Source organism: Callorhinus ursinus, unplaced genomic scaffold, assembly GCF_003265705.2.
Source record: "Callorhinus ursinus isolate GAN/ISIS: 27379988/994484 unplaced genomic scaffold, GSC_fseal_2.0 scaffold4, whole genome shotgun sequence".
Classification (NCBI taxonomy): domain Eukaryota; kingdom Metazoa; phylum Chordata; class Mammalia; order Carnivora; family Otariidae; genus Callorhinus; species Callorhinus ursinus.
Genome location: NW_027397066.1, coordinates 9,753,642 through 9,879,872, shown reverse-complemented (window position 1 = coordinate 9,879,872; position 126,231 = coordinate 9,753,642). Strand labels below are relative to the sequence as shown.

General features: G+C 44.7%; 2 protein-coding genes and 1 pseudogene across 6 annotated transcripts; 2 read left to right on the top strand and 1 right to left on the bottom strand.

The window, feature by feature from the left end:
* Nucleotides 1–4,868: 4,868 nt before the first annotated feature.
* LOC112835867 (large ribosomal subunit protein P1 pseudogene) lies at nucleotides 4,869–7,609 on the bottom strand (annotated as a pseudogene).
* A 4,446-nt stretch (nucleotides 7,610–12,055) lies between these two features.
* On the top strand, nucleotides 12,056–66,183 carry BOD1L1 (biorientation of chromosomes in cell division 1 like 1). Of its 5 annotated transcripts, none has more exons than XM_025887107.2 (27): nucleotides 12,060–12,388; nucleotides 18,321–18,445; nucleotides 22,029–22,219; nucleotides 22,921–23,535; nucleotides 24,152–24,301; nucleotides 26,579–26,745; nucleotides 28,027–28,138; nucleotides 28,793–28,931; nucleotides 29,903–29,975; nucleotides 32,138–38,255; nucleotides 40,302–40,366; nucleotides 41,273–41,357; nucleotides 45,741–45,787; nucleotides 47,187–47,247; nucleotides 48,962–49,032; nucleotides 49,629–49,701; nucleotides 50,934–51,013; nucleotides 52,650–52,734; nucleotides 53,081–53,154; nucleotides 54,446–54,521; nucleotides 54,715–54,749; nucleotides 55,798–55,843; nucleotides 58,131–58,180; nucleotides 58,277–58,361; nucleotides 58,774–58,927; nucleotides 61,364–61,504; nucleotides 64,348–66,183. In XM_025887107.2, exons 1-27 carry the CDS (start codon nucleotides 12,152–12,154, stop codon nucleotides 64,463–64,465), a joined length of 9,273 nt encoding a protein of 3,090 aa, XP_025742892.1. In that variant the 5' UTR covers nucleotides 12,060–12,151; the 3' UTR covers nucleotides 64,466–66,183. The 5 variants fall into 5 exon arrangements, with proteins under 5 accessions (XP_073747540.1, XP_025742892.1, XP_073747538.1 ...); XM_073891437.1 differs by lacking the exon at nucleotides 64,348–66,183 and adding an exon at nucleotides 61,607–64,341; XM_073891438.1 differs by lacking the exon at nucleotides 12,060–12,388 and adding an exon at nucleotides 12,717–12,841.
* A 19,690-nt stretch (nucleotides 66,184–85,873) lies between these two features.
* NKX3-2 (NK3 homeobox 2) lies at nucleotides 85,874–89,608 on the top strand. The gene is made up of 2 exons (XM_025887043.2): nucleotides 85,874–86,428; nucleotides 87,956–89,608. The coding sequence occupies exons 1-2, from the start codon at nucleotides 85,963–85,965 to the stop codon at nucleotides 88,486–88,488; spliced, it is 999 nt and encodes a 332-aa protein (XP_025742828.1). The 5' UTR covers nucleotides 85,874–85,962; the 3' UTR covers nucleotides 88,489–89,608.
* Nucleotides 89,609–126,231: the final 36,623 nt, after the last annotated feature.

Here is a 126,231-nt window from a genome sequence, read left to right as displayed (position 1 = left end):
AAGAAAGAAAGAAAGAAAAAGAAAGAAAGAAAGAAAAAGAAAAGAGGAGTATGGTAACCAGGTATCACGCTTTCCCTTGGGTTCAGATTCGCTTTGCTGCTTCTTAGAACACTAGGTTAAGTTTAGTCTTCCTGGGAGGAAGTACAGTGGAGTGCCTACCTGCACAGGCTTTTGGGTGGTGATCTGTGGCATTGATCAAGTCACGTGACATTTGTAAGCCTCAGTTTCCTCATCTGTAGAATGGTGGTATTGATGATACCTTCAAACCAGCTTTTCAGGTAAATTGAGTGTGAATATTTTTTTTTAAAGATTTTATTTATTTATTTGACAGAGAGAGACAGCGAGAGCAGGAACACAAGCAGGGGGAGTGGGAGAGGGAGAAGCAGGCTTCCCGCGGAGCAGGGAGCCCGATGTGGGACTCGATCCCAGGACCCTGGGATCATGACCTGAGCCAAAGGCAATGGCTTAACGACTGAGCCACCCAGGCGCCCCTTGAGTGTGAATATTTATCCACATTTTATGTCAAGTTGTTGGCAAGGGAAAAGACTTCAAAAACACTAGTTCAAAGGTTTTCTTTGGGGAGGAAAACAAACGTGATTTAACAAACACTACTTGACTGGAGGTTTAAAAGATGAATGTGTGGTTTACAGATTATTAGGATAGCATCAGGCTTAAAAGAGCATTGTACCTTTGACTATCTGGTTAAAAGTTACTGGGTGCATCTAAAGAACAAGAGTTAGCAGAATAGAGTCAATCTAACTTCCCAGAAGGACTCTAAATCCCATTAAACTCCATCAGAAAAAAAACACCAGCGCTTTATCAGGAAGGCTAGATCCTTCCCAAAGGGGCTAAAAATCACATCAGCCCACAAAGCTCTGCACCGAATCAGATTTGGAGTGATTTCCTTTCATGGTAACCATCACACTGGGCTGGTGTGAGGATTAAATGAAGTGCTAACAGCAGTTAACATCTACTGAATGTGTACCCTGCACCAGGGCCAGTGGTGAGCATTTGACATCCATTACGAAATCATGTCATTCACCAGATTAAAATTCTCCAGGGGCTTTTCCCTGCACTTAAGACAAAACACATTTCCTATCCTTGATGTCAAAGCCCTATATGATCTGATTCCATCTGCTACCCCTTTACCCCTTGCCCAATATCCTCCAGCTGCAATGACTTTATTTCTGCTCCCCAAACACAATAAAGCTGATTCCTGCCCCAGGACCTTCACACTAGCTGTTCTCCCTGCCAGGGCTGCTTCTCTTCATTTTCTCATGGCTGGCTTCCCTCGAACATTCAGATCCCAGAAAGTCCATCCCTAACCTACAAGTTGCTATGCCCTCAACTCGATCATATGGCTCTATTTAATCTTCTGCAGGGCCCTTATCTCAGTCTGTTATGTTATTCATGCATTTAGTTGTTGACCAGCTAATTCCATTGGAATGGAAACACTGTTATGACAAGGGTCTGTCTGTCTGGCTTACCTCCTTTCTCTCTGACAGGTAGAACATTTCCTGACAGGGCCCCTGGGTGGTTCAGTTGGTTAAGCTTCTGCGTTTGGCTCAGGTCATGATCTCAGTGTCCTGGGATCCAGTCCCACACTGGGCTCCCTGCTCAGCGGGGAGCCTGCTTCTCCCTCTTCCCTCTCCCTTTATGCTTTCTCTTTCTCTCTCTCTCAAATAAATAAACAAAATCGTAAAAAAAAAAAAAAAAAGAACATTTCCTGACATGTAGTAGGAGCCCAAAACATACCTGTGGAATGAATGAATCTCTCAATCATATCTTCTCCCAAACCCTATGGTTGCTATGTTATTCTTTGTATTTAACTAATAAGAAAACAGCGCAGAGAGACATGGAACAATTTGGCCACCGTCATAGTGCTAGAAAACAGCAAAGCTGAAATGCAAACGCAGATGTTGCTTCAAAGCCCCCAGGCTCTACCCCTTCATAGTCATGCCTGTAAAAATAAACTTCTTCACTCATATAATCTATTTCATATATTACACATTTAGTCTAGGAAATTGGAATAAATCTGCCTTTGCTTTAGACTTAAATTTGTTCTTCTGCTTTCATTAGCCAAAAGGGCTATGTACTATTTTATGTAAATCAAAATTAAGAAATATGCTCACTTCAGGAGTGAATATGCCTATATTTGTATGACTAGATTTTTCCTATGTCTGACCTTGAAAATTAAGCTTGCTTACTTACTTACCCATGCCTTCCACAATCCCTGCCCATCCAGTGTCCATCATCTCTTTTAAAACCAGGTTCAAGGCTGCCTTCCTACAGAGTGCTTGCTTTACCTCTGAACTCAGCCCACCCCAGCACCCTTCCATATATGTACACATTTATTTTTTTTCCATTTTTCCCTCATTTATTACATGATCCGACTGCACTTATTTTACTTCAAATATATATTATAATTTAAACTGAAGCTTAAAAAATAAGTATTTGTACAAACAGGTTTGTACCTGCCAAGCATGTTTTGTCTTTACAATGAGCATTTTGGCTCCTTGAGAATGGGGCCCATGCCCACTGGGCTTCCTGTATTAGACAAATCTACATGGGACCAACAAGATAGTAGAGAACATCTGTTCAGTTGCCTATTAACAGAAAATGTAAATATATAAATAAAAATTCACTTTCTTCTCTCTCCCTTCCTTGTTGAAATGTCTAGATTTGCAGAACACAGATACTTTCTTTATTGCAAAACTCACTGTTTAACCACCACTGTAACTTGTTCAACATATTTACCACATCAAAGTATTTCTGATAACCTAAAATAGTAGAAATTCAAGTTTACATTCAATCAAAAAGAATTCTGACAGCTATTCACGATTTTTTTTTAGAAATGTGGTCGGGGACGCACAGAGGGAGAGGGAGAGGGAATCTTAAGCAGACTGCATGCCCAGCACAGAGCCCAATGAAGGACTTGATCTCACGACCCTGAGATCAAGACCTGCGCTGCAATCAAGAGTCGGCGACACTCAACCGACTGAGCCCCCAAGGCACCCCAGCTACTCGGGCTTTTATTATCATTTTTTTAAATGGTTACCTAAATCTCACCTGTTAATTATGATCTCACTCTTTGTTACAGAAAGAGTGTGCAAAACATTTGAGCAAGCTCCTGACTTAAATCCAGAGAAGCACAATTGTTGGTTTAGTATTTATTGCCAAAAATAATTACTGATGAATATTTTATTCAGTTTTCTTTCAAGAAGTGAGCATTTGTCCTGTCTTTTTTCAACTAACTTTGATATCTCTTGAGGAATATGGTTCAACTCCATGGAAATCATTCTTGAGTCACATCTCTGTAGCAAGAAAGTTCCTGCATTTTAAGAGTTGTCCCCACTCAACCCATGGCCTCCCTGAGTAACTGAGGCACTGATAGGAAAAGAACAATTCATCTGGCTTGAAGAATATCACATTTGTATTGACGCTGTGATGCACGCCAGCATCAATTAGCAGGAAGTGTGAGGCCCAGGTGGTTTACAAAAGGGTGAACACTGACGAACGTTGGTGTTCATTAGGCTCCTGTGCACCTGCTACCACTTTCCACCATCCCTTCCCATTTTAGTTCCCTCCCATAAGCATAGCAAGGCACACTCCATATTAAATAACAGGACTTTCATCAGTTAGGATGTCTTTTGCAATTTGTTTCACATAATCAAATGATGACTAGGACAAGTAACCAGGCTGCAGGAATATGTGGAATGCAGGTAGAGCCTTCGCTGCCCATCCCTCATCCGTGCTTCATTCTGTGGGTTGGTAGATTTTTTTTTTCCCTCCCCCAGACTGGCTCTGTCCATGTGGAACAGGATCTGGTGGTTGACCACGCCAGATATGTGTTTACAGCGTGGCCACCAGAGAGGGACACCAATTACCTTCAAACGTCCCAAGGACAGTTCTAATTGGTGCAGCTCGGATCAAGGGCTTAACCCTGGATTTTAGCTGTTGTCAATAAACCTCCATATTTTCCTCATTGTCTACAAAGAACATGAGTCACCAGTGTAATCAGTGCCATTTGAATTTAAAGCCAACAAAATTGGATGCGACCTGAGACAGGCAGCTGGCCACCCAGACTGCTCCCCATGGCAATGGCTCAACTGGGTCACCACAGTGTGGGCCCAGCCTTCAGTTTTGCAAGGCCAGAAGGTGAATATCAGGACACAAAGAATGGATCTGAATCCAGGTAGTTTCACAGTTAACCAAGCTCTTAGAGCTTTGTGCATAAAAATCATTCCAGGGGCTGGAATTAAAATAAAAACTTAAAATCATTCATGGGAAGAGGTATTTCTACCCAGTGGAGAGATTCCTATATGTGTTGAACAGTACCTTTTCTTCCTATAGTAAACTTTAAAAAAAAAAAAAAAAGATTTTATTTATTTGACAGAGAGAGAGAGCGAGCACAAGCAGCGGGAGCAGGCAGAGGGAAAGGGAGAAGGAGGCTCCCCACTGAGCAGGGAGCCCAATGTGGGGCTCGATCCCAGGACTCTGGAATCATGACTTCAACAGACTTGAACATTCAACCGACTGAGCCACCCAGGTGCCCCCCCATAGTAAAATCCAAATGTGAAGCCAAATATGCCCCAAATGTTACCTAATGATCACAGAGTCATAAGAGGGACAACTAAGATCATCTAATTGAACTTAATGGCTGGCACCTAATAGCTGAAGGGGTTCAGAACAAGTGTCTCCCAAATATGTTCCTTTAGCATGAGGATTATTTTGAACCAAAGGTAATCAAAACCCAGCAGATTCAGGAAAAGCTCTTTACCTCCACCTCAGCTGCCTAAGTTTACATGGGAAAGGAAGCCTGTAACAGGAAGAGAACTATTACCAGAAGGCACTTTTTTTTTAAGAGTTCAGCTTTTTATTGGACATGTTACCAAAAGGCCAAAGCCCGTGTCATCATCAGACTCCTCAGATTTTCTTTCCTTATTTCCACTTTCTTCTCCTCATCTGGGACAGCAGTGGTGGAGGGGGCAGGAGCTCCTGCTGGGGCAGGTCCACCAGCCCCTATGCGGCAGTGGAAGCTCCCGATGTTGACATTGGCCAAAGTCATTGAAAACAAGCCTGGCCAGAAAGCTTCACTGTTTACACGGGCTGCTTTACTAAAGGCATTGGTCTTATCCTCCATGACTGTCAGCTCATCGTCTGGCAGATTAAGGGCTCAGAGGATGCAGGTGAGCTCCAGGGGGAGGCCAGACTGCAGGCAACTGCTTGGTGGGTGCTGCCAGGCACCATGCTAGTCACTGATGAAGGAGGGCCTCACCCCAAAGTGGCCTCACCTTCCTCTGAAGGACTGAGCACCTTAGTGGCAACTGAAGAAAGAGGCTAGAAGATCCCTTCTTCCCTAAGAAACTTACCTGCAGAACAGGGCAAGCTTTGTTCTCCAAACCTGTCTCGCCTTCCTTCCCTTCATATCCCCTGACCCCTACCCCTTTTCTTAGCTAGGATGTTATACAAGCTTCTGTTACCTGGCTGCCCTTCAGATCTCATGTTCATGGAGCTCCTGTATGCATGGAATTAATTTGTTTTTCTCCTTTAAGTCTGTCTCATGTCCATTCAGTTGTCTGACCAGCCAAATAACCTAACAGAGAAGAAAGGAAAATTCTTCTGGCTCTCCATAGCAAATACAGCCTCTCCATAGAGACAATGCCAATTGTAGATACTTTGGATCCCTCCCTTTCATAGATGCCTGTCAGCCATCTCCCCTCTGAAAATATTCCTTACTCCGAGGTCAAATATTCTTATTTAAGTATGCAATTTCTTGCTTATAATCACTATTTTCTCCCCCTCAGAATTTCTGCCTAGATTCCACCTAGACCTGCACTGGATTTAAGGTATTCAGATAATATCACACAATTTCTACGGCTCTTCCTTTCATTTCTCCTTTTCATAATTTCCTTCCTGGAGGTGTGACTTTTAGTTTTCAGGGCACCATCTACCATCTGGAATATTCAAGAAACATATACATACACTAAAGTTATTTTTAAAATAAAGACAATCCAGCACCTGGGTGGCTCAGTTGGTTAAGCATCTGCCTTTGGCTCAGGTCATGATCCCAGAAATGATCCCAGGGCCCTAGAATGGAGTCCCGCATTGGAGTCCCGCACTGGAATCCCGGGAGCATCGGAGTCCCACGTTGCGTGGGGCTCCCTGCTCAGTGGGGAGTCTGCTTCTCCCTCTGCCCCTCCCCCCTGCTTGTGCTCTCTCTCTCTTTCAAAAATAAATAAAATCTTTTAAAAACAAATAAATGAAGACAATTGTCATGAAAACTATAAATGCAAAGCTCCTTTCCATCTTTATAAGCACATAAAGAATATCTTTTATTTCAAGCCATTTGCTATAATATCACCACAATTGTCAAAATTGCCAGTAACTCAGTAACATTTATAGACACTGGCTCCTTAACTTCATAATAAATCTCACTTTTGCTAATCTGATTGCTGTCATTACCAGTTTAAATCTTAAGAGCAGAGAAATATGAAAAAAGCGATGTTACCTGCATTAAAGGAGTGTCTTCTTATGAAGAAAAAAGTGTTCACACTAGGAAACACGGAACAAAAATATGGAAAAAGGCAATCACTTAAGAGAAAGATAAATGGCCATCAGGGTTCCCCAAACATAGATGAGAAAATTCATATTTTAGAATTCTATCTTGGTTTACCCACCACCTCCCTCCCCCAAGGCCAAGAGCAATTTCCTCACCAAGTAGCAGCAAATCTGCACGTATCTTAATGGACAGTTTAATGTTAACTGATGGGCTATATCACAGAATATTTCTAACAGAGATGAAATAAATACCCCATAATAAATGAACATCTATTATACTCAGAGTGTGTACCCAGTACCATACTAAAGACCTGGTTTTTTACCTTGATTATATTCTCATTTATGGCACACTCTGACCCTTTTCCTTTATAGCCCGATCTTTCCTCAACGTGCAGAGCTTTCCCTTTCTCTCTCTGTCCGAAATCCACCCGTTCTTTTTTTTTTTTTTTAAGACTTCATTTATTTATTTATCTTAGTCGGGGAGGAGCAGAGGGAGGAGAGAATCTCAGATGCTGGGCTTAATCTCAAGACCCTGAGATCATGACCTGCGCTGAAATCAAGAGTCAGATGCTTCGGGGCAGCTGGGTGGCTCAGTCGGTTAAGCATCTGCCTTTTGGCTCAGGTCATGATCCCAGGGTCCTGGGATTGAGGCCCAAATCAGGTTCCCTGCTCAGCGGAGAGCCTGCTTCTCCCCCTGCTTGTGCGCGCTCTCTCTCTCTAATGAATAAATACAATCTTAAAAAAAAAAAGTCAGACACTTAACCGAGCCACAGAGGCACCCCACAAACTCCACCCATTCTTAATGATTCACTTCATCTGGGCTGCATATTACAAACCACTGTCATTTATATGACTTGGCTACCCTGTGAATTAGGCATTATCGCCTCTGTTCAGAGAAGTAGTAATTTGTTATCCAGGGAATGGCAGTTCTCGAGTACAGGCTTCCCAGCTGGTAAGTCTCACAACCACACCTTTGCTGCCTACCTCCTTCCAGCCTAGGGGTTGGCCTAGGGGTTGGCCATAGGGTAACTCACCTCACCTTTGCCATCTCAACTCTAGCCTTGCTGCCAAACCAGCCAGATAATGGAAACAAAGCAACCCCCAGTGGGCGTGGCTACATTCCAGTGAATATTTATAAAGACAGGTAAACCGGATTAGGCCTGTGGGGTGTGTTTGGTCTAGTCCGATGTTTCTCAGATGGTGATCCATCAGCATTTGTTAAAAACAGAGTCTCAGGCCCTGTCCCAGACCTACCAAATTAGACTCTGGGCATGGGGCCGGCACTGTGTGTCAACCAGCCCTCCAGATTTCTGACTCATGCTAAAGTTTGAGAACCACTGCTCATCTACCTGATTACCCACACAGGACTCTCCTATCAAATAAAGTATGAATAACTAAGGTGACTGATACGTCCCACTTCACCAGAAGGTGCCCCTTACCTGTCTCCCACCCCTCTCCCCCCCCTCCTGACTTCTCTCCTTCTCTGGAATTCCTGCCCCAATATCCCAGGGGCTTATGTGCCATTCCTACTATCTTGCTGTCCAGTCACATCATCCATTTTCCTACCAGCTAGGTCTCAGCTGCCTTCCTGAATTCTGCAGCTCTTTCGGATAACATACTCACACAGCCCCCATTTCCAAAGCACCCTCACTCTTGAGCACTCCCAGACTGGCAAGGAGTGAGGAGCTTCCCAGTGTGCCAAATGTTGCCCTGGAAGACCCCTCCCCTTCTCTACCTTACCATCCCCCTGTGCCACCCCACCTCCATGTCCTGACCCCAGAGCAAGTGGCAATTCTTCCAAGTTCCTTCAAGAGAAAAAGCAATCCCCCTTCTCATATTCACATTTGATAACGCTCTGCCCAACTACTATCTCCTTTTATACTGCAGCAGAAATCCAGGGATAGCTGTGAGCTTGGAGTTTGCTGTGAAAAGGCAAATAATACTTGTCCTCTCCCACACAACCTTACAAAAACTGTTAGAAGAACTTAATGGGTGCTTGAACCCCACCTAAAAACATGTTCTATTGTCATTGAAAACGGAAACTTTCAAGGTCTCAACTGGGCTTTGTGTTGACAGAGGGTCATTTAGGAAATGATATTGGTCAATCTTTTGATTATGAAAGGCAAGGCCTAGGGCCTGATTTGGAGTGGGGAAGCCCTGGGGAGGTGAGGGAAGGAACCGGCCCAGTAAGCGATGGGCTTCCTTGGGGGTTAGGAGATAGTCATAAACCAATGGCTGGCCTTCACTGCATTAGCCCTCAGAGACAGGGTTTAGAGGATGGGGTAGGGGTGCGGGGTTTAGGCAGGCTGGTCTGTAGAAGAGGGGAAATCACAGGGCCCAGACACTTGGCAGGAGTATGGTGTCCGAGGATACATATGGGTCCCAGTAAGTTGCTACCATAAGAAATTACTTCTGTATTTAGCAACATACTGTATCATTCCCCTCATTTCCAAAGTATTCATAAAATTTGTTAACTGTCACCTCAGCATCAGACTTAGGAAACAACATGAGAGCTCAATCACGTTCATTGAGAAAAGCATTTGATCCTTGTTGGAATGTTCTGAAATCAGACACAGTGGGGTAGGGGAACAACGGCAATTTTTTTTTAAGACTTCACACCCTCACTATTGTCAAAAATTACATTACTGTTTCTAAACAGTCACAGGAGAGATCAAAGCAAAGAGGTCATTGTTAAGAAACGATGACTGCTTAAAACAGACTTTTTTTTTTTAAAGATTTTATTTATTTATTTGAGAGAGAGAATGAGAGCCAGAGAGCACGAGAGGGCAGAGGGTCACAGGGAGAAGCAGACTCCCTGCTGAGCAGGGAGCCCGATGTGGGATTCGATCCCCGGACTCCAGGATCATGACGTGAGCCGAAGGCAGTCGCTTAACCAACTGAGCCACCCAGGCGCCCAAACAGGCTTTTTTTTTTTTTTTAATCTTTAAAGATATGCCATTTCCCCTCCAGGTATTCACAATACTCATCTCTAGGATCTGTCCTCAAGAGTAAAGAAAAGTACCTTTGAGCAGCCAAAGCAGTACAGATCAGTGACTCTCATTCTTTTCAAGGTAACTAGCTTATAAGGCTGCAAAATTGTTCAAGTTACACTGTATCTAGTATGTGTATACCCGGTGTAACTTGAACCCATGGATACAAATAGCTATTTCTTTTAGATTCAGTGTGTGTTACTGAGTAAGACAGTTAACACACATTTTATAAAAATCAATTGTGAATCATCTATTTACATTATAATCAGTTCTCACCTTATTTATTTTAGAAAATATTTAGGATTTTCTATGTTATTCACGAAACAAATTATTTTGTTAAGATTTATTTATTTATTTGAGAGAAAGAGCGAGCGAGCACACTCAAGTAGGGGGCAGGGGCAGAGGGAGAAGCCACTAGCCACCTAACCAGTTTATTTTTAGCAGCAAATGCCTTATTGTTTCATTGTATTTTTAAAAGTTAGATCCCTATGACTAACTAAATTTATGGAGTTTTGCTGAATTTTTATGGATGATTCTTAGTTATTCCCCAAAAGCTGAATAAATTTGATACATGCATCCACATATACCAAACAGAGGCCATGCCTTTTATCATACTATACGCGTAGTAAATAACATATACTTAGCAACATATTGTATTGCATTGTTGATAATTAAGGGAAACATCATATTCGCATCTTATTTTCACTATTAATTTTGAAAATGGATAAAACAATTATGTCTTACACTATTTTAATCTTCATTGCTCCTAGTAATCTGACTTTTTCTCTCTGCAGTCTTCATTACAATCCTCAAAACGCTTGACACTTTATTTGAATTGAAACAATGAGGCAAACTGTTTCTCATACAAAGTAAATCGGATCTGGCTAGTTTGATGATGAAAACAGGCTTTGTTAATTAGGGTATATGACAAACATTTTCCATGCTTGACAAAGTTTCAACTTGAATGAGCTGTATCATCAGCTGCAAAGTTTTGACAAAGACAAAACTAAACTATGGGATAACAAAACAAAATTTAAAAAAACATTTTATCTGCAACCATTTAAGAAAATGAACAATGTCTAGGTTTTCCCCAAACTTTTGAATATATCAGGTTAAACAAGGTACATCTCACTGGAAAAAAAAAAAGTCTCATTTATAGTCATTTGATACTTTAATAAAATCTATTTGGTATATTTCCCAGTAACTGAAAAAGTGGAACAATAAGGACTACATAAACAAATCCTTCGCAAGTCAGGTGGTTTTCAAATTCTTTGCTTTCACAAAATTGAAGGAGGGCTGAATTGAACAGTGCACTCATAAGTCATCAAATCTAATTTGTTGAGATCAAGAATTGAGTGACACTGCTACAATAAAACTCCATTCCCAGGTATAGTACTTATTTATATGAACACGGTTTTTCAGGGCATACAGCTGTAAAAACTAGAAATAAGAACAAAAGAAAAAAAATAGAAGTGATTCTCAGCCTTGCAACAATAAGACATATTCATCCACAGACATACGAATTTGTAAGAGCAACAATATCCACTTCACCAAGAGATGCACTTTCCAGTGAACTTTACATTTTACTAAATAATTAGGAAAAATACTTATTTTACTTTGATGGCGTACGAACAGTAATTTTAGAAGTAACTCAGTCCAGAATCAGGCGATTTGCTTGCTGTCTGTGTAACCTTGGGCATTTTACTGAACGTCGCAGTTTCCTGATTTGCAAATTGAGGACAGAAATAAGATGCAGCTTAGTGTTGTTCTAAAGCGTGAACGAATTAATGTAAGAAGCACTTGGCGCCACGCCGGGCACATAGTACGAGCTTTATAAACGTTACGTGTTACTATCAAAGCAATCGATAGCAAACCCTCCAAACTAAACGCCCGCGGGTTTGTCTTCACGGGCTGGAAGGTGCAGGAGGGATGGCCCACAGGCACACTCGGAGAGTAAGAGGGGGATGCCCACGGAAGAATAAGACGGAGAGAGGGAAAGAGAGACAGGAGGCCCCTGGAACCACCTGCTTGGAAGAGCACCGGGCCGGGTCGTAGGCTGAGAGCGAAGACGGACAGGAGAGTTTGGATAAGCAGCTCCACCTGCGGTTCGCATTATCAATGTCTACGGATCTCTATGGATCTCGACTGCTCCGTGAAACAGAAGCAAGAGCGTCAGGCCTAAATGCCACCGCGATGCCCCCCGGCCAGCTCCGCGCGGGCGCTCAGTCGGCCCCCGGCTCGGGGAGTCGCGCGGCTCGCACGCCCGAGCACTCCGGACTCCGGGCTCTGGCTTTTGGAACCAGACCCCCGCGGCTCGCTCGGCTTCGTCGCCGCCGCTTCCGCCGCAGCCGGGCCTCGCGAGGGCGCCCGCGGGCGGCGGGAACTGGTCCCTCGCGGCCCCCGTCGCCGCACCTTCCTTGCTATTGTCACCGCCTTTTCCTTTCCTCCCCTGGTTCCCTTTCACTTCCGGGGTTGCTCTGGATCCGCTGGTTCCGTAACAACATCCCGTTGGCTTCCCTCAGGCGGCGGGACCGGTGCAGCCGCCGCCTCCCAGGAGCGCCCGCCCGCCCGGGCCCGCGCCTTCCCTGGCCCAGGCCTCCATGGCCACCAACCCGCAGCCGCAGCCTCCTCCTCCGGCGCCGCCGCCTCCCCCGCCGCAGCCGCAGCCGCAGCCGCCGCCGCCGCCGCCGGGCCCCGGGGCTGGCGCGGGTGCGGCGGGCGGCGCGGGGGCCGGCGCCGGAGACCCGCAGCTCGTGGCCATGATCGTGAACCACCTCAAGAGCCAGGGGCTCTTCGACCAGTTCCGCAGGGACTGCCTGGCCGACGTGGACACCAAGGTTCGGGGCGCGCGGGGGCTGCGGGTGTGCGGGGGAAGGGGAAGACCCCGAGGGCCGTCCTCTCCGGCAGTGCCCCGCATTGGTCCATCGGCAGGCTGCGCTTTGACTTCCCCAGCTGGGGCTCCTCCTGAGCGCGCCTCTGCGCGGGTTCGCTGTGCCGCCGCTTCCTCTTCGAGCGGCTGCTGGGCGCCAGGCACTGTGCAAGGCTCGGTGCTTTCATTCATTCGCCGATCCTTTCGTTCGTTTAACCGACTAGTGTTAATCGCCTACTACGTGCAGACACTGCTTATGCGCGTGGAATATAGTGGTGAGCAACACTAAGTCATTGTTCTCAGGGAGACTCGTTTGAAACACTAACGCTAATAGGGCTTTCATCTCGGATAATTTTTTTTTTTTCGCGGCTCACTTTGTATCCAAGTTATTTTTGCGTCCTCTCTTGAAGATTTCTGGGCGGTAAGAGTCATGTCTTTGTCTTTGGGAAAAAAATTTAAGTGATAATGAATCAACTTATTGGCACTGTGCCTTGCTGGGCACTGGGGGGAGGGGGTGCAAAGGTAAGGAGGCCGACCTAGACAACGAAAAGGTGTTTTAGGGAGGTAGGGACTCTTGTCCCCACCAATGACTGCCTGATTAAGGTAGGTTAGGTGGAGTCACTTCTCTGGGCTGGGGATAGGGTGAAAGGTGGACGAGAGGTGACAGCGGGTATTGAAGGGGAAAAGGACAGGAAAGAAGAGTGAGTGCTGGCGAATAATGGGAAGGGGGGAAAGGTCAGCAAAGTGCTTCCTCGTATGGAAAGAGTTAGGGGCTGGAAGGGGAAGGATTTTGCACCAAATGTCAGAGTGGAAGGGCTGGTAGCAGGAATGGATACACTTAGCTGGTTCTGCAAAGAATGAGCAGAGGACACCAGGAAAGAGCAGTGAGGTGGGTGGAAAACAGAGTCTGGAATTCTGGAAACTCTTGAAGGAAACGATTAAAAAATTGGGGATTGGGGCTAATATCTGGTTGGGTCCGTCAGATTGGAGTTTGATGGAGTGAGGGTTTTCTCAGCACATTCAGCTTTTTTTGAGGAACCTCATTTCTTTGAGAAAGGGGTGTTTGCAGCTTCCACAGATTCTTCCTTGTGACTCAGAGTTCATCAGGATTTGATGAGAACTGCACACAATTCTGCTGTCTCCTCTGGGAAAACCCTCTGGACAATCTGGGGACATCTTCTCTTACAAGGACTCTGGTCCACCTTGTAGAACAGGAGTAGAATGCACCTGTTCACGGGGTTTTTACACCACAGAGAATTCAGTATACTTGGGTATGTTCTTCTCCATAGGCAGTGTATAGTTTTCTCGCTTTGTTTTAGGGAATATGCACAGCCATCATTTTGAAAATAATCCCTAATTCCCCCCCCCTTTTTTTTTCAATGGGAGATTAGACAAGTCCAGGTAGATGTTACCCAAATAAAGCTGGTTATTTGTATCCAGCAAGTAGAGACCTCACTTTGCTGTTCTCACACACTTACAGATCTGTATGTTACCCTTGTGTACCCACATTGGAAAATTAAATATGCTGATGGAGGCACTACAATAGCTGAGGTTCAACTTTTTCTTCCCCACCAAATGTTACTGTTGTGTGTCGGTAGTGTCCCTGCCAGATCCTCTCAAAGTGAAGTCTGAAAAGCTTTATTGGGGGGAAGGAAGGAAGCACAGTTACCTTGACAATCAAATGAAGCTAGGATCTTCTCCCAAGAAAAATGCACATATACGTATTAAAATACAGTTTTGTAATTCAGAAATGGTTGGCTGTAGGCAGTTTGTGGCGCAACCTAATACATAGTTTCAAGGAGTTCAGCGACCACAGAATAAAGTCCCTTGTTTTAATGTTTGAGACTAGAGAAGAGTAGAACTGAAATGATACCCCTCCCCTGGCAGCAGAAGATGCCAGGGTATGATGGAAATTCTTTCCTCACCCCTCATGTCCTTTCTCTTTTTCTTCACTCCTGATGCCTGCCCCCCTCTCTTTTTCTCTTTGTCTTTCTACTCCTGTGCCTACTGTTTCTGGTTATCTTGCTTCTCTCCCCCATGACTGTCTCCCTCTCCCTCTTCCTTAGCTTTATAAACAATTATGTAGATTTTAATTTAATTTAAAATATTTTTCTTATTTTATAGCATTTTATACTCCCTTTTCTTATAAAAAAAAAAAAGACTTAAGTTAGAAAGTCTCAAAAAAAATACAGACGCCAAGGTTTTCTTTGGTATGAGCTTAACATCCTCCCAATGTGATGAGTGGGCCAGAGTAGACATAAGATGCAGAGGAGCATCACTTTAGTGGAACTGTTGAGTCTCAGCTGTAAGAACACCTTATAATTGAGACCACTTGTGGTATGATGCTTTTGATCATTGAACCCTGAAGACTGACCTGCTTTGTGTCACACTCTAACCTGCAGTACATACTCTATAAGGTTAGCAGTAACTGGAGTGTCAGTCACATGCATATTTAAGAATCAAGACATTTGATACCTATCAGGTGCTTTCAAAGAGCAAAACTGTCATCCAGCCCAGTGTGTTTAAAGCAAGATGAAAAGTACCAAAGTCTGCCGCCACTCCAGAAGACCATAAAACCCTCCAAACTGTCCTGGGATCACTGATGGTCCTTAAGCAACCAAGAGAGGGATCTGACCATAGTAGACCAAATCAGCCCTCCTACCCAAAGAACTGGAACCTTGGACATCCCTAACTGATGCTGAGGCTCCTCTGCTTAGATGACTAGTTACCAGATCCCTGGAGCAAGCCGAGAGGTTACAAAGCTATTCTAACTCTTTTGCTCTGAGGTCACACTGGAGAGTAATGAGAGGGAAGATCAAGAGAGGCCCATCATTCTATCCCAGGCAGAGCGCTCACCAACCAAATAAATGTGACACCTTTCTCGCCAGGTAATAAAGGCCAATTTTTGGATACTTTCTCAGTTACAAATGGCTCCTGGTCACTGTGATTATTGCCTTTCTTTTTCTTTTTAGATTTGAAAGGAATATCAAAGACAGAGCATATAAATTTATTCACCCAACAAATATTTATTATGTACCAGGCATTGTGTTAGGTGCCAGGATACAGCAGTGAATGAAACGTCCTTGCTGTTACGGAGCTTGCATCCCAGGAGAGAGAAACAGACAGGAAATAATGTGTAATAGGTTCTATGGAAGAAATAAAGCAGGGTGAGGATGCAAAGGGTTGCTGATTTGTTTTCAATAAGTTGTTCGGGAAGCATTTCAGTAACATGATACTTGAGCCATCCCTGAAGGAACTGAAGAAGCCATCTAGCTATATGGGGCTGAGCAATCTAAGTAGAGACCACAGCCAGTTTGGAAGGCCTGAGGCAGAACCTGGTGAGGGGGGAAAGTGCTAGAAGGTAGGATAGGAGTGGCCCTCCTGCCCTCCCTTCACAGATCTGACAAGCCTTGGAAGCCATTCTAAGAGTTGGGCTTTTACTGGAGCGGAGAAGCCACGGGCAAGTTTTGAGCCTAAGGACATGATCCAGTTTCCATGTTAGATGGGTTGGCTTTAGGTAATTATTAGTAGTGTCCTCTTCAGTCCTGATGTGGTTTAGATAATAGATTATATGATCACCCTAATTTTGGAAGATTTACCGTAACTGCTCTTAGAAAAATAGACTTTAGTTGGTCAGGAGTGGAAGCAGGGAGATCAGTGACAAATGTAGACAAGAGATTGAGGAGTGCCTTGGACCAGACTGGTAGCAGTGAAGAGGGTGGGACTGGCCAGATTCCAAGTATATTTTAATGCTAATGCTGACAGAATTTGCCAGTGGTGTGAAGCTGGGGTGGAAGAGAAAGCGAAGAGTCGAGGGTGTCTCCCAAGGCTTTTGACCAGAGCACTGCAAAAGAAGAAAAGAGGAAGAGAGAACCTCTGAGGGGAGCATTGGAATCCAAAATACTGCGGGAGTCACTAGGCTTTTCACTGGAAGGAGAATGTGGTAACAGAATTTACCTGTTGTCATTCAAATTGGAGCTTGCTGTGGAGCAACTAGAGGGCTAAATACATGGTGATGTTTGAGCCCAGTGGTTCCGAGATTGGGGATACTGGAGAGAATTATGTTTTAGAGTCACTGGAGGGAAAGAATTAGTTTTAGTTCACATTGATTTTGGATGAATGGGCCGGGGTGAGAAATGATCTTGAGTGTCTCTTGTAAGATAGAAAATAGGTATCGGCAAAAGTCTGGAAATTGGGAGGGATGAGCAGACATTAGGAAGGGTTGAAACCTTATCATCTGTGCTGGGGATAGTTATCTAGCCATCTCATATAACAACTGCTTTTTAATTGCGTATCTGCCAACCAGTGTGATAAGCTATGTGAAAGGTAAGATTAGGGAGTGGAAGGAGCAGGCTTCCCACTCAGGGGAGAGATAAATCCGCCCCCCCCCCCAAATGCAGCATGCAAGGATTGTTGGAAAGGTGGTATATATAGAAGGAACATGGGGGAAGGCCAGGGGAGCCTACTGTGGGTGTCGGGATAACATCACAGAGCTCATCCTTGAGCCCCGAAGGTGAGAAGTTTGCCAAATGGAAAACAGAGGAAGTGGTAAGGACAGAAGATTGAAAGGCAGGAGAATTGATCTCTGGAATATGAGCTCTGAAGGGTAAAGAGAGCAGCAGCAAATGGCAGAAGATGAAGCTGTACAGTGTTGCTGAAAGTCATTCAGGGATGCCCAAACTCCTCTACATTAAAAGCCACATGAAAGACACAGAGAACATGAGTTGGGGGGGTAGCCTCTAGGAATGGAGTGTGAGGTCCTCCTGGGGTGGTCCAACATTCCTTCTAGGCAATGTCCTTTTAAGAAGTGGCATAATCTGTGTCCTCTCTTCTGCTTCCCTTACCTTAGGGGTTCTCAGCCTCAGCACTGTTGGCATTTTAGGCTGGGTAGTTCTTTGTTGTTCTGGGTTCCCCTCTGCACTCTAGGATATTCAGCAGCATCCCTGCCCTCTACCCACAAGATGCCAATAGCAGCTCCCTGAGTTGTCACAACCAAATATGTCTCCAGACATCATCTAATGTCCGCTGGGGTGGGAGTGGAGGGCAAAATCGCTCCCATTTGAGAACCTCTACTTTACATCAAATTTAATGCCCAGGTCTAGTGTTACCCTTCTGTGACTTCTCTTGGTTCCATGCCTTTCAGCCCATTTCTGCCATGCCAGTACAGACCTTCATCACTGGAGTTACTGCATCCTTTCCTAAGTATATTTTGTGTCTCTTTACTTTCTCACTGTCAGAAGATTAATCATCAGAAAACTCAACTATCACATACCACTCTGTTCATGTGCAGTGGTTTCCTGTTCTCAACCCCATAATTCCAGACTTCTTATACGGGTACCCAATGCCCTCCAAGCCCTAGCCCCAAGCTGTCTCTAACCTCATATCTCTGCTTTTTTATATTCTCTTACCCAAACAAATTGGATGCCCCCAAATGCTCCTGACCCCACATTTTCTCATCCAGTTGCTCTTCACTTCTGTTGTGGGCCATATCTGCAAGGCCCACCTTTCCGATTGAGTTGGAACCTTGAAGTTCCAACTCAGATGCCATGTTATCAACAAAGACTTCTTCCTCTGCTCCTCTCCCTCTTTCCTCCAAATCACCGTACACTAATATTTATTTGTGTCTTTCTAGTCCCTTGTCTACAAATAAGAGGTATGTCTTTCTTCTCTGTGTTCCTCCCGCCTCCAAACATCTTGTCTTAGACAAAATAAGCAGTATTTGAAGGTCTGTTTTCCTGAAGCAGCATGGTCATAAGCTGAGAAATTTAGTTGCCACATTGATACTATAATCTAAAACACATTGATACTGTTAAAGATACTCAAATTCCTGAGGCTATAAATATTGATACTGTATAACATTGAAGATTTTTAACATTTGTGGTTTTTTTTTTCCTCTCTAGCCTGCCTATCAGAACCTGAGGCAACGGGTTGACAACTTTGTTGCAAACCACTTGGCAACTCATACATGGAGTCCCCACCTCAATAAGAACCAGCTAAGAAACAACATTAGGCAGCAAGTGCTCAAGTAAGTCTCTGAACCACAGGGCCCCTAGACCAGCTTGACGATGTCCATCTACTCAGTGATAGGCAGGGACGTTACATGGAAGTCTGATGTTGTTTTATCTGGTTTGGTTGGCCGCTTCATATGTGATGCGGTGTAATTTTAGAGCGTGCTCTAATCACTTCAGGTTTCCCCATGAGTTTTAGCAGTCTGACTTCTCCTGTAGACCTGGGGAACAACCTGAAGGAAGAGGGTGACAAGGTGACTTAAAAAAAACCCTAGGGTGGAATATTAATAGATGGTAAGTGCCAGAATATCCTATACCGTTCATTCACAACTGTTTTCTTGACCCTAAAAGATCAGGCTTTTTTATGCCTCTTTGACAAATAAAAAGACATTCTAGATCATTGCAATTAAAATAATTGCCTCTGATTTGAGGCTGTGTCTTGTATCTTCTAATAGAGTTCCCCCCCCTTTTTTTTTTTTTGCACTTTACTGTGACTTTTAACTGCTTTTTAGTGATGCTATGGCTAAGAAAAGTGTGTTTGGACCTGTCAGAGCCACTTTTGGGTAAACATAAAGAGAATGAGAAGAGCAGGAATGTTTAGAGGGACCTAAAAAAAAAAAAGTGTTCCCAAAAAAGCAGATTTGCAATACTGTCTTGTTCTTGAATATAAATATTTGCCAAGACAAGAAGACCTGGACCCTATATCTCTGCTTCACCCTTCCCGCCACAGGGGTGACTGTTATTTAAAGAGTGCCTAGTCTTCCTCTCCTGACAAATATTTACATTCAACCTCATCTTTTAGAATGAAACTTGACTTGTAAACCATTAAACACATCCATCTTCTACCTGCCACCTTTTCATGCCCTCTTGTCCTGTAGGAACCTTGCAAGCCTAATAGTGTGCGTACTCCATTGATAGTTCTACGTGCAGGAAGCCCCACAGACAGGACTTCCCACTCTGACTCAAAGACCCATTTAGCCCCAGGTAGTACTAGAAACCAGGAGCCTGGGAGCTCAGACTGTCTCCTACTGCAGAATAGAGGAGGGAAATTTAACAATCGCTTTGTTGTCTACATTTTAGAGGATGTTTGAGGAACCTGTAAAAGAGCTCAGGAGAGGTCAAAAGATGCGGGTTGGGGGTGGGGGAAGCCTATGGACAATGTCAAGGGCACACCACCTGCTTCTGCTTCTACAGAGTACTCCTGATTACCAAGCAACCTAGAAAGGATGGAAGCAGTCGGCAGTTACTCTTTTCTTGCCCCTGTAAAATCAAGCACTTCCAATTCTTAGGGACCAGTATAAGACATTTTCACAGAATCTTGTTTGGTGAGGGGTTGCTGTACCCCATCAGTAAGGGGTTCTTGTGACTACTAGCAGTTGGTGTTGTAGCGTGGGGGATGGGGACTGGCTTCTAGAGACATTTTAGAACAGGGGAAACAGCTGTCTCTTGGATAACTTAGTCATTGCTCTTCTTGGGACATTTGTAAATTTTCTTCTAGCTATGTTATTTATTTTTAAATAAAATATTCTCTTATTTAAATTCCATTAGTAAAGTTATATGTTACTGATTATAACGTTTTCAGGCTTCCTTAAAGAAAGAATTGTGTCCAACTACTGTTGTAGGGAGGGACTAGCCCCTATAAATACAATTTCAAACAGTTTTTCATACAGACATTGAGAAATACTCATTTGACCACTAGCTTGAACCATCTACAATTGCCATTTTTATAGAACAAAAACTGACTAATATCAGCAATTTCGAATTGTTGAGCTTAATCATTGATATTCTGACTCAGTAGTATTCTTTTTATGTAATCATTTGAACAACAGAATCTAAAATGCTAGATAGCTCTAAATAATGATCTTAACTGAACAATTTAGAAGAAGACGAGGAAGTAGCTTTAATCAGGAAAATACCACCTGCTGGCATTTTGGCCTTGCCCTTGGATGGATAGAGGACTGTGGCTTCTCCCTCTGGTGAGGCAGCTGTGACCACACCACACTCGAGTAAGCCCACTAAGATCAGTGTGGTCAAAGGACCGTCCTCCACTTTCCGATCAGAGCTGACCTCGGTGGGAGACTAAAGTAGATAAGGACCCAGAATATAGGCAGAGAAAGAGGCTGCAGCAGTAATTTTAGGGTGGGTGGGTTTTATTTTTTATCTAATGCCTTTGCGTTGTGCCTTAAAACATTTTTAAGATTGCTTGTCCTTTTCTTTTCCACCTGCTACATTTTGAAGGCACCTCTAAGATGTAACAATGTTTGCAGGATTTGTGGGGTTTTGTTTTTTTTTTTATCTTAGAACTTTAAAAAGCAGGTTACCTACTTTGTGTGGTGTTGACTCATTTTTCTCCATGGCCCACCTAAGAAGAATTATAGTATCACAGGGCTGCAAGGTGCCTCAGGAAATGGAAATCAAATCCATCCTCTACTCCAGACTGAGCTGCACTCAAAAATAGCATTGTAGTGTAAAAGCAGAAACACCTCCCCCATTCTTCAGAGAGAGCCTGAGGCCTAGAAGCTGGAAGGACCCAGCACCCTGCTCTTGCAGCACTGTCCAGGGAACTTTGGCTCCTCAGGTGGTTTGTTTTGTTTTGTTTTAGGAAGAAACAAGTTTTAGGTACATTTCTTAAATAAATCCTTGTCTTCTTATTTTACTCACACTTTTGTGATTTTCTGCACATTTCAGACTTTGTTGCCCCCTTTGCTCCTCTGTCTCTTGTGTATATTTCTCTAAGCTCTTTCTTCCTCTTTGCTTCTGTGGAAATCAAGGCTCAGTGCAAATGTCTTCTCTTTGTGAAGCATCCCCAAATTATCTTAAACATATCTAATCACTCTTTATTCCACTCTTTCCCTACAATAGATGGTGTGTTGTAGTGCCTATCATCTGGTATTTTAATTGTTTGTCTATTTCTCCTGCCGACCAGGAGAATCAGACCAGGTCTGATTTGTAGTGGACCAGTGACCAGCATGGTGCCTGTTATGGAGAAGACACTCAGTAACATAATTGTTGAATGAATAAATTACCAGTTTTTATAGCAGGAAGATAATAGAAAGCCAGAAGTCTTGTTTTTGTTTTTCTAAAGTTTTTTTCTTTTTCCTTCTTTTTTTGTAAGTTTAATAACATTACACTCTGTATGTTTCTTCAGTTTTCCTGGAGATCCTAATACTTACAAAAGGCTTACATTTTTCTGTTGTAAAAAAAAAAAAAGCTGTAGAGTCCATAGGTTTATTTTATACCCAGAACTCAGCTTTAGTGAATATTTATTCCCATATGCCCTGCCAGGGTTGGAGTAAGGTAGACATCACCTATAAGTGTGGGCTCTACATAGCGTATTGTGTCCAGTTTTAAGGGTGTTTTGGTTTTTGTTTTGTCTGCTTTAGTATTTCCACTAGTGATACCAGTGATACAAAGTATACCAACTTTGTTGTAGTGTAGTGTATTTCCCACCGCCTGTTCTTTCCATACACTGAGATGTGGATTGGAGCAAATTTAAGGTTGAACATATATGTAGTAGATACAGTTTTACCTAAAAGTAATTAATGCAAGTAATATGAAATTGTTTTTTTACTTTTCTGTAAAAATTATCTTGTGTTTCAGATCAGGAATGTTGGAGTCTGGTATTGACCGAATTATTTCTCAGGTTGTGGATCCAAAGATCAACCACACATTCAGACCTCAAGTGGAGAAAGCTGTGCATGAGTTTTTGGCCACACTAAATCACAAAGAGGAAGCAAGTAGCAGCACAGCCCCCGACGATGAGAAACCAGACTCTTCCCTCATTACACAAGGTGCCTTGCTTTTCCTCTTGGTCAGTTCCATTGCTTTGCTTCTTGAACCGAGTATCAAGTTAGGGATGTGTAGTTCCTTAATACATCTCTCTCCATGGCTACTCTGGTGAAATTATATTTATTTTAAATATCACCTATTTTTCTCAACTGATAGAGCATTTCTTTTTTAGATTAATGCAAAGTAATAGACATTTTACTAATGTATTGAGCGTGTGTGTGTGTTTCAATAGAGGAAATAATTAAAATAACTAAAGAAAATTAGACTATTCTCAGATTTGCATGGTGGTTTTCCTATGATTCAGTATTAGAACAGTAGAGAATTTAGAATGTGCTAGGTATTAGTACTGGTATCCAAAAGTCTAAAGGAATATGAATGGTCTCTACATCATATGTGTCTTGTAAAGATGACAGGGGCTTAATTCAGCAGAGGGGCTTATCTTCTGCATAAATTTTTTCTTTCTTTTTCTTTTTTTTTTTCCTTAAGATTTATTTATTTTAGAGAGAGAGTGCACATACGTGCACAAGCATAGGGAGGGGCAGAGGGAGAGGGAGAGAATCCTTAAGCAGACTTCCACACGGGGCTCAGTCCCAGGACCCTGAGATCATGACCTGAGCCAAAATCAAGAGTCAGCCACTCAACCGACTGAGCCACCGAGGCGCCTCTGCATAAATTTTTTCTAACACTTATCTTTCCCTTGAAGGTGTCCCAGCTCCTGGACCCAGCGCTAATGTAGCCAATGATGCCATGTCAATCTTGGAAACCATAACTTCTCTTAACCAAGAAGCCAGTGCGGCCAGGGCTTCAACAGAAACGTCAAATGCCAAGACCAGTGAGAGAGCATCCAAAAAACTCCCTTCTCAGCCAAGCATTGACACTAGTACTGAAAAAGAGAGAACTTCAGAGGACATAGCCGATAAAGAAAAATCTACACCCGACTCTGCCGGGGAAGGACAGGAGACAGCCCCTAAGTCCGAAGAATTTACTGATCTCCCTTGTCCAGTTGAAGAAATTAAAAATCACACAAAAGAGAGCAATAGTTCAATTCTGCTAAATAAAGATGTTCAACAGGAAAGCAGTGACCAAAAAAACAAATCAACAGACAAAGGTGAAAAGAAGCCAGAGAGCAATGACAAAGGAGAAAGAAAGAAAGAAAAGAAGGAAAAGATCGAAAAGAAATTTGATCACTCAAAAAGGAGTGAGGACCTACAAAAAGTGAAAGAGGAAAAGCAAGCAAAGGAAAAAGAAGTAGAATGTTCAAAACTCCCTTCAGAAAAGAACAGTAATAAAGCTAAAAGCTTTGAAGGGACAAAAGAAGGTATATAAAAACTCGCAAAAATCTTCAACTGTTTACATGTCAAAAAGTGTCAATGGGGGTGTGTGAAATTTGCCTTCAAATTTTAATAGCTTTATTTGATACTTGTGTTTCAAAAGCCTGAAAACTCATATCCCCTTTGCTAAAAAATGAAGACTAAACATTTGTATATTTTCTATGCCGATGTACCAACTCACAAAGTAAATGAAGAGAGAAGCTCTAAACCTTACAATTTAACTTGTAATTTATGCACATACATTATTCCAAGCAACTTAATTCATAGTTGTATATCCTAATCTTTAAAATATTAGTAAATATTACACTTTCTTAACATTTGCTTTTGTGTATGTCATTTACATCATATATTAGTAGTTATTTTTATAGAATACTAGTTTGCCTTTGTATTTTCTCAAAACAGCTCTACCTTGATACTGGTTACAAATGGGAGATTTCTATTTCTTATTTTCTTTTTTTTTTTTTGAGAGATTTTTATTTCTATAGTTGAAGATCTTTGACATGTACTTAATGCAGAAAATTATAAATGTAATTTAGGAATTGGGTGCTGAATATGTTCTTGTAACAACATGATTTATCTTCGTGTTTTATTTCCTTTTTGAAGATTGCTCTTTGATAGATTCTGATGTGGATGGACTTACAGACATCACAGTTAGCTCTGTCCATACCAGTGACCTTTCCTCTTTTGAAGAAGACACCGAGGAGGAAGTTGTAATGTCTGATAGCATGGAAGAAGGAGAGATTACATCAGATGGTAAAGCATTTTACTTAATAATGCCTCTGTGAGGCTTCCCGTCGAGCATTATTTGTATATTCAGATGGCTCTATTGTGAAAGACAGTGTGGTATAGTGGCAAGAGCATGGGACTTTGTAGTTGGAAGATTTGTTTCTGGGCCCTAGCTCCAAGGTTGTCTGTCTGAGCAAGCTTGGTAAGTTACTCAACAGGCCTTAGTTCTCCCATCTTTTAACTCCATTCTTCAGGCTTATTAGAAGGTATGGATGAGACCGTGTACAGGAAGATGCTGTATGTGTGGGTGTATGTGTCTGGGTTTGTATGGGTGATATTGAGGGAGACGGTCCACAAGACTGCCCTTACTTCTGATACCATTTGCGAATTTGGGGTCCCCAAGCCCACCCTTAGTTTTGATAATTCTCTAGAAGGACTCACAGAACTCACTGAAAGCTTTAAAATTTGTGGTTATGGTTTATTACAGCTGAGGGACACACATTAAACTCCGCCAAGGGAACAGGCACATAGGCCAGAGTCCAAGAAAGTTCCAAACATGGAGCTTCCAGTTGGCCTTTTCCTGTGGAGTCATGGAGAACATTACTTTCCTGCCATTGATGTCAGACAATATATATGGCTAATTGCCAACCAGGGAAGCTCACATAAGCCTTGATACCCAAGATTTTTGTTGGGGCTCCATCATGGAGACATAGTGTCTAATCTCAGTCCCCAGCCCCTCCAAAGGTCAGGCTGATACCCCATGGCTCTGATCTTCCAACCCAGATCATACTGTGAGATGATTTAGCTTGACCCAAGACCCCCAGGCAAACAGAAACACCTGTCAGACATGACATCCCAGAGACTTAGAGATTACCTCCCAGAAGCTAGAGCACAGTCTTGCCTTGTCCCAGGGCAAGACCATACTTCTCTTTATGCTGACTGTATTCCAGGCATTGTGCTCTGTGTACTAGCTGCTGTAATCCTCACAATGGTCCTGGGAAGTAGGTCCAAGTGAGGAAACAGTCACCAAGAGAAGGGCTCCTGTCCGGGGTCATGCAGCTGTTGAGCTCCAGTGCCTATTTCAAATCTGAGTCTGGGCTTCTAACCAACATTTTGTGCTGCTCTGTATCACATGATTAAGTTCTGCTTATGACCTTTTTTTAAAAATCAAATATTTGCAACTACTTGTAAGTAGCATCTTGTAAATTTGCTGTTGGCTTTTGGATAGAACACCTAGAGGAGAATAAGTAGGTGCTTTTAATTCCATGGAAATATTTTTCAGTATCTCCATTTTGCAATCTTAGTAGCCCCGGGATGACCATTTCAAAAAGCAACATAGGTACTCATCTGCTTTTCATACCTCCTCGTGAGGTCAGTTCTGTAGGCTCTATGTAGAATGATGAATGGCACTCATCCTGTGAGCACCCCACTTTCTGAAGCTGACGAAAATTCTCGTTCTAGGTGCTTTTATGGGGCTTTTCAAGTATTTTCCTGGACAGGACTAGGTTTTCTATGTATGTGATCCAAAAAGTAATAAGGTGATTATTTTGAGAGTACTAAGTGGTAGAAAATGAAAACCTTGTTTACAAGTTTCCTACTTAGCTGTGTCATGGGGCAACATACCCACCTTCCTAGGATAGAGATGTTCTAATTTTTTTTAAGATTTTATTTATTGATTTGAGAGAGAGAGCATGAGCAGGGGGAGGGGCAAAGGGAGAGGGAGAAGCAGTCTCCACACTGAGCAGGGAGCCTGACTCAGGGGCTTAATTAATCCCAGGACCCTGAGATCATGACCTGAGCTGAAGTCAGATGCTAAACCAACTGAGCCACCCAGGTGCCCCAAGGTAGAGGGGTTTTAGTATATACTTGGTGTAGGGCCAGTTATCGACTCTTGACTCTTGTATCATTAAAATCTCAAATTAAACAAAAATCTCAAGCCCACTTTAAAGTGTGGCTTCGAGTAAATTTATTCACTTTTACAGTGGTAAAACATTCATACCAAGTCCACTGACATACAAATGAGAATTAACTATTTGTCAAGGAATCGTAAATGGTGATAAGATCTGATTTTTCTTCACTTTCTTTATGTGTGAGGAGCTAATTGTAAGAAATAAATTAAGATATGGATTACAGCCTTTAAAAATGTTTATTTCTGATTTTTTATATACTGGTACTTCCCATCGGACCTACAAATACACTTGAACTCCATGGGTACTGTTTTTGCCACTTGATGTTGATCAAGCATAGTGTTGATTTTATTGGTCATTTACAGGAGCACTCCTTTTTCTATTGGCTTTCTTCCAGATGAGGAGAAGAACAAACAGAACAAAACAAAAATTCAAACCAGTGATCCCAGTGAAGGAAAAGCAAAAAGTGTACGGCACGCTTATGTTCACAAACCATATCTTTACTCAAAGTATTACAGTGATTCTGACGATGAGCTTACTGTAGAACAACGGCGCCAGTCAATTGTAAGTCAGACTCGATCTGTTGCTCTTTTAACCTATTCAGCTGGGTTGACAAACTTGGCTAGTCTGTGTGCAAGGTACTGGGAAGCACACTAAACTGACATGTTGGTTTTGCCTTCAGGAACCTGCCATTTAATGAGGCAGAACAGACATAAACATGGGACATAGGTGTTCGTGTCATTATGATCAATAGTGAGAACTTGGTAACGAATGCTTCACAGTATGAACATGTTTGAATCCAGTGTGGATTGAGTCATACAAAGAGGATACGCAGCCATCAACATACTATGAAGGGGGGGGGCAGTCTACATATTTTCTAGTTACAAGATGGGTCCTTGGATTATTAACAGCTTCTGAGAGAAAAAAATTGCCACCTCATATGTGTACATGTCTTAAGATGACTTAACAGTTTTAGAAACATTAAAATATGGAATTGCACATTTTAGAATGAGGAAATATTGCACAGAAAAATTATTTGAAGGAAATAGAAATGCTAATAGGTAGTGTCTTATCTCTTGAGAAACTTGCTTCATCAGGAGTTAACGCTTATACTTAGGGTTTTTGGCACTTTGAGACTGAGTTCTGAGTGGGAAAGGGGTGGTGGGAGTAACCCACAAAGACTGGATTCTTGGTTTTTTTTAAATAGGAAAGCAAAAGTCCCACATTCAAAATCTGGGTCCTGAGAGCATAACCAGCAAGTTGTATTTGTTGTAGGACTAGCCTGTCTCTTAAATCTGCACAACTTTCTCCTTTAAGAATAATTTAAAAATTATGGAGATTTACCTAGGTATACTTGATGTTATACATATTTTCACAGCTGCCTTTGTTTTTTGAGAGAGAAAGAGAGCAGTGGGGCCGAGGGAGACGGAAAGAGAGAATCTTAAGCAGGCTCCATGCCCAGCACAGAGCCCCACATGGGGCTCAGTCTCACAACTCTGAGATCATGACCTGAGCTAAATTCAGGAGTCAGATGCTTAACTGACTGAGCCACCCAGGTGCCCCCCACAGCTCTCCTTATAATTAAACTAACTGGTTTATTAAACCACCATTTCTCAAAATGATACCTTTCCCATTCTTTAAACTAATGGCAATCTGAAAGAGTAATAGAAAATTTTCACATCAGTCTCTTATTCTTCTGGTAGCTTTCAAATTGTGTAATGAAAATGCACCTTTGCAAAGCCCATTATTTTGTAAGAACATTTGAAGGACAAACTTTTTTTTTTCGGTGTTTTTGCTTTTTCCTGATAGTCGGTCAGGATAATTGTGAGTATTTTGTGGTTTTAGGCTAAAGAAAAAGAAGAGAGGCTTTTAAGAAGGCAAATTAATAGAGAGAAACTTGAAGAAAAACGAAAGCAGAAAGCTGAAAAGACAAAGTCTTCGAAAGCTAAGATTCAAGGTATAGGAGGTGTTAACTTTAATATTTTAAATATTTTATATACTTCATTATTTTCTAGATATTCATGTATTACTTATGAGATGATTATAAAATATAATCTAAATTGCATCTCAAAAAACTGCCGTATTAAAAAATAAATCTATTCTCAGGTATGGGAGATTTCCTTTTTAATCTGATGTGTTGAATCACTTTTTTAATTATATTTCTGTGTCTAAACATTCTGTCAGGTGCCAGCTTATACAACTCACATTATAGCAATTTATTTTCCAGTGGTTGTGGAATGAATTATCACTGGAAAATGAATTGTTAACCTGTGAGTAATCAGTCAAGCCTTGCTGGTGATATTAGTAGAATTAATCAATGCTTTATGTTAACTAAAGTGTCAGACATTTATGTGGAATATTTCACTGGACAAAACTTAGTCTGGGCACTGATCCTGTGTAATATACAAAAATACGTACATACATATATGTGCATTTGAAATAAAAAAGGTAAGACTCTTCCATCTAAAATATTATTTTTATTCCAGCACAACTTAAGGATGTTAAAGTCATCTAGCATTTTTACAGTGATTAGAAAATCTTAATGAAAAAGAAGTAACACTGTTTATAAACTCTGTTCTGAAATACAGTTTATTGATTGTTTCTTTCCTAGGCAAAAATAGTGTAGATTTAGAAGAATCATCAACAAAGAGTGTAGAACCTAAACCCCCCAGAATTAAAGAAGTCCTTAAAGAACGGAAAGTTTTAGAGAAAAAAGTAGCCTTAAGCAAAAAAAGAAAGAAAGATTCAAGGTATGTATTTTATCTGGCAGCATTCCCATTGTAACATTCCCCCAGCATGCTTTCAGAAGAGAGGCATTGACAGGGACAGTAAAGAGCCATACTTTGAATGTTTGTGTCATTATTGCATGTTTATAAAAACTGTCGGATTTCGCTTCTTGTAGCATAATTCATTGTGTTAATATCTATACTTCAAAGCAGTGTATCGTAATCATTTTTGGAGGGTGGATCCCCAGAAAAACGCACATGCATAAACCCACAGTTGTTTCTAGAATTTCAAAGTTCTTGGACACTCTAGAATACTCAGGAAGTTATCTCCACTGTGGACATTCAATAACGTCTTATTTACAGTGACTGCATCCATTTTCCAGGCTTGCTAGGCATTCTCTTCAACAGTATCTCATGTATCTCCCCATAAACCAGAGGGCTGAACCAAATTCTTACTTATCATTGCATTATATTTAATTCTATAGAATTAGAAAGCTGAAGAGACTCTGAAAGTGGCTCTGAAGTCCTTGGAGCCAAAAGCTATGATCAGGATGCAATTATGGACATTTGTCATAGACTTCAAGGTAGCAGAATCAATAATTTTCAGAACTCAGTGAGAGGAGTCTGCTCTGAATTTTCTTACTGTACCTCATTCCTGTTGATCTGAATAAATCCTGTTACCTATTTACAAAAGATCGTAAGACTTTCAAAATCTAATTATAGCCCATAAAATATTCATCTTCAAGCAACAAATTAGGAATTTTTTTTCAAGTATACTTTCCTTTAGTGCCGAGAGTAAGTTAGTCTGTGTCACGCTGGGGATTATGTTTGCTTCTGTTGACTATGATAGGAGTTAAATTGAAATGTAACGAGCCTTTATTTATGGATCAAGTGTTTATAATAAAGCAAAACTAAGCTTTTTTTCTTAACCTTCCTGAGAAACACTTACATTTGATTCAAATAAAGTTCATGTATGACTCTTTCTTCCCACTCAGGAATGTTGAAGAGAATTCTAAAAAGAAACCTCAATCTGAAGAAGATTCCAAAGAAACTCTCAAGACAAGTGAGGTATGTCTTAATTAATAAAACCCATTTTAAAAGATCTTTTGTTAGATACAGGCCATTCAGTCCTTTGGAGTAAAACTTAGAAATTCAAAATTTTATCTTTTCCAAGTTAAATTAAAAATCCCTCATCTTCACCATTCTTGAACCCCCATCCCATTATGGTTCGAATTCCTCATTTTGACCAGTTGATTCATGTAATCTTTTATCCAGGTAACAGCTACTTTTTTCTACTTTCCTTTCCCTCACCCCCTAGCTCCCCACCCCTGTTTCTTATATTGGCGATAACAAAATTGCTAGTAATGATAATGAGAAAGAAAGGGGAGGTGACGCCTGGGTGGCTCGGTGAGTTAAGCGTCTGCCTTTGGCTCAGGTCATGATCCCAGAGTCCTGGGATCGAGTCCCGTGTCGGGCTCCCTGCTCAGCAGGAAGCCTGCTTCTCCCTCTCCCACTCCCCCTGTTTGTGTTCCCTCTCTCACTGTCTCTCTGTCAAATAAATAAATAAAATATTTTTAAAAAATAAAAAAGAAAGGGGAGGGGGGCTAAAATCCCTCTGCCATAGCAGACCATCCATTTCATTCTCTTGCACTCCTCATCCACAAATGTACATAATTCCGTAGAGTGGATATAATCTTGCAGAATGATTTTAACATTCCCTCTTACTCATGTTACCTTGTAAGCTTCTAATTATTATATTTAACTATTATGTAGTGTTGTGTTGTATAGACATACCATCATTTAAGCATTCCTTAGAGTTGAGCACGTAGATTACTTCCAAGATCTGATCAATTTAGATAGTAAAAATTATGTTCAATGAATGTTTGGATTATTTTCTTGGGATAAACTTTTACTTTCACTGGGTTTAAATCCTTGTTTACCCTGCCATGTTTATAATTCTCAAGCCAAACTTCTTTTTTTTTTTTTTAGTAGGCTTCCACGCCAAACCTGGGGCTCAAAATCACAACCCTGAAATCAAGAGTCTTATGCTCTACCATCTGAGCCAGCCAGGCGCCCCTAGTCCCAAACTATATTAACATTTCCAAGGGAAAACTAATAATTTAGAGAATTATTTATTCATATCCAATAAATAATCTTGATTTCTTTATTCACAAATTACAGATATATTTATGAATAGATCCTGATGTTTTAATGGCATGTTTTAAAATACTTATTCACGTTAATTGGTTGAAACTTATTGTAAAATTAGGTTGATAAAATCCTTGTTCTTTCTTTGATGAATTTTAAAGTATTTTTTAAGACTTCACTGCGCCCTACTCCCTGAGTTAGTAGAATTGCATTAATCTTTGTGTTAAATGATAAGAAGGTACAGTGATAAACTGACCCAGAGACACAGAGATCGTCTGAGAATTTCATTCCATTATTTGAATAAGAGTAATTACTGGTAGTAGTCCGTGACACTGTACTAAAGTGTGTTTGATCAGCATTCATTCATTATTATTAATAATCTCAGTGCCATACCATGGGGCAGGGAGGAAGGGCCAGATGCACTGGTCCATCACTGTCTTCCTTTGGTTACATAAACATACGCAGGCTTTATATGTGATATGGTTACTGTTACAGTGAGTTATTGTGTGCATTTGAAACTTCCTGAGTAGAATGTCCTACAAGTAGCCTGGATTCATCAGGTTTCCATAAATAATTCAGGCTCCTAAATTAAAATGTTAGGAAACCTTTATTTCAGTATAAAATTTTTAAATTGTCCTCATCATCAGATACTATGCTTTGGGACTAAAAAGAACTTCAGACTGTCATTTCATGCAGCTTATATTTATTAATGGCATTAATGGCTACTGGGTATTAGTGAGCTTTAACAATTTGGAGTTAAAGGCCTCCCAAATGCATGGACAGGTCTCAGGAGAAATAACTAGTCTGTGCACGGATGTCTGTGATGTAGTGGGAAGAATACTCAATTGAGAATGAAATCCCCTCAGTTTGTTGCATGGGTATCAGGTTATGAAGCCACTCTGAGCTTCAGTTTCCTGGTGCATAAAATGAGGTCACCAGTACCTACCACAGGCTGCTGGCTGAGATTAAGTAACATGTGACACATGACAGCATTCAGTATATCCGGTGGTACCCAAATGTTAAGTTTGAATATAAAAATCGATTTTAGTATTGCTCATATTTTAACTTTTATTTTCTTACAGCATTGTGAAAAGGAAAAGGTGTCTTCGTCAAAGGATCTGAAGCATGTTCATGTAAAAAGTGAACCAAGTAAACCTGCCCGGAGACTTTCAGAATCCTTGCATTCAGCTGACGAAAACAAAAATGAATCCAAAATAGAAAGAGAACATAAAAGACGCACATCTACTCCTGTTGTGGTGGAAGGGGCACAGGAAGATCCTGATACAAGAGATGGGAAAAGGCAAGTGGAACGGTCAGAAATTGGTACAGAAGAGCCCCAGAAACAGAAAAGCACACTTAAAAATGAAAAGCATCTAAAAAAAGATGATTCTGAAATACCACATGTGAAAAGCCTACCTAAGAAAGAGGCAAAATCCTCCAAGGAGAAGCCTGAAAAAGAGAAGACTCTGTCAGAAGACAAATTGTCTACAAAACATAAATATAAAGGTGACTGTCTGCATAAAACAGGTGATGAGACTGAGCTTCACTCTTCGGAGAAAGGTTTAAAAGTGGATGAAAATATTCAAAAGCAAAGTCAGCAAACAAAACTTTCTTCAGATGATAAAACTGAACGAAAAAGTAAACATAAGAATGAAAGGAAATTATCAATTTTAGGCAAAGATGGAAAGCCAGTTTCTGAATATATTATAAAAACAGATGAGAATGTTCGTAAAGAAAACAATAAAAAAGAGAGGCACATATCAGCCGAGAAGACTAAGGCAGAACACAAATCAAGAAGATCAAGTGATTCTAAAATTCAGAAAGATTCTCTGAGTTCCAAGCAACATGGAATCACATTACAGAGAAGAAGTGAAAGTTATTCAGAGGATAAGTGTGATACAGACTCATCTAATTTAGATAGTAATTCAAAACCAGAAGAGGTGGTTCACAAGGAGAAGCGAAGAACAAAGAGCCTACTGGAAGAGAAACTTATGTTAAAGTCTAAACCAAAAAGTCAAGGCAGACAGTTAAAAGTAGTTGAAACGGAATTACAAGAAAGTGTCACAAAACAGGTGGCCACTCCAAAACCAGATAAGGAGAAGAACACAGAAGAGATCGACCCGGATAGACAGAGAAAGTCTAAGGCCGAAGACAAACCTTTGGAGGAAACTGGGGTTGAAACTGTATTGGACAGTGCCGCTTCCTCAGCACATGGTACACAGAAGGATTCTAGTCACAGAGCAAAGTTACTGTTAGCAAAGGAGAAATATAAGGCTGATAAGGACTCAGGCTCCTCCAGACCCGAGAGGAAGTTATCAGATGGGCACAAAAGCAGAAGCTTAAAGCACGGTAGTAAGGAAATAAAAAAGAAGGAAGAAAATAAATCAGATGACAAGGATGGTAAAGAAGTTGACGGTAATCATGAAAAGACCAGAGGGAGTAGTTCGGTTATGGAAAAGAAATTAAGTAGAAGGCTGTGTGAAAACCGAAGAGGAAGCTTATCCCAAGAAATGACCAAAGGAGAAGAAAAATCAGCAGACTTCTTGAGTACTCCCAATAGTTCCTCTGTTCAGAAACCAAAAAGGGGCAGTGATACCACATTAATGCCTGAACAAGAGCCAATGGAAATTGATTCTGAGCCAGCTGTTGAAAATGCATTTGAAGTATCTAAAACCCAAGACAGCGGCAATAGTAGTTCTCAGCAAGACATTGACTCTGAAAATGTTATGAAACAAAAAACCACTATCATGGTTCTAAAGGATGAATTAAGAACTTCCGCAGTAGATTCAAAAACAGCAGCTCCAGCCTATAAATCAGGACGTGGAACAGGAGTTGTTAGTAATTCTGAAAAGCACACTAACCATAAGGGCACCCTGACCAGGAAAGTGCATATCCAAAGTGCTGTGTCCAAACTGAACCCTGGGGAGAAAGAACCCATTCAACAGGGAACTCATGAAACCAATACAGACTCTGAAACTAGTCCTAGACTGTTGTCTCGAGCCCTATCAGAAAATGATAGGGCACAAAAGAATTTGAAAAACACAACCCAACCCACTGAAGAACATGTTGCTCAGGGAGATGCTGGTCATGAACATTCCCTAAATTCAGATCTTTCACCGTCCTTAAGTTCAGTAACTGTGATGCCTCAGAAACAATCTCGTGATACAGATGTAAGTCCTTTGGTTGACAAAAGGACTGTTTTAGAAGGTGGCACAGCCAGCACCTCCCTTGTGGAGCACTCTGATCCTCCTAACCAAAGTCTGACTGTTAGGGAATCAGAAGTCCCTAGGACAAGAGACAGCAAAGAAAGTGGGGCAGTTTCCACAGTAGACACGCTGGCAAAAGCAAGCATGGATGGCAGAAGACACATTCCAGAAGGTTTCCAGCCTGCTGTGCTGCACACTAAACAAGGAAAAGTAAATGTGCCTGTTGGTAGCAAGTTAATAGATGTGAATACGGAAAATGGGAATGCTCCCAAAGAAGGCGGCTTGATGGACATGGCCCGGAAAGAAAGTGACTTGAACACAGAGCCCAGTTCAAAGCAGACAACGAGAGCTGTCCTAGAAAATGGCAAAAAGCATGGCATCACTGTTGACCCTGTGGTAGGCATGAGTACAGAAAAAGGTGCTGAGACCATTGAACTTAAATGTAATAGTGGCCCAGGTGAAATGGAAAACACATCAATTGTGGTTGAAGGAAGGACTGAAAGTAGTGAGGTAGACACCAGTGCTGGAAGTAATGCTGCTTCTTCAGGTTTACAGCAAAGGAACAGAAAAACTGCCAATGGGACAGCTGGGTCTGGCAGAGCAGAAAAGACTTCTTTTGCCACTAGCACTGCAGGGAAGGTTGAAGGTGTTCCCCTAAACACAGTAAAGGCGGGGGATGCCACGACCACTTCCTCAGAAACCGGAGAGGGTGAGGTGGTACCCTGCACGAGCATTGAGGCAGACGAAGGCTTCATGACAGGTGCATGCTCTAGAAACAATCCTCTTCACACTGGGGCAGAAGCCAGCGAATGCACTGTTTTTGCTGCAGCTGAAGAAGGTGGAGGTGTTGTTACAGAAGGATTTGCTGAAAGTGAACCCTTCCTCACAAGCACCAAGGAGGGGGAGAGTGGAGAGTGTACTATGGCTGAATCTGAGGAAAGGGCAGTGGACCCTGTGACTGCTCATGAAGTTACGGTTGAAGACAATGTCAACCGTGGTGTGACAGAGGAGAAAGATGATGCTGTCACCAGTGCCGGCTCTGAAGAAAAATGTGACGGTTCTTCACATCGAGATTCGGAAATGGCTGAAGGAACTATTACCTTTATTAGTGAGGTTGAAAGCGATGGCGCGGTGACAAGTGCTGGGACAGAAATAAGGGAGGGTTCCTTAAGCAGTGAAGAGGTGGATGGATTCCAGAGAAATATGACAAGAATGGGCCCCAAAAAAGAAACTGAGGGGACTGTGACATGCACCGGAGCAGAAAGGAGAAGCGCTACCTCTGTTATGTGCTCGATAACAGGCGCCGAGCGACAGGAGGAGCGCGTGGTTACAGGCGCAGCTGTGGCCCTTGTTAGTAATGACACACCACCAGGAACGAGTGCCCCCCAGGAAGGAGACGCTTCTGTGAATGACGGGGCAGAAGGCGAAAGTGCCGTCACCAGCACAGGGATAACAGAAGAAGATGGAGAGGGGCCAGCGAGCTGCACAGGTTCAGAAGAGGGCAGTGAGGGCTTTGTCCTAAGTTCTGAATCAGAAGACAATGGAGAGAGTGCAATGGACAGCACAGTAGCCAAAGAAGGCACTAATGTGCCATCAGTCGCTGCTGGGCCATGTGACGACGAAGGAATTGTAACCAGCACCGGTGCCAAAGAGGAGGATGAGGAAGGTGAAGGGGTGGTGACCAGTACTGGAAGGGGAAATGAAATTGGGCACGCATCCACTTGCACTGGGACAGAGGAGGAGAATGAAGGGGTATCGATTTGTGGAAGTGCCGAAGAAGGCGACAGTCAGATTGGTACTGCAGCAGGGCATGTAGGAGCTGAGGCTGGAATCACCATCACCAATGCCAGCGAGAGCAATGTTGACAGCATGAGTGGTGCAGAGAAGGGCATGAAACATATGGAGATCTGCTCCAGTGCAAAAGGGATTGTAGAAAGCAGTGTGACCAGTGCTGCTTCAGGGAAGGGTGAAGTGGTACGAGTTCCCGAAGGTTGCGAGGGTCCCATGACTAGTGCAGCTTCAGGTCAGAGTGACAGTTTGCTCACCAGAAAAGAAAAAGTTGATGATATCACAATTTCCACTGGCTTGGTGGGGGGCAGTTACGAGGTACTTGCGTCCAGGGCAGTCCCAGAATGTGAAGCTGGTCACACAATGCCGAGTGGAAAAGAAGACGAAGGTATCATCACCTCGGTGGACAATGAAGAATGCGATGGCCTTATGGCCAGTACAGCCAGTGACAGGGTTACCAACCACACTTGCTTAGCTGGGGTTAAGAGTCCAGGCAAAGGCTTGATGATTTCCACCAGTACCACGCATGACTACACCACTCAGTTAAGCACAGTTGCAGGTGTGGCTGAAGGTCGTTCCAGCGCGCTGAGAACTGGAGAAAATATGGAAGGCACCAGAAGAAACATGGAGGAATTTGAGGCCCCCATGCCCAGTGCAGTGTCAGGAGGTGAGAGCCCAGTCCCTGCTGTGAGAAATGAAGAGAAAGACGAGTGTGCCATGATTTCCACGAGCCTAGGGGAAGAGTTCGAAGTGCCCATTTCCAGCGCCACAACCGTCACGTGTGCAGAAAGTCAGCAGCCAATGGCCACCGTGGGAGACGGCGCTCAGGGCCCAGGCTTGCTGGGCACCGACGACTTCGAGGGGCCCACGCCCAGCGCACCCACAGCACTGGAGAGCCCACTCGCCTCAACCAGCAAGGAGGACAAAGACGAGTGCGCGCTCATCTCCACCAGCATAGCGGAGGAGTGCGAGGCTTCTGTTTGCGGCGCCCGTGCCGGAAGTGAAAAGGCACGACCCGCCACTGTCCTGGAAGAAAAAGACTGGAGCGCTATCATCTCCACCAGCTCGGGAGAAGACTGCGAGGGCCCCGTGTCCAGCGCCGCCCCTCGGGAGGACGGCCAGCCCTCGGTCACGCGAGCGGAGGAGATCAGCGACACCGCCATGATTTCCACCAGCACCTCTGAAGGCCGCGAGGCAGTCATGATGGGTGCGGTCCCACAGGACGATGAGCCGCCTGGCACGGCAAGGATGGAGGACTTGGGTGACGCCGCCATCATTTCCACCAGCACGGCCGAGTGCGTGCCGGCGCTCGCCGGCCTCAGCAAGCAGGAGGAGAACCCGCAGACTGCAAGCAACACGGATGGCAAAGAGCCCCCGTCGGCCGCCAGGATGAGCAAGGGTGAGGCCCCGAGGCCCAGCCTGTTGGCCATCAACAGCTGTCCACGCCCTGGGCCGCCGGCAGGGGGCAGAGCGGCGGGCGCCGAGGAGGGGCGCCACAGGGAGGCAGGCAGTGCGCTCTCTGCGGCGGCCGGCCAGCCATGCGCTGCGCGAGCTCCGGAGGAGGGGCACGGCCACGACAGCCCCCGCGAGGTGCCGCTGGCAGGGAAGGGACCGAGTGAAAGCAGTTTGCGCCTCGTAAATGCTGCAGAGAGGAGTGCGTGGCTGAGCTCTGTTCAGAGTGGACAGGGGAGTCGGGAGGCAGCTACCGCGGGGCACAGCACCTGTCGGGCAGGGAGGGGTGTGCGGAGGGGAGCGGACTCACCTGAGGATCTCACGGGACCGGAGCAAACGGCGGGGCTGACGGCTGAGGACTCCTCCCTCGGGATCCGCTGCTTGCCAGCAGTAAGTCCCGGTGCTGAGAAAGCCGATGATGTGCCACCTGCCAGAGACACTGCAGCAGAGCCGTCCTCTCCTGAGCAGTCCTGGCCCGCAGCCCCCGTGAACACCACCACCACTGAATGTATTAATGGCCAGGAATCAGAAATTGGCCCTTCCCACGTGCCAGTCCTTCCAGCTGCCTACAGTGTAGCCCTGTCTGCTCCAAACTGTGAGCAGGACTTGACTATAAAGAGTGATCACAATGGCAAACGGCTGGTTCAAGGGTCCAGTGAGAAAGCAGGAGATGGTAATGGCATGAGGAAATCATCCCAGGAGGAAGGGGACCTCAAGGTCACTGTGCCTCCTGAAGAAAATTTGCATGACATAGGTGAGAATCTAATTGCACGTTGTAGCATTTTACAAAGATGATTGCATGTAGAGTACACTTAAGACAGTCTTCCAAGAGAGGATTTAGGTTCCAGAATGTCACAAAATAACTTCTCAAATGGGAAGGTTGAACTTAGAAGCTTGGGTTTAAAAACTGAAAACCTTAGACCCATTTCTAGTGTGCTAGGAGAGCAAAGGCAGGAGGCTGGCAGGCAGGAAGTTAGCCAGCCATGTGCAAGTTGCTAAACCTTTGACCCTCGGGTTTGTTGTTGGTAGAAATGAACACTACCTTACAACAGACCTGTGAAAGGAGTATTTTTTTTATCACCCTCATTTTACAAATGAGGAAATGGGTTCTGAGTATTTAAATAACTTGGATAGTACTTGGGGCCTGTTAGAAAAAAATTACCTCTGAGCTTTAGTTTTCTGTTGTATAAAATGGGGATAATCATGCAACAACAAACACGCCCTCATCTGATGCGCTGTGGACTTGTATGTGTCAGTTCAGTCTGGCTAGCTACTTACAATCAGGGGAGCACTTTTTTTTTAACTGAGTTTTTTGTTCAGGTAAAATGAGTTTCTGGTTTGGCATTTGTTTGAAAGAGAAAAGAAACATGTTCCCTCCTGACAGATTTCAGAGTGTTGATCTTGCTAGAAATACTTGACAACTTTCAAAGGGGTAAGCTTTGGACTCAGTCATTCACTATGCCATCAACTTGAGACACTGTGTGTCAGCTACTACTGTGCCAGGCCCTGGGAATGCAAAGATAACTCTTCAAAATGGGGAGCAGCTGTGAATCCAGCCTTGTGTTTTAAGTAGGCGGTGACACTCTGGTGGCAGGTGCTTAGATGCTGTGAGAACTCAGAGGGACGTCATGGGCTAGACCTGAAGGGGTCAGGGACGTTGACTTTTCTACTCTGGCTATATAAATTCTAGTGCCCTGGACTTTTAAACTGGAACAGACCTTGGATGTCATCAAATACAGCCTCAGGAAGCTGAGGCCAGTAGATTGAATCCTGTTCATTATAGGGATTTAAGAAAGGGGCCGCTAGGAAGTGTTCCAAGGGTTGAAATAAGGAGCTTGACAATTTTCCATTGACTTTAGCCTGGATAAATTGCATGCTCTGATTTTTATGACTTAACCATTGCTACAGTCTGTTACTCCTTCCTCCCCACGTTGGTTTCCCTGAAGGAGTAGAAACAGAAGAGATTTTAGCAAGGAAAAGCCTGCAGCCTCTTAGAGAAAGGAAGGATTTTCTTTGGAGGCTTCTGTGTGGGCGGGTGAAAGAATTAGAAGCCAGAGTCTCAGGGGGACAAGAAAGAGAGAAAGAAGGACTGCGACAGGGGTAGGATTGAGGCTCCACCAGAGAAAATGCCATTTTTCTTTGTCTGCCTCACAGCTTCCTAACGTGATTTTAGACTTTGCTGTGTCAGGGTGAAGCAAGCAAAGTGAGTCTGTTCATAAACATTTTCTTTGTTGAGAATATATCTCAGGGGCCCAGAATATTTTCTTTTTTTTTTAAATAATATTTTATTTATTTATTTGACAGAGAGAGAATGCAAGAGAGGGGACACAAGCAGGGGGAGTGGGAGAGGGAGACGCAGGCTTCCCGCTGAGCAGGGAGCCTGATGCGGGACTCGATCCCAGGACCCTGAGATCATGACCTGAGCCGAAGGCAGACGCTTAATGACTGAGCCACCCAGGAGCCCCCAGAATATTTTCTTTTAAGGCCAGACTTGATACAGAACACTGTAGAAAAATATTTGGAAATGTGATGTCTCCAGAAATAATCTTTTGTTATTCTTTCCGGGCAGCTGTCTTAACAGCAAGAAACAATTTCACTCCCCAAAAATAAGTAAATGATCCCTACCTTTCATCCAAGATTTTTCATCCACATTCCTTTTATTGTTTTCTACTGACAGCAAAATAAAACAGCAGAGGAAAGGGTCACGGCATGCTAGATAATAACATCCTGTTACCTTTTGATTTGGCATGTATTTTGTAAGCAAATTCTTGAATTGGTTTAACAGTCTGAATTTCATTAGGCAATGAAGAGTCTCCGTCGAATGTTCTGGGAGGAATGGCACTGAAAGACAGCTTGAAAACTGAGGTATGGCTGATGGTTCAGTTGCGCTGAGCTGTAGATGGTGTGAGTACCATTTCACCACACGCAGGTGTATGTGTCCTTAAGCATCACGTGGTTCCTGTTCCCAGTGACTTGAGACACTTAGACATTGTTATTGTCATATCCCAAGGCAGGAAAGCTAAGAACCTCAATAATCTCAGTAAATAATGCCATCATAGTTCCATTTATTCAAACCAGACACCAGGAGTCACCCTCAGTCTCTTCCTGTCACCCCACATTTAATCCATTGTTCGTTCTTATATGATCCATTTCCAAAGTATAACTTGAATTTCCACGCCCCCTTTGCAGCCTGCTCTCATGGCACCCTCTGAGTATAAGAGAGACAAGGTAGCAGTAAACACGGGGACTGTGTACAGTACAGAGGAGACTCAACTTACCAGCAGGAGCAGTGGGTACACAGACGGGAGGGCTTGCAAGGAAGATATTGGAGTGGGGTTTTACAAGTAGAGTAGAAGTTTAGCAGAGGAAAAAGAAACAAAAGAGCCTTGCAGGCAAAGGCGCATGTTCTGGACACAGAGCAGTAGGGTCAGTTGTGACCATGGGCACTGCAGTGATGCAGGGTGTGCTACGGACAAATGCAGACCTGACAAGGGAGGGGCATGATCAGTGAGGGTCATGTGTGTCATACTAATTTGCAGTTTTACTTTTAAAGCAGTGGGAGAAACATTGATGGATGAAATATGAGATTGATTTTGTTCGTTTGTTGTTTTTAAAAGTGGGCATGTATTCATTTTCAATTTTGCACAGACTTGAAAGTAGTCTTTTATGTTGTTACAAGATGCTAGATGTTTTAATTAAGTTTTTAGTCGTGTCTTCTTGTTGTAAAAACCTCAGTTAACTTAGTTTTTTATGGTGCTTTGGACTTTTTAGATATTTGTACCATCAGAGGAAGAGAAAAACCGTGAAATTCTAGCAGCACCAGCAAGTCCATGTGGGAGAAAGCCAAGTGGAGTAGGTAAGCTCCTTTCAGCGGTGGTTCACATTACTGTTTTCCTGGCCTGTGGTTTTACCTTTTGTTACAGCTTAAAATCAATAGCTGAGGGGCGCCTGGGTGGCTCAGTCTGTTAAGCGTCTGCTTTCAGCTCAAGTCGTGATCCCAGGGTCCTGGGATCGAGTCCCTGCTCAGCGGGGAGTCTGCTTTTCCTTCTCCCTCTGCCCCTCTGAGCCCTGACTCATGTTCTCTCTCACTTGCTCTGCTCTCGCTGTCTCTCAAATAAATAAATAAATCTTAAAAAAATATAAAATCAAAATAATAGCTGATTCATAATAAAACACTGACAGGCTATGTGAATTTGCATCTCACCTTTTAAAATAGGTTGGAGAGGATTCTTTACTATTTCATTTTTGGCATACACTTTTTCTCATCAGTTGTCAGTTTTATGTAAGGCAGTTGTTTAAATCTCTTATCTCCAAATAAATATGGCAGAAAGGAAGTTGCTTTGGAGCTAACTCTTGCTCTTCTCCAAAACGTGTCTCCATGCACCTTCCTGCCCTTCCAGGTGCTGTTGCACCTCCTTTCTAAAAGCTAGGCTGCAGCCCATGCACCCACCCAAACCTCTGCCCGTTGGCCCTTACACTCTGACTGGGCCCCGGTGAGTACTGGTGCTGCTTCCGGCTTGTACAGGCTCTTCCCAGTCTCTGTGTGCTGTCTTCGGGGTACACTTCATGTTTTGTAGGAGAGAGCCTCAGCATCAGAAAGGATTAAGGCAGCAGCTCCCAAACTCAGGACCACTTTACACTTCTAAAAATTATTGAGGATCCCAGAGAACTTTTGTTATGTGGGTTATACCTGTTGACATTTACCAAATAAGAAACTAAAACTGAGAAGGTTATATGTATTCATTCAATATAATTAACTCACTGTAGGTTAACATAAATAACAGTTTTTTCATGAAAAATAGCAAATTTTCCCAAATGACAAAATGTAGTAAGAAAAGTGACTTGGTTTTGCATTTTTGCAAATCTCTTTAAGTCTAGCATAATAGAAAGCAGCTGGTTACTTTTGGCTGTTTCTGTATTCAATAGGTTGCTGTTGTTATCTTGGTTGAAGTATAAGAAAATTAAGCATCACACTTAACATGGTTGGATTTTTTTTTAATTTTATTTTATTATGTTAATCACCATACATTACATCATTAGTTTTTTTTTTTTTTAAAGATTTTATTTATTTGAGAGGGAGACAATGAGAGAGAGCACGAGAGGGAAGAGGGTCAGAGGGAGAAGCAGACTCCCTGCTGAGCAAGGAGCCTGATGTGGGACTCGATCCCGGGACTCCAGGATCATGACCTGAGCCGAAGGCAGTCGCCTAACCAACTGAGCCACCCAGGCGCCCACATCATTAGTTTTTGATGTAGTGTAACATGGTTGGATTTTAATAGCCTTTCAGATAATTCTGGGAACATCACATGGCCTCTGGAAAATAGTGTGTGTACTCATGAATTTAAAAGGTGAATAACGTCTTAGTATTTTGACAATAGTTTGGACCTTGTGGAGCTCTTGATGGAAGATTTCAGGAGCCACAGGGGTCTTTGGACCACACTTTGAGAAACACTGGGTTAGGGAACTAGAAATGAGAATTGTGACAATGGATAATTATTTCTGGTTTATATTCTAGTCAATATTGTATCATCTCTTCTGATCTGCACATTAAGTAAGGGAAAAAGTAATAGGAACTCTAGAGCATGTGACCAAATTTATGCCATTTCTTTTTCTTTTTCTTTTTTTTTCAGTGTTGAATGTCCATGAAAGCCACATAGAGCAGTTAGGGTGATTTTAGTTGCAAGGCAAAAAAAACCCTACAAATGTTTATAGGAAATGTATTAGCTCCCTGTCTTAGGCAGTTTAGGCTGTTAGAATAGAATTCCATAGAACAAGTGCTTAAGCACCAAATATTTATTTCCCTTGGTTCTGGAGGCTGGAGGTCCAAGTTCAGGGCGCCAGCATGGTCCGATTCTTGGTAAGGGCCCTCTTTTTGGTTATGTTCTTGGATGTATGCCTGCAGAGAAAGAGATCTCTCTCTTATTTCCATAAGGACACTAATCCCAGCAGTGTTCCACCCTCGTGATATTTAAACGTCCCAAAGACCCCACGTCCAAATACTATCACACTGGGGACTTAGGGTTTTGATATATGAATTTGGGGGGGACTCAAACATCCAGTCCATAATAGTATTCACAAGACTGCAAAGTTCAGGCAGAGCATGATCCAGGAGCATGGTGATGTCCCCAAAGACCCATCTTGCAAAGACCCAATTTCTTCCCTTTACCTCAGCCCCCAACAGAGGTAATTGCTTTCTCATTTGTAAACCTCTAGAGAAATATCTTTGTCTTCTCATTCCTGGCCAAAATCCCAAGACTTACTCTGATTCAGCTTAGGTACCTTTGTCCACCCTAAACTAATTACTGTGGCCAGATGAATGTACTTGCTGGTTGATTTAAAGTAAATCAAGTGCTCTGTTCCTGGGGTGAGAGTAGAGTTGGTGTCCCTGGAAGCACATTGTGCCCCAGACCACAATCTAAGCTCTTGGGGAAGGTGCTAGGAGAGCAACTATATGTTTACTAGGTGATGGCCTTGGCTCTTTAAATTATTCCTCTGACAAACATTGGTAAGCGAGGTACTTGTGAGTACTAGGGAAATGGAGGTAGAGAATGCAGTCCCTGTCTGCGCTCAGGCAGTTTGCAGAAGTAACATGCCAGTGAGGAAGGTGCTCTGTGTAATAAAGATACATTCATGTCTGGTGGGGTCAGCTTTGCTGGGGAGGGCTTTGTGGAGGGCCTGGGTTTAAGCTGAACCAATCTCTCTCTCCCCTTTAATTACAGAAAGTAAGACACAAAGAAGTGCATAATCGTTTTCCCACTTCTCATGATACCCACCTTAAGTACAGTTCTATATTTAAACAGAAATGAAACCATAGTATCTATAGTGTTTTTTAATTTCTTTTTTTTACTCGGTGTTAGTGTATACAGATTGACTTCATTTGTTTTAACAGCTGAAAGTAGTCTGTAACGCATTTTCCCATTTGTTAGATCTTTAGTGGTCTCCAGTTTTTATAGTATTTGCTATTATAAATAAAGCTGCAGTGAACTTTCATATGCGTGTGGTTATGTGTTTCCCCAAGTATTTCCATAAAAGAGAATTGAAGCGTCAAAGATATGTAAGTTTTGAATTTTCATAACACTTGTCACTCCCCCTAGGTTGGAGCCAAATATTGAAGGATGAGTAGGTGTGCATTAGGTGGACAAGGAAAAGTGAAGGGCAGCGTGTAAGGAGTAATGTGTGTAAATCCTCACCCAGGACTATCTGAGGTGGTCAGGGCAGGGACCTTCCAAAGCAAAACCATCTGAAGGGGTGGTTACCTTCAAAGTATGTGATCTCAAGAGCCTTATAAACAGAAGTATCAAGCAGTCCTTGGAAGATCACCCCAAGGCCTGAGAAGCCATTCATGCTGACGTGTTAAAACCTTAACGATGACTAATTTGTCCAAAACCTAAATGTATTAGTTAAAACCTGTATATCTGTGTTAAAGTACAAATAATTGGGCGCCTGGGTGGCTCAGTTGGTTAAGCATCTCCCTTCAGCTCAGGTCATGACCCCAGGGTCCTGGGATTGAGCCCTTGCTCTGTGGGGAGTCTGCCTCTCCCTCTGCCCCTCCCCCTGCTCATGTTCTCACTCTTGCTCTTGCTCTCTCAAATAAATAAATAAAATCTTTTTTTAAAAAAGGTACCAATAATTAACGTCCCATTTGTTATTGTCAAGAAGGTAACATTTTTGGATTCTGAAGTCCTTTGTTCCCACAGTATATTCCAGATGACTTCACTATGTTTAGGTACGATTCAGTAAGAGATCTACTTACGTAAAAGGAAGTTGTTTAAAAGAAAAATGTGTGTTCTGTCATTGTTGAGTGGAAACAGTAGACCTTGTACTTCAAGTTTCCAGAGAATATAAATAGACCATTGCTGTTTGAAGGAATAGAATCTTAACTTTTCACTTGATGGCATTATTTTTAAATGAACCAGTGTCACTTTGTAGCTGAACAGTTACAGCAAAAGTCTACCTTTCTCCTAAGCCTCAGATCACCAACATAGTTAAATAGGTGCAGGGATTTAATGGGCCACTGCCATTATTATAAAAATGCAGGCAGCATTAATTTCTGTTGTTTTTCTGGCATAATGGCAGGCACAGATTGTAGAAAATAATTGGTCAGAATTTTATAGTTCACAAGGCAGCTAGGCCAGTTAACGACAAAGTCCTACTTTACCTTAAAAAATTCTAAATTTGTTTCTCTGTGGTTCAGAAACAATATTCAATTTCGTTATTTCTCATTTTTGTTTTTGAACAGCCAAACTACAGAGGGAGCCTTTCTTGGTGAATGAATCACTTAATAATGTAAGTCACCATAATGGTTTGGGTTTAGTTGTGGGGCTTGGTGTTTTAAAGAGCGAATGGGAAGGGGGCATCTAGCAAAGGGATTGTCTGTGCGTTCTTTAGGAAACAGGAGGCTATTTGTGGTGTGCTCTCCACTCGAGTGCAACATAACAGCTGAGATATTCAGACCCACATTCAATTGAAATTTAGTTGATTTCCCCAGAAAAAGAAAAGGGGGGGTCACTCTGAATTCAGCAGCACTGCATTCTAGTAGCTCCTTAGGCCAGTGTCTTGAAACACTTAAGGAAACAGAAAGCCCAAATACCTCAGACTAGGAAACTCACCTGGGAATTACTAATGAAATCCTTCAAAGAACTGTGAACTTTCTATTTTTTATTATAACAAGTTTGATAATTGGATTACAACATCTGAAATTATCCTGGTGCTCTAGACAAAACATTTTATTTTGGGAACTAAAGTTCATTTTGTGTTTCTGGAAAGCTTTTCTGAAGATACTAAACTGTAATTGCCACGTATACATATTCTTTCCCAGCTGTGGCTGTCATAATCTCTTTTGTGCTTGAAAGAAATTTTATGTCTTTCTTAATGCACAGGGGACCTGATACTTACCAGGAGAGAACATTTTGTAAAATGCCTGCAAATTGCGAAGAGACACATTATTTCAAGTGTCTCCAGAGAACTCAGGGGAGCTCTGTGCACTGCCAGACATCAGAGGGCTATCCTCACCCCTTTGAAACATCTTGTTTTATAGTTAGAAACTCATACACGGTCAGCCGAGTAAGAGGAAAAAGAAAAGCCCACTTGGTTTGGTTCAGATTTACTCTCCAAAAGGATTCCATATGTAGAGCCAGTGCTGTTCCTCACCTCACTTTCCTGAGGCCCCTGGCAGCTGCCTTTCCCCAGTCTAAGTATCACTGAAATTCTGTAGCTAGGATTGAGAATGTTGTGGGATAGTCTAAGACTTCCCCTCAGTCAAAAAAGTAAAAGTATAGTTGACGAGATTTGCCAAAGACAGATGATGACAGAATGACAGAGTCCTTTAGCATTTTTAAGTAAAGAAAAAGGATCATGAGGGATCATTGGATGGGAAGAGAATTCATAGAATTCAGAATTTTTTTTTTTTTTTTTTTTTTTTACTTCTTACACTTTTGCCATAACCATTTTAAAGACAAGGCAAATAAAACATAGTAGGATGATGATTTGTTAAACCAAAACTTCTTCAAAACGAAGATGCTCTGTGCTCTTCAGCTTCTGGGTGACATTTAAAAGAGCACGTATTCCAGCCCATTTCCACGTTTCCCACAGACAACCAGGTTATGTCAGTTGTCTTACTTATTTTTTCTGCCTTTAAGACTTTGGTGATATTATCCATAAATAACCTTTTCTATGGTATGTTTAGGTCAAAAATTCAGGCTCAAGAGCAAATGAAGAAATTCGTAGCGAATCTCCTAACAAAGAAGGTAAGTTAATGAATTTCATAGTATTGATGTTGGTATTAATTGTAGTTCCCATTGGTTGAGTGCCTCCTATACACCAGGCCCTGTGCTAATTAATTCACAAATTTTCTCTTACTTAATTCATATCATTTGGTAGGTATTAACAGCATTACTTCTCTAGCAGGGGAAACCAAGGCTGGGAGAGGTCCAGTGCCTTGTTCGAGGCCCTGAGCTTATAAGTGGTGTCTTGCCATAAATAGCTACTAGAACTTTGCCGGTAACTTCACACTGGACTTAACCCATTGTGAATACAAAATGTATAGCTGCCTGAGGTTTGTACTGTAGGAGAAGGTCCATGCTGAGCACTTTGTGTTTACTTCTGATGGGCCGTCTCAAGTCGGTAGATCAGCTGTGTCACATTTATGTGGGTCTTCTGCTAGGAGTCAGGCCTCATTCCATGAAACCTGTGGAGGCTGCCAACTCCAGAGGGATAATTCTCCTCTCAAACAGAACACAAAATGTTGTTGATACCTTATTCCAAGAGTGGGGAAAGAGTCTTTTTACAATAATATATTATAACATATTTCAAATCAAAGTAAAGCAGCAATAATTATAAACACTCATGTACTCATCACCTACTTTGTCATATCTTTAAAAATTTAGTATATTTGCTTCAAATGCTTTTTAAAGAAAATGTTACAAATACAGTTGAAATCACATATGCCTCGCTGATCCCAATCTCTTATCCTGCTCAAAAGGGAACCACTATTCTGCAATTGCTGTATATATTTCCATAAAAAATATGTAGCCTGATGTTGCATGCTTTAGGAAAAGGGTATCACATTAGAGAAACTGTCTCCACCTTATTTTTTCATTTGGCATTATGCTCTGAAATTTTGTCATGGTGGTATGTATAACTCTAGTTACTTTATTTCTTTTTTTTTTTTTAAGATTTATTTATTTTGAGAGAGTGAGAATGAGAGAGAGAGTACATGAGAGGGGGGAGGGTTAGAGGGAGCTCCCCGCTGAGTCGGGAGCCCGATGCGGGACTCAATCCCGGGACTCCAGGATCATGACCTGAGCCGAAGGCAGTCGCTTAACCGACTGAGCCACCCAGGCGCCCTCTAGTTACTTTATTTCAATTGCTGTTTAGTATTACATTATGTGACTATACCACTGTTACTTTTTTTTGCTTTTGTTGGTGGACATTTGGGTTTTTTGCGACTTTTCCCAATTGCAGAGTGCTGCTGTGCATGATCTTGTACCTGTCTCCCAGTGCATAGGTCATGTACCTGGAACTTAGGTGTGGGACTGCTGAGTTGGTGGGCACCTCTTCAGCTTTACCAAATGTGCCAAATTGTCCTCAGATGGTGTACCAATTATAACTTCACACCTTGTCCTGTATTTGGTATTACCAGCCTGGTGAACGTTTGCTAATCTGACAGCTATGAAATAGTACCTACTTGTTTTCCTTGGATATGTCTTCACACTGTGTTGCTACATGAGCTGGAAGAAAATGGCTCTGAAGTCTCTATGCGGAGTCCAGTGACCTCATCCCTCCATGAACCTGTTTACTTACATTCTACAAATGGGAATCACGGAGCTTGCCTGATTGCTCAGAGGACCCCATCACAGTGATTTATAAAGTGTCCTTCCTGCTGCCGTGCAGACCCCTAAAATAAGTTTTGGAATGAATAAATACTTAACATTTTTTTTCTTTTTTGTATTTATTAATCAGAGATATCCAAGAGCAGAAAAGACAACACAGAAGCCTTAAGAGATCACAGCATTGAAGCAAATCCTAAAGAGGTGGGTTTTCATCAGAAACTCAAGTATTTCATGTTTTGTACATAGTGCTTTTGGTGGTGCACAAAGAAAGGCTTTACTTCTTTGTATGTATTAAAAATTAAACGGATCTCCGTATCACTTTTATGTTTATGCTCTTGTGTAGGTAATTATTGGGATGTGTCCACGTTGTACCGTCAGGGTAAATGTTATTTCTTACTGCCTTTGCTCAGCTCTTTGCTGGGCCACTGAAAGAGGAGAACACTACCAATTAATTTAGGACATGCTGTCCTAAATTTAGGACTGATTGTAAGACATAGCTTGACTTCAGAGATGGGAAAAGGAAAAATTTTTCTTTTTAAACATATTTTGGAATGGTTGGAATACAGTGACTAACCAGAAACAGATTTAAATGTTTTGTATGGATTTACATTCAAATCCAAAAAAAAAAAGACTCAACCTTACAAAATAAGTCTCATCCAAATCTAGATGCCGAAAGTATTATTCTAGATTTTTAAAAAACTTATTTCAAAGACTAAAGCTAATAAAATATGCTGTCATTTCAGTAGATTTGGTTCCAAATTCTATTGACTTTAATATATAGTCATTCTTGATTCCAGGTTGAAGAGGAAGAAAGACAGATACCTAAAAGAAAAAGAAAGAAGCATTATCCCTCTTCAGATGATGAACTGGGTATTCAGAATATATATATTCCTTTTTCAGACATCTTTGAAGATATATTATTTTTACATCCAAAATACTGGGCCAATATCATAGAAAATTTTTGAGAGAAGTAATTGCTTACTTTTACAACTCTGGAATCCAGTTTGTATCCAGACTGGCTTGGCACCTCCAGGGTTTTTTCTGAACTTGATTTAGAAACTACATTGTTACCTGCAGATGACCCAACCCCTGGAACTCACACAAACCCAAGCTCCCTCTGTAACCTGTGCCTGGGACCCAGCCAGGTGCCACCGAGCTCCTTATCTTATATGATCAACAAGACTCCCTATAGAGCTAGTGAAGCACTTTAGTAAAGGTTCATGTAATAGCCTTTCTGTGCTTCATACTAATGATTTTCCCATGGTCTATAATAGTGCTATTCAATAGAACTTGCCACAATGTTGGAAATGTTCTGTATTTGTTTTGTCTAGTACAGTAGACACTAGCCACGTGTGACTCTTGAGCAATTAAATGTGGTCAGTGTGAATGAAAGACTGGATTTATAATTGCATTCAGTTTTAATTTAAATTTCAACAGCCACATGTAGCTAGTAGCTACCATATCAGATGGTACAGAGACTCATACTTTGATACCTTACATGAAGTACAAATATAATGAATATTAAGTAATATGTGAGTAAGAATGGATAAATACTTTACTTTTTTGGTTGGGGGCATGTAATTATTTTTTAATTCTTGAGTTCATATTTTAGGTACTATTCATGTGATTTTATATACATTGATAATAACTATGTGAGTAAGGCATTATCACCATTTTATAAAGAAATTAAGATTCGGCAAGATGTGACTTTACTCCCACCAAGTAAATCTGATTCCTAAGCCCATGGTCTCAATCACTAAGCTATACCTCCTAGGTGGTAACTCATTTAGGAAATTAAAAGTATCTCTAGGAATCCTGTATGCCCTAAGTCTTTTCCATAGAACCTGCTGGTTTATTGGTGTCAGCTAAGCATTTGTGAATTTCTTATTTTTTTTTTATATTTTTACTTTTTTGGTTTTGCCAGGGCCACAGTCAGTGTTCAGTGCTTAAATCACATGACATAAATACATTTAGAATAACTTTTGGCTTCACTATATCACAAGACTAAAAAAGAAGTCTTAAACTGTCTTAAAATAGAACGATGCATTTCGTTTTTCATTTAGCTTTTATTCCTTTGTGATTCTGTCCAAACTGATTTACAGATGATAATCCAGATGTCCTAGATTCCAAAATAGAAACAGCACAGAGGCAGTGTTCTGAAACTGAACCACAAGATACAAAGGTATTCTTTCCCTGTATTAATTTTAAGTTTGGGGGGGTAACCTAGTTGCATCACTGTGAACACTTATTATAATATTCTTTTTCATTCTAGTATTCTTTTTACTTTATATATCTCTAATATTCACTTTATTATAAAAGGTATCTTTTTTAGGGTCCTGCAAAAAAAAATACTGCACTTTATAGTTTTCAACTATAAGAGTGTATTAATATCACAGTTTATATATAACCATTGCTCAGGTTTCTGTTCAGTGATGTCATTGACTTCAGGCTTCTAGGTGCTTCCTTCCAAAGTGTCAAATGCTTTACCACAGATGTGCTTGCACTAAACATTGAAATACAGTGATACATATTATGTTAAAGTTTTAATACCCTCACTTCTCTCTACTTTACTTCCTGCCCCTAAAATATAAGTAGTCCAAGATTGGCCTCACTCACTGCCTTTTTTTCATATGGTCTTATTTTCATCTGATGACTCAGGGAGGTGGTTCATAAATTTTTATTTCTGCTCCTGCTCTCTAGGCCCAGATTTCTCCATTTCCTGGTAGATACCTCTTCTTAGGCATGCTTCCATTTCTGAGACTCAGTGCTGCTCATTGTCTATTCCGAACTAGTTCCATCTCCTTTTTCTCTCTTTCCCTAATTTATTTTTTTCCACCATGTTCCAGAAGTATTTAAGTCAGCTTATAAAAATATATGCAGTTGAATTCTAGCTTACTAAAACCAGTTCAAAGTCTCTGTTTTCCACCAGTGACTGATGAACTAAATAAAAAGTAGTAAAAGAATTTTAACAACCAAGGAGAGAGTCGTGTATCGCCATGAATTTCAGTTGGTCGTGGTGAAGGAAGGAAACAGGATTTTAACCCCGTCCTTCCCCCTGCCCTATCTAGAACAAGAATCCTGAGACAGTACTCCTAAATTTGGAGAGAGGCAGCAATATTGAAGGGTTCTCTTTTTATTTTCCCTTCAGTTTCATGTAAGTTTCTTAATGCTGAATTTAAGTAAAATGTACCAACCATTTGCACTAAAAAATCACATCTAGATAATGTTTTCAATGTTTATAAGACAGAATTCTAATTTTATATTTTAATTTGTGGGTTTTGTTTTTTTTTTACGTACTATATTAGTATTACAGTACAACATTTTGGTATTTCATGCTGAAAACTGTTTTGCAACTAAGGCTGAATGACTCAGCTGTTGAGGGATCAGTGCTCTAAATGAGCCCAGCCGGGCACCCTGACATTCTCTTAGGTACTTTCCCCCTTTATCCCTTCCCTAGTGCTCTCCTCCACCCCCAATACAGAAAAGAAATCTGTTGCACATTCCTATCCGTTCCTTCTCTGGAGTTTCTCTCAAAAAGATAAAATCCAGGATGAGGGAGGAAAAGACTGATTCTATTTTGCAGGGATAAAAAGAATGCCCTTGTTGCTTTATGGTTGAGCTTTATCTCATGCTGTTCTGCCTTCAGAATTGGTATCTCTTTGGATTGCCTCACTAGCTGCAAAAAAGAGTTACTTTTTAAAATTTCTGCAACAAACTTATAAAAAACTGCTAGAAATTTGTTTTTGAAATAGAAAGGAAAACTTCGGGGAGGACAAGTGGAGGCAGGGTTTAGAAGCTTCTATTGTTCCGCTTCACAGGAGGAAAACACTGGAGATTTGGAAGAATTCTCTAAAACAAGTTCTAAGACAAACAGCACTCCTTCAAGGGCCATGGACGAAAAGGGTGAGTAATATACAGACTTAGATGAATTGTTTTGAGACAAGTCTCATCTCTCACCAGGCTTCACGGCCTAAACCGTGGTTGACTCGTTTGTACTCCCTCGAGATTACACTTCATACTCACAGGGCTTGGGAATCATTTTGAATTTGGATCCTAACTCAACCCAGAGTGTGCTTCTTATCAGTTAGCCAGACTCCTGCTTGTTAACTTGGGTGGTGTAGGCCTGCGATGGCGTGGGTGTGTGTGTGTGCATGTGTGACTGGGGCTGTGCAGGCCACCTGGGCAGGGGTGGTGGCCGTGCGGCTGACTGTGGTCCCCGGCCCTGAACCGAGCTCTGCTGTCTCTGCAGACGAATACGGCAGTGGTGAAGCTGCTGGTGAAAAGACCGAGCAGAATGACGATGACAACATGAAATCTCAGGAGGTAGGGGATGTCTTTCATATCTTCCTGTTCAATTATTTAAATACTGACGACAAACTGCATTAAATGCTGTTCCCTAAAGTTTTTGTCAAATGCTTTAAAGTAGTTCATTTTTTTAGTGCAATGGGACACCCTTTCATACTGTGCATTTCATCAGTGTCAGTTTGATTAATTTTCATTTCATCCAAACGTTTGTATGAGACCTAGTTCTGTCAAGACTGCGTAGTCAGTCCAGAGCTGTACCTCAGTGTTTAAGGTTCCTGTCCTGGCAGCGGGGTACGGCCAAGCCAGGCAAGTGTTTTGGTCAAAGAACCAGGGCTGCTGAGCCCTGGAGTCCCCACAGGATGAAACGGGAGCAGTACAATAGGGTGTGCGGAAGGCCTGCAGCTGGTGCCCAGGGGACCCAGTTTCGTGAGGCCAGGTGGGGGATTCCTGGGAGGCTGCAGGGGCAGGCCAGCCTCCAGCCTTGCACCCTCCCTGCCTCAGGGGATTTGCAGGGAGCCCAGTGGGGGGGCAGAATCCATGGGCCTGAGAGAGGCCCATAAATCAAGGGAAACAACCTATACACCAGCCACAGCTCGATAACCATTACCAAGTGTGCCTGATACTTTTTTTTTTTTTAGATTTTATTTAAATTCAAGTTGGTTAACATAGTGTATCATTAGTTTCAGAGGTAGAATTTAGTGATTCATCAGTTGCATACAATACCCAGTGCTCATTACATCAAGTGCCCTCCTTAATGCCCATCCCTTAGTTACCCCATCCTCCCCCAGCTGCCCTCCAGCAACCCTCAGCTTGTTCCCTAGAGCTAAGCATCTCTTCTGGTTTGCCTCCTTCTCTGTTTTTATCTTATTTTTCCTTCCCTTCTCATGTGTCCATCAGTTTTATTTCTTAAATTCCACCCGATACAACTTCTTAATAGTTCTTTTTGTTTTCTCACATTTATGTGTGAGAAGTTCAGTAGCCTCCTTTATTTTTCATAAAGGGTAACATTTGGTCACAAGTGACTATGACTAAATCCAAATTTAAATGTACATGCATACCTATTGCAGAAGTCAAAGTGGACGCGAAGTGCTCACTTCCGTTACCTCATCATCTCTCATTCCTCACTACTGCGTGAATTCATAGTACAGTTCTCAGTGTTTATCAGGTGATGGAATGCACAGAGAGAAATGAAGCACGGGGTCATGTATTCTTTTAAGTGACAGAGTTGGGATCGGAGACCTCTGAGGAGGGAACTCTAAATCTCATGTTGAAAATTTTTACTGCTCTTTTTTTTTCCTTTCCCCCTTAGGAAGATCAGCCAGTAATCATTAAAAGGAAAAGAGGAAGACCTCGTAAACACCCCTTAGAAACAGCGTTAAAAACAAGTAGGTATTTGTTGTATTTTCGGTTCATATGCAAGACATTTTCAGGGGCACCTGGCTGGCTCAGTCGGTAGAGTGTGCAGCTCTTGATCTCAGAGTCGTGAGTTCGAGCTCCATGTTGGGGATGGGGCCTACTTTTAAAAAAAGATATTTTCAAACTGATTTTCTAAGTGAGATTTTATTTCTTACTTTTTAGAAGAAGACTGCAAAACAGATACTGGCATCGTCACTGTAAGTAATTGTGACAGATGAGAACTCTGGGAGTATTTGCCCTTGACCTGGATAGTGTATACTGCAGTATTCATATTTCCCACTACTTTATTTTTTTAAAATATTTGAAAAGCATTAAAAGAATCCCTTAAATAAGACACTGAATAACCATTTAAATAATATTTCAATTATTAATGTCTTTACATAAACATATTGTTCTTCAGTCTGATCCCATCCTCACGTGTGAGTTTGCTTATATAAAAATTAGGGACTTACCTTCTTGTGGTCATCCTTGATTAAAATATAGAAAATAGTTGTTTTATACGGTTTTTAGATAATGGCTTCTTTATGGAAACCTCCAGTGTGTCTCACCTCTTACTGCTGTCTGTGGAGTTCCTTTCATAACAAAATGTACACTGATTTCAAGGCAAGAAAATCCTCAGGGACACTTTATCTTTTTCAACTTTCTTTATCTTTGACCCTGAAGTGTGTAGTCAACAAAATCATTGTATCAAGACTTCATTGCGTGACAGCATTATTAGAAGGACAAATGTGTATCCAGTGTCCTACCAAAAGCAAATGAGGTTCCAGCCTCGGCTCTGCCCCTTACTCCCGGAATTGTGACACTGGGCTGATCATGTAACCCTCTTGAGACTCCGATTTCCTTGGACATAAAGTAGCATAACAATACCTACAGTACTCATCTCAATAGAATTATTACAAGACAGCAAAACCAAAGCGCCATAGGCAAATGCGTTTGCCCAAATGTAAGACAGCGTGGGGGATACGAACAGTGGCTGGGCCGCGTCACCTCCCACGGTCCTCTCCCAGCATCATGGCGGAGTGGCTGGGGAAGGGGCTCGTGGCAGCCCTAATTCTCCTGTTGAGAGACCATGTGTTCAGAAGCATGGCATCCGTATTCACTTGGTATTCTTAATCAGTGGCAAAAGATAGGTTCCAAATACTCTGCCTACGTAATAAAGGTCCTAAACCTGCCTTGCAGAACGAATGACTTTCTTTGTGATGATGACTAACTGCTGACTTCAGTTTTTTGTTGGTTTAAATTTAGGTAGAACAGTCTCCACCTGGCGGCAAACCAAAATTAACACAGACAGGTGTGTACCTAGAGCATTGCTCTGCATGGGATCTAAGGAAGGGGCGAGGGCAGCTGGCTGTGGGGACGGTCTTAGAGTTTCATTGTTTCTCAATGAAGTTGGTTAAAACGGTTGTCCTTGTAGCCGTGAAGACTACAGCTATTGGTTTTTCTTGTGATCTGAGCCCTTCTTGGTTTTGGAAGTCTGTAGGAAGCCTCCAGAGAGGAGGGTGAAGGCAACAAAGAGTAAAATAGGGACGACGCTGGGCACCTGGGTGGCTCAGTCGTTAAGCGTCTGCCTTCGGCTCAGGTCATGGTCTCAGGGTCCTGGGATCAAGTTCCGCATCGGGCTCCCTGCTCCGCGGGAAGCCTGCTTCTCCCTCTCCCACTCCCCCTGCTTGTGTTCCTGCTCTCGCTGTGTCTCTCTCTGTCAAATAAATAAATAAAATCTTTAAAAAATAAAATAGGGACGACGCTGCTGTGTCCAAATCATAATTTACTGGATATGTTTAAGGAAGAAGTAGATCAGCCTGGGAACTAGGCACTCTTACCAGGAAGACGGGAGTTTACTCAAGAGCCTATTCTCAGGAGAAGAGTTTTGAAAGCAGCCTGTGTAGCTTCTAAAGCCAGAGTGCAAGAGATAAAACTGTTTCAGTTATTTTTGTCCTCATTCCAAGGAGAAAAATAATCCAAAATGTTGACAATGATTGGCTCTGGGTGGTGGGATAATGGGAACATTCCATGTTGTTACCATTGCCTGAATTTTCCAGAATTTTTACAATGTGTATATATTAATTTCATGGTTAAAAATTTTTACATAAAAACAACAAGCCCAGGGCCCCTGTAGCTCAGTTGGTTAAGCATCCAGCTCTTGATTTTTGGCTCAGGTCACGATCTCAGGATCATGAGATCGAGCCCCATGTCAGGCTCCACGCTTATCAGGAAGTCTGCTGGAGATTCTTTCTCCCTCTCCCTCTGCCACGACCCTCTGCACACCTGCTCGCTCGCTCGCTCTCTCTCTCAAAATCTTTTTTTTAAAAAAAGGCAACAAGGCCTTTTGGTGGGTTTTAAAGGGTTGGCATAGGCAAAAAAGATGAATGTGACAACTGTTTTGGATGGAAATGTACATATTCTCATCAAGGTAAAGCAAATACGTAGTTAAACCTTTCCACATAATTAACTGTGTGATCTTGTGATCGTATTTCAGTTTTTCTTGTCTTTTGGAAAATTAAGGTTGATTTATTATTTTTTTTACAAGGGGAGATTCTGTTTCTGTTTGCTTTTTAACCAGTTTTTATTCATAACTTTATAATATTTTTAATCCATACAACAAGAAACCTTTATAATTTGAATGCCCTGTAAGGACTCTAATTTGGGCTGTGTGATTAGTGTTTTGGGGTTTGGCAGTGATTTTCCGCGTCTGGGTAATGATGACCCGTTATGACAGGCTTCTTCGCTGTCAGCCTTCTTGGTGTAATTCTTCTGTCTACATCAGTGTACTGAACTTGCAAAAAGGGTACCACATGGACCTCACCACCAGTGAGAAGTACCTTTGGGTTGTTGAGTGTCCAGGGAACATCCTCGTAACTTTAACTTCAAACAGTGCATTAAAGTAAACTTCATTTTTTCCCCAAGATATGTTGTCAGGAAACTGTAACATCTACAGACAGCAAATATATAAAGAATAGGCATACACAACCTAAAATAGGCTTAAATGTGTACTTTTCTAATTGCTCTGATGTAACTGTTTATAGTCAAGAGAACCGGCTTTCGTACTACTTATTAGGTCTGTACTGAACAAATTGCTTAAATTAAGTTACTTAAGTCTCGTTTTTCCTAACTACCAAAGTGGGGTTGTGACAGAACGGGAGCCATGTTGAGATCTCAGTGAGATCTGTAATTCTAACCTGCGGGTCCTGGTGTGTTTTGAGGGCTCCCCAGATGTCCCTTTCCTCTTCCCTTTCTGGGTGCAGAGCATTTGATCTGAAAGGGACCATACAGGTGGTCAAACCCAGGTCTTTATTTTACGGATGAAAAACTGAGGCTTGAAGAATTTAAGTAATTTTCCCAGATTGCGTAGGTTATTTGTGACAAGTCTGAAGTGCAAATTTGGAGGTCCTGACTTGCATTCGAATGTCCTTTCTGCTAGGTATTTTGACTCAAACTTTGCTTGCCTGATACAAAATAATGATAAATTGTAAAACGGTGCATTAGTCAGCACTGGTACATTCAGAGACAACAAGCCAGACTGTTGAAAGTTAATTTTACACTAAGCTAGTGTTAATGCAGACATTTTCCTTTTCTTAAAGATGAGTCCAATAAAGAAACCACTACCCTACAAGAAAGAAGTATAAGCAACGTAAGTGTCAGTTTTCTTGTCAAGGTATGTCCTTTGGGAATCAACTTAGTATATGTTAGTTAACCATCCTTTCAACTTTATTTTTATTGCTTCTAGGATGATGGTGAAGAAAAAACAGTAGCAAGTGTGCGGCGGAGAGGAAGAAAGCCCAAGCGTTCGCTCACTCTGTCAGATGATGCTGGTATGTTTCTGGCACATTCTTAATTGTGGGGTCTTATCATTTTAAAATAACCTTTTTAAGGGTTTTCTCTTGATGAGGAAAAATCCAGTGGGGCACAGCCAGTATTAATATTACATAAATATGTGTGAAATGGCTCTAATCCCATGTCAGAAATGGTACATCCCAGATGCTTTTCAGAGTACATGTGAATTTTTCATGAATGCTGGCCGTGAACTGCCTAAGTAAACTATCCCAAATGTGTTTGAGATTAAGTTAAACAGTTGTGAATTGCAAGTGCTGAAACAAAAGGAAATGGAAAACCACTTCTTCTGCTTCCAAGTCCCTAATACCCTACATTCTGAACTCCACGACTCTCCTCTGGAAGTGTCTTGGGGAATTGTACAATCCAGGTGTTACCCTTGTATTTGAACAGAATCTTCAGAGCCAGAAAGAAAACGCCAGAAATCAGTTTCTGAAGCCATTGAGGACAAGAAAGACCAGGAGTCTGAGGAGGAAGAGGAAGAGGAGGAAGAGGAGGAGCCCTCGGGAGCCACTACAAGGTCCACCACCAGATCAGAGGCCCAGAGGTAACGGGGGCAACAGAGAGCTTCCAGAGGCCTTCACCAGCTTCTCCGTCAGACAGCAGCTTTGGCATTTAGGGATTCTCTTTTCCTTGACTCACTCAAGCCACAGTGTAAGCCGTGTCCTTTAGTTTGTATCTTCAGCAGAGAGCACATGCTCTTAGCCCTCGGACACTGCAGTTCTTCTTGGAGAAACCCGCCTTCCATCTCAAACCACTGTTGAGGATCACAGCAAAGTCTGCCAGGTTCTAAATGCCTGTTTGGTGGAACCCATTCAGTTCCTGTGCAGATATTTATTGAGCCTCAGTAGGTGTCTCAGATACTGTGCTGGGCCCATGGGTGAAAGACCCTGTGTCCAACACAGTCCCTACCTGTAGCTCGCTCAGCTCCAGTGCGAGAGGGAAGGCAGGCGTACCCATCACTGTCGTAGGACTCATGTGATTCCACAGTGCTGTGGAATAGGTTGACCATGTGAAAGTGCCCATATGCGACCATTTTTTACTAACATAACTTAATTTCATGTTTCCCAAAGTCTATTCTCCCAAACCCCAGTATAGCCAGAAGCCCCTGGAAAAAAAGAGTGCCATGGTCGAATGAGTTTTGGGATTGCCGGTCAATTCCTTCCCCTTCGTAAGTCACAGCACAAATTAAAATATTAAGAGCTCGGCATAGTCCTAAAGGAAAGAAACCTATTTAACTTTGTCTGAACAAACATTATTTGCCAATTATACCCCCACCCATACCCATTAATCTCCATCAATGTTTTTTCCCCACTGCACATTTTGAGACAAGTTGCATCCGTTTACAGTTTAACGTTACTAAAGCAAGAATGTTTTCCACTTTCAGGGTGATTCACAAGCTGTTAATTTGGTATCATCTTCTGTCATTTCATTAGCCAACATTAATCAAAAAGTTCAGGGACATTTACTTCAAGAGTATCACTTACCAAACCTGTCACCATAGTGTTACAGTAATAATGTCTTGGTTTATATAAAGACTTATATTGAGCCTATTTCTATTTACTTCATACTTGTACATTATTAGCCATTCATGCCACGGTTTGGTTTCTCAAAGAATCAGATTTTAGAGCCACAAGACTTTAAGAACTCCCGTGGGTGAAGGTAAGGTGGGGGTCTCATATTTGTTTTTTAGATGGAACAACTCAGATAAGTAGAAGAGACAGAATCAAGTTTCCTGCTGGTGGGAGAGGGTCGGGGTGCTGGAACGCTCCACCCCAGCACCACCGCCTCCTTAAACACTCACGCAGAGATCATCCAAGACAGTAGGGCCCCACCTCAGACAGTTTTGTTGGCCTTCTTGCTGTCTTTGAGTGTCTAAAAGTAGTAGCGGTCAGGTTTGCCTTTTAAAATTCATTCTTTGAAAACAAATCTTACTTGACTTATGATTCTGTAATCACCTAGACTGTCAGTGCTCTTCCTTAATGTGCCTTAAGAACTTTTGATTTACAAATGGATCCTTTTCTCTTAGTTTAGATTCCTTGGCATCAGTCGATTGGTTCCCAGGCTCTTGCATCTTCCTGATTGCAGATTCTTGGGGTTGGCTGGGGTCTTCGTGGGTTAGTCCTGGTAACTGATCAGTGCTTCACTGTCTACACCAGCATCTCCTCTGCAAAGGTCTTTCTGCTTGCAGCCTCCACAGGGGCAGGGAAGCCGCCTCCTCGGCGTTCTCTTCCTTGTGTCTGGTAGAAGCTGGCCTCCCTGAGGTGTCTGCTCATGTTCTAGTTCTTCTCTTGGGGCTTCTCTGCAGCTTTTCCCAAAACGTTGGAGGGCAACTTCCGGGTCTTCTCTTATTTTGATTCCCCTCCTCATCCCTGTTTGTACTGGAATTTATCTGCTCTCCTGTGGAAGCACAGGTTCTGCAGAGCGTGGGCTGATGAACTCATAAGAGGGTTGCCCCACCGTATCCTGGGGGGACATGCTTCCGTGGGCGCCCAGTCTCCGTTCCCTCAGCTGGACCCACACACCAGCTCAGCAAGTCCTTTCTCTCGCAGTTGCGCTGGCAAGCCTGCTCTTCCGTCCCCTGGTCCTTGTGCAGTTGTCTGCTTGGACCAGTCGCAGGGCCTGACCAGCTGGCCTTGTGAATTGTACTGCCTTGTACTGTCCTGGTCCCTTGTTCTACTCTGATGAGCACTTGAGGGATTATTACCTTGTTGGCCAGGGTATTGTTTATTATCACAGAGTCATCTTTCTCTAAATCATGACAAAATACCCCGCAGAGTAAAAGCAAAGACGCCATCATGTAGGCAATTAGTTGTGGGTGACATCAGACCCACTTTTTACCAACAGTCCAGAAAACCAACCATTTTTTGCTTTTCGTCCCCATTCTCTGACTCACCCTTGAGGAGCATCGTCCTTTCTGCAGAGGCCCCGGGCCTGGCGTGTTCAGGGTACCGCTGCCCGGTGTTTCTGTCATCTGTTTCAGAAAGCATCATAGCAAGCCATCAGCATGTGCAGCATCCACGCTTGGCAGCCCAGAAACCATTTCTGCTAGAAATCGCCAAATGTTAGCAAAAGAGAAGTTATCTACCTGCGAAAAAGTTAGTAAATCTCCCCTATTAGGAAGGTAAGTCCCTGCTTACACTTGAAGTCATTTTTAATCCCCAGAGACTGTTTTTGTATGGTAATGTTTTCTTCCCAAGTTCCTTTAAGATTTTTCTCTTGCCAGATAACTGCCTTTTGGGGATCACTGGTTTCCCAAATGGAAACCTACTCCAGAAGGTATTGCAGGGGCTGCAGAAGGAACCTCAGGCCTCGCTTTCACGGCCTCCTCCAGACTTGCCTTTGAGCTTTGTGAGCCTTACGCACTGACTCCCGCCCACCAGGACCAAAGGCGAGGCGTGTTTCTTTCCGAGTGGTTGCAGGTCCGAGTACTTGGCTAAACCAGCACGGCATGGTCAGTCGCATCACAGCCCAGAATTGTTTCTGTTTCAGCCAGAGTGTTGGAGAGGCGATGGGGTAACAGTAAAACAGCCCCTTCCGGCTCAGCCCCTGGCCGGCTCCTGCCGTCCGCAGCCTCATTCATCCTACGAGCCTCCCACAGGCTGCGCCCGGCCCGCCTTTGTGGCCTTGGCTTGTGCTGGTTCTTGAGTGCCCTTGCTGTCGGCCGCCAGCAAGCCAGGCACTGCCGTCCTTCACATTCCCTCCTCAGGAGGCCCCCACTGCTTCAGTTCCTCTCTGTCCTTCCCACGGCACTTCCGGCCTGCTCTGCACAGGATGGTGGTGTATGCCCTCTCTGAACTCCAAGCTTCTTCCTTGAGATGCGGGTCTTGTCTTACTTTCTGTACATTATAGCAGCAACAGATAAAAAGACTCTTCACAGTGTACAAAAATTGTTGTGACATCTCTTACAACAGTTGATCTTCTAGCATACGGGTAATGTAGGTACGTGCTATCAGCCCTGTGTTCTAGAAAGGGAAGCACAGTAAAGTGCCAGGCATCTTTCATATGGATTCTTCCATTTAATCCTCATTAAGTGAAATGTTTTATTTATCCTTATTTTATAAGTGAGGGAAGGAATCTCAGGAAGGTCTGGTCCGTATTTCTCAAAATGGACCTGCAGACCAGTTGGGGGAACTCAGTGCTAAGGTTCTGATTCTGTAGGTCTGGGTTGGGCCTGAGAGTCCGCCTTTCTAATAGCGCCCAGGTGGTGCTTGTGCCACTGGTCACAGACCACACCACGTTGGGTGCAGGAAGGGGCCTGGCTGACCCCTCGAGCTCACACGGCCCGGAAGAGGCACCCTGACTCACCGCTGTTGTCCCGGCTACGTGGCATCCAACACAGCGCTGGCGTGCCAGCTACTCAGCGAGGAGGTACTGAGGGGGCGGCCGGTGGCTCTCCCTGCCACGGCCTGAACGGGAGATCAACAAACACTGCTCGTCAGCTCTTCCCCACACGTGCGTATCCGCGGACACTGCATCCCGTACAGCCGTACGTGACTCGGTTTGAGTTTATTTACTGGGGCCATCAAAAGAACCGTAAGCAAGACCTGCCTTTCTATCCGTGCAGCCCCATTGGTCCATCTCCTGCAATTTTGATTTTCCAGGCCTTTTCCTTCATGGATAGAACCACGGCCGCTTGCTGACACGTGCCTTTGTGCAAGGTGCTGGGGAGAGGAAAAGGAGTAAGACCCAGCAGCTGCTGTGGAGAAGCATCCTAGCCAGGGAGACATGTGTCCAGGACTTGCAAGATTTTTTGGCACCAGCCACACTAAAACTATGTTGCAGTATACTTGCAGAGTGCTCACATTCTGCCCCTATCACTGCAACAAAATTCTCATGAACCAAATTTAATAGACGTCGCACCAGTGGTATTTTCTACTGTGGTCTATTTGCATGTTGTTTTAAAGTCAGCCCTCGACACAAGGGTTTGTTTTTTTTGTTGTTGTTTTTTGTTTGTTTGTTTTGGGAGAAAATCACTTTATTCTAATTCACAAATGAGAACATGTTTTAAAATAATGACTGTAGCCTACAGTTGGAAAAAACCAGCAGGTACATCACAGTGGTAAGCGCTCTGGTGAAGACAGGAAGTGCCGTGGGATTTCCAGAGAGCAGCTTGCTCTGTGGTGAGGAAGGCTTTCCCGAAGGACTTGCTTTTGAACTGGGGCTTGAAGACACGGACGTTTGCTAGGTGGGAGGTGTGGAGTGATTCTCTAAAAACTCACATGCCAAGCATGAAAATGTGAAAGAATGTCCTGTGCTTGGGAATGGCCGTGCTTTGGCAGGACTATAGCCCAGGGTGGTGCAGAGGTCAGGGCAAATTATAAAGGACTTTGTGAATTCTCGGGATGACTTTATCCTGAGAGCACCAGATAGTCAAGAGGAATATACACGTAACAAAGAGGACAGTGACTTGATTCCTTGGGATTTCCCACAGATAATTCTGGCAGATGGGAGAGCAGGCGTAGGCTGGTGGCAGGGAGATTGGCCAGAAGGCTGCTCTGGAATGGCCATGCCTTTTCTAACACTGCCAGCTCTTCTCCGTGACATTGTCCCCTGAGACATGATCGGGCACCGGCGAGCCATGGTCCACCGTCCTGTGCTCCTGCTGTTCGCCTCAGCTGGGGACAGCGCGGGGGAGGACTGGCTGCTGATCGTTTTGTAAATGAAAGAACCAGGACCCAGAGAAGAAGGTAGATTGACCCAGGTCCGCACCGGGAGTGTGACCGAGCTGGACCCGGAGCATAGGCCTCCGAGCTCCTCCTCTGTGCCGTTTGGGTGTGAGCTAGTGAGCAGATGACCAGTTAGCACTGTTCTTCTAGAGTCTCCTCTTCCCATATGAATGTGACCCAGGTTTTCTCCTCCTGGCTCTCAAGTGCTGCAGAAACCTTCCCTGTTTTAAAGAACTCCCAAATTACCGAAGCTGCTCCTTTCAGCTCTCACCACTGCCTTGACTTTTGTTCACTGCAGATCGAAGGCCCAGCTGTCCCCTTCTAGCAAGCGCAAGAGGGAAACCAGTCCCCCCGGAGCCCGAACCAGAGGCCAGCAGAGGGTGGAAGAAGCCCCTTCGAAGAAGGCCAAGCGGTAATCCTGGCCTCTACTGCCCCTGGCTTGTCGGGGACACAGCCGAGAGAAGAGAATCAAGCCTCGGGGCCATAAGCTTTTTTTTTTTTTTTAACCAGGGAGAGGACATGCATGTGCTCTTAAGTTCCTAGGTGCAAGCTTTTTCTTGTTCTGTTTTAAACAGCTTTATAAACTATTGTTCATAGAAGATATTATGTACATTTATTTCAGATAAAGGAAAATAAGTTTACTTTGTATCTGAACTCAAAACAAAGTAGTTGTATATTTTAACATTTGAAATTGGGATTTCCCGATGTGACACATCACTAATGCAAACCCTTCCAGCCCATCAGACACCAGGCTGCCTACTGGTAATCTGTGTACAGTATATAAACATGTAAAAATAGGTTGTATTTTACTCTATGTATGATGCTAATCAATGAACACTTTATTTATTTTACAGAGAAAACTTATCTGTGAACTTTACTATATATCTGTTTATTTTATTTTATTATTTTTTTTTTATAAAAAAGGGGTTTTAAATGCTATGCAGTCATTAGTAGAAATGTTTTAGGATGCTGCCTGCCTTGTAACTCTCTCAGTATGATCTGGCAGGAAATACAGAATCTTCTCGCATGTACCCAAGTGAAGTAGTTTAGCTCAAGAAAGGGTCTGCATTGCTTCTCTGTTCACATTTGTGACTGTTTTTAAGAATGTAACTTGTTTTTAGATATGCTCGCATCTGTGACTTGACTTCCAGCCCCACTGGCGTGAGAGGTTCTGGCCCAGGTGAAGTCACATCCTGTCACCCGCAGCAAACATGCCTCTGTCACTGTTCTTTCCTCCCTCTGTGCTCTTCCGAGGCTTCTGCCCGTTCTCCTTCCATACTGTCCTTTTCAGTGAAGGGAAATGCATCGAGATTAGGTCACTCCTGTCTTCTCAAGCTTCAGGATTTTATGTTGTTTTATACGCAGTTATTTTCGGACAGAAACTGGCTTTATTGCCAGATTCTTTTTTAAACATGTTTTAACTCCCATATGAACAAACTGTCCAACTTAAGTTTTTCATAAAATTAAATTTTTCTTAAGATCAAATTTGTCTCTAGCAATGATGTGATGAGTTGCCAAATAATTGAGATTATTTTAAAATGTTTTGTTCATATTGTTTTATAATTAAAATTTACATCCAGTGTGTGTGTATTTTTTTTGACTCTTAATGTAAGGTGGATATTTCTGTCATTTTACATGGTTTCTTACAAGATTTTATATATAAATTATAAAATGTTTCCAAAACTTGAGTGGTAAGAATTTTTTTCTGTATTTTAAATTTTCTCCCTGTGGAAACCATTTCTTCTCTCCAAATACTTGGTCTTAGATATGTTGTTCCATTTTCACGTTCAAATACGAGTCCGTGGTGGCCTCTTGGTAGAATTGAATGTGGGATCTGGAAGGGACCTTGGAGACAAGGAACAAGATGAATTTAACCAAAGCCCAAAAAGCTAAAGTGATTTTTCTTAAAGTTAGTCAAGAGAAGCCAGAGTAGGTTCCCAGGCTCCAAAGTCCTTGACCAACAATCTGCACTGTGAGTTTGAGGTTGGTTCACCAGAAGGGCACACCTGAAGCTGTGTTCTCAGCGTGAGAGCAGCGTGTTCAGTTTAGTCATGCCTGCTCTGGGCCCGACCTCACAGGGACTGAGCAGCTGGGTTGTGAGGAAATGCTGCCTCCTAATAAAGTTGGAACTAAATATTGGCACTGGCATGTGGAATTTTCTGGCGGGAACTCAACTAGACCATTTGGCTTCCAGTTGTTCTGAAACCCAGGTAGGAAGGAGATACCGTCCTGGGGGCCCGGGAACTGCTGCAGTCCTTGGTCATCATGATAACTTGGTCCTACTAGTATGTAGCAGAAGGAAGGCTGGCAATGCTACACCTTCTACGGTGCACAGAACGGCCCTCGCCTCCACAGAAACGTGTATGCCAGATGCCCGTAGCTTCCCCCTGCAGACGCACAGAAACACCAGACCATTGCCATACTTGCCGCTGCCTGGCCTCGGCTCACTGCTCCTCCATGAACAACCCGGACAACAGCACATCTGCTTTCCCCCTCTCGGACCTGAGATGGAGCTGGCATAAGCCAGCAAGAGTGCCCCTGAAAATGGCATTGAAAGTGATGGGGCTAATTCCTCTTCAGCTGAAGCTGGTAGCCCACAACCACAGTCCCCTCCCTCCTTCAGGCCTCTCAGCATCACAACCCTCAGCCACCACCACCACCTAGACTTTATTAAAGACTAGAACCTGCTAACTATGGCTTGTCCTAAGCACCCCAATTGGAAATGGCCGTCCCGTGGCATTCCTCTCCCTGACAGGATCCCACGCTCAGAGTGGTTGGTGGCAAAGCTGGGACTGAACTCTTCTAACCTCCAGGTCAGGGTTCTTTATGCGAGGCCCCGTGGGAGGGGGCACCGACGCACCTCAGCAGCAGGCCCACCAACCTGAGGACCGTCATCTAGTGGAGGTTTACCCCAAACATCCTTGCAACTGATGAACCTAACCGATTTGAGATTGGGGGTTGATTCGAATTCAGAAATGCTGGAAAGGATTGCTTTCTGTATTTTACTTTCATGTCTTTTATTCATCCTATGTGCAAGAGCACTTTACATTTCCCCAAATGACTGCTTAGCTATGATTGTATGATTAAATCAAGAACAAGGTGGTTTTCATTATCCACAGACAGACGCTTCTCTCAGGGGAAGGAAATGGTTTTAGAGCCTCATCTTCCCACTGTTGAGCTCCTGCACCATGCCCAGCACCAGGGATGCAAGTCTCGAGGGGTGATGACCCCACGAAGCAGACAGCTGTGCTGCACTGGGATCGGTGTCCAGTCACGGGACACAGTGGGGGAAGAAAATCTCCTTCCTAAGGGAAGCCAGATGAAGGACTAACTCCTGACAGACAAGAGGAAGGGTGGGGTTTTTGGTTTGGTTTTAAAGTATGAAATAGAGGGAGGGTTTTTGTTTTTGTTTTTAAAGATTTTATTTATTTGACAGAGAGACACAGCGAGAGAGGGAACACAAGCAGGGGGAGTGGGAGAGGGAGAAGCAGGCTTCCCGCCGAGCAGGGAGCCCGATGCGGGGCTCGACCCCAGGACCCTGGGACCACGACCTGAGCCGAAGGCAGACGCTTAACGACTGAGCCACTCAGGTGCCCCTAGAATAGAGTTTTAAGAAAAGTTAGAACCTAGAGAAGAAAACATTTTGGAAGCTGAGCATCGGGGAGAACTGGAGGTGATGACGGGTGCCATTTTTACCAAGTCAACCTTCCAGAAACTTCCTGGAGAAGATCCATACAGATAATCACAATATAGCTCTACATCACACAAAACACTAGTCCCAAGAGCTACTCCTCACACTGCAGCCCTTCTGAGAAATCCATGAGACACATTACTAGTACACATAAATTTCCAAGAAATCGGGTTAACTTTTTCCATTGTTATGAAACCTAAAACCCGTTTCCTCACCCCAACACACATTCGTGCACACGCAAACTTAATTCAACATCCGTGGAAACTGATGCAGAAAACTTTGAAAACCATTCACTCAGTTGTGAACAGCCCTGTGAAGGCTGTGAAGGAGTATCAGACCCCCTACTTTACAGTCGGGAGAGGGGAAGCTCAGAGGTCATAGAACTCACTTCTAAGAACACACGCATTACACGTTGCCAGGACTAGAACCGAGATGCCGTGAGTCTCGTCAGTTTTCTCCACAGAGCGGCCCTGCCAGTGCCTGCCGTGGCAGGACCCGGGTGACCTGTGGGCTCACGTCGGATACGGTTTCATCACATTCTCTTAGTTGTATGCTTGACTTTTTTTTTTTAACAAATGATATAAAATCTGAATGTTGCTAAATAACAGTATTTTTGCTCTCAAAGTAATGTCTTTGTTGTAGAAAAATTAAGAAAAAAAACAGTAGGCAAAGATGAAAAAAAATCACTTATAAACCCACAAGTCAGATATATTATTTCTTTGATACCCAATTCCTCCAGACTTTTCTATTTACATATGTGCAAAACTCATATACTATATTTCATCTCATCTAAGATGCTGTTGACTATAAAATGTATCACCAGTACTTTATATACTGCTCAGAAAAAAAAAACCCTAAAAGTATGATACAAAAAATCATAGTCTCACCAGGTGCATGAATCCCTCATAGCCACTTGTGTTGCTTTGAAATGTCTTTCCTCTTCTCCAGGGGATTTGACGATTCCTCTTGCCATTAGCTGTGTGACTGGGAATGCACCCAGGTAATTCCTTTGCACAAATGCAAGAGCCTCACCTACCCTGGAATATCTTCCTTTCTTAGGTCTCAAAAGACACTAGGTTGTTTCTTTGCAAGAGAAGGTGAGATCCCAGGTATTTCTCCAACACTGAGTATTTACCTCCCCGACATAAAACGTATTTCTTAGCCACCAGGTTCCTGTGACTTTCTGAGTTCACAGTACTTCTGGTTTGATGTCAAATCATAATGAAATCTTTTTAAACACATTTTAAGTGGTGTTTAAAATCAAAGCGCATAGAATCAATGATGCACATAATTAAGTGACAGCAATATCAATAGTTAGAAACAAGGACACACGTGACAACAACAATGATAGCCTAAGTGCTGCTTGTTCAGTAGCAATTTTAAGATACTTTCTAATTTCACAGGTGTTAAACTGTGGGAGGAAAAAGTGTGCCTTCAAATCAATGAAATATGTAGATACATTTTTTATAAAAATGAGATTTTACGTATCTACCTTTTTATGCCCTTTTAAAAATATTATACAACTTTATGGAATATTTCTTATAATCAAAAGGATAGAGAGCTTTTACATATATATATAAAATATATGTACATACATATGATATATATGCAAGTAGGTAATAAGAATATTATGTCTAATATATATGACATGTAAGTATGGATATATCATGTGTATATGCACGTGATACAAGATTATATATAATGTATATATGTACATATACATAATGTACTTATATATGTACAACATATGATATAAACAACTGTTTTTTAAAAAGCCCATTTACCCACCCTTCAGCTTGAGACAGAGAATAATAGCAATATCTTGGAAGCTTCCACATGTCCCCAAGGTTACCAACATTCTAAATACTTCATTTTACTACATATGTATACAACCCTACACATTTTAAGTTGTGAATGTTTTCACACTTTACATAAATCATATTTTAAGGATCATTTGAGACATGCTTTTTTCTTTTACACTGTGTTTTGAAATTCATCTCCAGTGATGGAGTAGTTAGTTCATTTTCACTGCTGTCTAGTATTCCACTGAAAGCCGGTATCACAATATAGTGAAGCCATTTAATTGCCTGGTCCTGGTCTTTGTGCTGTTCCCAGGGTTAAACAATAGTGCTATGAGGATTCTATGAATATGTTGTAGGCAGACCTTCCCAAGTTATTATTATCATTGTACATACAGAAAATTATATTTGTAGGCACACAGAAGTAAGCAGAAGGACCAGGCTGGTTGCTGCCTGAGGAGACCATCAGCCTGTGAACCAGAGGACCAGGTCAGCCAGCCACTCTGATGACTAGAAAATCAATATGTCCCCATTTTCCACACCAAGACACACCCAGCTTTCTGCCCCAGGGATAAAACTACTAATGTCTAGAGTAAGAATGTTTTCAGCTTTGCAAGGAAATGTCAAAGTGTCCTCAAATGTTTTTACCACCGTGTACTTCTACCAGCTGGATACTTCTCTTGCTTGACATTTCATAAGTTTAGGACTTCTCGATTTTTGCCTATTTGGGATTTTTATTTGCACGGGTTTCAAGAAAGGTTGAATATCTTTTCATGTATTTATTTTCCATCTTATTTCCTCTTCTGTGAAATGCCTGTTCCTGACTTTTGTTCATTTTCCCATTTGGTTCTTTGTGTTTTTCTTTTTGATTTGTGAGAGTTCTTTATATATTTTTATATAAAGATATAAACATAGGGGCGCCTGGGTGGTGCAGTCGGTTAAATACCTGACTCTTGGTTTTGGCTGGGGTCTGATCTCAGCGTTGTGGGATCGAGCCCTATGTCAGGCTCAGTGCCCAGCCTGCTTGGGTTTCTCTCTCCCTCTCCCTCTGCTCCTCTCCCCCCTCAAATAAATAAATAAATCTTTAAAAAAAGATATAAATATATATCTCTGGTATTCAGGGCAATATCCTTTGTGTATATGTGTCACAAATACCACACCCTCAAACACACACAGACCACTCACATGCACACACACCACACATGTACATACACACCACACATGCACACCATATGCACTCCACATGCACACACCACACATGCACACAATACATATATTGTGTGGTTTATCTCTCACTTTATTTGTGGTACTTTTGGTGAATGATTATATAAATTTCATTTTGTAGTTAGCTCTTGTTGTGTCTTAAGATTGAGATCAAATAGATATTCTACAAGTTTTGATGTTTTGCCTCTCTCCTTTAGGGTATGGAGAGGAAAGCAAGGGCTGTATTCACATGACATCTGGGCAAGCCAAGTCTTTGAAGAAATCTAGCCAAGTTCTCCCAGCCCAAACCCAGAAGGCATCTTGCTGACAACAGCTCTCCACCTACCGTCTCTTGGGTCATGCTTCTCCAGTGCCAACTGGGCAGCCCCTCATCCTGGGGTCCTCTAGCCACTGCCCTGGGGATGCCCTGCACTCATCTCTTGGATCCCCTAGGGCCTGTATCGAACATCTTCATCTGTTGTCTACTCCCCTATTTTGACAAAGCAGGGGTAGCGTTCTGAGAAATGGCCTCTGTAATGACATGAAGGACCAACTGTCAAATCAGACTCATCTACGTCAGAGCTTTTACCCAGCATCAAGTGTTATCAGGTCAAGAACACATGTAGTTGCTGGGCATAAAGAGAGCATGGAGGTCTGGGCCAGATCTTACTTCCTCAGCCCTTTCTCATCAGGATACCCATGTGACCTGATGAGCGCAGGTCTCTGAAAACCACCTGCAGCTCCATTCCTTACACAGAAGGAAGACGTTTCAGTCATGGAACAGCCCTCCTCAGATGGTTACATAGCTTGTGTGACATTTTCCAGGGAGCTATGCCCATAAATCATAGATTCCAAGCCGGGATTATTTGTTGTGTTGTTGCTATAAGCAATTCTGGAGGGACCAGGTACATACTGCCAAAAGCATTCCACAAGTATCAAGTCTCCCACGAGCAAGCACCATCACCTGTCTGCCTGGGGGCCCCTCATTAGTGGGTTTACAAGAATTTCTAGCTCCAGGTCACCTTATTTCTTTCTCGGGGCATCTCTCAGTGTTGGATGAAAGGCCTGACGTTATTCATATTCTTCCTATTACATTATAGCAAATCATTTGAGACCTGTTTCATCATGGGCCAGTCAGCTATGAGAAACCACATCAGTTATTGTAATGAATAATTCAATCTAGGGAACTGGCTTTGATTAACAAGCACAAGGGTGACACAGACAGAATGCAGAGTAACTTCGGAAAGTAACCATCACCATGGCGCGGCTTGGAGGACGCAAAGGCAAGGTTGAGTCTGGCAGGAGATAGAAGGAGAAGAGCTCAGGGGCTCAGATTCAGAGGAGTGCTGCCCAAGGGGCACTGACCCCTCCGACACAGGACAGGGAGACCCGTCCCAGGGAAGTGGGCAAATTGGAAACTGAAGCCAACTGTGACCCATCAGCTGCCACCACTGGGGTGAAGAAATGTTGCAGGGGTGACGCTAACAAAAGGGTGAGACAACAAGAAGCAGCAAACCCCTTCCCCAGCTTCAGCCTTTGTCTCTTTTTAGTGCCTCCAATGACAGACCATGGAGAGCCAGCGGGCCGGGGACGAACCCAGGCTGCAGAGAGCTGGTCCGGGCACCACAAAGCAGACTCAAGAGGCATGGCTCAGGAGCTAAGAAATCATAGCTTAAGCATTATCAGCAATAGCCCCAGGGGCGCCTGGGTGGCGCAGTCATTAAGCGTCTGCCTTCAACTCAGGTCATGATCTCAGGGGCCTGGGATTGGGCCCTGCATCAGGCTCCCTGCTCAGAGGGGAGCCTGCTTCTCTCTCTCTCCCTCTGCCCCTCACCCCACCTCGTGCTCTCTCTCTCTCTCTTTCTTTCTCTCTCAAACATATAAATAAAATCTTCAAAAAAAAAAACAATACCCATACTATGGAGAGAGCCCACCTGTCTGTCGACAGATGAATGGATAAAGATGTTGTGTGTATATATATATATATATATATATATGTATATGTATACACACACACACACACACACACAGTGGAATATTACTCAGCCATCAAAAAGAATGAAATCTTGCCATTTGCAATGACATGGATGGACCTAGAGAGTATCGTGCTAAGGGAAATAAGTCAGTCAAAGAAAGACAAATACCATATGATCTCACTCATATGTGGAAGTTAAGAAAGAAAACAGATGAACATATGGGGGGCAAGAAGGAGAGAAAGAAACAAACCATAAGAGATTCTTAACGATAGAGAACAAACTGTTGGGTCGATGGAGGGAGAAGGGTGGGGGATGGGCTAGATGGGGGATGGGCATTAAGGGGGTCACTTGATATGATGAGCACTGGGTGTTGCATATAAGTGATGAATCACTGAATTCTCCTCCAGAAACCAATATTGCACTGTATATTAACTAAGTAAAATATAAAATAAATAAATAAATAAATAAATAAATAAATAAATAAATATTAAAAAAAAACAATAGCTTAATAATCAGCACATGTCACACTTCTGACTACTCTCCCCCACACCCTGCTATACAAACTGAAATTTCCGTACAGGAACAACAGGTGGCTTCTGCATTTCCCTCCTTGTCCAACAAGCTCAGCAATGCACTTAAGTCTGCAATCCAAGTGTGTAATTCATCTAGCATCTGGGTGTTTTGTTGCAGTATGGCCTTGGTAAATTCCTACTATGGCATGCTTTCTAAAGTGGTGACTCCAAATACATGTTTCAAATCCTCCGCAGAAATCGTTTGTGTCCTCATTCACTCAGTTTAGGATCAGCCTCTCTGCTAGCTTTTAATAAATGTGCTCTCTATGACCACTAGCAGAATCCGTGCAATGCTTTTTTTAAAATGTCATCTTTTCAAAATGAGTATATCATCAAAACGCAGAATTGTTTTTATTTGCCGAAACCAATCTGTCAGTCTTCAGCAAGTCTTACTTGAAATAGTCAACATTTTTTTCAACCGAAAGGAAGTACTCAACAAGAGCTTTCCTTTTCCTATTTTTGGCTCATGTGTCCCTGTTTACCCTCAAACACTGTTGTCCATTTCATCACTGTCAGTTTGAAGTCCTCTGGTCCTTTCCCCAGTAAACACTACTGGAGTTTAAAAGGATATACTTGGGGGGGGGCACCTGGGTGGCTCAGTCCGTTAAGCGTCTGACTCTTGATTTCAGCTCAGGTCATGATCTCAGGGTCGTGGGATTGAGCCCTGCTGCAGGCTCCGAGCTCAGCGGGAGGTCTGCTTAAGATTCTCTCTCTCTCTCTGCACCTCCCCCTGCTCGCATTCCCTCTCCCTCTCTCTCTCTCTCTCTCTTAAATAAATCCTTTAAAAAATTAAAATTAAAGGATATAGTTGGTCATTTCGGGTTCTTAAAAATAAAAAAGTAAGTCTAACCTTTAAGTGAAATCCATGTCTCAATAAATGTGTCCACCCTCCGGCTCCTGGAATCCTACTTCCTTGAATCTGGACCGATTGTAGAGCCATGGTTTGGACAGAAGGTGCCTTTGCTTTTCTTTTATGTACTTCACTAAAAATTCTTTCTGAACCTACAACCTGCACTTGTCTCCAGCCCGGTTCACCTGCATTTGTGCAGGGATTCCTCCCAAAGCCGCCTAGAGCTTCTTCCTCTGACAGTTCCCAGGACAGCTCGGTCCCATCTGTTCATCTGACTTTCCATAAGTCCACGTGCTACCACAATATCCTGTGTTCCCTTTCCTGTTTCTAGCCACATTTACTCAGACAGAATGACAGTTTGCTGTAATTCCTTGACATAAATCTCCCCGGTGAGCTTTCTCCCCTACCCTACACCCCTTTCTCTGAAAGCACAGCCTTCTGGCCCTTTCCCTTTCGAAGCCCAATCCAAAATATCTCATAATGGAAAGAAACATCTCCAAGTTAGGCCTCAGAAGATGATTTAACAACAACAGAAGAAACTGAAATATGTTATTTGTGCTAAAAACTTAGGGGAATGGCTATGTAACCGAGGATGATGGAGGACGGACGTGTTTCACAGAGCAGGCATCCTAATGCAGTGGCCGTGTTCTGCATGACCTTGACTAAGACCACTTGGTCCCCCTGAGTCTCAGGTTCCTCATCCTAGCTGGAAACCCTGATACCTGTCCCACCGGTCTCTAGCATTGTGTGAGGGTAAAATGAGACCATCCACACAATCAGTATTTGCTAAGGACCTATGAGGTGCCAGGCACATTTTAAGATTTTAAGATTTTACTCATTTATTTATTTGAGAGAGAGAGAGAGCGTGAGCCAAGGGAGGAGCAGAGAGGGAGGGAGAGGGAAGGGGAAAAGAATCTCAAGCAGCCTCTGCACTGAGCTTGGAGCCCAAAGCAGGGCTCAATCTCACAACCCTGAGATCACGACCTGAGCCAAAACCAAGGGTGAGTTGCTTAAGCGACAGAGCCAGCCAGGCGCCCCTATCCATCCTATTCTTAATGGGCATTTGAGTGGTTTCCCAGTTTTTGGAAACTAGAAAACAGGGCTATGGACATTCTGGTATATGCCTCTGGCAAACTTATGTACACATTTCTGTTGGGTCGGTTCCCTTTCGGTCTTTTCACTAGGTCAGAGAGAAAGTCTCAGGTTGGTGCTAGCATGTTGCAACATCTCTCTGGCACATGACAAGCTGTCCCTTAGAACAGAGAGCCAACCTCAGGCCCCCAATCTTTAGCATCCCGTTATATCTAGCTATTTTACTAACACTGTTTTATCGGCATTCAATATTTTTTCAGATTATATTTGGCGAGCGGTTCCTGGTGCTCCATTTATTTATATACATAAATATATGTTTATTTATACAAAGGTTCTTTTGAAAACAAACCTTTTTTCAAGTTTAAAAAGTGCGTCATTTAAATAAAGATGTTAAGCAACTAATGATTATACGTGGCTACAGATGGCAGAAAATGTGAAAATGGGTATCAAACGACCGTAATTTAGGAAACACTATTCTAAAAAAAGCCATGCCTTTGAGTTAATTATCTTTATTTATCATCACTGGGGCGAACCTCGCCCAGATGAGTTGGTTTAATTAAAGACAAAGTGTTTAGGTCAGGTGCCCCAGCAAATCATTCTAAAGCACTGGGTGTCCTCATTTCCAGGAGGAAGAGATCACAACAGGTACTGGAGGGAGGGTCCCAGCAGGACTTGGAACTAAAGCAATATGTAAGCTGAGCCCAGCAGGTGGAGAACAGTATCTAAAAAAAAAAAAAAAAACCAAAAAACAAAAAACAAAAAACCTTTTCCTGGTTCTGTGTTCTTTGCCAGACTTTGTGGGTCAGTGGGATCTCCACAATGAGGAACAGGGCAGACTGGCACGTGGGTGGGAGAAAGAGGAGCCCAGGTTGAAGGGGTTTCGTAGGAATATCATGGCGTCACATGGCTGTGTTAGGAATTGGGGAAATGCAGGAGAGCACCTCTGGTGCTCATCAATGCCTCCACCCATCGCTGTCACCCTTGACCTCACTGTCACCGACAACCTGAGCACCTCTGAAATCTTGACAAAGTCCCCAGATCTCTGGCCACAGCTCTTTCCAACTCATATCCCTGATACTCAGGCTCCAGCAAGTATCTTAAAGACTTCTAAGCCATCCATCCTGAATCCCTCCATCACCTTCCACTTGTCATTATTTTTGCCCTGATCCAGCTTAGACTCCTTGGTTCGCTGATTATAAACCCTCCCCTGTAGACAGCCTGAAGCCCCTGGCTGTTCTTGTTTTCTCTTAGTGGCCCCGCAATACCCTAACCTCGGCAAGCCCAACCGTCTGTCCACTCTACACTGGGTTTTTTTGGTGTTTGGCTTTTCGGTTTGGTTTGTTTTGTTTTACCCAGAGCGGGGGAATGTTGCTGGACAGAAGTACACATCTGTGCTAACTAGTCACACTTTAAGTTCATGCATGTGAATCTCAAACATGCCCCCAATCCTGCTCAGCTGTTGTACCTTACCCTGGCATCTTCTTTGCCCATTGTCCAAAGGGACTATTCTCGCCTCCTCACTGCACCCACCCAGTCCTCCCTGTCGCACTGTCCACACTCATCGTGCCCATACTGGTTGAGAGGACATAAAGCACTAGGGGCGCCTGGGTGGCCCAGTCAGTTAAGCATCTGCCTTCGGCTCAGGTCATGATCCCGGGGTCCCAGGATCGAGCCCTGCATCCGGCTCCCTGCTCAGCGGGGAGTCTGCTTCTCCCTCTCCTTCTGCCACTCCACCTGCTTGTGCTCTCTCTTGCTCGCTCTGTCAAATAAATAAATAAAATTTTTTTAAAGATTTTATTTATTTATTTGAGAGAGAGAATGAGAGATAGAGAGCACGAGAGGGAAGAGGGTCACAGGGAGAAGCAGACTCCCTGCTGAGCAGGGAGCCCGATGTGGGACTCGATCCCGGGACTCCAGGATCATGACCTGAGCCGAAGGCAGTCGCTTCACCAACTGAGCCACCCAGGCGCCCCAAATAAAATTTTTATTTAAAAAAGCATAAAGCACTTGAACTGCGCCTGGCTCATCATATGTGCTCAGTAAATGCCAGCCACGATTATTTTAACACCTTCCAACGTTCTCTTTACCAAAGACCAGCCCCTCTCACTTTCTCAAGGGCTTTGCTTCTGCAATTTTCTTTTCTATCCTGCACTATCAACTATCCCTCTTTATTATATTCTTTACACCAATATATAAGCATATTCTAGCATCTTCTATCTAAAACTGACACTCCAGATGCAGGATCCCCTCCATTCCCATCTCATTGCTCTGTTCCCCTTCACGGTCAAACCTCTTTAAAAAGTTGTTTGTATCCAGTTTCTTCACTCTTCCTCTCCTGAACTCATTCCAATCTAGTCTTCTTTCAACTCATTCCCAACACCCTGCAAGACAGTGCCTATCAAGGTGGCCAGTGATTTCCATTTGCCAAACCCAATGGCCATATCTCTGTCTCACGCTACTTGAATGCAACATGCTACATAGTCAACCTCCCTCATTGTCCCAACACAATCTTCTCTTGGCGTCCTCAAATACCGAACTCTCCTGGATCTTTCTACTGCACTGGTGGCTCTTTCTCAATCTCTTTTGGTGGGTCTCCCCCCACTGCTGAACCTGTTGGAGAACCCAGGTTGGAGTTTTCTCTCATCGGTCTACAATCATTTCCTAGGTGACCTCATCCAGTTCTATCCATGCTACCTACTGTCTGAAAATACTCAGCTTTCTGTTTCTGGCACTGACTGACCTCTTCTTGAAATGTTATATTCATTGGCTGCCTTCGTGTCTCCACGAGGATGCCTACGAAGCACCTCAGACATAATACGCCCCAATGGAACACTTTCCTCCCACCCTCGCCCCCACCGAGTCTCTGAAGTCTGTCCCGCCTAGGTAAGCAGCAGCCCTAGTCACCGAGCCCAAGTCCAGGAGGTAGCTTGGGTCACTCCCTTTCCCTCGCCTCCCCATCCAATTGACTGCATGCTTCAAGAATACTGCCAGACAGTCCACAGAATGGAGAAATACTTGCAAATTATATATCTGATAAGAGATCAATATCCAAAATACACAGAGAACTAAAACTCAGCCACCACTACCACAAAAACAACCACTCCAATAACATGAACAAAACTGTCTCCAAAGATACTAAGATGGCTAATAAGCACATGAAAACTAGCTCAACGTCACTAATCTCTGGGGAAATGAGAACCAAAACCACAGTGAAATATCACTTCATACCCACTAGCATGGCTACTATCAAAAACACAACACAACAAAAAATAGTAAGTGTTGGCAAGACTGTGGAGAAATTGAAACCCTTGCTCACTGTAGATGGGAACATAAAATGCTGCAGCCATTATGCAAAATAATATTGGGTTTCCTCAAAAAATTAAACGTAAATTACCATGTGATCCAGCAATTTCTTTTCTGGGTACACACCCAGAAGAACTGAAACCAGGGTTTTTTGTTGTTTTTTTTTTTTTAAGATTTTATTTATTTATTTGACAGAGACGGCGACAGAGGGAACACGAGCAGGCGGAGTGGGAGAGGGAGAAGCAGGCTTCCCGCCGAGCAGGAAGCTCAATACGGTGCTCCATCCCAGGACCCTGCGATCATGACCTGAGCCGAAGGCAGACGCTTAACAACTGAGCCACCCAGGTGCCCCAGAAACCAGGGTCTTGAAGAGATGTTCGTACACCCATGTTTACATCAGCAGTATTCACAATAACGAATATGTGTATAAGCAACCAAGTGTCCATTGCTGGATGAATGAATTGTTTAATATGTAGTATATACACATACAATGGAGTATTATTCAGTCTTAACATAGAAAGGAAATTCTGACATATGCTACAACATGGATGAAACGTGAGCACATGATGCTAAGTGAAATAAGCCAGTCGCCAAAGGACAAATACGGAGTGATTCCATTTACATGCAGAATTTAGAGTAGTCAAATGCATAGAGACAAAAACTAGAATGGAGGCTGCCGAGGAATGGGGGCTTGTTTCATGAGTACAGTTCTATGAGTTTCAGTTTTGCAAGAAGAAAATGTTCTGGCAATGGATGGCCAGGATGGTTGCCCGGCAATGTGAATGTACTTAATGCCAATGAGCTGCATACTTAAACATGGGTAAAGTGGTAAATTTTATGTTATGTACATTTTACCGCCATTTTTTTAAAATTACTTTTTTTAAAAACCACTCCTGGGGCGCCTGGCTGGCTCAGTCAGTGGAGCATGCAATTCTTGATCTCCCTGTTGTAAGTTTGAGCCCCATGTTGGGTGTAGAGGTTACTTAAAAATACTGTAGATGGGAAAGTAAATGACCTAAATGACCAACCCTTGGTTTCTGCTCAGGTCATGATCTCAGGGTTGTGAGATCAAACCCCACCTCGGACTCTGAGTTCAGCGAGGAGTCTGCTTTAAATTCTCTTTCCTTCTCCCTCTGCCCCTTCCCCCACTCACTCTCTCTCTCTCTAAAATAAATAGATCCTTAAAAAATATATAAAATCTTAAAGAAAAAAAGAACACTACCAACATAGATGCCAAATCTGCCTATTCCCTCCATCTCCAGGACCACCTAACCCAAGCCACTATCTCTGCCTGGGACTCACAAGCTTGTAGCGAGTCTCCCCGATTCCCCACTTGCCACCGCCAGAATCTTTTTGTTGCAGAACAGCCAGATGAAACTCATATTCAGTCGGCTCTGTGCTTAGCATCGTTCTGTGGCTTCCCATCCTACTTAGAATAAAGTTCACACCCTTGACTGTGGCTTATAAACTCCCCGTGCTGCCTCATCCCTGACCACTCTGCCCCTCCCACTTCACTCTGGCCACAGGAGTGCCCTGTTCCGCAGCCCCAAGCACACGGACTCTCCCCACCATATGCCCTGTGCACTACTTTTTCCCTCGGAAAATCTTATCCTCCGTACCTCTTTCTGCTTCGAATCCCACTCCAGCTAAAGCAGCCCCAGATCACCCTCTGCCACCTCACTCTGCTTCTTTCTCTTCACAGCACTAACACCGCCTGATGTTTGTTTCACTGCTTTAATTAGACATTTGTTTCTGGATGGTATTTCCTCCACTAGAATGTTAGCCTCTGGGGAGCAGTGCCTTACGGCGCCTTCAACTCCAGAGCCTAGAACCACACCTGAGACACTGTAAGCGCTCAGGGAATATTCGGTGAATAGGAAATGAATGAAGGGAAGAAACTAGAGAGAGGGAAATAAGTTGGAAATTTTTGCAAGGAGAAACTGGCAAAATGCTTTGAGGGCCCCTAGGATACTTACTTAAGAGACAAGAATAGGATAAAATCAGAAGACTGCGCTTGTATTTTATAAGCATCTCAAACTCGACACAAGTAACAGCGCATAACATCTTCCTCTTTATCTACTCAAACCCGCTTCTCAGACTTCACCCGCCTTCCCCTCAATTAGCGCCATCATCTGCCCACGGTCCAATAGACAACCCAGATGAGAAAATAAAACCTGAAGGACAAGATGGGTTTTTTGTAATGCCTGAAATTCCTGATGTTTGCGGTGAAATACCCCTGTTAGTCTCATAAATAAATTAGTTTCTGAAGAAAGAGAAAAACCTTCCTACGACCCCAGTAAACACACAGACAGCATGTGCCCTAAATCACCATCCATCAGGAGCCCGGTGGAGCACTCAGCTTACTACAGAGCCAGCATACAGGAATCGAGGAGCTGTTAGGTCAGGAGGTCTCCGGGCTCTCCCCACTGCAACCACTTCGATTCTAAAACTGATCCCTACATGTCCCGGGGGGCTCCCATCTTCCCCTGGCCTTGAGTGTGGGGAGTCTCCAGTGGGGGTCCGGACTGCGTCTGCGTGAGTTTTTTAAATGGATCACCTCCGCTATTACATCACTGACAACGTGAGACTGTGGAAACATAAAACTAGGAGTAAAAACATTTCGTTTTGTGAAACCAACATGTTCTTTCTGCCTAAGCTGCTTATCACGGTTCTTCTCTAGATGGGAACGCCACACATCCCTCAGGGGTGCCCGCTAGGTGGCGCTCGTCCTCCACTGCAGGTTCAGGAGTCCGTTCAGTTCCTTTTAAACCTGAGAGGTGATCTTCGTTCCTGGCTTTTTACAGGTAAAAAAGCGAAGCTCCAAAGTGTCTTCCGTGAGGTCGTATCACTGCATTTTAGTGCCCTGAGTAAACTCAGGTCCCCATATTTCTGAATCCAACTAACTTCCATCACCTGGCTGGCTGTGTCCCTCTCTCTACACACGGTTTAGTTTATTGATTAAAATAATAATGGTGTTTCTTTCTTTGTATGTAACAAGGTTTGGGTTCAGATCTGCAGGCCTTAGAGTCCTTTATTTTCAAATGTTTGGAACAGAAAAAAATCGTCATGTTTGCCTGCCTGGATTCTTTCTTTGATTTCCTTAAGTTCCAAGCTCCTTTTCTGATGAATGAGTAGATAGAAATGGGTAAGGAAGACTATGGGAAACGTTTAAGGAGACTAAATGTGAAGAAGGTTTGAGAAAAAACCGATTACAGTAGAAAACCCAACTAGACTGGCATTAGCCAAAGTCAGATTTAAATCCTGATTTGGCCACATACTGATGGTCAGGCGATTTAAACTCCGTGAGTCTCAGTTTGCTCATCTATAAAATGGGAATAATCATGTTTTCTACTAACCACACCCCAAGGTTTGTGTAGATTAAATAAAACAATAAGCTGTGGCTCCTGGCACACTGTTGGTAAACATTTGTTTAAATACAAAACTTCCTTGGCCCATAATCATCCTCTTCCGTCTGATATACCTGGACCATGTTCATGAAAAACCCTGGTGGGGGTCGGGAAACATCTGACTTAGGAACCCATGAGCCGGTGTCCGCTGGCGGGAAAGTGGCATGTAGCTTGAAGTTTGGGGTGCTGCGGATGCTTGGAGTGGCCTCAGGAGCCTGCGGATGGGGACAGACAGTCAGTCCGGGGCGCAGCCTCTACCTTCCAGGCCTAGACCTGGCTCTGGCGAGCCTGCACCGCCTCCCTCCTGCCGCCCTCACGCCAGTGAGCGCTGTTCAGCAGCGTCTCGGAGGACACCAGATACAAGCCCTCCTTTTAAAGGACTGCGAAACTTGACCTAGAGAAAGCAGGTGACTTCAGTCAAGGTCATCGGCGTCTGAGGGCCAAGTCCCGCGTGGCCTTCCACCGCACAGCCGCTGCGGGAGTGGCCTTTCACTCCCTGGGGCCTCTCCCAGCACAGAAGGAGGCCTCCCCCCCAACCCGCCCCTCCGCCCGGAGACTCAGGACCGCCGAGGGCGCAGGTGGAGGGCGCGGGCGCGTGCTCAGCAGCTTTCGGCGCGCTCCGGAGGGCTGGGTTTTTCCCCCTCCTGGCCCCCTGGTCTCTCCCACCGCCCTCCCATCCTACGCCCGAAGCTTCGCCGCCCCGCAGCGCTTCGGCCCGGGGCGGTTCCTGGGGCGGGAGGGCGCCGCACTCCAGGGGGGCGCAGGAACCGAACTGCGGAGGAGAAAAAAGAGAGGGGGTGGGAGGCGAGAAGAAAGGGAGGAGAGGGAGAACACTAAGAGAGAGCGGGACGAGGGGCCCGGGAGGAAGGCTCGGGCGCGGAGCTCCCCGGCCGCCTCCTCGAAGGCTAGCCGGCTGCCGGGGCTCCCCGGCTCCGCCGATTCCCGGGGCGGGCCCAGCCCGAAGCGCGGCGCCGACGGAAGGTCAGGCGCGGCCAAGCAGCCGCGGGGTTTCAGGAGCTCGCGGCGACGCCGGGGGTGGATGGCCCTCAGTGGGCTGCGAGCCGAGCCCTGCTGCGCCCGCGTGGACGCGCCCCTTCCCCGCCGCCCCCCGGCCCTCCAGCACGCGCTGACCAGCCAAGCCCTCGCCGCACACCGCAACTCACCGGCCTTGATTCTGCGCGTGTCCAGGCCACTCTCTGCCTACGACCACCTCTGCTCACCGTCCCCCAAAGCCTTTTCATCCCCACCCAGCCCCTTACTAGCAGCTTCTAGTTGTAGTTCCAGACCAGGGTACTTATACACCTCCTGGCCCTGCCTGCAGCCTCTCATCAGACCGACAGATCGACAGTCGCTGCGGTTGCCCAGAGATGACACGGGTCTCTCACGTTTCGCTGCTGAACACTCGGAGTGCGGCCCCTCTCTTGCACTCTGGGCACAGAAAACGGAGGACTCAAAACCTCGGAACTGCATCTTTAATGCTTTGACAACTTCTGCCGAAGACTGTGGCAAAGGGCATATCCTACTGTGATTCGGGTTTCTTTTAAAAAAATATACTTTTCTGGGGGGGCAACTAAATAGTAATTACTATTTTCAAGTAAGTCTTTGTATAGCCCCCAAACTTACTCTAATAAGAGGTCATTCAACCCCCAGAGCATCTCCGTTGCCTGTGTGTGCGGAACTCTATTATTTGTCCACACCAAGCCTTCACCCCACAAAGGCATAGCTGCCTGAGACACACAGTTCACACCTGCCCATCTCTCACCTTTGGGGCGACTTGTGTCAATCTCCTTCTGGACGCGCTCCCCAGAGAATAATAGGATGGTGGGGGAGGGAGGAAATTTAAAGAGTAAATAAAGGTCATCGGGAGGAAGGAAAGACACGCTTTCTCTTGAAACCTCAGGAGTATTCTGTTCTGTTTCCCTCCCGGCCTGAAGAGCGTCGGTTTCTTATCTTTGCCGGATACTGACACCAAATTTAAGCACCTTTCCCTCAAAAGTGATGTAACCCTAAAGAGCTATAAAGGGCAATGATCTCTTCAAGTGCGAATTTTTAACCCAAGCTCATTACCGAATCTGCACGGTAGTGTATTGGGGATGCAAAAAAGCATCATGTAGCTAAAATGCTGGAAAGCACAGATGCTGCAAAGCCCTTTCCCACACACGTACTGAGCTGAAAACTATGAAGAGTGTGTGTATTTTGTACTGCGGTGCACAACAAGAACCACCAAAAAGAAAGCAACAGGGGAAAACGCTGTTTATTTTAGTGACACCAAAAACACCAATTTACTAAACTGAAATCACAGCTCTTTAAACTTACTTAATGGTTCAAGTTGTGTCCTTGGTGTAATTTGGTAAGATTTATGGAAGACAGTAAAGTACGTTACTTGAGCAAATTTTTTATTTAAAAATAAATAACATAAATAACAAATGTTTTCATACCAGAATATTTGTGTTTCCTAGCTTGGTTCCTTCTATTACATAAAACAATCCATCACTTATTTTTTAGGAGAATTTAATGTCCTCAGTTCAGGAGCATGGCTATGGTAATTCCCATATAGTCCTTTAAACAAACACGTATCTTTTCTAATCTGACTCCGCTCACAAGTAACAATATTTAAAGAGCAAATTGAATTTTTTTCCCTCCTTTCTGGTGTAAAATTTAACAAACCCCAATTAAATTCAGTATTAACCGTCCAGGGAAATGACCGCGCAATTTCCAGAAACTCTCCCAAAGATGACTTCTCGTTTCTCGCCTGCCTTTAGTTCTCTAACTGTACCATCTTTTTCTTTTTAATTCCTCCATAGAAATCGAATCAAATAAAATAAGGTGAAGGAAAAAACTATTTCTAGTGATTTTCATTAATTGATTATATCAGTGAAAAGAATTAGCCGTGAGGAAGCCGCGAAACTATAAAGGTTTAAAATAAAGCATTTTGTTCTCATCTTTGAGCCTTCCTAGGAAACAGAAAACAGCGCGATTTACCGAACTGCGTTATCTTGGATTTCCCCCCTCCCCACACTCCCACGTCTAGATTTCGACTGGACTATTAAATATCGTGTTACACAAAAGCGCAGGGATGGGTGGATACATCTGCAGAGATAAGAAACGCGAATTCTCGGACACCGTGTGTGGGAGGGTAAGCCTCCCGTGTGCTGGAGGATGCTTCGAGGACTAGGCTTGGGAGGAAAGGGGTTAAGTCAGACCCTGACTTTCTCTGTGCAACGTGCCCAGTTTTGTCTGTTAAAGTCAACGTCGCCCAGCTGGAACCAGCCAATAGGCGGCCTGGAGGGCCCCCGGACAACCCAGTGAAGGGGCGTGGCCTGAAGCTGTCACTCAGCGGTGAGGAATGACACCCGTGCGGGAGGGGGGATACGGTGGAACGCCGGGGAAGGAAAGAGAGAAGAAACAGATAAAACCAGAGCAGGGGGTAAAAAGGTGCCCCGCGCCTCTCGGAATCCAGAGGTCGCCGCCGCCGCCGCCGCCGCCGCCGCCGCCGCCGCCGCCGCCGCCGCCGCCGCCGGGGGTGGGCTCCGGAAGAGCTGGACCAACTGGGAGGGAAAGGACGAACCAGGAGCGAAATCGGGCAGCCAGGGAAGAGACCGAGGCGCAAAGAAAAAGTGACTCCGGCCGTGCGCCCCGGAGGCGCTCAGGAGGGAACTGCAGCCGCGGTGGGGGCCCTGCCGATCCGCCCCCAACATCCTCGGAGGGGGCAGACCCCCGCCCGCCCCTAAGGGCGCGAGGCGATGAGATAATCCAGCTGAGCTGCGAAAGGAGAGCGTCTGGCTCTGGATTCGGGGGGAGGGGGTCTCTGGGAGGGGTGGGCCTCGGAAGTGGGGGTGAGGGTCGGCGCTGATCCCGGGCCAGAGGGGGGCGGGGGCTGCTGGGCCAAGCAAGAGTGGGCTGCAGGGGCCTCGCGCGCCCGGCTCACTCGCACTGCGGCGGCCCGCGCGCTGCGTCCAGCTCGGAGCTGCCCCGCGCCCCAGCCGCCCGGCCAGTCGGCCGCCCTGGCCCACGGCGCAGATGGCTGTGCGCGGCGCCAACACCTTGACGCCCTTCTCCATCCAGGCAATCCTCAACAAGAAAGAAGAGCGCGGCGGGCTGCCCGCGCCAGAGGGGCGCCCGGTACCCGGGGGCACCGCGGTGGCAGTGTCTGAGGCGCCCGCTGTCTGCTGCTGGCGACTCTTCGGGGAGACAGACGCGGGCGCTCTGGGGGGCGCGGAGGACTCTCTGCTGGCGTCGCCTGCCGGGACCAGAACGGCTGCGGGGCGGACGGCGGAGAGCCTGGTTGGTTGGGACTCGGACTCGGCGCTGAGCGAGGAGAACGAGGGCGGGCGGCGCTGTGCGGACGCGCCAGGGGCCAGCGGGGCCGGCCGTGCAGGGGGGACGCTGGGCCTCGGCCAGCCGGTCTGCGAGCTGCCCGCCGCCAAGGACCTGGAGGAGGAAGCCGCAGGCCGGAGCGACAGCGAGATGTCGGCCAGCGTCTCAGGTCTGCCGAGGCTTGGCGGGGAAGGGGGCCGGGCTGAGGGGCTGGGCAAGGAGGGCAAACATGCCGAGTGGGGTGGGCCTGCTGTGAGTACCCTGCGCCGTGGGGCCCCGTGGCTGGCCAGGACTCGAGGCTCTTCGCGCTGGCGCAGGCGGCTCTAATCCTCCGGGAACTGAGCCCGAGAGAGAACCAAGAAACTCCTCAGAGCCCTGCGTCCTGGGGTGAGGCCTGAGACGTCCTGGGGCAATTGTGCCCTAGACTGGGCTAAGAGAAAACCACTGCACCCTGGCTTTAAGTCCATCGCCAGTGCTTCGGCCCTGTCTGTGTCCAAATCCCTCAAATCATCGACAGGGAACAGCCAGGGGCCCAGAGACCTCGAGTGGCCAGTGCCCTGGCCCCTGACCCATAGAACAGAAACGCTCCCCGCTCGAGGTCCCAAGGCTCCGAGGTCCTCCGCTCAAGGACTGGTGGTGAGGGATACCTCTAAGTGGTACCAAGGCGTGCATCTGCCAAGACTGGGCTTTGGGGGGAGGGCTTATTTAGCTTTCCCAGACCCCAGGGCCAGGGGAGCTGGGATGGGCTGAGGACCCAAGACCTGGGGGCACACCCTGCAGCCGGCTAAAGGCAGAGGGGCTTGATGTGGGTCATCCCACAAGTAGCAGGGAGAGGAACATCCTCTGCCAGGGCTGGCAGGTCACTGGGTGGGAAAGACCCCCACCCCCACCCCCCTGTCGGCTGGTCGCTGCTGTAGGCCTCACGCTGGCTCCAAGTAAATAGTATTTGCCAGAGCCCAGAGCTCTGAACCTCTCTGCTAGGGTCCTGTGGGGAGATCCAGGAAGAGGCGGAGGAGCTGGCGTCAGATTAGGGTTCAAGGACTCGAAGCAGGGGCACCTCCCTCCCTTCACCCTCAATCCTTAGCCCACTTCTCATTTCCTTGCAAAGAGAGAGAGAGGGAGAGACAGAGAAGCCCACCAAGGCTTTGGAGCAGCCTATTGCCACAGACCTCACACAATTCCGGGTGGTGGTGGTGGGGAGGTGGGGGTAAGACTCCGAATACATCTGTCTGAGGATTCGGCCCCCCACCTTCCCCTTATATGCAGTCGACACGTGTGTGCTGTGACGATGAGCGTGTATGAGTGTGAGTGTGCCAGAGGCGGGTAAACCCAGGGAGGGAGCACTGTAGAACCCCAGGGCTCAGCGCTGAGAACTGAGAAGGCTTGTGAGGATGCTCAGGCCCGGTGCCCCCACATTACTGAGGGGAGCCTGGGGCCCGGTGAGGGCAGGGAGCTGGATGTTGGCCACACAGCATTGATACAACGGCTGAGTCCCCTTCCCGAGCGGGACAGGCCTAGATGCAAGAAGCTAGTGGAACAGGGTTCTGAGACTGGTCTCCAGGACCCGCGGCTTACAGACCCTCCCCAAGTGCTCTGCTGGGATCAAAGTGTATTTCCGTACCCCACACCCACCCCTGCAGTTGAGGCCAGACCTCGCTTCTCTGCGGCGCTGACCGTCTGTTGTTTCTGTGCGCAGGCGACCGCAGCCCTAGGGCCGAAGACGACGCTGTTGGCCCCGGAAGTGCACGCGTGCCGGCGCTGTGCAGCCGAACCGGCGGCGGCGGCGGCGGACCGGCGGGCGGCGCGGAGGAGGAGGAGGAGCCCGCCGCGCCCAAGCCGCGCAAGAAACGCTCGCGGGCCGCCTTCTCCCACGCGCAGGTCTTCGAGCTGGAGCGCCGCTTCAACCACCAGCGCTACCTGTCCGGGCCGGAACGTGCCGACCTGGCCGCGTCGCTGAAGCTCACCGAGACGCAAGTGAAGATCTGGTTCCAGAACCGTCGCTACAAGACCAAACGCCGGCAGATGGCCGCCGACCTGCTGGCATCAGCGCCCGCCGCCAAGAAGGTGGCGGTGAAAGTGCTGGTGCGCGACGACCAGAGACAGTACTTGCCCGGCGAGGTGCTGCGGCCACCCTCGCTGCTGCCACTGCAGCCCTCCTACTATTACCCTTACTACTGCTTCCCCGGCTGGGCACTGTCCACGTGTGCAGCCGCCGCGGGCACCCAGTGAGCCGGCCCGGGGCGAGGCAGCAGACGATCCCCGCGCCCCGGCTCCCGACGGCCGCAGACCGCTGTGCAGGTTGTGTTCCGTACGAGGGCGCCCCGCCGAGGGGGCAAGTGGAGGACGAAATCCAGCCCAGGCTCAAAATCCAGGAGCGCGCCCTGGCAGCGGGACTGAGTCTGTCCAGAGGGGGCGCCTTTTTCTAATTTGAATGGAGGCACCCTATGGCCTCGGGGCCTTGCTCCCCAGTTGCCTGCCTGGAAGCTCTTGGACATTATTTATTATCACAACAAAGTTGGATTTGGATTGTATCTGCCAGGAGACGGCGTTTCCCCGGAACGCAGAGAACTCCTGGATCCACGTAGCCTGAATCCCCAGAATTTCAGGCTGGCTGGGAGCTTCGTGCACTAGGCCACAATAGTTCATGGTATCCATGCTACCAATCTATGTTTATCTACATATCTATTTTTTTGGAAATTGCATTTGTAACAAAGGGGTGCGGAACCTTGACAGCCCCAAGGAGCCCCGAGCGCTGGGCGTTGATTTGAACCGTGAAAGGTTTGCTTTTTCAGGCCCTCTGCCCCCACCCCTCACCGTGTCAAAGCTGGGGTGGGGACACCCTGTTGGATGCTGAATGTAAAGAAGGGAGTCTCTGAGCACAGGGCAGGGCAGAGCCCCCTCCACCCCAATCTTTCCTCTCCGAAGTCCAGGGCCGCTTCCAACTGGGGAGCTTCCTGGGAACCCCAAACCGGGAAAGAGCAAACCCAGCAACCTTTGGCAGAAACTTTCTTTTCTTTCTTTTTATTTTTGTAAAGGAGGTTAAAACGTGTAGCACTTTTCGGTTGTTTGTATTCAAATAACGGTTATTTTTGTATTCAACGTGAATATCCCTGACCAGCCTTTCCCGGCGTCCCCCACAGTTCCGACGCTGGGCCCTCTGTCTCTACCGACCATTCTCCGAGGTTCCTGCGTTCTGACCCAGGATTCTCCCATCCCTGCCCCTGCCCCTAAGACAGATGATCCTGTCAACCTCGTTGCTTTTTGCCTCCTTAAGGGCACTGTGCACTCAACTAGAATATTAACTTTAAAAAGATTTGTGAAGTTTGGAAGCCTGTTTGCTTTATCTTTCTTTTTCCTTTAATTTATAAACTTTTAGTTTAATATGCCCTCCTGGACGCCGTGTTTTCTCTGAACCTCTCTTCGTCCGGCTTTGGGGAATCCAGTACTGTAAAAATGTCTAGGGCAGGTTGTCCAACCACTTTTCAGTCCTGGACCAAGGATGCCTCCTCCCTCTAGGGAGCGGCAGGACTGCCCACCTGACAGAAAGTGTTTAAATCTGCGCAGCTCAGGGAACTGTGATGTAGGGGACTTTGCAAAAGTCACAGCTGAATCCCACTGAATCAGGAGCAAATGCCTAGGATTCTGTCTCTCGCTCACTGTTTTGTTTTTTTTTCCTCGTGGGATTGGTTTCAGAGTCTGGAAAGCGTCCATAGCTGAACCCACAGCCGGTTTCAACCCCTACCTAACCTGTTGTCTCCTCCACCTGCCCTAAGTTCTCTGCTTTTGATTTTCCTGGTTTCTGTAAGTGACCCTGTCTTCATTTTGTTTGGAGAATAGGCTAGCCAAAACTTGCTGAAGTTCTGAAGGCTGTAATAAGCAAGCCTATAATAAGAGGTCTCTTGGGGAGGGTCAACTGAGCTTTGACCCCAGCAGGGGGCAAGTGGCCCTCTCCGTTGTTCCAGAGCGATTCCACTCACTGTCTCTGTGACATGGCCTCATTTGATCCACACAGAAGCCTAAGGTGGAAGTAGAGGATGAGTAAGGCGAGAGTTATTTATTATTTACGTTTTACAGACGAACACAACCCGCCCCCATTCCACGACTCCCCAGACTGCCACGGGTTCGCCAGAGCAAAATGCTTACGGCTTCACTCTCCTCCCGCCGGGTCCGGGTCGAGCAAGGAAGAGTTAATGCGACATTGCAGGCTCCGAGGCCTCGGGTCGCTGCCGGGCCAGGAGCTGGGAGACGCCAAACCCAGGCCCCAGCTACTTTCACTTCTACCCTGACCAGAAAGGCCTACCCACCCTTCTCCCTGGCCAGCGACCTTTCCCAGCCTCAGGACCCCCAGGCCTTTGTATCCCAAAGTCCGTGGCCAGGGATTTGCGGGCCCTCGGCCCAGCAGGGTGGAGAGTTGCGACAAGCCCCTTTCGAGAACGATGCCTGCTTGTGGAAACGGCAAAGCATGAGGGAAGGCAAAGGCCCTCATGATATGCACACCCTTGCCCCCAAGTCCAACCACCTTCTAAATGGTTCCTGCAATCATTTTGTTTCTTTTTGGCATGTTTAAAAAATTCCACTTAAACTTCATAAATAATCATGAATGCATTTTCCTTGTAGAAAGTTAGAACATTTCCAATAATGCTAGAATCCCTTCCCTTCCTCTCTGCAGAGATCGCCACTACTGAGGGGTTTTGGGGGAGAAGGCTCGATTTTTTTTTCCCCTTCTGAAATGGCATTTGGGTGTGACTGAGGCCTAAGAGGTAAGTTTGTCCTCCATCCTTGCGTATTTGGAGTTGAGGGAACTAGGGATTTTCTTTCGAGGAGGCCGAGCGGCGCCCCTTCCCTTTCTCGCCCCCTCTGCGCTCCCCGCCTGGGCCAGTTATCCTGGGCTGGCTCCAGAAGCCTGGGGAAAATGACTCAAACGAATTCAGTTTGCCCCAGATTGTTGCAATTTCACTCTGAGCTGCCCCACGGCTGGTGCTGGCAACCAGCGCCTGGAGAGCTGATCTGGGGAGTCGGAGTCAGCCTGAAGGGCCAGCCGGGCTTCGGAAGATTCCCCCCTGCATTTGGAGACCTGAGACGGGTATCTTTACCTGGGCCCCCAGCTGTAGACACGGCTTCTGTTGGAAATCTGCGGTCCTACTTTCTGAATTTCCTCTTCCTTCCCACTCCCACCCCCGCCTCTTTTTTTAAAAAAAGACTAGAAACCATCCGGGCCTTTGCCCGCCTTGCTTTCTGATGGAGGGGACCTTCGTCCACCCACGATCTGCGCCACCAGGGCGCAGTGCTCCTTGTCTGCTTCCTCGGAGCCTGATTTCCCAGAGTAGCTTCCAGCTGAGCCTTTGGACCTATATTCGTCTTTCTCAGTCCTTTTGGGCCCTTAGCGAATCTCCGAGCTGGCCTTGGGGATAGTTGGGTACGACCCACACACTTAGATGGGTAAACCACGGCAGGAGGAATAGCTGGGAAGGGGGACACACTGTGACCTGCACTGAACTCGGTCCCAAGGATTCAGGTCCAGCCCACGAATCTTGCTCTGGGCAGCAAATTTGAGATCCATTGGCTACCAAATGTCGCTGGTGTGTGTGTCTGTGTGTCTGTGTGTGTGTCTGTGTGTGTGTCTGTGTCTGTAACTCAAATCCATGGCCTGTTGGACTTGACTCTCCCAAGCTGCATCTAACTCCAAGCGACTAGGTTGGAAGGGCTCAGGGACCGAAGGAGTATCTCAGAAGAGCTGGGCCAAGCAGTGGGAGTTTGGGAATGGATTCCATTTCAGGAAATAGATGGCTTCCGGGCCATGCTCCCACCACTCCTCCGCACTAGCCCAAGGGAAGAAGTTGACAGTGAATCTGACTTCGTTCCGGAAGGTCCAAGGAAGGCTCAAACAAGACGTCCCCTTGCTTCTGAGAGTCTGGCCCGGATCCCAGAGGGGCTGGGCCCCTACAGGGGTGGTGTCTGAGGGCTTCCCGGGAATGGGGAGCTTTTGCAGACCCGGAAACTGGCAAGCCTGGAAGCACCATATCGAGCATCCCACAGAAGCAAGACATCCTCCAAGGCCGGCAAACATCCCTCCGGACGGGGATCCTTTGACTCGAACTCCCCAGCCGGCCGCTCGAGCTCTGTCCTGGCCAGGCAGCCACTCCATTCAGGTTGCATCGGTGTTTGGCAAGAGAAGGTAGAATCCAGCCTCGCGCGAGCACACGGGATTCAACTAGGTGGACGGAAAAGGCTTCTGCCTCAGAGGAAAGCTGCCGCCGTCAACGGAGCCTAAGCAGCGGAGAAATTTAGACAGCTCCCCGAAACCTGAATACTGGCGGAGGAGCTCCTGGTCCTCAAAGGACGAGGAGGGAAGCGAGGCAGACGCGCGCTGGGGCCCCGCTGCCCAGGCGCTGCAGGGCTCAACTTGCGGGCCACAGCCTCACCCCGCTAAGAATCTTAGTTGGGAATCACATCGAGCTGCGCAGGCACTGCAGGACCCAGCTAATGCTTGAAAGCGCTTTGTAAGTCGGAAAGCGCCGAGAGCGGGTAGTTACACACGCCAGTGGCGCGTGGCTACTGCACAAGCCCTGGCCGCTAGGGAAGGCCGCGCCCAGGACCTCGAAGGAAGCAGGAGCTGAGGTTCCTAATCCGAGGGCGGCCCAGAGGAGCAGCCAAACAATACACAACAACAACAAATATCTATAACTACGTTCGGTTGTTCGGTTCTCTAGGACGTTACACGTGAAAAAGTGCTTCCGCATCCTGCTCCGCAGAGTTTTCCTGAGGCCGCCTTAGCAGCACGGACATGGCCTCCATTTTACAGATGGGTAAACTGTGCCCAAAAGCCACAGGCCATAAAGAGGCCTTTCAGGGTGTTTCAAAGCTCAGAAGCATGTTTTAGTATTTGAGGCCAGCAGTGTGGATAGATGGTCCTTTAGAACTAGCATCTCCAGGTTTGGCTTTGGGGTGGTTGGATTCCTAAGGGTGGGTATGTTTGAAAACCGTTAAGCACTGTACAGCTGGTATGGACTTACTACTACCGTTGCCATTATTATTATTATTATTATTATTATTATTATTATTATTAATTTCTGGGCAATGCTTAGTAGGCTGATCTGAAACAATCTTTCTTGAACTCCTGCACCCTTCAGGAGTTTCCAAGTGACCTGCGGTGTGCTCAGCGAAGGGTCCCTTAGAGGGGTAGAGACGCCAGGCCTCGGCCAGTTTTCAAGTCTCCTGAAAAATATGTTTTTTAAAATGAAGAAATGCCAAAACAGGTTGCAAAAAAATTGTGTTATATTGTAAATGGTTACATCATGTAATAAATTTTTTCTGTAGTTACACATAGAAGTTATTCAACATAAACTGGGGTGCTCAAATCATTAAAACATTTATAAAAGAAGATTGATTCCCAGGGCCTTGCAAGCAGGGGTGGTCCGATATGGAGTCCAGGTTAAGTTGAACGATGAACTTCTTTCAAACATGTTGGGTGTATATGAGGTTATGCCACCTACGAAGGAAAAGTCAAACGTCCAAATTTGGGGCAATTTGCGGGCGTGAGAACTGGCAAACGGCCCTGCCGCCTCGCACCCCGCCCGGAGGAGCACTGTTGTTACTGTTACTTTTTGCTTTGAGCGGGGGGAAGGGAAAGACGGGGTGCCTTGCTTCTGGCGGATCCGAAGCTGACCCGGAATCCGCAGCACAAGCGAATAGCACTTATCTGTTCCTGTTGGAAGGTCAAGTTCAAAGGGAATACACAATAGCTGCGGGAGCAGAGGCATCACCTTGCCAGGAGCCTTTGGCAAGGTGAACTCCCTCCTAGGCTCATCCTTTCCCGCATGCTGCCAGGAGTGTGCGTGACAAACTAACTGCCTCCTTCCCTCTCCCAGCCGCCTGGAGCCCGCTCACTCCACTCTGCCTCCCATAACACCCGCGTTTTGTCCCTGGGTGCCCCCGCCCACAGGCGCGGGGAGGCCCCGCTGCCCCGCGGTTAGTGCGCCCGCGGAGCCCAGAGCGCGTGGTCTCTGCCTAGGCCTCACGGTCTTCAGCGAGTGCCGACATCACTCCTTATTTCCGCAATTGCAACAAGAGCTTCTGGAGTGAGGGGGACTTTTGAGGGCTTCTGGGGGCTTCTCGGTGAGTCCTTCTCCTCCCGGCCTGGCCTGCTTCTGGTCGTCACACTCAGGCCACCCGGCTGAGCAGCGCTCCTGCGACTTGGGCGTGCGCCCTATCCCTTACCGGGGTGCCGTCCTGGACGTCTGGGAGATCCAGGTGAGAGCTACTCCCTGCAGCCAGCACGTCTGAGGGCGGGAAGTGGTCAAATCGGGCTCAACGGCCTCCAAGATCATTACGTGATTCTACCTGGGGCTGCAGTCTACCGGCTGGAGGCAGCTCTGCCACTGACTTGATGAATCCTAGGCAATTAATTTCTCTTCTCTGCATCTATATTTAAAAAAAAAAAGTGTGAGATGCTCCTTAAACCTAGTAATGTTTGGAGTCCACACTGACCTCTGGCTTGGAGTGGAGGTAAAAGAAAAAGCCTTTCTATTTTAAATAATGAGCCATGCCCTTCGTGAGCAGATTTTGGAGGGAGGGTTGTTTTGCTTTATTTTTTAAAAGGAGCTGGGTCCCCCAATTGCCTCAGGGTAGGTCTCTCCAAGACTATTATCTCTGGGCCTCCTCTGTCCACTTCCTGAGCCTGGGTGAGCAGCTGTGGTCCTCGGCTCAGACTTCTCCCCACTCACCGTGCTCCGGAGGGGAGAGACCTGAGGCTATTCTGCACTGGTGTCCGCACTGAGTCCCGGAGAGTCCCCTGACCTTGGATGGAAAACGCGTTAAGGAAGAAAAAAAAAATAATGCCACTAGTACTTTCTCTCCCATGGTCCACCAAGGGTGGGCAGCATGCTGTAAAACAAGAGCCAGTAAAGCCGATTATTTTAATAAGCTTATTAACATTTTTTAATGGCTCCCCTTGTGCGCGCCAAGGCCTCCCGCCGTGGAGCGGTGGAGCTCTTCGGCGGCGTTTTCGGGATTTTTTTACGCAAGGACAAACCCGCTGCCGTGCGGGGGCTTCTGCCCTCCGCCCAAAGGGCCCTGGCCGGGCTGGGGCTGCCGGGCTGTGCCCACAATGTTCTCTTAGGGCCTCGCTGCCCCCCGCTGGTCCATGCTTTGCTGCGCTCAGCCGGAGAGTCTCTGGCCATCTGCCATCGAAGGATGCAGGGCAACATAGGGTTAGAGGTCGCCAAAGAGCTCCAGTGACCCAATGCGGCACCGAAGTGTCCCCACGGAACCCTTGGGTCTGGGATTTTGTCCCGCCCTACTACATTTTTGCTCGTGTTTTTGCAATGGTCGTCAGTGAAATTGACACTCCTCTGAGGATTGAAAAACTAAATAGTAAAATCTCCACTCTTGAGCAGGTGTCTCAGGTATTTCTGCCGTAGTGGGGCCGGCATGGGTTTGGTCCACACGCGTCCTAGACCTGGAGCAGGAGTGTCACTAGGGTGACTGACTTCTGGGAATCCCTCCCTGAGGAGGCCCAGTATGCTGCCCCTCTGGGGGAACTTGAGGTACTTGCCCTTGTCCCCCACCCCCAAATGTGGGAAAGGAAGCTACACACACACATATAAGGTGGTGACAAAGAGTAGACACAGGGCAGGTGAGAGAAAACTGGGCTAATGGGAAGACTTAGCCTGCCCAAGTTCCCATGTCCCTTCAAATCTCAACTTACACATCTGAGGCCTTCCCTGAGTCAACCTCCCTGACAAGTTTCAGTTAAACGTCCCTCCTGAAGCTGTCCCACCTACTTGCTGCAGTGGTAAGTAATATTGGGTTCAGTGCCCTGCTCTAGCCTTGTCTGACCTGGCCTTGCAACCTCTGGGAAGACAGGCCCGGATGGCTTGCCCCCACGCTGGCCCCAAGTGCCTAGCACGGGGCCTGTTGCTCTTCTATGTTGAATACATATCTGAAGCACTCATGAATGAGGATCAGAAGAATCCTTCAGCTTTGTCCTTGTCAGCCCCCGCCACATCCCTCCCGGCTCCGGCTCCGAGTGCGTATCCACAGGCCCTGCTGAGAAGCCAGCAGAGGGCGGAAGGGCCAGGGGAGCTTTTTCAAACCTCATCAAGGTCTTCTTCTCCTGGCCTGCTGGGCGCCAGTCCTGGGTGGCTGAGCGGGAGAGCCCCTTATGTCTCGGGGTCAAGCTCTCAGGCCTCGGGCTCAAATTCTTCCTGGTGCCACCTTAGCTTTGAGCAAACTTGCCAAATCATCTCATCATCTCATACTTGATCCTATTAAAATGTACACCATACCTGACCAGCTGAGAACTGAAAAAAACCATGGTCCTGAATGAACATTGTGCTTCTGGTTTATATGGGAGTGGGAGCTGGGGTGGGGTGGGAGCATGGTCCAGTTTGGAAATTGGACATCGGCTGTGGTGTGGAGAGCGTCAGCTGCCCCACAGAGACCAGAGCCAGGCCTGGTGAATGGGGATACCCTTGGAGAGGTATTTGTGGTGGATCTGGTGGTGGGACTGAGCTAAGGGATGCTGGGCCTCAGTGGCCCTGGGCAGAACTGCTTCACCTATAGGCCTTGAGGTGAACTCAGGGTCTTACCCAACCCCCTCCCCGTGTGGGCTTATGATCACCACCTAAACACAGTGCTGCTAGTTGGGATAACTGCTTTGGACAAAGGGCTGAAGGTGTCTGGATTCCCAACTGAGGGCCTGGCACTCACATGTTTTCATTTTTTAATTTTTTTAAAAGATTTTTTATTTATTCATTTAGGAGAGAGAAACAGAGAGTGCACAAGCAGGGGGAGAGGCAGAGGGAGAGGGAGAATCAGAGTGCCTGCTGAGCTGGGAGCCAACGTGGGGCTGATCCCAAGACCTGGAGATCATGACCTGAGCTGAAGGTAAATGCTTAACCATCTGAGCCACCCAGGCACAGCTTCACATGTTTTTAGATGAAAAATTCCTACTGTATCGTGTCTTATGTTTCATGAATGGATTCTCCAGTCCATTTCCTTTGAATCTACTGGCTAGTAGTTCTGGTTCCATGAGTAGCCCCAAAGAGGGAGAAACTGGTGTTGCAGGACAGTTCAGCTGGAGAAGTTGAACCCAGGCATTCAGTCAGGAGCTCTTTTTGATTCTCCAGGAGGGAAGGCATTAAAAGCTTCCTCCTGAAAAACCCCGTGGGAACAGAGCATGGATTTGGAACCAGACGGTTGATGAAGACCCAAAAAGAGTTGCTCTGCTGAAAATATGGAAAACTACCCCCACCCCCACAAAGACAGGGTCGTCTAAGAATGGAGTGCTTCCTCAGCAGTAGGCACCATGAAATGCTCACAGCCTAATTGATAATATTTTTTGCCAAGTTAAACAAAGACATTTACCATTTAAAGAAACTTATCTGTGGAGATGGTAAGGGGTAGACAAGAAGTGTTGAGTGATTATAAAAACAACCAAAACAGTAAGAACAGTTAACCCTCATTGGAAACCTTGGCTGCAACATGTTCCATGCATTTTTTGCAACTGCAGTTGTGCTTTTAAAATAAATTCAGCGTATAGACTTTTTAAAGTTTTTTTTTTAAAGTACACCAGCTGCTTTCCAGTTGATTCCTTCTTTTTTAAAAAATATTTTATTTTTTTAAAAGATTTTATTTATTTGAGAGAGTGAGTGCAAGAGAGCATGAGAGGGAGGAGGAGGGGGAGGGGAGGGAGAAGCAGACTCCCCACTGAGCAGGGAGTCTGGGGGGGACTGGGGCTTGATCCTGGGACTCCAGGATCATGCCCTGAGCCAAAGGCAGACGCTTCACCGACTGAGCCACCCAGGTGCCCCAAGATTTTATTTTTTAAAGTTGTCTCTGCACCCAATGTGGGGCTTGAACCTACAACCCTAAGATCAAGAGTCTCATGATCTAGGACTGAGCCAGCCAGGCCCCCTCCAGTTGATTTCTTCTGTTCACAATAACTGCAGAAAAGTTTCTTAAAATATTTTATAATTATTTTATAAGATGTGTATTATTTACCGATTTACACTAATTGTTCTCTGCAGTGCTGCCTAAGGGAAGGCCCTCCCCCACGTGCTGGTCCTTGTGTTTGTGAGAGGCTAGTGTCCTGAGACAGTCTGGAGAAGGAACTGCAGAACACACTTGGAAAGACAACCACAGGATACACAGGGAGGAGAACTGGGGTCTTACCCTTCATATGTGTAGGGCCAAAGGGAGGCCTCAAAAGAGCTGGGAGGGGAATTATAAAAAGGGAGATTTTTTTAAAGAGAAAAATCTATGTGTGGAACTGCTGTCTGACATTCTCTCTTTCCTCTTTCATTCATTCATCCAAATATTCAGCAATATTTGTTAGGCTGCTACTCTCTGTGAGGGGTACAGAGGAGAAAGGCCCCACCCTGGTGGAGTTTACCATCTAGTGGACAGAAGTGCCAAAAGGAAAACAAAGTAAGTGTGGGTTAGCGCAGGGCAAGCAGGGGTATCATTTGAGGGGTCAGTCAAGGAAGGTCACTGGAATGTTAATTTTTTTAAGGGGGGAGAGGCAGAGGGAGAGACAGACTCCTACATAAGCAGGCTCCACGCCCAGCGTGGAGCCCAACGTGGGGCCCAACGTGGGGCTCTGGGGCTCCATCTCACCACTCTGAGATCTTGACCTGAGCGGAAATCAAGAGTCAGCTGCTTAACCGACTGAGCCACCCAGGAACCCCAAGGAGGTTAAATATTTGTAAGAGTGCTTTTGGTGTGTGCTGATCCACAGGGCCGCGTCTTTGCCCGACTCCATCAAAAGGTTTCTCTATCGGGCTAAGTCTCTGTCATGCCCTGTCCCTTAGTTTAATTCCCTCTCCGTCTGCCCTATTCTGAATGTGCATCGAGGCGGAGAATAGGCCGAATAGGCCAGGAGCTCCCCGTGCCGGGCACTCCTGCCCATCCTCCATTTTAAACAACCCTTCCATGTCCCCGTGGCCCACGGGAGGGTCCAGGAGGCGAATCCCCAGGACCCAGGAGCCCTGGCGAATTGATGCCCCAGTTCCAGATACCTAGCGCCAGGAGCTGGGGAAATGCTGAGAAGTTTCCGGAGGGGGCTGGGGGCAGCTTCTCCTCCGCGCGGCAGCAGCCCTCCAAGCCTGCGCGGGCCAATCGCGGCTCTGGTAATCAGTGCTCTATTTAGCGCTTAATCTGTTTCCCTAAGTGCTTTCCTTGAATTATTTCATTCATTCCTCCTGGCAGCTCCATTACTATTATCCCACTTTGGGGATCGACCCTACGCTGTGGCTATTGCTGGCGGAGATGGGGTTCGAACCAGCCTGTGCGGCTCCAAAGTATTCGGCGCTGGCCAGATTTCCGTTCTGTTCCTCACCGCAGAGCCGCGGCCGCCAGGATCCCGTTCACAGAGAAGAATGAGGCCCCGGAAAGAGTACGCTCTGTCAGGGCCCAAACTAAATGTTTCACCTCCTTAGCTCATTTCGTTTTCACCACTTTTCTGAGAGGCGGGATTTCCCCAACCAGTAGCCAGGAGGAAAGAGAACCAGAGAAGGGAGGGGTGGTGGGCCATGGGGGTGTACGTCAAATGGCAGCGTGGTGTTAAGGCTTTTGAGGCGGAGCAGGCTTGGCTCCCACTTCTCCCAGCTTGCAGGCCCTTGGGTGAATTTCCTATCCTCTGACCCTCAGTTTCCCCACAGGAAGGAAGTATCGAGACAGAGGTTTGGTGGAGATAAAGGGAGACGATGTGGAGTTGGTGGCTGGCGCAGGGCAGGCTCTCAGAGGTGATGTGGGTCCATGGCAGAACAGGAACCAGCCTACCTAGGCTCACACTGGTCTTTCCCCCATCTGCAGAATGGGGAGAATTCTCCCCAAACTCCCTACAGTGGATATCAGGGGATAGATAGTAAAGTGCCCTTTCATCTTCGGAGAACTGAGAAGGAAGGTTTCTTACTCCTGGCTCCCTTTACCATTTACCTTTTCTTTTTCTAACAGTGTGGTTCCTGGTGACACCATGGATCCTTCTGTGCTGGTGGCTGGGGCAGGCCCAGGGAGGCAGGGTGGAGGACTCAGTGACCCTCTTCTTTGGTAGGGCGATAGGGAAGGGAGTACACGGGCTACCCAAGGCACAGGGGTTGCTCTGAGATTACCCCTCTGCGATTTTCAGAGATTCTAGATTCTTTTCTCAGGGCCTCATTGGCACGAGGCTCTCAGCTCCGCCACCAACCCCTCCCGACACACCCAGCAGCGCATTTGGAGGGGGCAGTGCAAAGCGGGGCGTTCCGGGAAGGGAAACGGCATCTCCCGGGTCTAAGGATTTCTAGGGCGCTCCGGTGACCATATTTGCTCTCACAAAAGCCTCGGGAGAATCCCATGAAGTGGGTGGGATTATCTCTCCTTTGCAGACGAGGGAGCCAAGTTCAGGGGGGAGGTCAAGTGACTAGGGCAGGGTCACACAGCTTGCAAGCAGTGAGCAGGGCACTTACCCAGGCGGCCTGTGGGACTTCAAAGCTTTCGGCTACTGCTGGCGACACCTCCGCGCCCCACTCCCTCCCTTGGGGTGGGGTCTGGGCGGTGGCGAGAGGCGGAGGAATCCCATGGGGACCGACAAAGGGGGTATTAATTCTCTGGGCAGTTTCCTATTAAGAAAACACCCGCTCTGGCCCGCCTCCTCCCCAGGGCTGCGGCTGGGCCGCCTGAAGGCAAGGGCTGTATATTTGTAGTTTGATTCCGCCCGTCAAGCCTAATTTCTCCCTACAACTTAATGGACTCGGCTTGACATGCGTAATGATTCCTAATCACGAACATTATTTTCGCTAGCGCGGAGACATGTTCCAGTTGTTGTGACAGATCGCGTTTCAGCCATAATGACGGAAAATTACCATTTCTAATTCTCCGGTTTTGACACCTAAATCCACAGACCATATGTGGCAGCGGGAACTCTGGGCCCCACGGTTCTCCCTCCCGGCTGGGGCAAAGAGATCCTGTGGCGGGTGCTTCCACCCACCCGCTCAGCCGCGCCCAAAGGGGTGGAGCTGGAGGGGCCCTAGGGACGGGTCGGTCTTTGCCGGCTCCTCGGTCTCCCGGCCCCTCCCTCCAACATGAGGTCCCCCAGTACCAATGACAAAAACCGGAACTTGGCGGGGGACTCAGAGACTGATGCATTTTAGGGACCCACTTTACAAATGGGGACACGGAGGAGCAGAGAGGGGAGTGCGTCTTGTCCAAGATGTCAGGGCTGGTAATTGGAGGCTTTTTCTCAAAACCGTCTCTGGAGTTTGGAGCAGGAGATTGTTGTGTCCCTCAGCCCGAGAAAGGGAGACCTGGCTTGTTCCTTTATTTGCAAGCTTCAAAACCAGTGAGGCAAATCTTTCTAGGGACCCTTGTGGTAAGCTTGATGCAGAGGGAGAGGTTGAGGCACAGAGAGGTTAAGTAATTTGTCCAAGAAAACCCAGCTGGTAGAGATGGAGTCGCGCCCAGAACCCGTGCTCTTGACTGCTTTCCAGGCTGATGCAATTCACCTTGACCACTCACATTCATCGCTCATACCAGCCAGGTGCAGATTATTATTCCCACTTCAGGTTGTGAAGAAATTGAGGCCAGAAGGCAGAAAGCTGAAACCAAGATTCTCCTGTGCATGCCTCAGGTGTTGCTCACTTTAGAGGCCCGGTGGACCCAGCGTACCCCGCTATCGGCCAACATTCTCCAGTTTGCTTCAGGAGTAGCTTCCCCTGCGCTTCTCTCGTCTCTCCAGTTTCAAGCATGGGTCTGAGGGAGACCCTGAGGATAGAGAAGTGAAGAGATACAGCCCCTCCTCCAGAGGTTCAGCAGTGGCGGTGGCTCGTCACACAGGCCTGAGGGGCCTGATATTGACCGACGCACTTTGTTCTAGGGAAGCACGAAGGTCCCAGGGAGGGAAGGAGCGTCTGCTCAGAACTTACTAGCCGGGCCTTGGACGCATGTCACAGCACCTCAGATCCATTCTCTGTAAGACCGGGGTGAAAATACCCACCTACAAAAATGATTGGGCGATTGGTAGAGGCCTCTTGTCCAGGCACTGGGAAGGTGCCAACCTTGGCTGGGTCTCCATTCCAGTAATCCCGAGAAGCCGCTGTGCCACTTTCGCGGGGGTGGGAAGGGACGCTGCTGTTGCTAAGAAAGGGGGGACGCTACTGTTGCTAAGGAACGGAACCCAATCGTGAAAGGAAGCCCTCAGCTTCCTGGGGGGTGCAGGTGACTCTCAGAGGTTATCTGTCGTCCGCGCAGAGTCCTGAGCCAAGGGTGGCGCGAGGGCCCAGAAGAGGACAAGCCCCAGCCGCTCTCTGTGAAGTCTCCTCTAGGAGGAACCACCTGAGTTTGCAGACACCGCTCGGGTTAAGCGCGCAGCAGCTGTGTAGACCCAGCAGGGTCAACCATACCACGCACCCACTCCGGAAAACAAAACAAAACAAAACAACCCAACACGCCAAGGTCTGAAAGCAGGGTGCGGTTCTACGCCTCCACCTTGCGCCATCCCAGCCACTCGTACTCCTGCCCCGGTGCACTTGGCTCCCAACTGTGCCTACCGCCTGGCGTCTACCCCACGGATCCCGCGGGTCTCATCACACCGGGCACCTCACCCCCGCCCCCTTCCAAGTTCTGCTGTGGACCACACTCCGTCACTGCCGCAGCCTCCACTGTTTCCGACCCAACGACTTTGGGGATGCCCAGGGAGGCATTGGGAAGAGGATGTGGCCCAGGTGCGCCAACCAGTGTAAAAGCTGAAGCAGCTGACTTCTCCGTCACACCTGCCCCACCCCATCCCCAAAGTCGGCCTTTGTGATGAAAAAGAAAGGTATTAAGAATACGTTTTTTAGGGGCGCCTCGATGGCTGTCGTTAAGCGTCTGCCTTCAGCTCAAGTCATGACCCCAGGGTCCTGGAAGCAAGCCCCACTTCGGGCTCCCTGCTCAGGGGAGAGCCTGCTTCTCCCTCTCCCACTCGCCCTGCTTGTGTTCCCTCTCTCGCTGTGTCTCTCTGTCAAATAAATAAATAAAGTCTTAAAAAAAATACGTTTTTTTTAGACATGAATAAGTTTGAGGCTTCCCCGGAGGAAGGCTGAAGGTAATTAGCTATCTGTACAATCGGGAGCTTGTTTGTTCATGCCCCAGGCCAGCCTGAAGGCAAAGTGGGTGTTGTCCACTGTGATTTCAGGGTTTTGGTTTCTTATTAAAAGTTAAAGAGTAACAGATCTCCCTTCACCTTCCTGCATGGAAGGCACAAATGGAAGGGTGGGCTTGAAAGCGCTTGGTAACCCCCCCCCCCCCCGAGTATGCAAAGAGCCCTGGGATGTAGCTGACCCATCCTTACCTACAAAGACTTGCCCGGAGGCTGTAGAGCCCTCCAGCCGCCCTGTCCTTCAGGTTCGAGGAACAACCTGCAAGCCTCAAACCTACAAGAGCTGCATCGACTGCTCATTTTACCAATTTAGAGGCTGAGGCCAAGTTTGGGGGTGGTAGCCCTCCTCTTTCCTTTGGGCTGGTAGAGCTTTAGCTCAGTAGAGACACTCCATCAGAAAGGACATCCCTCTAATTAAAAAGAAAAGAGATGGTACCTAGTGGTGCAGAAGCTTCTAAGCAGAGGGATCTTACACTTTCACGTCCAGTATAGAGTCATTTATAGTCAGAGTACCTGGGAGTCAAACCCAACTCTGCCTTTTACTGGTTGTGTGACAGTGGGCCTCAGTTTGCTCATCTGTAAATTGGGGATAGGAATAGAACCTACCTTATAGGGGTTTGCTTAGCATTAAATGAGTTAAAACTTAGAATAGTGCCTGGTATATAATAAGTGCTCAGTTCCTGGTGCCTAGGGTATGATAAGCAATCAATACATGTTAGCTATTTTCAAAGACACCATGGCTCACATGTAAAGGAATCTCAGGTCTTTGCTTGGATTTAAACAAACAAATATAGAGGCTACCATTCACTGAGAGCTTAAGGAGCCCTGCAAAGAGATGCTTTAAGTGTTGCCTGGAGCTTAGCAGTATGGAGGGTAGCCTCGTTGTCAAATTTCAGCCCTGCCACTTCCTAGCCAGGTGACCTTAAACTAATAGATACGTAATCTGTTTGTGCCTTGGTTTCTTGTGTAAAATGATTTTTAAAAGATAGATGTAAAGCATTTCTCTCACTGCCTAACACTCGGTAAGAATTCAATATTGTTAGCTCTTATGAACTGCCCTTACAGACACTTACACTCCTAGTACAGAGGGAGGTGATGTAATTGTTTAATGCTCTGGCAACTAACTGAGTGTGACTGCTCAGGGACAAGGACTTTAGAGAGGACCTGAATTCAAGGCTGCCATGACAACTCACAGTTGTGTGGCTTTTGCACCCATTACAGCCTCTTTGAGCCAGCTTGCCACCTCTCCAAGAAGGATAATAACTTCCACTCAGCAGCAGAGACTCCAGAATTTCCCAACAGGAGGGGCTGTGGAGGCTTGGGATCAGTTGGAAGTTTGTCTTAAAGGTGTTCTGTCAGAACAAGCAGGCTCTTGACTTAGATTGGATGCTGGGATCACTGGAAGAGACACTGTGAGGCCATGGTGCTAGCTGGCCCTGGCTGCCCAGTCCACTCTTAAAGAGAAAAATGCTAGGCTAATATTCCTATTGTAGTCCCTCGGGTCTGTGGGTGGGGCAGCCAGGGTAGGTAAAGTCTGACAGAGAGGGGCACTTGCTACTTAATCCTTCACAAAACTCCAGTGGAAGGTCAGAATTCATCTGGGATTCACGGACTCGTTTTCTGCAGGACAATTGATCAGAAATCCTTATTACTTACTAGATCTTAGGAACCACTTTCAATATGCCTGCAGGTTTTAAAAGGTCCACAAAGCTTCAGCACCTATTTTTGTAGATTTAGAATTAGAGCAAGTAAAATGTTTGGCAATGTGCCTAGCACACAGTCCTGGAAAATGGGAGCCCCTATTATTAAGTCAGATCATAAATGCCTGAAGTAAAAAGGCCTAGGCAGGACCTTCGGGGACTTGTTCACAGGAAGGTTCACCGTGCATTTTTAAGCCTTCCCAAGTGAGCCTTTAAGAGGCTTGTGGTGCAACTTCTGTCCATTTCACTGAAGGACAAACTGAGGCTGAGAGAATTTTTCCACTGGAATTCCTTAAGATATGAGGCTATCTAGCAACTCATTTCGGAAGAAGCAAAGCGGGGCCTGGTGGCACTTGCTCCAACTGTCCGGTTCGGCTCCGCGGTGCCCGGCGCTGTTGCTCCGGGAGGCCGGGATGAACTGTGTGGGCGGCAGCACCTGCAGCTCCTCTGGGCGGCTCTGGGTCTGCGCCACGGTTAGTTCTGGGGCACCTCGTCCCCGCCGCGTGCCGAGCGCACTGCTGGATGGCCTCGTGCGAACCAGAACCCTGAGGTATGGGAAAGCGAGCAAGATCTCTGCGCTTTGGGCTTTCCGGTCCTGTTGGCAGGGGCGGAGAGTTGGCATTCTTCTGTCTAGCGCCCAGCGTGCAGTCTCCTCCCTGTGTTCTTCACCTCTGCATCCCTTCCTTCTGATCCTTATGGAAAGGTTATTGTCAAGACGTGGGTATCACGCTGCACTCTGAAGCAGGCTCACGGGAATGACAGCTCACGATTTGTTGAGCTTCCCACAGGGGCCAGTCACCGTGGCAAATCTATTTTGCCATTATCTATGCCCATTCGATAATTTGTCACATCCATTCCATGAGGGAGGTATTGCTATCATCCCCATCTTACAGCTATGAGGACTGAAGTACAAAGAGCTGAATTTTTTTCTGGTCCTATAGTTAACCAAGCAATAGAACCTGGATTTGAACCTTGACCGCTGGTGTCTTCAACTACGCCTCTACGCTGCTTTGTGCTTGCGTGCCTTGGGCCCAGAACGTTGCCTGACATCTGATAGTCTCCGAATATTTGTGGGGAGAGGAAGGCATTGTTACCCACGAGATAGGCATGATGAGCGGGCGGACAGACTTGCTGAGCTACCCCCCCCCCCCCCCCGCCCCGGCTGGAAGGGGTCTGAGGGCACGCTGACATGTGTCTTCTCTTCCGCGTCCCCGCTGGACTCCAGGATCTGGAACAGGGCCACTAGCCTGATACACCCTGCCTTCAATACCCGGGGCCTTCGGTCCCAAGCGGAGCATGAACTTCTGTGAATTAGGGCGCGCAGAGGCCTCTGATTAAGTTTTGAGAGCTCCAGTCGGAAGGCCACCGGATTACCACCGACTAACTGCTTCCCTCGCCACGCCCCCAACACTGAGAGGGCCGAGGTTCGAGGGCCTGGAGTGTGTAAGTGCAAGTGTGCGTGTGTTGTGTCTGCCTGTGGGGGGGGGTGCCCAGCGGCTGCAGCGATCCTCTCCCTGTTCCCCCAGCAACGCAGGCTAGACGGGTTAGGCCTGGAATCCGGTCCCAGGGTGGTGTCTGGAGCAGCGGCGGGGGTGAGGTCGGATGGTGAGGGGCGGAAGCCCCGCGTGAGCGGAGCGGAACCCGGCCGGGGGCGGAGGCCCCGCGCGGGTGGAATGGAACGGGGTAGGCGCGGGAGGCGCAGTTTTAGTTGGGTGGGATGGGGTTGAGGGACGCAGCCCGGGCTCTCACGGAGGTCACCTGGCCCCCATGCAAAGACACCAGCCAGGCCAGTCCTTTCCCTACGCCCCAGGACGAAGTTGGGTGAACCAGCTTCTGCGCTCAAGCTGGGCACTCCTTCCCCGCCCCTGGAACGCCCCGGAACGCCAGCAGTCGAGCTTGAGGGAAAGGTGGAGGAGTGTCGGCACCCGGGAGCAAGAGCGGGAGAGGGGAATCTCCCAAATCCTAGCAGCCCAGTGCTCCGCGGGACAGCGCAAGAGCGGGCACGGCCCCAGCCGTGCAGGGCCTCTGCGCACATGTGGCCTTGGGCGCCCCCACCCCTCTTGGTGCTGCGGGTCCTTCTTTTGTAAGATGCGGCTGATAGTATCTCTCTGGTTGCGAGGCTACGGGCGCTTCCGAAAGGAAAAGGCTGCGGTCGGTCAGGGTCCAGCAAGCCTCCAACTTCAGCGCGAGTAAAAAATCAGCGGAGAGTGTGCTTGGTTTCAGTGGGTGAGGGTGGGGCCCAGAATCCGCACTTTTAGCCCACGGGTGGTCCTGGTGCACGTGGTTTCAGGGACCTCACAGGGAGACGCCGCATGCTGCCCGGCTGGTAGGCGCGTGCAGTGTAGTCCGGCCTAGGTCGGTCAGCCTGTCCTGGGAGCCACGGTGCCGGAGGCACTGCGGACACAGGGACAGCCAGAGATCCGCTCTCGGGGAGGTGACAGTTTAGCAGTTGAGAGTCGGACCTGGGACCAGGACTGTGCATTTAGGCCACTTCCTCCAGCGAGGTCGCTCTGTCTGCAGCGCCAGTGCGCCGCCACCAGCCCGTTTCCCCGGCCCCCTTCGGCCTCCGAGTAGCTGTCGCGCGGTTGAGTCTCCTAGTGCACGCGGTGAGGGGGCCGGGGCAGCACGAGCGTCCCCAGGTCCCGGCAGGGGAGGGAGCGGCCGCTTTGCTGGAGCCCCGAACGCTTTGGCGAGCGTCCTGGCCGACAGTCAACACGGAGACGAGGGCTTTGCCAACTTGGGGGGTGAGGAGGTGGGAGGCAGTCACCAGCTGGTGAGTGTGGGGTCGAGTTTTTCCTAACTCGGGTCTTGCAGCGGTTTGCTCCGAAGCACGCCGGCAAACTGGGCCGGCTGCAGCCGACTCGCGGAGGCCCATTCTCCTTGCAGACGACAGGAGCGTCGCTTCCTGCCAGCCTGGGCAGGGGTCATGTCAGGCTTCCCAAGAAAGCGGGTTTGCGCCTGGCCTTGCTGCCAAGGAGAGCCACCTGCGGAGGCTGCTGGCGAGTGCCGAGCTCAGCCCACACCTGGAACGTGCCCCTCCCCAGTTCCCTTCTCAAAGCCCTTTCCCCGCTGGTCTGAAATGAAGCGAGAGGCTCCGCCTCCTCCCTTGGGTACAAGGCAATGAAGTTGTCAGGGATTCACAAGCAAACAGTGTTTGCTCCCCTTTACCTATCCAGGTGAATTATTTGCGGTGACTTCTAATTTCCTTCCCCCAAAGAAAACCGTGTCCTCCCATCTTTCCACCTTTTTTTTTTTTCCTTTTAGCTTAAATGCTTATGAAAAAATTGATGGAAAAACATCTTCAGTGGCCTTTGGGTTCTCCTAGAAAAACAACCCAAACCCAGACCTCACTAGTAATAGTGAAAACCTTAAAATTCAGCCCTTTATCCCATGCTTCCCCAGTTTTCAACTGACAACTCAAATATGTTTGGACTTCAAATGTCAAACTTGATATTTGGCTGTTTTACAAAGATGGTTTGGCTGAGAAATGACAGAAAACGTGAAATGTTAACTCAGACAGATAAGGGCCTCTCCTTTTTCTTTTCCTAAGCCGGCCATGGCCTTGCTGAGTGACCATGCTAGTCAGTGAAAATTTTGTGTCAATGTATTGGCAGTTTATAGGGAAAAAAATAAGGTAGAATATTGAGCTAATGAAATTCAGTAAGAATACCATTAGAATTTTCCCTTATTGGTCATTCCCCCTTGGTTTCTTTTACTTGGAATTCCATATAAAACACAAACTATTTATATAAAAGTTTGCAGAGTGTTACATTAACCAAAAATACAGGGAATGAAACAATTAGGGAGCACATATAGGCATATTAATTACCCCACCTTGCACATGCAGCTATATGTTCTACATGGCATTTCTCATTACTACATGAGCTGTTAAATGTATAAAGTAGGTACATTTGTGGGCACATTAACACACTATGAGAACTTGAACTTGTTCATTTCCTGGCTTTTATGGGCCTGCTTGGGCTGTATGGGCTTGCTTTTACATAGGCTCACATGCCCTGAACTCCCGTTGACTTCTCACGTCCCCACCTCCATGGACAGAGGGAGGCAAGTAGAAAATGGCCTGGTTAGGTGTAAGCTGGTGAAATCTGTGCTGTCCTAGATGCCTAACAGCTGCCACCCCCACAGTGGCCCAGGCCCCGAGACAGGAGAAAGCTCTTGATTCCTCCGGAAACTGGGCCTGGGACCTTTCTGCAGTCAGTCTTCTCTTCAGAGACCATGTGGCAAGTGCATCATTATACTGGAGTGGTGTTTGGGGTTTTGTGTTGTTTTGCCATTGGTTTGCCTTGGCTGTCCTCCCAACTTTACCTTACAGATAGGAAGCCTAAATTGAAGCTTCCCTGCCCCCTTAACAGGATATCCAGTTCCTTTCTTTAGAGCAAATGAGTTTGAAATAATTGTCACACCCCATGTAGACAGTGAGCCACCTATGGCTTTTATTGTGGGTTACTCTACTCCTTTATTTGTAATCATAGAACTGAAAATAATTTTCATAATTAGAGCTCTAGAAATGGGTTGCCCAGTAAAGAACAGGTAGATTGGCATAAAAATAAAGAATCTTGGGTTCTGATAGGTAAGTGTTGCAATGTAAGAGAGTCAATTTATATTGCCCATTTTGAAAAAGAATTACTTGTGTCTGTAAGAGAAGAAAAAAAAAAAACTATATACCCCTAGTTTCCAAATACACACACACACACACACACACAGTTTTTTTTAAAAGTCAAGACTCTAGCACAAACAGTAGCTTGTTTGAATCTGGAATTAGAATAAAGAACAAGGCTTGAGAATTCTACTTGACAGTGGACAATGGGAAGAAATTTCAAAGATTCAAGATAAATCTTGAAATAAATGTTTAAAAAACAATTTGGTTTACATGCAAATGACATCAGAAGGGAAACAACACAGTTGTTTTTAAGATGGCAAAAGGCTTTGAAGAAAAGTGAAAAATGTTTTTGCCACTTTAAGTCCTATTTACAGAAACAGATAGCCAGATATATTGGATGGAAAAACTTGACATTTGTGTGTGTGTGTGTGGAGGGGGCAGGAATATTTTATGAATGATCCAAGTTTTCACATTTTATCTGGTAGATATAAGCAGTCTGTGATAGGTCAATTGAAATCTGAGCTGAGTATTGATAAGGTTTTTCAAAGATGTGACTGACCATTTTGGTCTAAAACTATTCTATTTAATTTTTAAAAATGATCAAGCCGAGCATGGAGCTAACTACCATTTTGGAGAGCTTCCCATGTGCTAGGCACTATGCTTGATGCCTTGCAAACATTATTTCATTTCATTCTTATGAAAATCTTTGATATTATCCCCACTTAGCAGACGAGAAGGTCGAGTCTTCGAGAGTATAATTAACCTCCTTATGGTGGTATAGATAGTAAAAAGTGGAAGGAGGATCAGTTGACTTTAAGATCCAAATTTTAGCCACTACTCTAAGCTACTCCCTCCATTGATAGGAATAGCCATGTTTCACTGAACAGACATGAATTCACAGAAACTTGTATTTAAAAAAAAATGTTTACTAAATTAAATGGTTCAAGTTGAAATGAAAGAATTGGCTATGAACTTAGGCTTTGAGAAAAATTACCTGGCTTTCCAGAAGGTGGTCTTATTTGCTAGGCCTACAATGTTTTACTTTACTGTTCTGTTTTGAAATGTTATTTTTTGGAACAAAACCAGTGGTAAGGTTCAGAAATGGAAATGCCAATAAAGGATGAAATGCTAGAATCTTTTCAAGTTGAAAACCAGAGGGAGCTCAAGTGGCAGAGTTAATATGTGTATCAATTTCATATCTGACCATTTCATATATCTGACAGACTTCACATGCCTCTTTCTGTTGAAAACATTTTTCTTTAACATTTGTTTGCTAAAAAGTGTAACTCCAAGTGCCAAATTCCCTGGCTTGTGTACTGAAGATATTCAGCATTTTGAGTGTTAAGAAGAGCTGCAAATTAATCCCCAGGAAAAATTCCTTCCATTTCAAGTCTGCCAATGCAGGATTTTCAGAAAGGATAGTTGACCAAGGAAATTAAACTCCCTTTTACTATGCAGATGTCAAGAAAGAGCATGCTCTTCAAAGCAAAGCTATGAAACAGAAGAATTTTTCTTCACTTTGAAATCTATTTCCTTGCTGTTGGTATCTAAATAAGTTTGAACGTCTTCTGAAAGTTTTAGTTTCTTTATTCTTTTCTGCTGCATGGTATTGATTTTTTTATAAACCAGCAACAATACCATGTAAAGGGAATTTAACATATCAGTTGCAATATCCAATTCTCTAAAATGGAAAAAGAGTAAACTGGAATTAACATACACACCATCGAAGGCTGAAATTTTAAATTTGGTCCTAATTGTCCCAATACTTAGAAATAGCAGAATTATTTTGTGGTTAAAGATTCTTTATTTAATCGTATTTATAGAATGTGGTGCATGCTGGTTGAGCAGGTTAATGTGCTGCCGTTTTAATAGGGAGCTATTGCTACTGGCTTACCTTCCATAAGGCGTGCACTTGGATTTGTTTTTCAGTGCTGTGAGCGCTAATGAAAGCCAATTTAAAGCAATTTTCTTGAAGATTGCTGCTCAACGCCGTCTGACTTGTAATTCCAACACTTACGCCAGGCAGGAGGGTGTAGCAAGAGGTTAGTAAATACAATTATATTAATATTGGTGTTATTTTAGTTACTAAGAGTTCTGTTATCTGAAGGCAATCAGTAAACTAATATAGACCCAATGTATTCAATGCATAGTTACACCAATAACCCTACCATTTTAGCAGACATTGAAACTAAGTGTCTGAGGAAGAGACAGCATGTAAGTATTCATGTTCAGCCTGAGCTTGCTCTGAGCTGATGAATGAGGGTAAAAGATCCTTTTTTTTTTGAACTCTAAACTGTAATAGGTGAGTTATTTGGCATGTGTTATCTTAGATGTGTCACTGGTGTGTTTGCCATGAAATTATTATATTGTCAGTTGTTTTTTTTTTTTTTTGAGAGGTGAAATTGTTTTACTCTGTTAGAGATACGATATTTGTTTATATTTTCTGAACAGGGTGTAATCTTTCAGAACAGACTTATCAGCACAGAATCGAGTGGCTCAGTTGGACATACAGAATTCAGACAGAGGCTAGTTCAGTGATCTTTGCACAGTGAAAACTCAGTGGGTCCCTCTAGCTCAGTGACTTCATTATTAGGAAAATAAAAAAGAGAAAAGATGACCTTTATACATTCTTCTGTCATTTTGTAGCCTCCCAGCCATTTTCAGGTTTCACTTTTCATTTTAAAAACAAAGTTTCATAGGCTCCCTTCCAAACTGTTTAATTCACTGCTGGCAACTAAAAAGAAAAATGAGGCATAAATTGCTTTTGAAACCTTAGCAAGTTACCTGCATTACTGAACATAATATTGTGTAGGACTCAATTGAGTATAATATTTTATACCTTCAATTCCTTTGAGACCACAATGAAAAAATGTTCTCTTTCAGGCAAAAGATAAAAATGATTTTAAACACAATGATTAAAATATGGTCTTTTTTCTTCTTTCTTCTTTTAAAATTATGTCTCCTTGTCTAAGAGAGATTGTTGTCAGTGATTTGCATTTAGTTCAATAATTTAATTTTTTTGTATTTGAATAATGCCAGGGTAAATCAGGATGAATTTTACACTTTGGGTCTTTTCCCCACAGTTTGTGTTTTGATTTGCATATAACAGAAATGCATTCTAAAAAAAAAAAAAAGAAAAGAAGACTGAGGTTGGCATTCAAGGCTTCTTTGAATGTTAAAAAAATGAGATACTTTACAAGTGTATTGTGCATTTTTCTGGTGTTCACTTTGAAAGAATATCAGATTCATATCGATAGCAAACAATTTTAAGAGACTTTATTACAGTGTGGCTCTTGTAAAAGTGGGAGAACACATCCTCTCTCTCAGAGTCTCTCTTTGTCTTTCCATTTACGTGGAGAATAAGGAAGTGTGTGTAATTTATTACTATTAAGGAACTTTATGAATGGTCTTTCTCATATTTCCCCCTTGGAAGCCATTAGATAATCTGTTTTTGTAATACTGAGTCAAACATTTGGTTTAATATTCTTTTTCAGAACAGACCACATAATCATAGGATTATTAGACATGTCATAATTTTTAGAGGTGTCTTAAACCCATGCGTGGTTATTCCTGTGCTGAGTTCCCTAAAGTTACAATCTTTAATTCTTGTTCTCAAAAGCAAACAAACAAAAAATGTTACCCAAGATGCACATAAAACATGCATTAAAGGCGTTTCCTACTCTATGTTTTTTTATTATCCCTCTACCTTACCACCCACCAGTGTTGTGGATTTAAGAGAGTCGACATAATTGAGTAAGTAAATTACTAAAAACCTGGGCAGCTGTTGCAGACACCTAGCAATTGGCTGTTCCTTGGTTCTAATGTTCTCGTATTAGCACATTAAAACAAGCAGAAAGGGGGCTCTTAATTACGCCTTGCTTTATGGGAGCACAATAAATTCCTTTTGTTGACCTTACTGCAAGCTCAATGGTGTTTTTGTGCAGTGTTGAATTAAGAGATATCAAAAGTCATAGATTGAAGGATTATTCTGAGCATTTCAAGAACGTGTAAGTAGGTAGTAATGAACCCCCAGTACAACCAAATCTGCTCTTCTGAATGCAAAAGTACCAGTTATTCAACATTTCAAACTGACAGCTTGTAAATGTAAATTTTATTAAATGCACAGCAATAAAAATTTGTAGGTTTCTGTCACTTTGAATTTTAGTGGCTCAAAATGAGGCCTCTAGCCTTTTAAATCACAGCAGGTAAAAGCAGAGCTCTCAAGCATTCAGCATTTTAAAACGGGAAACTCTTTCGGGTTTCACTATGTGCATTTGCTCACATAATATCCTTTGCAGGATTCAAGAATGGATGTGTTATGTCACTTAACAGGCTTGCATTTTCCACTGCTTTTATATCACAGTTCACAAAATGTTTCCCTGGCAACCTTAGGAGAGAGGGAGGGAGATAAGAGAGGAAAAGAGGGGGTGGGTGCTTAAAAGGAAATAAAGAAATTAAAGAGAGAAAAAGAAAGATAAATTAAGAAGGATATAAGAAAGTGCATCATATTAATGTTTCACAATGTTAATTGATGCGTTTTTTAAGAAAAAATAGCCAAGCTCCTTCTCATGGAAAATATAAACCTGATTGAAGTCATATAAAATAAACATATAGTGAGAAAATATTGTGGGGAATATAATCTTGGTTAAAATGTCCTGAGGACTTCTAAAACCTGGAAGGAAAAATCAAAAACATGCATTCATCAAGGCTCAATTTACTGGACAAAATGATGATTGGTGTTTGATTTAAGAAAGTCTGATGCTAGATTTAAATAACAATTGTTTCCTATGTTCTAACCCTACTATTTAACAGAAGCATTTTGTTTCTCTGGTTGTTGTCCTATAGAGAAATAGTTTCAATTGATAACCTGACAAATGTCAGAATTTAAACATAGTATTTGAATATGCAGTTTGTCAAATAATATTATTTTACCTTGGTGAATAGTGTTGCCATAAGTGACTTTTCTGATGAGACTTATGAGAAGGCGTTGGGCCACCTGGGGTTGTTAAATATCCCCCTGGTACTTTTTCTAAGAGTTGAAGTATTACCCCGTGTTTTGGCCACATTCCAGTTTAGGCTAATGGCATTCGTCCTTTCGAAGTTTCCTTTGCAGTTTTAATTGGGTCTGACCCTTTTCTTCACTTTATGGAGCCTTCCCCCCTGCCCCCCAAACATTCCCATTCTGGCAGAAAGAGGGAAGACAGCCCTTCTTCGACTAAATTTCTGAGAGTATTAGGATGTTCTGTACATGATCAAAGTAGTGAAGGGTGAATGTCAACACTGTGCATGTGTAAGTATTAGGAGACATTTAAGCGTTTCTAAATTATAAACATTATTTGGTGAGTGCATAGAATCTTTCTTCAAAAGATTTTACTTTTAGGGTACTTTAAAGGATGACATAAAGCAGTTATTTTAAGCTCGGAGTTTCAACAGGTCATTTTTAAAGTGGTGGAAATCAAGAATGCTTTATGATAATAATTTAGACATATTTGAAGATTGTGATTACCAAGATAGTAATCACATCTTGGAAGGCTAACTGTCCTTTCTGTATTAAAAATCAAAATCCTTTCTTCAAGACCTGTGTGGATCAGCTAACATCCTATGTGAAGCTGTTCCCATTATAATAACTCTTGCTATTGCTTCATCTACTGAATCAAGACTAAAGTTAGGTATGGAGTACCTATCAGTCAGATAATTCTTAAGTTTTCCTTAGCTAATACGTTTAAATTTGAGAGGCAGTTACTTTTGAGAGTATTTCTATTTCTGGTTTCTCATCTTGCCTTTCACTTCTTGCTGGATCTACTGCCAGGGTCAACTCTGTCTTGTTAGGATTACCGATATTTGGGTAGATCTCTGTCCAAGGGAAGGAGATGGAATGAACATGGACAAGTGGCCTTAAAATCATGGAATGTCAGAGTTGGAATTTCAAGGCTCACATTCAGCCACCTTATTTTAACCTATTTCATGTTTTTTTTCTTATTTCAAATTACGTAAGTAATATATGACTTATTAAAAATACATAAGTTAGGGGCGCCTGGGTGGCTCAGTCATTAAGCGTCTGCCTTCGGCTCAGGTCATGATCTCAGGATCCTGGGATCGAGCCCCACATCGGGCTCCCTGCTCAGCGGGGAGCCTGCTTCTCCTTCTCCCACTCCCCCTGCTTGTGTTCCCTCTCTCGCTGTGTCTCTCTCTGTCAAATAAATGAATAAAATCTTTAAAAAAAAAACATAAGTTATATAAAGTAAAATAATTTACTCTCCCTTCATCCCCCTCAATCCTAGAACCTTCCCAGGGGTGATTACTGATGTTACCTTGGCATCGGTCCTTCCAGACACAAGTGTATTTTCATACATCATTTTGTTTTATGTGATTTATTTCAGACATAAATGGAATCATACCATACTTCTTTATGCAACCCTTCACCCTGTAATATTACTTAAAAAGCTTTCCATGTCAGTACATATAGATATATCTAATTCTTTTTGATTGGGGCTTGTAAATCCATCCTATTAAGCACCTCCCAATGTTTCATTATTATAACCATGTCCTTTGCCCCTCTTTACATACATGCGGGATTATTGCTCTGGAGTAAATAAGTATGGACTGTGTCAAAATCCTCTTATTTTATAATTGTGGCTCCCAGGGTCCATAGAGATGGACTCATTTGCCTAAGGACCCACAGTTTTGGCAAAGCCAGTCCCGAAGCCCAGGTCTCGTGATTAGTAGTTCAGTGACTTTTCTGTGACACCATATATGGTGGCTCCTCAGAGGCTCTGCCGAATCCTCTGTTCACCCCTCCTCAGAGGCTGGGACAGCGGCTTCTTGCAGCTCACAGCTACATTCCTCACAGAGGACTGCCCTTGGCTGCTGGAGACTGCTCTGGCCAAGGTTATGCCCCCTCCCAGAGAGTGTCTCATGGTGAGCGATTGGCTGATTTAAGAATACAAAGATCTGGGGCGCCTGGGTGGCTCAGTTGGTTAAGCAACTGCCTTCGGCTCAGGTCATGGTCCTGGAGTCCGGGGATCAAGTCCTGCATCGGGCTCCCTGCTCAGCAGGGAGTCTGCTTCTCCCTCTGACCCTCTCCCCTCTCATGCTCTCTCTCTATCTCATTCTCTCTCTCAAATAAATAAATAAAAATCTTAAACAAAAAAAAAAAGAATACAAAGATCTGGCTCTCCTCTTTCAATCTGAGACAACTCTGAAGAGCCACACCAACTCCAGAGCACCGTGTGGAGTGGGCTGAGGCCTCAGTCACAACCGTATTCAGGGTCAGCTTCTCATGCTGCCTAATCCTGACTTCCCAAAATATCAACGTGGAAGTTCAGAGGCAGGACAAGAAATAATGTTCAGAACTAGGGAGTGTCAACAGGATCTGGGATTCCTTTAATTTTTAAGACTAAGTGTAAGCATTTAAGGCTAAGCATTGCACAGAAATGGTTCTAGAAGGAAAAGTGCAAAAAGAGGACTGAAGGGGGAGATGCAGAGATGAGAGGAGTTTCTCTAAGTCATTTTTGGGAAGAGAGAGGATAAACATTAATAAATAAACAGACATAATAGGATGGAGAAATTTTGTTTGCTGGAGTACCATGTTTAGGGAAAGGACTATCTTTTAGGATAATGCAGAGATTCGTGTGATGCTCTCCCATTTCCCAACCTTGCCCATAACTCACTCAACCCAAATATTCAGACGTAGGCTGGTGCCAAGAGCTCAGAGGATAGAGAAGGAGACATCTAAAGTTCTCAGGGAAATCAGGAAGAAGGCAAATGAAGAGAGGGTCCCTGGGTGTTGCCTAGAAAAGACAAACCGGAGGGACCTGGGCAGAAAGGAGGTTGAAATACAACTTCGAAGGATAAGAAAGTCTGAAGGGATTTCTGTCAAGTTGTTCCCTATGGACTATGCAATTCAAGACAGCTTCCTCTCACCTTTTCTCAGGTAAGTGTCCTCCCCTACCAGGGACTGTGTCTAGTGACCCTGCTCCCCAGCTTCCATTGATTAGACTTGTAATAGATCCCCTAACCCAACTGGGCCAGTCAGAAATTTGGAATTGGGATTCAGAGACAGAGAATTCATCTCTGCATGCAACTGGAATTACAATAATGTAAGCCCAGGAGCTGAGGCATGGCTGTCTTCCAGACAAGGAAGAAAAGAATACCAGGCTAACTAGAGGGAAATACATGATATGCATAGAGAAAAATAAATATGAGAGATAGGCAGAGTATTCTGTTTTCCTTATGGATTTCTAGGTCTTGCTTAAAGTGTTCTGGGAGGCTCAGCTCCATTCTTGTCCTTTGGTTCTATAAGACACTCCTGTATCCTGAAAACAAATTAAGTCTAGTTCAAGTCACATTTCACTACTTTAATCAAAAGAGTTTTCCACTTCTGGGTTTTTTATGTGAAGAAAATGGAAACACTAACTCAAAAAATAAATGCACCCCCATGTTCATTGCAGAATTATTTACCATAACTAAGACATGGGAGCAACCCAAGTGTCCGTTGATGAATGAATGGATAAAGAAAATGTGGTATATATATATACACAATGGAATATTACTCAGCCATATGAATGAAGGAGCTCTTGCCACTTGTGGCAACATGGATGGACCTGGAGGGCATTATGCCAACTGAAATAAGTCAGACAGAGAGAGAAAAATATTGTGTGATCTCACACTTATATGTGGAATATGGAATCTAAAGACAAACAAAAGAAAGAAAAAAGAAACAGAGCTCATAGATAGAACAGACTGGTGGTCACCCAAAGTGGGGGGTGGGGGTGGATGAAATGGGTAGAGGGGGTTAAAAGGTACAAATTTCCAGTTAGAAGATGAGTAAGTCCTAGGGATGCAATGGACAGCATGGTGACTATAGTTAATGATACTGTATTGTGTATTTGAAAGTTGCTAAGAGGGTAGATCTTAAAAGTTTTCATCACACGAAAAATAATTGCAAGTATGTGAGGTGATGGATGATAACGAGACCTATTGTGGTGGTTATCTTGTTTTACACCTGATATTAATATGATGTTATGTGTCAATTATATATTGATAAAAAAATCTTAACTAAAGATGTTGGTGCCAGAAGTTGGGTTGCAAACAATAGTCCTTTAGAGAACATGTAGAACTGGCTCAGTTGAAGTGATATAAAATGAGGTAAATAATGAAGATTTCTCTAGAGTGGGACAGGAAAGCAGCTTGATTTTGTTACATGCGACCATACAAATTTGGCTAATGATTGCAGTGGGAAGAGGAAAAATGCCAAGGGAAAATCATTTCACACATTCCCTGAGAGATCACTAGAGAAAACAAATGAGCATGGAAAGGAAAATCCAGTGTTTACCAGGTAAAAGTGTTCAGGAAGTGAATTGATAACAATATTTATGTCTTTAGATGAATAAAACGTTAGGAAGAAGCAAAGCCGATTTTACATTTAAATCTGACTACATATGAGCACTTACAAATGAAAAAAGTATGGGGCACCTGGGTGGCTCAGTTGGTTAAGCGACTGCCTTCGGCTCAGGTCATGATCCTGGAGTCCCGGGATCGAGTCCTGCATCGGGCTCCCCGGCTGAGCGGGGAGTCTGCTTCTCCCTCTGACCCTCCACCCTCTCATGTGCTCTTTCTCGCTCTCTCAAATAAATAAATAAAATCTTTTGAAAAAAAGTAAAATGTAGAATGGTGTATATTATATTTGTGTCAAAAAATGGAGGGGTTGTGTGTTAGTTTCCCAGGGCTGCTGTAACAAAGTAGCACACACTGGCTTAAAACAAAAGGATTTTATTCTCCCAAGGTTCTGGAGGTGAGAAGTCCAAAATCAAGGTGTCCCCAGGGCCACGCTCTCTCTGGAAGCTCTAGGGGAGAATCTTCCTTTGTCTCTTCCAGCTTCTGGTGGCTCCAGACGTTCCCTGGTTTATAGCAAGATCACTCCAGTCTCTGCTTCTGTCTTCAAGTGGTCTCCTCTTGTCTCTTTTCTCAGGGTCTTCACATGGCGTTCCCTCTTTGCTCTCTCCTCTTCTTATAAGAACACCAGTTTTATTAGACTAAAGGCCCACACCAATGACCTCATTTTAACTTGATGCATCTGCAAAGATCCTATCTCCAAATAAGATCACATTAACAGGTGCAGCAGGGGGTAGGGAGGAGGCAGGGAGCTGGATGGTTAGGACTTCAATTTTTTTTTTCTTTTTGGTGGTGGAGGGAAACAATTCAACCCCAAATGGGTTGTGTGTAAATACATGTTTCATTATTCAGTGGACAAATATTTTTCAAACCGTGGATATTGGTATCTTCCAAAAAGGGCAGCAACAATGTTTCCTTTTCTAGGTACTCTCCTGCAGCCTGTGCCTGCCACTCCTCCATGGATAGATGGAGTGTAATCCCCCTCCCTGGAATACAGGCCTGCCTGAGTGACTTGCTGCAACCAGTGGAATGCAGCAAAAGTGACATCCTATGACTTCTTCTTCTTTTTTTTTTTTTTATTATGCTATGTTAGTCACCATACGGTACATCGCATCCTGTGACTTCTGAGGCTTCGCCAGAAGAAACTTTGCAGCTTCTGTCTAGGTGTTTGGGAATGCATGCTTTCCGGTCACACCTTCTCAAGATGCTCCCCGTTGGGCACACAGCCACCATCCTGTGAGGAGCCCAAGATGCAGTGAGAGGCTGCTAGTAGATGCTCCCATGACAGCCTCAGCTGAGCCAAGTCTTCAAGTCACCCTTGCCTATAGGATCGAGGCATTGAACAAGGAAGCCTGCAGACAGACCCAAGGCCTTTCTGTCATTCTCTGCCCTTTGATTCTTCCCAGCTATAGCCCTAGGCATTGCAAAACAGAGACAAACCACCCCTGCTGTGCTCTGCCCAGATTCCTGACCAACAGAAACCTTGAATATAATAAAATGGTGCTTGTTTCCTGCCACTATTTTGAGGTGATTGGTTATGCAGCAACAGTAGCTGGAATGCTAGGTCCCAACTCATTAATGGGTTATAATATGAATGTGGTGGGGCACTAAAAATTAAGCTAAGAATTAAAAATTTTGTATTTTGTATTTTAAGGTTTTACATAAAAATATAAATAGCATATATTTGTTGTTAAAGTTCATAGTTAATTTTCCTAAGTAAGGGGCGCCTGGGTGGCTCAGTCAGTTAAATCTTTACCTTTAGCTCAGGGTCCTGGGACAGTGCCCTGTGTCTGCTTCTCACTCTCTGCTCCTCCTCGCTGTGCGCTCTCTCTCTTTCTCTCTCTCTCAAATAAATAAATTTTAAAAAATCTTTAAAAAAACGTTTCTTAAGTAAGATTGCCAGTGTATCAATGAATAATGCCAATGATAGTGGGAATCCTCTTCCCAACCACAAATAGAAACTCAATATTTTAACACTAAGTGCGATATTTGCCGTAGGCTTCCCCTGAAACAAGTAATACATTATATGTTAATAAAAAATTTAAAAAAATTGCTGTAGGCTTTCTGTAAATCCCTTTAACAAAATAGGAGAGTCCTTTTTATTTCTGGTTTGCTTAAAGGATTTTTTTAATCTTTTGTTTTTATTTATTTTTTTAAAGTTTATTTATTTATTTTTTTAGTAATTTCTACACCCAATGTGGGGCTCAAACTTATCACCCTGAGATCCAGAGTCACATGCTCTTCCACCTGAGCCAGGCAGGTACCCCTAAAAGGATTTTTTTTAATCATGAAAGGATGTTGAATTCTACTGAATTAAAATCTTTTCCTCCATCTGTTGAGATGGTCATAATTTGTTTCCTTTAATCTTTAAATGTAATATATGATATTATTTAATTTTATTGTGTCAAACCAACCTTATATTTCTGTGATAAGTGCTACTTCATCATGACTTGACACCATTTTACTCTATTTATGCCTTTCATTCCGTGGTTTATATGCTATTATTGTCATGTATTTTAATCCTACCCTTTTAAATTCTACAAGATATGATGATGATTATTATGATTATATATTCAATGTTCATTTGTTTACCCACATATTTATCACTTTCTTTATTCTTCTTACATGTCAGTCCCTCTGAGATCATTTTTCCTGCCTAAAGTGTGGTCCTTAAAATTTTCTTTAGATTGCATCTAATGGTGGTTAATCCGTTTTACTAGCCTGAAAATATCTTAATTTTATCTTTCTCCTTGTGCAATATTTTCTCTGTATATAGAAATCTAGGCTGACAGTTATTCTCTTGTAGGGCATTGAAGATTCCATTCCCGGGTCTTCTGACTTCAGCTGTGGCTGTTGAGAAGTCAAGGGTCAATATACCCCCTCTTTTAGTGATAACTTGCAGATCCTCTTTGTCTTTGAAGTTCTGTATTTTCACAGGATGCGTTGGGGTGTGGATTTATTTTTATTTAACTTGTTTAAGATTCACTGTGATTCTTGAATCAGTAGATGAATGCTATGCATCAGTTTTTAGAAAATTCTTTCCCGCTTTATCACCACAACTCTCCCGTATTAGCACCCACCCTATTTCCTCTTTTATTGTGTTCTGGACTCAGACTAGATACTGATAGATCTTTTCACTGTATACTATATGTTTCCCAGTTTTTATTTCGTATGTTTTATCTTTTTTCTTTCTGTGCTACATTCTGGATAGTGTCATCTGGACTGTTTTCTAATTCACAAATTGTTATCATCTGTGTCAAATCTCTTTGTTGTGCTTTTAATCTCAATTATTTTAATTTTCATGTTAAGAAATACTATTTGATTTTTTTATATCTGCTATGCTATTTTTAATAAAGTTCTCTTTCCTGCAAATATATTCCAGCTTTCAAGCTTACCTTTTAGCTCTTTAAACATACCAAGCAGATTTTCTTCATAATCTGTATCAATAATTCCATTATATTAGTCACGTATGTCTGTTTTTGCTGTCTGTTATTTCAGCTGATTGTCATTTAAAGTGCCTTATTTATTTGTGTTGCAAGATATCTTTATGACTTGTTTATTTTTCTTGGACAACTAATTGTGGGGATGCTTTATGGCATAGGGTATGGGTGTCTATCTCCAGATATGATTTGTTTTTGTTTTTTCCATGTGCCTAAGAGCACTAAGGTTGGAGATCCACTTTAAGCTAAATTCATGGCTTGAATTTTATCAGTTACATAAGTGGCATAGGCCTTCCCTCATGGCTTGCCTTTCAACTTTGTTTACAGTGTTTTTTAAAAAAAGATTTATTTAGGGGCGCCTGGGTGGCTTAGTCATTAGGCGTCTGCCTTTGGCTCAGGTCATGATCCCGGGGTCCTGAGATAGAGCCCCACATCAGGCTCCCTGCTCAGCGGGAAGCCTGCTTCTCCCTCTCCCACTCCCCCTGCTTGTGTTCCCTCTCTCGCTGTGTCTCTCTCTGTCAAATAAATAAATAAAATCGTTAAAAAAAAAGATTTATTTATTAGAGAGAGAGGGAGAGAGAGAGTACAAGTGGGAGGAGGGGGGGAGGGATATAAGAAGACTCCTCGCTGAGCAGGGACCCTGACGTGGGCCTTGATTCCAGGACTCCAAGATCATGACCTGAGACAAAATCAGGATCCAGATGCTCAATCAACTGAGCCACCCAGACACCCCTGTTTACAGTGTCTTTTTATTGAACTAAAGATTTTTTTTTTTTAATTTAAGGAGAGCATTAAAATTTTCCTTTGTCATTTTGTTTTTACTCCTAAGAGGCCCTTCCCTACTCTAAGTCATATGTTCTATATTTTTTTATCTAAAATACTATAAAATCTGATTTTTCTATCTGTAAATTATTTTTATTTATAGTGTAAGATAGAACCTTTATTTTTTTCCTAATAAATATCCAATAGTCCAAGTGCCAATTCCTAGATAGTTCATCCTTTCCTTGCTGATTTAAAGTACCATGTTTTAGTGTAGGTATGAGTCTGTTTCTGGGTTCTCTATTCTGTCCCATTTGTACCTTTCCCTCTACACGGTCTGCTTAACTCGTTTTTCTTTTTCAAAATTACTTGACTACCAAATTTTAGGATCACCTGTCAAGTACCACATTAAAACCTATTTGAAAATTAATTGAGATTGGGTAGAATTTATGTAGATTTGGGTCTATTTTACAGTAACAAATTTTTAAAATGTTTGAGTCTTTCTACCTATGAATATAGTATATATCTTCATTTATTTCTTCAATGATATGTTATAATATTCTCAACAAAATTGTTGAACTCCTTCTGTTCCTCATTACCTTTACCATTTTTGTGTTTGCTTATGAATGGTGTTTTTTTAAATTTATACTTTCTACTTGATTTATACTTTCTACTTGATTTAGCTGGTCTTTAGAAATATCATTAGTAGGGGTGACTGGGTGGCTCAGTTGGTTAAGTATCTGACTCTTGGTTGTGGCTCAGGTCTTAATCTCTGTGGTGGGAGATCAGGCTCTGCACTCCACAGGGAGTCTGTTTTCACTCTCCCTTCCCTGCTGCTTCCCCCTGCTCCCTCTCTCTTTCTCTCTTTCTCTCTAAAACAAATAAATAAATCTTTTTTTTTAAAAAAGAAATACCATTAGTTTTTGTATGTTGATCTTGTATCCAGCAACCTCAATGAACTATAAGTTTGTTAGAATGCTTTAGTACTATAACTGTTTTAGTACTAGAAGTTTATCATAATGTTTCCTTGACTTCTCTATATAGTTGATCGTATCATCTACAGAGACAGTTTTGCCTTTTCCTTTTCAATGTTTATTCCACCTAAAGTATTGAGTAGTAAGCATTCTTGTTTATTCCCAACTTAGGAATGATTCGATAGTTTTGCCATTTAGTGTGGTGAAGGTTGTAAGAGTTTTGAAGATTTTGAGAGTTATTTTTTTTATCAGATTATGTAAGTTCCCTTCTATTCCTCATTTTCTAAGAGTTTTTTTTTAAATCATTAATATGGACTCTTGCTGAATGCACTTTTGGTCTCTCTAATATTGAAAGATATAAATTCTTTTATCTTTTCAAGACTTGAAGTCACTTATGCCCATAGTTTCAGTTCTGTCTATGGCTTTAATCTTCTGATGCAACATGGGTTATATCTTGAATTCTATTTTCACACTTTATCTATTCAATGTTATATGTACACAGTATAGAAAATTGCCTGAAAGCAAAAGTTTATAGAACTATTTTAACTAGAAGTCTGATTGATAGGTGTAGTAGGTGGCTCCTAAAAAAATATGTCCATATTCTAACCTCTGGGACCCATAAATGTGACCTTGTTTGAAATGTGTCTTTACAGATGTTATTAAGTTAAGGATCTCAAGATGAGATCATCCTAGATTATCTAGGTGAGCTCCAAATCTAATGACAAGTGTCATTCTAAGAGATATACAGAGGAGGAAGGTGGATTCTCTACATGGCCTTCTTCTGCTTCTCTCTGTATCATGCAGCCACAAGCCAAGGACTGCCCAGAGCCATCAGAAACAAAAAAAGCAGAAAATTTTTTCCACTAGAGTCTTTAGAGGGGGTGCAGCTCTATGGACAATTTAGTTTTGGACTTCTGGCTTTCAGAACTGTAAGACAGTAAATTTCTGTTGGGACAATTTGTTATGACATTCCTAGAAAACTAATAGAGTAGGGATTCTTTATTCTTATTATTAATTCTTTCTCTTTTTTGTATGTTGCAAACCTCTTCCATGAACCTCTTGTTTTTTAAATGAATATGGGTGATCATCATCTCTTTTCACACAGTGAATCCATTGTCTTTTAAAATGCCTCTGAGGTTTTTTCCCCAGAAAGATTTATTTATTTATTTATTTATTTATTTATTTATTTATTTATTTATAATTAAGGTAAAGGTGGAGTCACAGCAGTCTCATGGAAAGGTATGTTTCTTATTAGAGGCACTGACAGCAGAGTAGTCTCTTGGTGAAAACAAATCAACTCTGAAGTTGTTATTTTTGATGGTACCAAAATAAGGTAGGATTGTACTTTGACATGGAACACGAACACAGTATTTTTGTTATTCTAGGAGAATCAGAGAGGGAAAATAAATCTGTAAGATTTATGGAAAATTAGCTGAAATCTATTCATTCAGCATGTACTCAGGTAAAAATTCTGTGTGCTTTTGTGTGTGTGCATGTGTGCATGTGTGTGTGTCATTGTTTATAGTATTTAAGATGTAGCCCTTTGTCATTTCCTGTACCTTCTTTTCTTAGTCTGAGATATAACTTTGTTTTTATAAACACTTCCCTTTAGAATAACTTAAACCTAGAAACTCTCAGGAGATAATACAGTGCTGCTAATAGTTATTACACCACCACTATCCATAGATCACTATTCAATAGCTCAAGAATTAAGTGCATTATCTACATAGAAAATTATTTTCAAGATTTTTAGGATAAGGTATTGCATTGCCATTATCTGTTAAAGCATGGGTCATCCCCCCACCTTGGGTCACCAGTAGAGGATCTTCACATGCACTCATATTAGTAAGGTATTTTTCTCATTTGCTCACAAGAAAAAATAGTATTTTAAGTGAGGGCTTTGCAGAAGAGAAGTTGGAGTCTCTTAGCTTAGTGTGTCATTCAGTGGAGCTCCGAGACAGGTATTTTT

Coding starts and splice junctions, on each gene's coding strand:
- BOD1L1 (XM_025887107.2), top strand. CDS start 12,152: ATGGCCACCAACCCGCAGCCGCAGCCTCCTCCTCCGGCGCCGCCGCCT. Junction 28,139..28,792: donor TTCGAAAGCTAAGATTCAAG/GTATAGGAGGTG, acceptor TTTCTTTCCTAG/GCAAAAATAGTGTAGATTTA. Junction 55,844..58,130: donor ACCAAAATTAACACAGACAG/GTGTGTACCTAG, acceptor CTTTTCTTAAAG/ATGAGTCCAATAAAGAAACC.
- NKX3-2 (XM_025887043.2), top strand. CDS start 85,963: ATGGCTGTGCGCGGCGCCAACACCTTGACGCCCTTCTCCATCCAGGCA. Junction 86,429..87,955: donor GATGTCGGCCAGCGTCTCAG/GTCTGCCGAGGC, acceptor TTCTGTGCGCAG/GCGACCGCAGCCCTAGGGCC.